Below are 133,607 nucleotides of genomic sequence, written 5' to 3'. Positions count from 1 at the left end.
ACTCGTAAAAGAAAACAGTGATACCCAGTCTCTTTCTAGCTGTGTATAAATACTTTTTATGTTTTTTTTTTTAAAAGGCTGTTTAGGGGGGCAAACATATTTTCGTTTTTCATATTTCTCAGGCAGTCTTTTAGCCACACAATAACTATTAATTTTAATGGAAATTAAAGCACTAAATCCCAGTGCTGATGCTTCAAAAACTCATGCACAAACACATAGTAAGTACCTGGAAAACAGAATTTACTGGCAAATAAATGGAGAACTGAGGCAACTCAGGTAGGCAAAGCCAGTGCCAAAGAGAAGTATATGGATATGTGTTTACACTCTGATTCGTACCTTGTGTCATAGGAAATCCTTCTGCATCATACTTTATAGGAAAAAAGCCATAGTGTAAATCAGGCAGAGTTTTATGAGGGATTACATTGCTATAATTTTAAAACAGTGTCAAATTATCTCCTCTGTTGTCACAGCAGACAATTCAAAGTTGCATTTGTCAGCCATCAACAGATTAAAGATCTTCTCCCTGTATCTAAGGTGTTTATTTTGGAGTTCTGTGCACAGGGAGTCTCTACTCTTAAGGCTTTTCCTTACCATACAGCTGAGGTCACTGATAGGTAACTCCAGGGGCAGGATGTTCTAAGTTCTGTTAAGCAGCCACACTTAAGCCACGCTTTGCTCAAAATCTTATGTGAAATGTCAGTACACCTTATATATAAAGATAAGGATTTATTAATAGTATAAATTAAATCTTATTAGTCTAATAAAAGAATTACTATCAGTCCAGATCTAATTATTACCTACGAAAAAAAAGAGAGAAGAATGTTGCTATAAAGAGAGCAGTATCCGTAACAGTGTAGTTCAAAATGTTAAAGACTCATTTCTTCATTTCCGCCCTTTTTCCTGGTGTTACACTCACTCTCTGCTGCTCCTCTGGGTCCTAATGTTGATAGTTTCCACTAAGTTTGGGGGGAAGGTGTAGAGTAAATCATCAGCATGCAAATTCCTCTGCCAGGAGGCATACACTGTAGATTTTTCCTTTCTACTTTCCTTCATTCTTTTTGATTGTTTTTTTTTTTTTTTCTTTTTCCACATACGTTTTCGATTATGGTTTCACACCTTGCTCTTTCTTCACTCATCTGCAACTCCATACATTACATTTTTATGTATGTGGAATACTTGCACATTTTTTGCTTTTGCTACTTCTCCAAAGAGCTTTGCCCACCTCCAGGTCTGCATTTCATTAACAGGTCATTGGTGGGCTGGAACCTTCAGAACCAGCCTGTGTCTCAGCTCTTATCATTCCATGCCCATTCCGCTGCATCCTGTGTACCCCCTTCTCAAGGCCTCTGCTATCATACCAGACTTGTTATTCCTCTACACTACATGACAATGTTAAAGTTACATCTTGATTTGCACAGAAAAACTGTTTGTTAGTGCCACCGATAATGAAATCATACAATAATAAGCAAAACTAAAAATATAAACATGGTCATTAGAACAATTGCTATTACAGCTAAATAAAGTAAAAACAAAACTCCAGTCAGGTCAAGAAAATTTCCAGCAAAGCAAGCCCAGCGAGCTTCAGTCCAGAGGCCTTGCAAACCCTGTACAAAACCTGTGAGGTGTGACTAGCAATGGCACTGCTACGTGATGAAGCTACAAAACTTGCCACAGCTGTGAGGTGAGACTCACTCATGAGACCACTCTAACCCTCCAGGATGTATTGGGAGAAGCATTTCCAGTCACCAGTGGAAAGCAAAAGCAAGTTTTTAGCACGGCACGGTAATCTGCCAACGATGATTGTATTTCAAAGAAAGTACAGTCGCTGTGAAAGGAAGAGTTTGAAGACATTCCTTTAAGAGTTATTCCAACCCTATTCCTAAAGCAAGCAGGACACTTCTAGTGAGTCCCAAGCCCTTGGACTTCGGTCATGTGCAGAAGCACCATGTGTCAGATATGCATAACACCCAGACCTCTAAAACCATGCAGAATTCTGCAGAGAGTTGTGTCATCTGCTCCAGCCTCTGAAAATCAGGGACTTGCTAGAGATGCCATGTTTGTTGCCTAGATCTAGAAAACTTCAGACTGATAAAAAGTAGTAAGTACTAAATCATTGAATAATTTTAAAGAAAATGGCTAGAAAGCCATGCTGACACCATAAATACTAGGAAAGGTCTACAGCAGTTTTGGTGCAGGATTCCATGCTCACAGCTGAAGAGGGATTGGTGCATACTCAACCCCAAACTTTAAACCTGTAAAGACTCAACATGTGGGCACTTTGGCATACTGCTCTGCAGATTGTCTGAAGCAACAATCTAGATTGATGCGATTTTTACAGCTTCTTTAGGAACAAGAGCAAACAAAAAAATAACAAAACTCAGCATCTCCCATGTACATGGCGTAATATTAATACTCCTACATGAGTCATTATGCATGAAGTATTACATGGAGTTCTGAACTGGACGTGGCTCTTCTGATTTACAAAATGGATGCACATGAAGAAAACATGTTACAAAATAGAGTCAAAGCTTAGTTAGGAACAATTTTTCCTTTTAAGCTTGGCTTTTTGGCTGTTAGTCATTAACATTCCCATAATTACTTTCATTATTTAAATCACTATCTAAGGAGATTTTGGTCTGTCTCTAAAAAGAAAACATACAGTCTGATGTATGCCAAAGTCTAACACCTGTCTTCTGTTTGACACAGAACAATACAAACACTGCCTCATTCTTTCAATTCAATTCTGCTTATCAACTACTCCACTTTTTCAGTTTATAAGTACTGCATATTCAAACTCCTTTAATATCTCTGTATTAAAAATTGATAATGAATACACCAATAGCAAACAGTAAACTCACAGCTTTGTAAAAGTAATATTAGCTGGAGACAATAAATAATTTATCCACAAATAACTGGAGATTTTTAATAACTGAATACAGTACAGAAGGTGATATATTCTGACAGGAATTTTGGGGTTTGATTTTTTTTTTTTCACCACAGAGTTTTCCAGCAAATTATTTAACCAGCACTATTCAGAGACAATCATTTAATGACAGAAACATGTTATTATCTTTAATCACCTGATTTGTTCATTTTACTGAGATCAGTAAAATTAGGTCAATATTCAGTTTGTGTCTAGATGTTGAACATAAATGATTCTGCAATTGATCCATGAGATAATGGTGGTTACTAAATTAAAAAATAAAATATAAACTTCCCCCCAAGACATTCTGTATTTAGGTCTTCTTCCTCTCCTACAATAAAATCCAGGTTTTAGCCTGTCTTGAACTCTTCACAGGGTTGAGTCTGTGTTGAGAGGGTAATTTTGGTAAAATATGTAAGTTTATTCATTTTTATACATGCAATTTTAAAAGTTAATTTTGCTTTGATTACTTGCTAACGAGGAGAAAACCTGGGTCCTCTCTATCCACAGAGGCTTTAAGCAAGAAGTGACCAACCTAAGTCCTTCAACAGACTGTGCATACTGTGTGCAGTTCTTGCACCACAGATAGGAATATTTTGCATGTGTGGGGACTGCTGAGTATCCAGGCCCCTACACAGAGAATTAAATGAGCCAAGAAGTGTCTCAGTGTGCCTTGGGTTGCCTTCAGATTCATAGTGTAACCTGTCCTAACTCCACCTGTAATGGCATAATTGGACACTGGTGATCAGGATTATCTCCTGCCTGTGAAAAACCCTGGAAAACTCTGCCTCCTTGATCCTCCACGGTGTGTGGTGTATTGCTTCTGGTTCTTTGCCACATAGAGACCAGTATGTGTCTCATGTTGCCAGGAGGCTGGGTTACCATTGCTTTCAACCTTACATGAATGTGAGTGATTGCAATACTTTTCTGTCCCTTGGGAAAGGATGTCCACCCAGTAACTCTTCCCTTGTTTCCTCTTTCCATAAAAATATCTGGAATAACTCTCTGATGGTACATGTCTACACTGAACTAATCAGCTCCCTAGTCCATTCCTTGTCCTGATTCCCCAATGTCTCCATTAAATAAATGCTAGTTTATGTAGTCTGGCGTTTTATTTCTGTTTTGTTTTGTTTGGTGTTTTTATTTTGTGTGGGTTTTTTTGTTGTTGTTGTTTTTGTTTCTTTGTTTCTAAGTGATAGCAAACTGATTCACTTTCATATAAGACCTAAGTATAATTTTGGATGTAGCTCACTCTGGTCAAACAGCAGCCTGGATGACACAGTATCAGGTCTGCCATTTATAATCTTTTAGTCATACCCCAGAAAGTTTTGCACCCTCAAAACACCTCTAGATGCTCTCCTGCTACAGCCTCAGGTATGTAACATATCATTTCAGTTTCATGCTAAAAAAACGTTACATTGCCAGGCTGGAAAAATGTTGACCATCATAGAAAACAGTATGTGCCTTATGCCCAGCGGGCATCACTACACCAAGTGCTTATGTAGTGTGCATATGAACCTCCTGGACTAGATTCCTCAGCAGCTGCAGATATAACTGTACATCACTTGAGCTGAAGGCCAGGAGCTGGATGCAGATTGCCAGGACACAGAGCCAAGAACTCTTCCCATTACCAACTGACTTGACACTTCATCAAGTTTGAGTAACCTCAAATGTTTTTGTAATAAAGTCAGTGGAAAACCAAGCTATGTAGCATCTACGTGAAGAGGAAGTGAAGTCTCAGAGCACTTGAACTGTGTCCTTGATAAGACAATACCAGGTCTCACCACAGTCCCGTGCAGGTAAAGGGAACGGGTATTTGGTCTCCAGTTTCATGCTGTGGCTTATTTGCTGCAGCAAAGTGAAAACAACAAGACTCAAAGGGCATTTCTTATTAGTAACTTTTCTCTTTGTATGGTATTTCCAGGCTTATCAAGATGGTAAATACTGAGATGACGCAGACCACAGCTGCTACAGTCAAGGTTTTTACACATATATTCTCCTAATCCTGTTATCTTTAGCTCATTTTGGAATGACATATGTATTGGTCTCATCAGAAGATGGTTTATTCTGGTGACAAGTAAGTAAAATGTAACTGGTGATTTGCTGTTGTGCCATAATTTTCAGATCAGAACTATGAAGGTCTGTCTCCAAGTCTGTGTGTTAACAGAGGAGCATAAGAATGGCTGCACCAGTCAGATCCAAGCACCAGTTCCTCAGTGTCCAGCAGGCAGTAGCAGGCACCTAAGGATGAACATAAGAAGGGGGCAAATGTATAGCAGCATTTCCCTGGCACAACCTCCCAGTCTCCAGTGATTTAAAACTCAGAGATGTCAGGATGTCTTTAAGTTAAAAAAAAAAAAAAAAAAAAAAGTTTTAAATGAATGCTTTAAAACCATCACTGGCGTGATTACTGATTTTGAAACCTGCCCAGGACTGTACTACTTACAGCATACACTGCAGTAATATTTCCAACAAATCTACTTTGGCACCTGCAGGAGGAACTGGATCTTCTTCTGTGGGGATTTACAGACTACAGCTGTAGCATTAAGAATAAGCTGGCCTTGGAGTGGAGTTTAGTGATTATAAGGAGTGTTAAAAAAAGGCATATTTGCATGAAGGTGAAAGAGTATGTCAGGTCTGTTTTGAACTAACGGCCTGGGCTGTATAAATGTTCTTTATCAACTCTCTGATAACTTATGTGCAAAGTGACAGGATGGATTATGTATGGCTGCCTTCCAGGACTCTGGCTTATGCGTTGGTCTACAATAAGAGGTGTGAGGTACATTTGAATTAAAGGGACAGTCTAGAGAGCCAGATCCTGCTCTCGGGTGCAAGGCAACCAAATGAAATGTGACAGGCACAAGCTGCAACTTCAGAAACTCTAACATGGTATTAGGAAAAACTTTTCACTATGAAGGTGGTCAGTCCCTGGAACAGGTACGCAGAGGCACCTGTTGGGGATCTCCATTCTTTAAAACCTAACTGCGTAAAACCCTGAGCAACTGGATGTAATTGACGTGTTTTGAATAAGCAATGAGACCAGAGACCTCTGGAGCTTCCTTTCAACCTCTGTTACCTAGAAATAAACAATTCTTTCAAGTCTGCGGTAACTTCAATAAGAAAGTGTGGTTCCCTGGGAAAAGGAGAACACGTTGTTATTCTCTATAGATCAAGTGAATTTGTATCAAAGTATCAAAAAAAATGTAATTACAATCTCTCTGTAATTTACTTTTACTTTTTTAATGCATTATTAATGAAGTAGTGTTTAACATTACCAGCAGAGATACATGTAACTTGTAGCTATTGATGTGCACTTTACCGGTGGTTTTGGTTTCTGAGATTTTCAATTATATTTGGTTCATAGGCTCTAATGTGTTCTCCATCAGAAGAGTTGGAAATACCTTCAGAAAAAAGTAAGGGTGAAAATGAGACTGTCAGTCACATAAATCCCATTCTCCCTTCAATGACAATATGTAACTTAGATCTCCTACAGTGTTCTTCATCCATGTATCTCAAAGTGTTTTATAACAGAGACTGTAAGCATTATCTTCATTTTATAGAAAGAGGCTTGAATATGGAAGTGTTCACAATCACACTGAAAACTGAGGTAGAAACTGAACCTGTCTCTCTCAAGTTGGGGAAAACAAATAGTGAACTTTTTATTTGACGATCACACCAAAGGCTGTGGAAATAATAACTCTAGTTCAACCCCAAATCAAAAGACGTGTTGGCAAGTTATCAAATTAGTGCTGAAATGCAAAGTACAAGTTACAGCATTTCCCATTGTTTTTCTAGTCGAAATATTTCCTTGAATGCAACCCAGATTCGGAACTGTTTTCCATTTTCTACTTGGTAACTGTAATTATTTTTGCCAGCACGTGGTGAGAACTCCAGTTCAGAGTGTTACTTGGCCACAAACATCCCCAATACAGGACAAGTGTAACATCACAGAGACAGTTGCTAAAAGAGAAGCCTGAACTTCTGTCTCTTTCAAAGGACAATCAGTAAAAAATGCTAGATATTAAAATAACCTGATAAACAGAGCATTATTTTATTTTTTCTAGAATAGTTACGGAGGTACAAAGAGAAAGTGAAATAGATCTTCCGTCTGCAACTTTTCTGGAAAGGGTGGAAGAACAAGAAAGGTGCCAAAATAGCACAACGCGTTTGAATATCTTGTCTAAAGAAACCACAATGAAAACTGCACCACTACAAGAGATGTGAGATGCCAACAATAATCCAACTCTGTCATATATTAACTTCTAGGTACAGCTACAAATATGAGATCTAGCAGACCAAATGTCCATTGATCCAGTATCTTTTTTCAGACAGTAGCCAAAGACAAGTGTTCAGGAAAAAAAAATACAAGAGTAAGACAGTTGTATAGAAATATTTTCACTGATACACTGTCACCTTTCAGTCGTTTGAGGTTTAGAGAGAAACTGTATCCTCACCTTTGTGTTTATTAGCCATGATGGACTTCCATCTCAGGAAATTTAAACAAATTGCTGTCAGTACTTAGAGATGAGGCAGCATGACCATCATGTGTGACCAACACCCAAATGGAGAAGGGCTAACACTACTATAACCCCATGTAAGTCTGGACCTGGTGCTAGACACACCTTTACAAATAAAGGCACCACCCCTTCTGCTGGTAATCTTCCAAATATGGGCTTTGGCTTATTCTTGTTTTCAAAACAACTCAGCAACACAATGGCCTACCTTTGTGACCTATGTTTTGGGTAACACATAAAGAGTATTGAAGTAGTATTGTCATAAGAGGTGTGGGAAGCTACTGATCTGTGCCTACAGTCTTTTGCTTTGAACATTGCCTCTCCCCCCATCCTGTCCCAACAGATGACTGTCATCTCCTCAGCTAAACTGGGAAGACTAAATTGTCACTACACTTTGATGTGAGTGCTGCCTTAGTCATGTCTGGTGTTGAATCCATGTATTTACAATGAAGCTTCTACAAAAGGCCAAAACAATCAAAGCAAAGAACAAATATTTTTCAGCTCAGTAATTCACTTTCAGATCTTCAACAATCTGTCTTTCAATTGGAAACACAGCCTACAATTGCAGGGACACTCACCTGTCCCTGAGCTTTGCAAATGCTGAAAGAAGATTAGTCCAATCTCCTGTACACGAGACTACTATTTAATACAGGATGTGGCTGATACCATTAACATTGCATTTACACAATGCTAGAAACATAGGGTGAGCAAACCACGCTTTCTCTCTCTTTCTTGTATATAAGTTATTACATGAGATGACTGCCCAAATTTTTAAACCCTTTAAAGAGGCTTAGGCTTGGGTGTTGTTTCGGGTTTTTTTATTCTTAAAATTTTTAGCATAAGACATTTCAAACAGCAAACATTTTTCACACAAATTGCTTATGTTCCTAACTCAGCACTTTGGACAATGTTTTATTGGAGAGAAGGAGCAGGAATGGAGGAAGGATTTCAGCTGGATGCTTTATTAAGTTTAGATGCTACTGACCCTAATACTGTATTCAAAGCCACTGAAGGTTGCATAAACATATCTGTTTTGTGTGTTTAAGCATAAGGACATAAATCCAGTGTAAATATAAAGTCCTTTTTTAAAACTCTGAATGTAAGACAGGTTTCCAGAGCTGATGATCATATGTAGCTGTCACTAGCCTCCTTGGGAAATGTGCATACTCAGCACATTTGGAAATCAGACTACTTTTGTTAATCTTTTCAGCTTCAGGTCCTGGACAGTAGAGGTTTCCTCATTGTTCTATATAGGCATGAGGAGCACAGAATGGTAAATCTAAGAAAGAGAAAAGAAACCAAAATGCCAGGCTATCACCGTGGGGTTGTTTGGTTGGTTTGTCTGTGTGTTGTTTGTTTTGATTTTATTTTATTCAGTTTTTTAACTCAAATAATTTCTAGTTAATCATTAAGTCCATTTGCTTTTGTTCAGCTTTAGTAACATTGTCAACTCTTAAAATTACAGGAAAACATACACAAAAAAATCTGTATTCTGTGAAATATACCCCAATGAGTTTGCCTTCTTCGTCTGTCAATTATTTTGTTCTAAACAGGATGACTCAAGGAGTGAGACACAATAAAAGGTGACAATACAAAGGAAGATGTTCTACTTCCCTGTTGACTACTGAGCTAATCATTCGGTGCCTAGGAAAGGATGGAGCTTTCATCCTGTGCCACTCCCTGGTTTTATCAGTGCTGCCTCTGGTGAATGACTTAACATTGTCTGTTACTATTTCAGTGCTTCTAAAATTCCCATCTCACAAATAAAATGACCATCAGTGATATTTATTTCTTGCCTGCCTCTGGTTAAGGAGCAGGTCTGGGTGAGCCTTACTTTGAACATAAACATCCATTTCACGTTCAATAATTTGTATTCAAAAATCAGCGTCAAGTGCTCTGTGCAGACTTGCAGGAGATGTATCTTACAAAAGCTTTGTTTAAAATAAAAGTGTGACTTTGCCCAGTTGTGCATGAAACTGGGGAGCTGTGTGGTCAGAGCTATATACCTGTGACGGTTCCTGCTTACCATGGTTAAATAGGGCTGCCATCTGCCTGGGGTTGGCAGCTGTAGTCATAGTCTGCCTATTGCTAATACTACAAACCACAAGCACGTAATAAACTGCACTTTTGAAGCAGTTTGAACATACAAAACCAACAGGGGAATCCTAGCTCTTTCAAAGCAAGGGGTAGGGGAGGAGGCCCATTGGCATCTCTTGTATTCATCCACAGCTTACCTATATCTTACAAGTTGGAAGACCTCAGCCAGGTAGTTGGTGGAATAATTTGTATCTGCAGACATGACTCTTGAAGAAAATTCTCCACATCACTCTGCTCTCACCTTTCACCAACAGAAGATGTCCACACAGAAGATTTCTTCTGAGAATCATCCCATTTCTGCTTGCAGCCAGAGGTAACATATAGACTGCTTTTATTGGTGCTTGTCATCACTTTCCTTCTAGCCTTCATCAGAGCTTGTGCACTCCATTTATATTTTGGGTTTTTTTCTGCTGGAGTAGTTTTCTCTTTTTATAATGAGCCAAGTCGGTTCATAAAGAGCATGTGGCTGCCTGTGCTGGTGAGGGATTAACAACACAGACTCTCAGTGCGGGTGAACCAAGAGACCCTTTATTTCCACAAGGCACTTACATTTATAGTTAGTAGCTGTTGTAGATGCATTTAACTTTCTGTTTTAATTGGCTTATGCCAGCTGCTCACGCACTCAAAATTATCTTATGATTGGTCTACTTAATCTTTCATGCGCTCTAGCAGTTTGGCTAACACATTGTAAATATATTTTCTTAAACTAAAAACATTCTGATTTCTCATTCTATTTTAGTTCCATCTTTTCTTGTACTAAAACATTCTGGTTTCTTATTCTAATTTAGTCAAGGTCGTCCCAGTAACTCAAGGTAACTATCTGCAAGACATTCCACATGCTAGCACCGGGGAAACTGCAGGAATGTGCAGTAAGCAACAGGAAGGCGAAAGATGGAAAGGGAAAGTAATATTATACTGTATGATTACCTGGCTTTTAAAAAATATTACTTGTCTTCCCTACAATTGGTTATCTTAAATAATTCTGTGTTCTGTGACATCTGCTGGGTGGGCAACACAGCTAAACATGCACAGTCCAGGAGGCTCCTACAGATCATTGATGACAACTTTTTGACACAGATCATAGAGGAGGAGGAGCCAACAAGGAGAGGTGTGCTGCTGGACCTTGTCCTAACAAACTAAGAAGAACTGGTTGGAGATGTCACGGTTGGAGGCAATCTCAGCTGTAGCAACCATGAGATGGTGGAGTTCAGGATCCTGCACGGAGGAAGCTGGTCAATAAGCAGGACTAAAACCATGGACTTCAGCAAGGTGAACTTTGGCCTCTTCAAGGTCCTACTTGGAAGAATCCAAAGGGATAGAGCTCTAGAAGGCAGGGCCGTCCAAGACAGCTGGCTAATATTCAAACATCACTTCCTCCAAGCTCAAGACTGATGTCTTCCTCATAGTTACTATGAGGAAGAAATCAAGTAAAAGGAGTAGGAGGCCAGCATGGATAAGTAAGGAGCTCCAGTCAAAAAAACTCAGGTGAAAGAAGGATGTTTATATAATGTGGAAGAAGGGACAGACCACCTGGGAGGAATATAAGGAGGCTTTTAGAGTATGCAGGGATGCTGTGAGGAAGGCCAGGCTCCACTTAGAAGCAAATCTGGCCAGGGATGTCAAAGACAACAAGAAGGGCTCTTTCAAGTACATCAGAAGCAAAAGGAAGGTTAGAGAAAATGTAGGTCCACTGCTGAATGAGGACAGTGCCCTGGTGACAGAGGATACAGAGAAGGCAGAGTTACTGAATGCCTTCTTTGCTTCTGTGTTTGCTGCTAAGACCAGCGCTCAGGAATCCCAGGCCCTAGAGATAGGAGAGAAAGTCTGCCAAAAGGAAGACTTTCCCTTGGTTGAGGATGATCAGGTTAGAGATTGTTTAGGCAAACTGGAGTTTCCACAAATCCATGGGCCCAGATGGGACTCAACCACAAGTGCTGAGAGAGTTGGCAGATGTTATTGCTAAGCTGTTCTCCATCACCTTTGAAAGGTCTTGGAGCACAGGAGAGATGCCTGAGGACTGGAAGAAATCCAACATTGCTCCAGTTTTCAAAAAGGCCAAGAAGGATGACCCAGGACACTACAAGCTAGTCAGCCTCACCTCCATCCCTAGAAAGGTGATGGAACAGCTCATTCTGGATGTCATCTCCAAGCACGTGGAGGAAGAGAAGGTTATCAGGAGCATTCAGCATGGGTTCGCCAAAGGGAAATCATGTTTAACCCACCTGATAGCCTTCTAAGATGGTATGACTGGCTGGGTAGACAAGGGACAAGCAGTGGATATTGTCTACCTTGACTTCAGCAAGGCTTTTGACAACGTCTCCCACAACATCCTCATAGGCAAGCTCAGAAAGTGCAGGCTGGATGAGTGCACGGTAAGATGGATCATGAACTCGTTGGATGGTGGATCTCAGAGGGTTGTGATCAATGGTGCAGACTCTGTTTGGAGGCCTGTAGTTAGTGGGGTTCCCCAGGGGCCAGTGTTAGGTCCAGTCATGTTCAATCCGTTCATCAATGACCTGGATGAAGAGACTGAGTTGCACCCTCAGCAAGTTTGCTGATGATACCAAACTGGGTGGAAGGGCTGATACATCAGAAGGCTGTGCTGCCATTCAATGAGACCTGGACAGGCTGGAGGACTGGGCAGAGAAGAACCTGATGAAATTCAACAAAGGCAAGTGTAGGGTCCTACACCTGGGGAGGAATAACCCCAGGCACCAGTACAGCTTAGGGGCTGACCTGTTGGAAAGCAGCGTTGCAGAGAAGGACCTTGGAGTTCTCATCAACAACAGGTTGACCATGAGTCAATAATGTGCTCTTGTGGCCAAGAAGGCCAACAGTATCCTGGGGTGCATTAGGAAAAGTGTCACCAGCAGGCAAGGGAGGTTATCCTCCCCCTCTACTCTGCCCCCGTGAGGCTGCATCTGGAGTACTGTGTTCAGTTCTGGGCTCCCTAGCTCAAGAAGGACAAGGGAATACTGGAGGGAGTCTAGCACAGAGCTACAAAGATGATTAGGGATCTGGAGCATCTTTCTTATGAGGAGAGACTGAGAGAGTTTGGTCTGTTCATCCTGGAGAAGAGAAGGCTGAGAGAGGACCTTATCAATGTTAATAAGTATCTGAAGGGTGGACGTCAAGAGGACAGGACCAGAGTCCTTTCAGTGGTGCCCAATGACAAGATGAGGGGCAATAGGCACTTCACTTCTTTGTCATGAATGGTTTGTTTCATCCCCCTTAGCCAATGTAGCTTGGCCTTACACAACTGACATGAGGGGACTCTGCTGTTTTTTACTCACTGAAGAGAGAGGGTGTCATGGGAGAGGTGGTGACTGGTGGCTCCCCTGGCCAAAGCGACCATGAAGTGGTCAGGTTCAAAATATATGCTAATGGGAGGGAAACTACCACCAAGACCTTTACAGTAGATACAAGGAGAGCAGACTGCAGGCTGCTCAGAGAACTACTTAGTAAGATTCCCTGGGAAGAAGCTTTTGAAGGTGCTGGGCTCCATCAGTGTGGGTTGCTTTTTTTGGTACCACCTAGTAAAGCACAGGACCAGGCAATTCCAAAATAACAAAGATCTAGCAGGCGAAGCAAAAAGCCGGCTTAGCTAAGCAGGGATCTTCTTTCTAAAATAAGGTGAAAAAATAAATGTTATGGTCAGTGGAAGCAATGTCAGGCAATATAGGAGGACCACAGAGATGCTGCTCACCACTGTAAGGAGAAAATTCGCACAGCCAAAGCTCAGTTAGAATTGAAGCTGGCCAGTACTGTGAAGGACACTAAAAAACGCTTTTAAAAATATTTATTAATGGCAAAAGGCAAACTAGAAATAACACTGGCCCATTAATGGATGAGCACGGTCACCTTATTAACAGGGACATAGAAAAAGCCGAGATGTTTAATGCTTTCTTCATCTTGGTCTTCAACAGCACTCAATGATAATGCAGTCAGTGGTCTCAGCTGACACAGGTCCATGAGGCAAAAATCCTGGTTTACAAGCTTAATTTCTTTCTGCAACAAGATAACCCACTTAGTTGACTAAGGAAAGCCTGCCGATGTGATCTCTTTGGATTTCAGTAGAGCCTTTGATACTGTCTCTCACAGTATCCTCCTGGACAAGATGTCCAGCACACAGCTGGATAAACACACAATGCAGTGGTTGAGCAACTGGCTGATGGGCCGGGCTCAAAGGCTTCTAGCACATGGGGTTGTGTCGGGCTGGTGACCAGTCACTAGTGGGGTTCCGCACGGATCCATCTTAAGGCCAGCGCTCTTCAATATCTTTATAAATGACTTAGACACAGGACTGTGTGCTTTGTCTGGTTTGTTTGGTTTTTTTTTTTTTTTTTCCTTAGAAGATACAATAAAGAAATAACAAAAGTAATGTCCAGATGTCCAGAGAAAGAGTCCCTCTGCCTATTTCCATACTGTGAGGACAGTGCCAGGGCGAGGGGGAACTACAGCCCTGGCTATGGATACACAACAAATGTCAACAGTTCGGATTATCATTTAATGTCATGTATAATAAGGCAGCTCTCATTGATTCCCAGTCAGAATCAGCCCCTTATTATGCAAGGTGCTGCCAAACAATTAACCAAGAAGAGAAGCAGATGCTTACATGGAGCTTACTCATACCTAGAGAGCTTATGTAACTTCTGGCATTTCCTGTTTCCAGCTGGACTATAAACAATGTTAAACATTTACATCTTGAAAGTTTTAATTGCTCTCCATGGGAATCCCAGTGAGATATGTGCTCTGTCTATTATTATCCAGGTTTATGAGGAGCAGGAGACAGGAATGGTGAGTTGTATAAACACTGATGAGAATTTTCTCACAGTTTTAGCTGTAAAAGAGGCTACTAGATCTCCTTTCAGCATATGCCTTCTCTCAGCAGCATTATCTATTTCACCTGAACTGGGAAATGAATGATGTAATCTCATTTTTAGGGCATAAATAGTCATTCACATGTGGGCTAAGGAGATACCTTTCACTTAAAAATTATCTGGAATCTCATTACAACCAAATACATTCAAGATGCCCTTCCCTTTCCGTACATTTTTGCCTAATGTCTTTGATAGTACACCTGCTGCATGGGCATAATTACAACTTTGTGAGGAGGATGTCTGCAGACTGACCCTGCTGTGCCCATTCTGCTTGGAGATATCTTACATACCTGCAGATACCAAGGACTCCCAAGACTTTTCCCTCTAGAAATAGTAACGAAGTTATGACCAAAGAGACTGCAGGCAGGTGTGCAAAGTGGTGGGAAAAGGATGGGTGAGTTTTAACAGCTCTCAGGTTCAGAGCACACTGCTGAGTTTACCAGGGCAGGTCAAGGCACAGATATGGAGCCCTGGAAAGACAACAAAAGTTGGAAGTGTGCCCAAATGGTAAGCGTACCACTTTAGAGTGGAAAACCCTGTCTGCCCATCTGTTGGTCTATGTTTCCTGGTGGTGTCCTATGGGAAACCAAGTTTCAGTGGTCATGTGCTACAGATCTGTGTGTTTTCATTAATAACTTCAGAACCCATAGTCAAATTTGACAGTGAAAGCAATCACAAATATACAAAATTCCTTTATGTTTTAGGAAAATAGGTGAATGGGTAGCAGAGTGACTCTGGCAGCATGCCCACTAAGGAAAAAGCTGTACTACACACTGGTTAACAGCAAAAGATGCACAGGGGACAGAGATGCTCCTGGTTCCCCAGCCGCTGGAAAACTCTAGTCAGCCGTACTGAACTGACCAGAAAAACTTACTCTGCAGTTCTTTTACTGGTGTCTAATAAGGAGTAAGTTGACAAAGCAGCTTTGATATAAGTTGAAAAAGCAAGCACATCCAAACAAACAAAGATTTATGAATTCTGCTGCTTCTGTGAACTAATTATTTTGATTCAAGAAATAGGATCTAAAAGGGGCAGCATCACATGTTCACATTTTTATATCTGTTCAGGAAACTACCTCAGTTCAGCACAAGCAGTTAACCCATCCTTGTTTTCCTTTCTGGAATAAAATATTTGAGAAGACCTAAGTATCTTAGGAGCAAAAGTTACCAGACTTTCCAATCTTTTGTTTACTGAGTAAACCAACAGGCATTTTTTAAGTGTTTGAGACTAACATGAACATAACAAGGGTTGTATTGTGCCTCTTGCATGGAGCCTTGGAAATGAAAGAACTAAGATAAAATGTCATCCAAACAACATAACCTCACTCCAGAGTCTCTGATGAAATTTCAGAAGATAGTTAACAAGACAGTAATGTCCAGCCTTGCTGTTCTCATTCCATTTCCTTTTCCATTCCTATTCTTATTTCCATTCCCACTCCCATCTAACAGAATTTCTCAGGGTACCACTGACCTTTAGGTTCCTGCCAGAACTGTGCTATCAATTAATTCCAGAAGTTTTCAGAAAGATCTAGATCCTGATGTGGAGTGTAGTTGCACCATCTGGGTAGTCAACATGTAGCCTTTGCTGTGGATTCTCTGATTTGTTAGCACTTTAATACCTTACAAATGCAAACCTGCACAGTAACTTTCACTCTCCAAATTATTATGATCTGAATTTCATTTTACATTTAGCAAGGCTGCTCAGGAAGTGTCTGTTCTGGTTTTGATCTGCTTTTCCCTATTTGAATTCCAAGCTGGAGAGATACACAGAAAGACCATCTCTGAATTCTCAGCCTTATAAGCCCATGTTTGGCGTGTTAGATTTTCAAAATAAATCTCTTCCTAATGCAATATTGAAAATATATAAACACAGATTAAAATAAATTCAGCAAGTATTTTTCAAACCACCTGTGTCTGTAAAGAAACCCAAACCACACAGACTACGATGGCAGAACAGTCCAAGATAAGTTGTATTTCTCTGCCCAGTATAAACAGAACCCTTTGCATGGGCCTTTCCCTGGCATTGCTTTCCCTATCTCCACGCAGATCCTCTGAGGCAGCCAGGAAAGAGGAACCCTGCTTGCCTGCATCTTTACAGTGGTGGTCCAGCAGTCCAGATGTGACCCAGTGATGGTAAGGTGACTGTACCACCAGCTCATAGTCTTCGTGGAGGATATTGTCCCTTGAGGCAAATGTTTACTCCCATCTCAATCTCTGTCTAGAGTGCTGTGGATAAATGGTACAACTCAGTTTTCTAATTATTATGAGACAATTTATGAGAAAAAGTATTTGGGATTTGCATGTAAACACATGCTAAACATTTTAACCCATCTATCTCTGTGATGTTTTTGCCATCCTATAGCTCTGCAGCATGAAAGAAAAAAATGTGCAGGTTAATGCAGGCCTTAAATAAATTTCCCATATTTCAAGTCTGATTTCCTAAGAAAATCCAGCTAATATTAAACCACCAGCCCTAAATATAAAGTCTGCAGAATGGTCTAGTTGACAAGGAGAATCATGTTGTCTGCCCATAAAACGTTCACACTGTTTTCTCAAAAAGCAGACTTATTTAACACTTACACATCCACAGCAAGGAAGGAGAGGAGACTGTGGATTCATTTGATGTGCAACTGCTGACTCTGCCAAGTTGAAAATAGCTTGTGATGATCCAGCCTGCTGCACTGGAGGTTGTGAAGCAGCTATGCAAAGTAGAGGCAGTGAAGATCAAGCGTATGGGCTCAGTGGTTTGTATTTCCAGACCTTCAGATTTACTACCTCAGAAACAGGAAAGTGCATCATCAGCAAACAAATTTCCCTGCCTCTTGTTATGCCTGAAGAAAGCCAAAAGGGAGGTTGCAAACAAGTAATACTGAGCAATAGTCCTGACTTCCTTGAGTGCAGAGCCAGCTCCTCTTCTCTAAGAGAACTGTTCTGCCTATAAGATGTTTACATTGCTTTTGCATTTTGAAAGTTAGCAGCTGGGCCCTTCCAGTCTCTTACTTCTGCCAGCTTGTGGGTGAGCCTTCCACAAGTCACTAACATGTCAGGCAGGATGCAGTCAGGAGGAAGCTGGACGAAAGGGAGAGAGCTTTCTCAGAAAGCTGACTTTTGTACTTTTTAGATTCAGAGTGGAGGCTTTATTCTATGTAATGATGCTGACACTGCCGAACTGAAAAATTTCATGATAACTGAGGCAAAGTGCTGCCATGGAGGATCTTGAGCATGATCTCCTCCACACCGTTTTCAGGTTTTTACTTTACTAATGGAGGCATAAGAGGTATAAAAATATAACTTGCCCTATGCACTTCTACGTAGTGTAAAAATTCTGCAGGAGAAGCAGCGCTGCAAAAGAAGCTCTACAGTCCTAAACAGCCTCATACGTGTACTCAAAAAAGCATGGTCTCCATTCTCCGTTTGAGCAACCTGAAAAAGTAAAAATCATTGAGCTATAAACTGCCAGCCAAGAGTTGTCCAACTTAATTTGCCTGAATTACAGAGAGAACTAGTGAGGAAATGTTAAACTGTGTATGAGACCAGACATCCTACAAGGAGGCTTTGCACCCAGGCTAATGTTGCAGTTCAGACACAAAATTTATTTTGGTTTTCTTATTTGACCGTTTAGATTGACTGCCTTTGGTAAAACACTATAATCATGATTTTGGAGTCACTGGACTCTTCCTTGAATTCCTTCCTGGGATTCATACAGATTGATATGCTGTGTTCATAAAATAGCTTAATACTGGAGGGAATTTTAATTCCAAGCCAGTGCTGGTGTTAACTTGCTGACATGAGTTTGATTTGGTAGTTGTATTATTTTAATTTTAGGTATTACCAAAAAGCAGTATAACTTTGAATAAATATTTTCTTTATTTTATAGTTAATCATTTGCATAAAATTGGTCCTAAGTTTCCTTTTTCAATGTAAGCAGCATAAGTCAAGGCATTATAGGCACTTGTAGAGGACATCAGTGTTTTCATGTTAAACCCTCACCAGCACCCTAGATTAGTATCAGGATCTTACTCTGTCTTGTAAAAAAGAGAGCTGTATCATTAATGCCTATAAATAAAGGAGAATATAACTCCAAAGAAATGATTTAGTGTCTAAAAATAAAAACCAAGCTATGCCATGAGATAAAATACACAGCTCCTCGTGATTACACCGTGGGCAAAGGGTGGGGAAAAAAAGCATATTCTCCCTAGGCAAATGCAAAGCTTCAAAGGCAGTAAGAGCCTGTCAACCTGCTAATCTCAAGTGGTACCAGAGTTGGAAATGTCAGGAAGCACTAAATACTTCAGCGAGTAATGTTTTTCCACAGTAAATATAATAACAGTGAAAGCACAGAGTAATCCACATAAAACAAACAAACAAAACAAAAGACAAAACAACCCTCAGCAATATTATTCACTACAATGCAAACTGAATTCCATGCTAGCCATCCACTATTTTACTTATGTTAGTGGTTATTTTCCACTACAGAGCATAAAAGGAAGATTATCTGTTGAAGTGTGATGACACCTTTCAGTCAATATCACTTAATCACAGAATAACAGAATAATTCAGGTCGTAAGGGTCCTCAGGAGCTCTTGAGTCCAACCTCCTGTTCAGAGTATGGTCCACCATGAAAACCAACCAGAACTGGGCCAAGTCACTCTTGAATTAATCTGCCTTTTAAAGTCAACAGAGCAGTATAAACATTATGCTGGAGTAATAGGTAGTAATTAGGCAGACAGCTTTCTGTAGTTGTAACAGTAGTATGCAGCACACAAGAGTTGTACCAGTCTTGTAATGGGTTACGTGTGGAAGGCATTAGGAAGCAGAAGTGGAAAAATAAGGAAGTATTGTCCTTCACTTGATGGAAACAAGCAGAGTTTGCTGGGTTGCGTGGTATGGCCTGTGAAAGGACATGCGGTGGCCTGGTAAAACAGGAAGCAGTGAAATCTATTGAGCTTTGTTTGCTGAGGTGGTAAATTATAAAAAAGGAGCAAAGAAGTGTTGTGCCATTCCCACCTCAGACTAAGTCAGTAAGAAAAGTTCACTGAAGAAAGTCGTGCTGCAATGAGTTATCCCAAAACCTCACCTGTGGGATATGTATTTTTCATCCAACTGAGAAGTTAAATTCAAGACAACTTCTCAATTGTTATTTTCTCCTGACCTCTTCCCAAATAAAGGTTTACAAAATAATAGCAAGGTGACATGGAGAATGAAAGTAATGGCCAAGGAAGGCATGCTCTAGAGCAACAAATGTGTGTATAATAACTACAGATAAAAACAGGTGCATGAGTCATGTTGACACTTTTGTGGATGTCATAGCTTCATCATTATCTTCTCTGCCACATCTGTCATGCTCCACCTCCACAAAAATTAGTAATGAAACCATGAAGGATCAAATAAGCTGTTCAAGTATACACTGAACATCTGAGCCAAAAGTCAAATATTTGACATCAACTTTGGTAAACTGTTACTTCTCATCAGGTTGGATTTAGTGTTGTTTATCCCCAGGAACACCCATGATACATTTCTTGTATTTGGATGGGTTCAAGGAAAGGAGAGAAACCATGTCAGAATCTCAGTCTCTGTGATTATTCTTACCATAAATAAAAAAGAAAGTATCAGAGTAGAGAGTAACCAAAATTCTGTATACAACCTTGCAAAATGGATTTGGTTATAATCAGAAGCCTTTAATTTATTTCAGAACAACTCTTGTATCAGTGAACCGAAATAATATGTGAATCTAAATAAATAAAGGCTTTGGGTCAGACCTCTCCCTTATTCTACAGAGCCACAGAAATTGTCCTTGTGCCTTTATGAAACCATCCTGTGGGCCTTATGTTGACAGCCTGTGTTTTATAACAACCAAAGGATGGCTGTTTCACGTGGCAGGATGAACAGCCAGATAATCCTGTAAGGCAGAACACCTTCCATCTCACTTGGAAGGCATCCTCTAAATGCAGATAACAGCTATTTATCCTACAGTGTTCTCCTGTTCATTTGGCAGCAAAAGCTTTGTGAGAATTGAGTAATCCATGCTTTCTGCAGGCCTTTGGTGAACTCTAGTAACCCTTCTGCCTGCCACTGCTCGTTTGTCATGGACTATACCAGCAGGTTCAAAACTTCCCTTGTGGGCAGTCACCACTCAGAGCCACAATTTTGCAAACAGTTGTTGATCTGGGTGTCTTCCATTGCACTAGAATAACCCCAGGACTGGGACAAAAGCACCCATTGATAAATGTCCTCCTAGAGAGGCCACATACACAACAATAGAAAATGTTCTGCATTTAATTATGATTTTGCAAACATGCATTGGTAGTGAACACATCAGCTAAGCAAGCACAGGATATGTGGGAGTCCTGTTAAAGAAAGAACATCTACTGAAAACTGTACTTACTAAGTTAGTGCTTCCAGGAGATGTTGGGACATGTTAAATCAGTGATTTCTGTTTGTGTTTTTTAGTTGCCATTATTCAAATACAATCTACATGAAATACTATCTGTATCTTTTTTGGTCAAATATGCAAACTGGGCACAATAAAAGGAAACAGGCACCAACAGTGTAACTCAGATTCAACTCCAATGCCTCCAGCAGTTAGAGAATGTACCATCAATACAATTACAGTAAGAAACGGTCCAGGTAGATCTACTGCTGAGGTTAGAGCAGCCAGTACACCAAGGCAAAGGCTTGTACTAGTGTGATGCTTATTAAAAAAAAAAAAAGAATATCATATGTATGTATATATCTGTATATATAACTGTGCTTTTTAACACAGAAATACCACCAAAATGCTAAAGATGGCCTATAAGTAATCTTCATGAAGGCCATGGGATAATCTAGGTTGGAGGGAACCATGGAAGGTCTCTAGTCCAACCTCCTGCTCAAAGCAAGGTCAGCCATGAGATCAGACCAGGGTGCTCAGTGCTTTTTCCAGACACATTCTAAAATCCTCCAAGGATGGATATGGCACAACTTCTCTGAGCAGCTTGCTCCACTGCCTGGCTGTTCTCATGGTGCTAGTTTCTCCTTATATCAATCTGAACCTCTCCTGTTTCAAATTATGCATGTTTCCTGCCCTCCTGCCATGCATTGCTGTCATCTCACTCAGGCTGCAAAACTCAAATACTAGGACTCCGACAATAAACCTTTATGGATTTTCAGACTCTCAATTTTTCCAGAGAAAGCACAAATCCCTGTACGGTAAATTTAAGCCTTCTGAACAGGTAGCAATATTCTGTAGTCCCCTGACAAGTTATTGAGGACCACGAGCTGGAAAGCACTGTCAAGATATGTTCCCAATTAAAGGAGAGAATGACTTGTCAAGTTTGAACACATAAGACTGGAGAGCAGAAGGGTACAGCATCAGTCTAAGTGGAAAGATAAGACTTGGCAGCAGATGGCTAGCAATGGAGAAACCTTAACATAGCTGATGAAGTAACTTTATTAAGCTGGAGAAGGAAAAAGATATAGCAGAGAGAACACCATCTGTGTTCACTAATGAGAAAGAGCTGGCACCCAGACTGCTGTAAATCAGTTGAGCTTTAGTTCATTCAGTGCAGATATATGCCTCTTACACCACCTCAGGATTAGTCTTGAAGTATCTTAGTCTCTAGGGAGTTATTTCTTATCTTATTCTATGTGTCAACTTCCATGTGCTGGCACATCATACACCAGCAGGGAGTTGCTTGTTATGTCTTTACAGTGCTGCACTGCATGGTAATTCACTGCTCACTGACATGTCAGAAATGTTTTAATTATGTGTCGCTGCTGCTTTGAAATAGGGTGAACTCTGAATATATTAAGTTTAATTTACATTCAGCATTCATTTAGATCAAGTGGCAAATCCAGTGTCCTCATAACATAGTTCACACTCCTTTTGCCACATTTTTCCTGTTTGAACAAATAATCATTATTAATTTTTCCTTCTTTGGCACAAGTCAACAATGGAAAAGTCATTACAAGGACAAACAGTTCTGGCAAAAGTTTGTAGGATGGTAGAAGGGGCACAAGCAGTCTACTTGTGCCACTGTTTAGTGAGACTGAATGAAGGTTGCATTATACATCCCTTCTCCGCAGAATGGAAGGAAAAAGTGGAAGCAGGTTTAAAATAAGAGCTACACAAGGGATATGATGGTGTGTATTTACGTTCTAAGTCAAGCTGAATTTGCAATATGATGCAATTCTGGTATCAGTCACTGAGTCAAAAGTCATTTCATGACATCGCTCTAGATCTTTAATTACATTCTCTGTCTAGGCAGATACTTAAGTACATGCTAAACTCCCGCTTCAACAGGATCACTCATGCTTCCAAGTTAAGACCCATACTTGACCGAATGTCTTACTTGTGGCAGAGTTTGATTAATTTCTAAGTCAAAATAAGTAAAGATTATCACAGATTGAAAGGAATTTAGGCTGGCCACTCAAATTAGGTGCCATATCTCATGCCAGGGCAGATAAGGCACATGGGTTAAACACAAGGATGACAAAACACGATTCACTTCATATTGATTTTTAATGAGGCTGTTAGGTAGATTGTTCACTGATGTAAATCAGCATAGCACCATCAAAGTTGGCAAAACAATGCTGATATGCAATTGCTCAGATTTACTAGCAAAACAGTAGGATGCCAAAGCAAGGAGCACAGAGGTCCAGTATCCCAAGGCTGCGCACCAGCTCATAGCTCTGCTGCCTCATACCAATGTGGTGCAATTGCAATAAAATTTTCAATACTATAACATCTATTCACAAATTCTCTGCATAGCAAATGGCAAAGATGAACTACATTTACCGTTAGGCTAGTGCTCCTGGTGTAGCCTTTCCTCTTTCATCCGTTTAATATCCGACCCATCTGCTGCACACCAGATAAGATCCAGGTCTCCTAGTGATGTCTCAGTTAATACACACATGGGCAAGGCATGCAGTTCAAATCTGCATGATCTGGCTAAACCAAATTGTATTTTTTCCATTGAGTCTACTGGATTATCTCCATTCCAGATGTCAGGTTTCCAGTGTCTCCTGTTGAGAGGCTTTACTCAGCAATAAATATACCTTTCTTCATAAACATAAAAGCTAGAAAGAAAGTCTACTTATTGCACCAAATGTTCTGCTCAAACTTCCTAAAATAATTATCTTTCAAGCAGACCCCAGGTTCAGAATACCTCAGCTCTATAAAAAAATGAAGCAGTTCTATTAAAAAAAAAAAAAAAAAAAAAAAGATCTTTTGATCAGAAACAATTAGCTTTAATTCTCACTCACTTTAGGTTTTGGGTGTAACCATTTATAACACTGTAAATCTTAAAGCACTTTGGAAGCATTATAAACCATTTGATAAAACATTATCAACTGTTTTCCCATTATTTTACAACTAATCAGAAGAATACGTAATTACTGTACAATCAATAAAAGTAAGTAATAATTTAATTCCACGCTTACAGTATTGGCTTTATCTTAAGTATGCCAGTTCCACTGTGATTAGATTTGGGATGTGAAAGGTTGGGTTCATTTTTGAGGAAACCAGTATTGAAAGGAAATAAAAATGCTTAGAGAAAAATATTATAATGTTTCTATAAGTGACAAACCTGTGCCATCTCTTATAAACTCTAACCCTAAAAAAATATGAAACAGTCATAAGGCCTTCCAAAATATGTTAAACCTATCTGGTGAGAGATGCAAAAATTATATCTGTTTATATCAAGAATAAAAAGAGAAAAGCAAAGGTCATGCTAATGCTACATGAAGTCATAACAAATATACACCACCGTGCTCCTTTCTTAGTTTTTATAAACTGAAGTCACCACTGACTATAAAGAGCACAATGTCACAAACATAAAAACGCATTTTCAGTAGCTGATTCTTGGTGCAAACATTCATGAAACATTTATGATAACAAGAGCTTAACAAAAATCTCCCAAAAGACCATACATTGACAAACCAGCACAGCGTTTTAAATATTTAAAATTAAAAGCTATAACCAACAGGATTTGGGCTCTGAAGAAGTACATGAGCTCCTCTTAACTCTTGCATGTATGGACCTCCATATGCATTTTCATCACTGACCATTAAAAAGAGGAGTTGCCCAAGAGAGGCAGCGAAGACTCCTGAGTCACCTCAGATTTACACAATTATAACTTTCCTTCTCCTTAATCCCCCTGCTGTTACGTGGTGCTCATCTTCCTTCTCTCAGCCCACATGAACACAGAATCTCCATAGTTCTAATACCAAATAGAAAGCTAAACTGTATGGAACAGTTATTTTTAGGAAAGCTAGTAAGAAAAGAGCATGTCCCTTGTCTCCAACAAAGGTGAAAACAAATAGCCCAGTTTTCTCCTCCTTTCCACACCTAATGTAGTAATTGTAATGGAATAAACACGCAGTCTACTTTGGAGATTCAGGTCAGGGAGATGCAGTTTATTTCTATAAGAGAGAAAGCAAAGCAACAGAGTTCAGCCTTCTATCTGTATGAACTCTGACTTAAAATAAATTACTACGGCTTACATAAATTTAGAGCACATATAAATTGCTCCATGAAGGGGCCTTATATGGCAGAGGAGCATCTGCATTCCAGAGGATATACCCATGTGGGCCTGATAATTCAGAATCTGCACACATTCAGCTTTGACATACCTCTCACATTGGTCCATATCTCGCTTGCGAAGCTTGACTAGCTTTCAGGCCTAGCAAGGCTTCTACACAATTTATTATGTGAAAAATAGTATTTCATGTGCCAAAAACAAAAATTCAAACCTTTCATAATATTTTCCTGGCATATGGTATCCAAAGTGGAGGGTTTATAGCTTCAGATGTTACTGATAGAGTACAACAGAGCAGCACTGGTTGTTCTTTAGTAAATCCTACTTCTCTTCACCAGTTTTGTGTTTGTATTTCCCACCTAACCTGCTTCAGAGACCACCCATCCCACTGTCTATGAGGCAGTTAGGTGAATAGAGCTTGCAGGCTGATCCAGTACAGTCCTCTTCCCATTTGGCAATAATTTTTGGCATCACCAATAAGTTCTTTCAAAACTGTTTCTGTTAAATAAGTTGCTAAACTAGCAACGTTAAGTTAAGCATGTGATCTTCCAGCATGGTAGTCTATCTACTGATGTTAGGACATGAGATCTACCATCTGCAAAAAATACTTTCTCTGAAAGTAGATAAAAACATAATTAAAACCTTCTTCAGAGAGGCATTCTGTGCATGGTTGTTAATCCAAGCCTTGTGGTATTCTTAAAATATTTTACTTTTTTAAAATAAGTTTTGTGGTACTAACAAAACTTGTTGTAATACTTATTGACCTAAATACACAATCTGCTTTTGTGTTTTCCTTCATAATCAGGCAAAAGTTAAAAGTTCCCAGGCCAAACTCAGAACTAGTGTCCTGAAAATAGAGTTTATTTCAAAATGACATCAAGAAAAAAAAGGTTGTCAGCCTTTCAAATCACTTCTTTGGCACCAAACTACACTACAGATTTTCCTTTCGCTGTCTGAGCAACATGAGCTGTCTTCCTGGTCTTCATCTCAGTGTGTGAAGACCACCACTTTGGGAAGCTGGAGCTCCCAGGAAAAGAGCTACCCAGCAAGTTTTCAGATGACAGCTGGAGCTGCAAACAGAGGAGCTGTGGCTTAGCAAAAGAGCAGGCTCTCTTCAGCCGTTTTTGAAGGCTACAATGTCCTGGTGTATCTACAAAAACAGGAGGCAAATCCGCAAGTGGTATAAATCTTCATGGTATCAGTAACTCCAAAGGGTTGGTACAAGTTTATATAAAAGGAGAAATAATCTCAGTTTTGGCACCCATAAGGGTCTTAGGGCAGTAACGATCACTTTGTCCTCCATTTGTTCAGCTCCAACCACAGTGGCGCTTTGGCCCACATGTGGCCCCTAAGCTACTAAGGCAAGTAGTTACAGTAGTAACTAACAGTTCCCACAAAACACTAAGAAGCAACAAAACATTCAAAGGGTAAATTAAATGAAAAACTATAGCTTTACCATTCTGCTTGTGTTATAAGACCTATACTGTGTACTACAAAGCAAGGAGTATTGGCAAAGCTATTAATAATTCAGCCACAAAATGCTATATGGATACAGTTATTCAGCTTTTACTTCATGTAAGTTTTCCTTCTGCTTTACATGAGATGGTTGCTGTAGTATAGATGGCCTCAGTTGAGTTTTATGCTCTCTGAAAATCTGAGTTCATTTAGAAAACAAAGAAAAATAAGCCAGACTCTCTTTTACATGGTGTTTATAATTCAGCAAGCAAAAGGTTAACGATCTCTTGAAATATGTGCATATGTGACTTCCATATATTTTTTCCTTAACTTTTACTCAGTGCAGATCTCTGATCTATTTAAGACATTTATTCCAGCACATGAGAGCGTCAGGCAGGAAACAGAAAGAGGGAGAATACCAGAACTGGAGCCTGGGAAGGGGAGGGACGCTTGCAACAGCACATAAGTCAGACTGCTTATGGAACAGGTTTTGGGTTTTTTGTTGGCACCAGTCTAATAGTGTTTGTGATATCTTAGCCTAAGTCTCAGCATACCAAATTCTACACCATAAAAAGCAGTCAAAATGCAGAAATGTAGTGCCATGTTGTCGAGGGTTAAAATTGCGGGGTGACAATGTGGCCCTGTGCCATCATCTGCTGCACAGGTAGTCTTTCTAGTGACTTTCTTACAACCAGCAACTGATGCTGATATGGGTTTACCATCATTTGATTCATTTCCAGAGTCTGAATGACTGTCACAGTGATTGCTGTGGTTACAGCAGCAACAGTGCCCAGTGTGTGAAGAAGTGGGGGCTGCTTTTAAGGCTGCAGAATTAGTGTTATCAGAAGTGACCTTGGCACCCTGCGGAGGAGCTGTACCTTCAGCCTGCAAAGCCGCCGTGGCGGGGGCAGCAGCTGCAATGGCAGCTTTCACTGTTTTGCTCTTTCTCCAGCGGCCAGGAGCGCTTTTTGCTAAAGCTTCCGAAGACCGCAAATCTCAGGACAACAAAGAGACGCAAACCTCCTGTTAAACGCCATTTCTCTTAACAGAAGCACAAACTGACACACATTCAGCAAACCAGATAACACCATCACAGTTCTATCAAAACTGTATTGTTAGTCAGCCTTTCTAAAGATTCGCTTGACCAATTAGCAAACACAGAGCCGTACTGCTCTTTAATCTCTCCTGGAGGCTTTTCAAGGTAAAGCAGAAGCGAGTAGAAATTCATTAGCGGCTGCAGTATAATGAAATAAACCAATGACAAACCACACAGTATCATCATGACCATTGTCCAGTTCCTTGTTGTTATATAATGAATACTTCGATTTAAAAAGAAAGCCCAACACAGATATGGAATCAGTGAGCACAATGTAGAAAATAACTGATACAACTTAAGCCATAACGTCTTTAAATCAGTGGAATTCACTTTGCCTTAATACCACTAAATAATATCCGAAGCAAACAGACGCGCGAGTATCACAACTCTATGAGCTGGCACCATGCCAAGAAAATTGAAAGGTACGTCAGAGCAGTAGAAAAGCCAAAAATCTCCAAATTTACCCCTTTCTCTTGCCCCACGTTGGGCGCCAATTATCTGTCAAGGGTTAAGATTGTGGGGTGACAATAAAACCCTGGCAGATGTATTGTTAACCCCCTCTTCCCCCCACTTCCCCCTTTCGCCCCTCCCTCTCCCCCGCTTTCCACTCAGGACAGGAGATCGGGAGGAAAAAAGAAGGACAGAGAGAAGAGAGTTGGAAAAAATTAAAGATGCTTTACTAATACTACTAATAAGAATAGAGAAAATAATACAAAATATACAAAACCAATCTTGAAAGTCTCAGCAACTGCAGAGCCAGCACCCAAAGTCCTGGATTAGACTCTGCAGCCAACCGGAGCTGGATTCAGTCTGTCACTAGGCCTCAGTTCGCAGGGACGACTAGCAAGGTCCTCTCCTAATATCGGCCATAAGAACAAGAGGAAAAAAGGGACGAGATCCTCGTGATCTCCCATTTTATATGAAGTATTCACGTGAATGGAATGTTATACACCGTTGGTCAGTTGTTTCTCGTCGCCCCTCTCGCGAGATGTCCATCCATGCTTATCAATAACTTTGCATTCCATTGCTAGGTTTTACCAAAACATGTGTCTGGTTCTCCAGGAAAATGCAGCTAATATGAAGGCTTTAGCCGACAGGAAAAAATTCACTGAAAGAGAAACTTGTTTTTAACAAAACCAGGACACATGTAGAGAAAAATTCTGATATTTCAGAATTCTTTTCTTCCCAAATAGCAACAGTATTGGTAGATTATTTTCTGTAGAAAATCTGAAAAAAGTCCTTTCTGGAATTACCCAGATCTGACTAGGTTGAAGCGCTTTGTTTAATCTCTGTCGCCTTAACATATTACACATTGCAGCATGGCATGGCATAACACATTAAACAATATTTGAAATGTCAAGAAATTATATGAAAGCTTCTGAAATCATCCAAACCCCTAAACATTTCATGTCTTGCTCCCAGTAACATTGGTCAAATGTTTCTGATTTTGCCAAACTGGGACAAAATTGCCATTAAATATTCTGCTAAGAAATGTTTATTCTGCTTTGCCTTCCACTTTTCCTGATCATTCTCAAATGCGTAAAGAGGTGACAGATAGATTTGATATGCTCTGAAACTGGAAAGGAAGCATTTATGCCCTGCTCACCCAGGTGTGAAGGACAGTACAAGGTACAAGTAAAGCTAATGATGTTTAGAAGGGACCAGCAGGCAATACATTGTTGCAACGCGCCTCCAGTAGAGCAGCCGATAGTTTCTGTAAACTAAAATGGCACAGTGGTAGAAACAGCAAATTAGAAACATGCTCAGGTATTGGGTTTTGACCCTTCACAAGTCTGACTTAATAAAAATTCAATGTTTTTATTAGATCTGGATAGGTTGCAATTAGGTTGGTAAGACAGGTGTGGGAAGTTACGTTGCTCTGATTCTTTCTGGCTCAGTTCTTAGCTGGTATTAAAACTTGTTAGCCTTTGATAGCTAAGGGCAAATATGGGCATAGTTCTCCAAGAAGCATCATCAGTGGTGTGGACTGGACTAATGAAAAGAAGTTAATTCATTTTGTCGCAAATGAAGCTTGCAATATTACAGAAGTCAAACTGCTTATGCAACAGCCTTGATCTGGGATACTTTCTGTGCACCTTTCATTGTCACACTGTTTTCCAAAATGAATTAGTAGTCCAGCCTGCAGAACTGATGTTCAGCTTTAATTGCTAGTGCTGTATCTTTTGCCTTATCACACACAAACAACCCCATATATTTTAGCCTTGAATTACTTCAAGTTTCTTTTCATCTGCTGTTTATTCAAAGGCTTTGTTACAATAGTCACTTTCATTCCCTTTCTCTTCCATCATCTGTCACTTCCAGTCTCAGTGTCAGTCTTCAACAGCAGGAAAAAAAAGACTACCAACCTCCTCCATATCAGGGAAGACTACATTTTGAATGACCTAAATATTTCCACCTTATTTTTCAGTATTTATTTCTATGGTGACTGTAATGAAAACATACACACAAATCAAGCAACCTCATTTTTTTTTTTCACTTTACTATTCTGTTTTTTTGGAGGTGATGAATTTTAATGCTTATGGTTCCAACAACAATGTCAGGTCACAGCACAGGATCAGGAGAGATGAACACTATCCCAGCTGCTCTACTTATTGCAGTCCTTGCTGTATCAGAAGCTGAACTTCAGAGACTGGGAGCAGTGCTCTTGGGTATTCACGCTCTGAGTAGGATTTGGGTGTTCCCACACATTGAAATGTTTCAGTCCCAAACTCTGACACCAGCTTCATCTGTTATTTGAAAAGTTATCAAATCTCTCTATAGCGTTGCAATGGGAACTGATAATTCTTGCCGATCCACTGCAGGATCTTTAAGATGGCAACACTTTTTTATTGTTAGTCTCTACAATGCCAAGCACAACAGCACACTTATCTAGATCTGCAGGAATGACAGTATTACAAACACTGGGAATAATTAGGAACAGCTTTGTGTTTTGTGTTGTGGCTCACCACAACTAGTTTTTACAGCTTGCTTTGGGACTGCACAAAGATGGACCATGTTAGGGTCAGAAAGCAGATATCCAAAGCTAGAAGCACAGTCAGAAGATGGCTGAATTCCTGAATTCCCAGTGAGGTTTTTAATTTCTGAAAACATTAAGCACAAACAAACAAAAGACCTGGGGTATGCTATGGAGTGAGTTTATAGTGCATCTTATGCTCTGATGTTAACAGTTCTTCAGATGGAGCCATAACTACACAGTGGAAATTAAACCAGATAAGACTGGGACTGTTGATTTACGAGGCTGGTAGTTCTGCTGAGGACAGCTGTGTAGATCAACTTAGCAGCTACTCAGCTAAACTAGAGCAGCAAACTTCCCTGGTATAACCCACTGACCCAACAAGGATGGGAGTCTTCCACAGCCTTGTAGTCTGGAGACTGGCTGTGTAGCGCAGGCTGCAGAGACTGAGAGAAAATGCCTCACTTAATCTCTCACAGCAGCCATCACATCATCAAAGGTTAACCAGCAGCTATCTACACCTTCTAGCAGCTGCTTTTCTTTCAGATGCAAATAACTCACACAACAAACTCTCACCAACAGTAGCTGCTAGAAATATTGAGCCCTTTTAAGACAACTTTTAAAAATTTAACCAACAAACAAGCAGACCAAAATAACCACAGTAGATATTTCATTAAAAGTAGGGCACTTCCCACATGGAGGATCTAGTTCTGTGAACTCAACTCCTGTTCATGATAGAGAGTAAATGAAGTTACGGTGGCAGATTATGAAAGTGTTGGTCTAACTAATATGCTGGCAACAGCCTCCTCCATTTGATGTTGCACCCTATGCAAATAAATCTACCACTCAGATCTCTGAAAGTTCAGCTGACTTGAACGTGCAGATGGCTCATCTTGGGGAGGACTAAGTCAGCCTGCATAAGGAAGCATTTCAAATAACTCACTGTTCACCATCTGATTCCTAAGGGGTCATATGGTGTGTATTATCCAAGCACCATGAAGTCAGCCTGTTCCAGTCAAGCAGTGGCCTGAGAATGCACTCAATTTATCAGTTTATCTCTCAAATACCTAGAAACAAATGATTTGCCAAAATCACACAGTAAAGCTGGTACTTAACTAGCTGAATCCTTCCTCTTCCTAACTACTGTAAGGTGCTCCTACGAAGTGCTCTCCCTTTGTGTTGAAAGGCTGTATTGTTATTCTTGTTTTCTTACTCAAATGGCTGTTCCATTCTGACTAGCAAGAAGCTGCACCCATCCTATCAGAGTCAGGTTGAGCTACATTGACCCAGCACTTTTGAGTGCCGAGTCCAAATAGCATCAGCTGCTATGCCTATGTACAGAACAGATGCTCCTTAAAACAGTCACAGCTGGTTTACTACACAACAGGCCATCTGCTCATGCAACACAGATTTCTAAGAACAGAGCAGCTCTGGGCTTTGCTCTTTTCCCTGGCTCCAGGTCAAAATGAGAGTTTTGATCTTCATATTATAATAGAGATTACTTCTCTCTAACTGATGACAACATGTAGGAAAGTGTCACGGTCAGCACAGAGAACAGGCAGAGCAGCTGCAGAACGCTCCATGGGGCTGCTCCAGCTACCTGGGATGTTCTCCCAGAGGAGATCGAGATGTCCACAAAGCACACCACTCTTCTAAGCACGTACACAGATACAGAAATGAATGCTTCTGGGGACCTTCGTATCCTCAGATGTAAGGAAAAAGAAATCTTCTTATGATCACACTTTACAAAACTGTGAAACACTCAGATACCACAGCAGTGTCTAAGAGGAGAGGTTTAAAAAAAGAAGTAAGCAGTGGAAACAATGAAAAGAAATATAGCTTGAAGAGACAGACCAGGCCTAAATCCAGGACTTACCAGTTCTAGAGTCTCATACATCTCATCTAACTCATCTGGGATGTATTCAGCTCACTGTGTTGCATTGTTTTATATTTTGAGGCTCCTATTCAGAAAACTAGAGAGTTTAAGCAAGCTTGAAATCCATTTTCAAGAACATGGATAATCCAGCTGAAGTAAAGAAAGATTATGTATGTGCCTGAAGTGAAGGACATGCATAAATGCCTTGCTGAATAAGGATTAAAGTAATCAAGACAAATTCTACAGGTGAAAGATTTGCCACTGATATAGATGCATAGTGTTCCTTGAAACACCCAGCAACACGTGAACTTTATTTTCATCTTTACAAAAGATAGAAACTGACAATGACATAGAACATGGCTATATGCAAGACAGCTGTTCAGTGGCTAGAAAAAAAAAAAGTGACACATGCTAAATCCTTAGGATTCTCGTTTGAAATAACCTCATTGTTGCTGTGAGATAACTACAGACAAAGCTGAACATGTACATTTCATTGAAGTTCCTCCTATTGATGTGTGAGGCCTACTGAGATCCTATAAACACCAAAATGCAAGTAGTGGCAGCAAAAATGATCCTCATTTAAAAATGTAGTGTCTGACTTAGGGGGGCCTGGGTCTTAAAGAATTCCCTGGAGGTCTATGTGAACTGGGATAAAACTAAACAAATGGGAACTGGAATGGAACAGGAGCGGTAGGGATACAGCGAAGAACCATGCTCCCAGTTACTGTTGTAAATGGCAAGCAGCTCTGAAATTATTAGTCATCTTCACATGAACTCTGTCTCTTATAGTAATGACTTCAATGTGTACAATTGTCATTTTACTTAAATGAGCAAAACAACATAACTTATCAGAAATGAATGACTTTATCTTATGCTTCAAAAATGCATCGAAGGAGTAGAGTTGAGTAAACTTGGAATTAACTCTCTGGCTTTGATTTCTTAAACCTCAGTGTGAGACAAGGTTATGAGCTGTATATTGAGAGTGTGCTAGTACTTCACAAGAAAATGTCCTTTCTTGCTCCATTCAGGTGAGTTTGTGGTCTATATTGTTTATTCTCAGCACCGTCCATGTTCTGTACATCTTCACAAGTGTCTGTCAGCTTATTCTCAATTAATTTTAATTTTTCTCAGACCACTGTCATCTTCTGACATCAGCTGTATCAAAAGCTAACTGTCTTGATTCCAAGCCAAAGCAATACTGCAGGTGATAGAAATGAGGAGAAATGGTTCTGCAGAACATACACAGAGAGAACACCATTCTGTCTGTGAACTTTTTTTTTAGAGCTAGATGAGCACACCTGCAAAAGCCAAAAATGGCACCTCCCATTGGCTTTCACTGAGCCAAGACCAGAAGCTCCTTGAGAAATGGCTGACAAAAACTTCAATCTATAAATCTAGAAGCCATCTTCTTCTTTTTGTTACCACAGCACTTCAGCATTTCCCATACTTGAACACACGTGTCCATGCCACTCCTTAGTACGTGAGCCTGGGCTCAGGAAGCTGAGAATTTTCTTGGAACACATACATTTTGAATCTTTAAAATCACTTGCAGCACTTTCATGATTTGGCTGATCCTGTCTCTCACTTCCTTGTCTGAGAATATGGTGTAAGTCCATCCACTCTCCAGCCATGCTTACAGTGTCAGAGCAGAAGCTCACACACCTCAGACACAGTGAGTATGGGTCCCTCTCTAATGGCCAACAAAGATATCACGGCTCATTCTGCACTTATCACACATAGCATTCTTATTGCTGTCACTTCATTTTGCATCTAAACTTTCCTGGAAAAATGTCTGGAATGCAAAATAGGCAAAGACAGCAAAATAAAAATTAAGAGTTGAAAGACAGAGAGACTGAAACCCAAAGCTGCTTACTCTTTTGCCATGGAGCATGTCTGGGCTTGCCTCATATAATCAAGGGCAATGTCTAGAGAAATAGGACAGTGACTAGAAGAAGAACCACACAATGAGGAGGAAAAAGTAAATAATACCTGTGAACTTTAGCCTAACATTCAAGTAACACTGTACAGTTGTAGCTCATACACATAGTACTACATTCAGCTTTACAGATGCACATGTTCTGTAAAACACTCTCCTGTGAAATTCTTTTATCTAAAGAAGTTGTCATTATAACAGTATTCTGGGAACAAGCAGAAGGATACAGGAGATTTACAGTTCTCCAGTGTGATACTTAATAACATGACAACAAGTTGATTAGCTAGTTTTTACTTTAGTAGTAGTTCTCTGCCACTGGACATTGATCATTCTTTGGGTGACTTGGATGCATGACATTTCCACCTACTGTGTTCTTTTACATATATTGCAGCTCCTGAGAACAAGCTTATCTCCAGCTGTAAGTCCCTGTGCTTCGGGCCTTTAACTGCACCTGTTTGTATTTGCTCAAATGCAAGAACTGATAAAACTGTGAAGTCGTGATGCACCTGCCAGCCAGTGTTACATATATGAATCTTATCAGGTAAATCTTGTCCATTGCATGAAGGTCCCTGTACAAATAAACTGCTGGTTTTCAATGGTATAGCTCACTGTACTCTAAGAATTTATTTTATAGAGACTTGCCAGACTCAGGAATTTGCTCTTCCTTAAAAATACAAATGAAAGTAGGTCTAGGATTTTTTGTTCATTTGGTTTGGTTTGTTTTTTACAAATAGGTTCTCAAAAAGTTTTCCTTTGCTGTGTTCTTGAGTTAATGTATATTGTTGTGAATAAAAAGTTCTTTGGGAAATGAGTGGAGACTCTTAACATGGCACTATTAGGAAGCATTATGGTCCTATGAGAAATGAAGCGACAAGACCATCAATTGAATCTCTAAATTGAGATCGAACATGTTCTGTTACATCTCAGATTTAAAAAAAAAAAAAAAAAGCAGTGAGATGTATAACCCTGATGCCTTTCAATTCTGTTATTCAAAGAGGAGACTGTCCCCATTCCTTCCTTCTCTGCTAGACCAAGCTATATGTTTCCTATGGCAAGAGATAACATTTGTTGCTGTTGTGCTCTTACTGTCTTAATTTGTTACTCTGGTCCTGAATATAGACCTAATGCCTAATCTGTGAGGGTGTTTCTGAAAGACTCTTTCTTGCAAAAATTCAGACTGCTTCATGTACTGAATTATTTTCTCCAGCCAAATATTTAATGAAATGTCAAAGTTTTGGTCATGAAGCAAACAAGTTCACATTCATACCTAATGTGATGGGATGAGAGAAAAGCACTAATGTATTATGAACACAGTAGCATTTGACTGACTACTGACAAGTGGGGTTGGCAGAATCCTATAGACATGCACATGGCAGGGAGGATGCCAATTCAGGTGAGCACTCACACTGCCCCATTTGGGACTGGCAAACACTACTGGACAAATTGTGAGGCATTCAGACTTGTGTTTACCTGATACGCTGGCAAGTACCACTAAAAAAAACATATGTTGCTTGCTCATGTGAACAGGGCTACCTTCTGAGAATGACCTTCTGCTTTGCCTGCTTTCCATTTGAGTTTATAATTATAAAGCCAAAGATTTCTTTCTGAACACTGCTACTGTTAAGCAGTGCAGAGAAAGTGGGATTCAGAGCAGCCAGCACTTCGATGGCTGGATTGCACCTCTGGAAATTGCAAAAGAGAAGCTATGTTTTGCAAGAACATGTTGACTCAGTGGGTAAATGGGCATATTGGGCATTAGCAGAAGCTTACAAGTCCTTGTCAAAGGCAGTTCTAAAGTAGAGCTTTATGCCTACATCCAAGACAGGGCATAAATTGTTAGCATTCAAGGACACATAACCATGGGCGTAGTTATATGCAGTGCTTTATTTCAGCGCTGGGAAACCAGGGGTTCGCACCCAAAGCTGGCTTCGCAGGTCAGTTTAAGTTACACAGTATTTATACAGTCCATTCACATACATATTCATATATTCATTAAGATACATAATGGTTACTCAGTATTGATTACAACATCGATTGCAACATCTTGGAACTATTTTGATCATGTGCAGTGTCCTCACTCTATGCGTATTTAGGCTAAGATAAAAGCTAGGTTGTTAAGAATATACTCAAACACGATATGCTTGAACATCCTCTCAGGGACAGTTTACAAAACTGATTCATCCTTTCAGGAACACTTTGTAAAACTGGTTCGGTTACTAACATTTCCCCCCTTTGAAAATGCTTTTCTATTCTTAGACAATGCATTTTCATCTCAATCAATTTCTTCGATTATTCATTGGTAATTCCCTTCAGGTGTGATAGTTCCAGTTGTGCCTGTTCATAAGATGGAGGGTTATCAAATATAGGATTAGCACAATTCCTATTCAGGATACTGAAAATGCGATTATTCCTAGCATTTGTTTGACTAATTATGTGCTTAATACCTACATACAACAAACAAAGAAGAACAATCACAATTGCAAGTACAACTACACTTTCTAGTAGTGAATGTACCCATCCTCCCAAATTGAAATCGAATTTATTCAACAGAGCTCCTATCCAGCTCTGTTCTGCATCTTGTCTTTCCTTTTGCAGCTCCACTTGTGTTTGGGTCAGCTCGGAAGTGTCTTTCTCAACCTCTGAAGTTACGTCTGGAATATGGATGCAGCAGTGATCGATTCTGTCATTCAAATATCCACAGACGCCATTTTCTTTTAATAACATTATGTCGGGTGCCATTCTATTCTGCAAGGTCATTTTAGTCGTAGCTTGTAATTGTATATTGAGATCCCGAAAACCTTTTTAGTTATTCTAGCAAATCGATCCATTTGCCCGATCAATTTATCAATCATTTCTCTATTCCTATAGGCTGCAATTGGTGCAAAGAAAGATTCTAGTGCCCAGCTAAATTTAACACTGCTTGATGGTTCATACCACACATCATCCTCGTTTATTTCTCGTTTACGTCTGACCTGTAATAGTTCTTGCCTATTTTTCAAAGGTGACCTTTTCCAAATGGGACATAGTGTTGGCAACCCCAAAGTAATTTCTCTAATTGGTCCTCCCATTCGCAAATGTGTAGTCCAGGTCCCATCACTTAAGGCCCAAACTAAATGTCCCATACTGCCTATAACTCCTTTACAGTCAATTTTGTCTTTATCAATGCCAATTTTAAAGGCTGCCTGTGAGTCTAATTGTTTCCGACAAATGCAGCCTGTAATCACTGCTACTTTGACAATGGACAAAGGTATCTCTTTAATGTCTGTTTGACAAGTTATCACCCGTGAGCAATTCCACCATGGTACTGTCATTCCTTCTGTTACATCGGACCATCGTATGCACCATGGAATTGCTTCACTGTATTGGTATTGTTGTACAATACTTACTGTCCACATATTGTTCCATAATTCAGTTGTTTTTGTTATCCTGATCTTTGCATTCCCAGTAGGTCTGTTCAACCTTTTGATTCACTATTTTAGTGGTCCACTTGTCATAGAAGCACCATCCTACATCATGGAGTCGTCCTATTGTAATATACCTTGCTTTAGGTAATTTTAAGCAATCTGCCCTGTGTCCTGGCGTTTTCCATTTTTGTTGTTCCCTTATCCTTTGTTCAGTTGGAACTTCTTCTATTCTAGTGTGGGATTCATATGCTATCTTATCAGTTCTGTTTATTTCTGGTAAGGTAGTAGCGATTATTCCCCACTGTACTGGGTCCTCAGCTGATTTTGGTATGGGAAGTCAGGCAGTGATGCTACTGATATTTTGTGTTCGCGCAAAGTCTCGGATTAATCCTATCATTAGGTTCTCTGCCTGATTTTGTACGCTTTGTACTACCTGTGGTACCTGGGTACTTTCATTACTATCTACTGCTCTTCGTGGCCTAATTTGCAATTCCATTCGAATAGTCTCATTTTGCATTTATAAATTTTCCATGCATTGGGCGAGCTTTCCCACTGTCTATCAGGGGCCTTGTGGAATAGAGTGGCACTTCCCTCTCCAATTTTGAAAAGCACAAAAACTCAGGGTATAACCAAACCCAAAGCTTGGTAATGCAAACCAGGCATTATTGCGATGTAATCTTGAGGGTGGTTGGACCTAGGATATGTGATGACCACGCTCTTGGAACTTTCTTCACACGGGTGTAATGTATCCAGGAGTCTACTCCGGCAACTTTAACTGCTGTAAACGTGGTCAAGAGTACTTGGTAGGGTCTGTCCCAACATTCTCTCAAAGGCTCTTCGTTCCAGTTTTTCACATATACAGTGTCCCCAGGTTCTATATTATGTACTGGATTTTCAAGTGCCAGTGGTCGACTCCACACTAATGCAGATCAGAGTTGATTCAGTGTCCTGCCAAGAGACAACACATAATTGTACAAGTCCTGATTACCCTTTATGTGGACCTCTGGATTTGGATTTGGTGCTTCATAGGGTTTGCCATACAGAATTTCGTACGGACTTACTGACATTTCGCTCTTAGGTTTTATCCTGATACACAACAATGCTATTGGTAAGGCCTGTGGCCATTGAATCTTTGCCTCCTGACAGACCTTACTAAGTTGTCTTTTTAAAGTTTGGTTCATTTTCTCTGCCTGTCCACTGGACTGGGGCCTCCAGGGAGTGTGCAGATCCCACTGAATCCCTAAACATCTGCTAACCTACTTTACCAGTTGTGCCACAAAATGGGGCCCCCTATTGGATGATATTCCTATTGGTACCCCAAATCTAGGGATTATTTCTTTTAATAACCATTTCACAGTTTCTTTTGCTTGGTTGGTGCGACAAGGGAAGGCTTCTGGCCAGCCAGAAAAGGTATCCACCACAACGAGTAGATATCTATATCCACGAGTTCTGAGGAGTTCCGCGTAATCTATTTGCCAACAATCCCCAGATTGCATGCCTGTCTTAATTTTCCCCATTTCTATTTTTCTGTTTACTAGAGTATTATTTTTCAAGCAAAATTCACACTTAGCTGTAATAGACTTTGCCATTGTTAACATCTGGACCGAGATAATTTGTTTTCTTTAGATAAGTTACTAATGCTTCTGCACCCCAGTGACACTTCTGGTGTTCCGTCTGAAGTACTCCTCTCATAATAGTGGTTGGCACCACAACTTGTCCATTGGTGGTTACATACCACCCAGAATTATTCTTGCCGGCTCTTACTAGACTTGCCAGTTTTTCATCTTCTATGGAATATTTAGGTGGCTATGAAGGTAATAAATCAATTGCTCTTACCTTCTGGGAGACAAGACCCACCATTGTTCTCACTTGCCGTGCCACCGACCGAGCTGTTTGATCAGCAAGCCGATTTCCCCTGATAATTTTCGATGTTCCACTTTGATGAGCTTTACAGTGCATTATAGCAACTTGTGATGGTTTCTGAATGCCATTAATCAAGTTCAGTATTTCCTTACGGTATTTAATATTTGTTCCTTGTGAGGAGAGCAGTCCCTGCTCTTTCCAAAGGGCTCCATGCACATATTCGATGACTTCCACACAATCATGTTCCAGATCTCCTTCTTCAGTACCTGCACCCAAAACTCAGCAGGATTCATTAGGTTAGTAGTTTTTAGAACAACATCATCTTGTTCTGTCAGAATTACCTGGTATTTCATCATTCTGCTAGGGGAAAGCCAATGGCCCCCCTTTTGTTCCAATACTGTTGTCACCATATGGGATACAAACACTTCTATCCTTTTTCCCATAGTTAATTTTCGGACCTCCTGGATCAGCATTACTGTAGCAGCTACCGCTCGTAAGCATGCCGGCCACCCAGCACTTACCGGATCTAGCTGTTTGGAAAAATAGCCAACAGGTCTTTTCCAGGATCCTAGTCGTTGGGTTAATACTCCCAAGGCTCGTGTCGCTCGTGTACAAACAACTGGAAGTCTTTGCTCAAGTCCGGCAGGCCCAAAGCAGGTGCCTGCATCAAAGCCTGTTTTAGCTTTTGGTAGGCCTCACGTTGTGGCTTTCCCCACTTGAATGTTTTACTCCCTTGTGCTTCATACAAAGGTTTGGCGATCAACCCATAGTCCATAATCCAGAGTCTGCACCATCCTGTCATTCCTAAAAAAGATCTCAACTCATGTAAGTTTTGTGGTTCTGGAATAGCACAAATAGCATGTATCCTGTTCAGGCTTAGCCTTCGCTGTCCTTGAGAGAGCTCGCATCCTAAATGGATCACAGTCTCAGATGCAATCTGAGCTTTATTTTTTGATACTTTGTACCCGTTCATTCCCAATTGGTTCAATATTTCAATTGTTACCTGGATGCAGAGTTCTCGTGTCTCAGTCACAATCAGAATATCATCTATATATTGTAGCAACAAATACCATTGTCGAGGGATCATGATATGACCTTTTGTAGTCCATTCCTCGAGTTCCTTGGCTAGTTGATTTCCAAAGAGGGTTGGGCTATTCTTGAACCCTTGTGGAAGGTATGTCCAGGTTAATTGAGTTTTCCTCCCATTGTGTGGATTTTCCCATTCAAAGGCAAATAGCTTTTTGCTTTCATGGTCAAGGGGTATGCAGAAGAAGGCATCTTTTAGATCAAGTACAGTAAACCATTTATATTTCTCTTTCACAGATGTTAACAAGGTATATGGATTTGCAACTACCGGATAAATGTCCTTAGTGATCTGGTTTACAGCCCGCAAATCTCGGACTAATCGATAACTACCATCAGGTTTCTTTACTGGAAAAATTGGAGTATTATATTCTGATTCACATTCCTCTAGAATACCATATTTCAAGAATTTTTCATTTAGAGGTACTATTCCTAACCTAGCTTCTAGTTTCAGTGGGTACTGCCTCAACTGTACTGCTTTGGCATCTTCCTTCAGTTCCACTTTTATGGGCTGGGCTGTTTTTGATTTCCCAGGTATATCAGTCTCCCATACCATAGGAATCACAGCCTCCTCCACTGACTACCAGGCTGTCTTTTAAAAACAGAATTTGTCCTACCTTAGATTCTGGAATTTTCATTACCAGGTTTCCATCCTCAAATGTTATTATGGCATCCAATTTGGTCAATAAATCCTGTCCTAAAAGGGAAACTGGACAGTCTGGAACATATAAGAACTTGTGGGTTAGTTCCTTTCCTCCAAAACACAAATCCAAGGGTTGTAGGAACGGCCATACTTCCTCCTTCCCTGTGGAACCAACAGTTGTTGTAGCTCTTTGACCTACCGTCCCCTGTAAGGAATTCAGTACAGACTAAGTAGCCCCTGTGTCTACTAAAAATTTTACATACGGTTTTGGCAGCTTCTTTTAATCTTTCTAAAAGGCTGAGGGAGACTCATTCTTTTCCTGCATCACATTATACAATTTTGACCAATTCATTTGCTTCGGCATAGCAGTTTGAACGCCAATCAATAACCAATCCTGATACCTCTGGAGACGGCATAACCCGCCTCATGTATTATAATTCCATCGGGGATCTTCTTTTGGAAAATTTTCATCAACATTACCGCTCACTGTCCCATTCCGAATATCCTCCCTTACTTTATCTCCTGCTACCCATATAACCATATCTTTTTCTGTAGAGTCCATTAATGTGTCAAGAATCACTTGCAAATCATCCCAGCCAGGATTCTGCGTTTTAATTATCATTTTAATTACCCTTGCAACCTTGTCCGGGTTTTCTCGGTAAGGACCAGCTGATTGTTTCCAGATTACTAAATCCTCTGGCAAAAACGGAACTTTTACATAGACTGGTTCCCCCCCACACCTACTGCCTGCCGCAGGGGTGCTATTACGTTTGATGACCCCCCCCCGCTTCATCCCCCGCGGGCGGCGAGCCCGGAGAAGAGGAGCTGCAGCCTTAGCTCTAGCAGTCTACCAGCCGCCGCTCCCCCCCCGCCCCGCTTTAGCAAAAAGTCAGCTTTTCACCTTTTTTTTTTTTTCTTTTTTTTTTTTTCCCCCGCAGTTTATCAAGGAGAAGCTGCCGGGCACAGGTTTAGGCTCCTTTTGTCCTTTTCTCTCTTCATTTAATTCCTGTGATTATAAACTTTATATGTAATTCCAATTAGCTGAACAATAGTTACATCTCTCAGCTCCTACCTTTTGTAACTTCTTACAGATGTCAATAAACAGCATATTAAGCATCAATCCCTGACATTAATTTTAGATCCAAATCAGTCTATCCACAGAACAACACTAACTGCAATACAGCTAACTTAATTTACTTTCATGTGTACAGATGCATCTGAAGGGGGAGCAAGGTGGCACTTTAGTAACGGAACCGGTTCTTATTTTGCAATTATTTCCCCAAAAAAATTCTTTTGGTACCAAATATAAACATACAAACTAAAATACTGAGCTCAGACATGCAAACCGAATACCGAGTTCAAATATGCAAACAGATCACAATTACACTTCTTTTTATGCATAAATTGTCCAAACCCAGCCTCCTAATGTTTCAGTAAGCAATTTGACAGCGATATGTTTGAATTGGACATATCAACACAGAAGGATACAGATAACTAACACAGAAAACACAGGTAACTTTACCAGAACAACAGTAAACACGGAACAAGTCATGGTTTCAACAGTAAATACAGATTAAATCACCAGAACTACAGACCAGGTGCGCACAAATAACCAGACCAGGTGCACACAAATAACCAGACCAGGTGCTGAGCCTGCGGCACAAATAACCAGACCAGATGCAGAGCCTGCAGAGGTTTCCCTCTGTCTGGCGGACGGCTGCCTAGGCAATACCCTGGGAGCTCCCTGCCCAACCGAGCATGGGTTTCGCCATGTCTGACTGGCAGGCTACCAGATTCCTGACCAGCAGGCTACCAGACCAGAACCAGACCAGGTGGGTACCCAATAATCCAGACAAAGCACCTTCTTACCAGTCAGAGGTCTGTCGTGAGCAGCAGAGGGTCGGTCGCGTCCGATGCACTCCCCAAGAATACCTCGGTGCTAGCCGGAGCAGGATCAGGACGCGATCCACCTCAGCAGCCCACAATGTCCCACCTGGGTCGCCAAAATGTTAGCATTCAAGGACACATAACCACGGGCGTAGTTATATGCAGTGCTTTATTTCAGCGCTGGGAAACCAGGGGTTCGCACCCAAAGCTGGCTTCGCAGGTCAGTTTAAGTTACACAGTATTTATACAGTCCATTCACATACATATTCATATATTCATTAAGATACATAACGGTTACTCAGTATTGATTACAACATCGATTGCAACATCTTGGAACTATTTTGATCATGTGCAGTGTCTTCACTCTATGCGTATTTAGGCTAAGATAAAAGCTAGGTTGTTAAGAGTATACTCAAACACGATATGCTTGAACATCCTCTCAGGGACAGTTTACAAAACTGATTCATCCTTTCAGGAACACTTTGTAAAACTGGTTCAGTTACTAACAAAATGAAAAGCTGTAATAACTGGCATTTGCAGGTTGTAAAGAAGTGTGGTGCTCTTACGTACTAATCCAGATGTTTAAGCTTCATAAGGTACAATGAGATTCACTGTTCTTAGGGACACACCTGATAGATATTCCTAGTGAATTCATAATGACAATACTTGGTACAGCCAAAGACTGTGGTAGATATAAGTAGAAATAGGTAGAAAAAGTAAATGTGGAAGCAGCCATCCTAGGCATGGACATATCCCTTTCAGTCACCTGAAAGAAATGTTGCTCTCTTACTAACTATCCAACCAGTAAGTATCTCCATCAAGTAATTGGTTAATGACAGGCTTTGCAAAAGACTAGGAAAGCAACTGAAGGTGAATGCTTTTAAAAATGAAATGTCTAGATGCATGCTCTAATCTGTCTGTCATACAGGTGTTAGTAGCACAGAAGCTGTTCCCAGATGCCCCTTGTCTAATGGGAACTTTAGCAACGAGTCATATGCCTTGTTTCTTCACTTTCATGAAGGTACTTGGCAGGACACAGGAGGCCTTCAGCTGCATTATGCCATGTTATTCTATGTGGAGATTTATGACCATGAAGAGCAAAGTAGTGAAGCATGACTTGAGGGATGAAAAAAAAAAAATATTTTTTTTTTTTTGGTGGTACTTCTTATTTTCCTGCTTTCTGAATCTACAAAGCTACAAAGCTGATAAACCGCTCTGAAGCAATTCATCTTTTCTGCAGTCTACTAATCTGATATTGGCCAGCCAAACCTAGCTGTCGCTAGTAGTCCATCCTGTGTCTTCAAGGGGCCTAAGTAATGAATTTTTTACCTACCTGTTACAAACGAAAAGCCAGAATTAAACACTCATAAGCAAGCCTGATTTTAGTTTTGCAGTCCCATTGCAGTCCCAAGCCAAGACCAATGACTCTTTACTATCTCCCAGGGAATGCTTTGCAATTTTTTCTTTGCAGTGTTATGACTAGCCCTTTATATAATACCTTCCTACTCATTTCCTCCTTCAGCTCTCCACTACCAACTGCATGTCAGACTTTCAGGTACAAGGTTATGAATGCTTTACTGGCCTTCTTGTCTCATTGTTTTTGAAACTATGCAGCAAGCAGGATATGCTTCCGTTTCAATGAAGTGAACATTCAGTCTTTGCCAGCAAAGTGAAACAGGGAAAAAGAACAATAAGCCAAAACACCCAGAGGAAATGAAGTTAAAAGCAGGCTGTCACATTCAGATCTTTATTGCATTCTTGTCTTCATCAAGAACTTTGAATCATGAATCTTAAGCAGGGCAAGGGATGTGTCAGGCATTATTTTCATGGCACTGATGCATCAACTCATTCAAAATGGGAGAAAGTAAATATTATGATGCTTTGCACTGGATCCCTATAGCTTTGATGTTCTTTGAAGTTTCATAATGCTTCAAAGCAGGAGGAGTAGTTACTTGTGCTGTTCAGATCACAAATGTCTGCAAACAGGGTTGTGGCTCACATTCTGGTCTGTCAAGGTCATGAGTAGCACTGTCATGTGGCACTCAAGATTCTGCTTCATTCGTTCTCATGCTCACACTAAGAAAAAACTGCTATTGACACTATGGGATCCTGTTCATCCAGAGACTGCAAAACACTTTGCAAAAGGTCAGTAAAAATATTGACAACATGTTAATGAGTGCAGAAGCCATCTACAATTTAAAGGGCTTTTTCATACATTAAGGTACTTATTGTATACCATGAGCCCACTGAATCATCATCAGTCAGATGTTTTGGGCAATAGATCACTTTTGCATTGCTATAATACGCTGACAGGTAGCTACAATAGCCTAGCTATAAAAACACCATCTTCCCAAAGATTAAAGAATGGGTCACAGAACAGACATCATGACAATGTAACTGAGAGACTGCTATTTTGCTCTCACCGGAGCTCTCTATTGACTACTGTGAAATGGCTTCTCCTTAGTATTTTGTTGGTTTCTTAGTTTAACAGCAAACAACAAAGACCGTACATGGAGTCATCTGTTAGGGAAGTCTTTGATTTGATCAGAGATACATTTATACAGCTAAAGACGTTGTTTGGTACTGAGAAAATATTTCTGGAATGACACAGATTTCATCTCAGGAGAATACTATCCAAGTAACATCTTGGTGACAGGCAGGTGAGCTGGTAAGACCTTTCTCCTCAGTGTACAAATGAGTTTGGCTGCAGAAGAAGAAAAAGTGGCTATAAAAACCAGGAAATACAGTTGAATTAAATAATAATAACAACAATAATAATCAATGCTTTTTTCCATCTGGATCAAAGAGCACAAAATATTGAGCAAAGCTCACAAGGCAAGTAGTTCAAAGAAAGAGTAAAACATTTGCCATGAACTGAAATACTATGTATGTAATTGGTGGGAAAACAGTTAAATGTGTAGATGTCTCCTAACTCCACAGTCACGTTTTCAGTGAGTCAAAGTGATGGATGACTTTTTGAAATTAGTGTAATAATAACAAAGTCAAACCTGACTCACTGAGTTAACCTTAGCTGTCAACTTTAAGCAGTGGAAATAAGACATTAAAGTATGCAAAAAATCTTAGAGTCAGAGCTACTGAAATATACATTTTTCTGCTGCAACTGCCTCTGGAGACCTTGTCTCAGCCCCTCAGTGCCAAGCACTATGTAAAAACATTTCCTTTACTATAGAGTTATCAGTCAAAATCAAGGAAAAGATTGGGAATGGAGAGAGGAGAAGCACATTTCTGAACTCTGAATCTTAACAGCCACTATGAATTATTGTTTTCTTTGTGGATTGTTGTGTGGTTAGAATCAGATTTATTGGAAGACAAAAAATCTCGTAACAGATAATGTTCAGTTTGAAGAGTGCTGCATGAAAAGCTGGAGTGTTGCCTGCAAAAAGAATCATTTACCCAGTTCTCAGCTTTCACTGATGAAATAATTTCTGACACAGCTTGCCAGAAATAACTGCATCTAATAAACTGAGGTAAAACACAATAGAATCTGTTATAATTGGGTCAGTTCAGGCAATTTCAGTTTGATCATTCTAAACAAATCATCCTACGTCATGATCCACAAAACAAACTCCCTGAATTCAGCAAACTATCCCTGAAAGACTGATTTGCCTTTGAAATATGGCCTTTTTTACATTTTCACATTTTTTACATTTCCCCAGCTTTTACTGCTTGAATATTCTTCGAACTTTTTGAACATATTCACATTTGCTTTCAAATGTAACAACTTCCACACCAAATTATACTTCAAGATAAAAAGGCAGAGCTTACTAATGGAAACATTTTCTCCATTATACTCTACGTAGATACTTTAATGATATTTATCATATAGCAGGATCTTCCATAAATATTCAGTATTTCCTATTCCAAATATTCAAAAATGAACTTGACTCAAATATCATGATGCTTTAAAAATGTTGGTTCTATTAATCTGCTTTGTAGTTTTAAGTTTTTAACTGTTTTCTTTTTCTCTCGTCAGGGGCAGAAGTACTTTTACATTCAAAACAAAGCTATTCACTCCATAAAGTCCTTTCTCAGCACCTGCAGGGTCCACACACCAATTCAGGAAGGTTTTTAAGTCACCACAGCAGGAGCTTCCTTGCTCTCTTTGAAACACGGGTAGCCTAACTTCTGCATTTTCTCCTCTCTGCTGGGATGAGGCAAAAGCTGTAAGCTGATTCTACCCAGTGGCAGAAATAACTCAGGCCACACCGAAAAGAGAGTAGTTAAAGATCTGTAGCAGAAAAATCCCAGAGGCCCTGTCAAGTCCTCTCATTAGAGAGGTTCTTAAACCTTTTTAAACACTGTTGTTTTCGCTTGAGATGGAGAAAGAAACCTAGGGTTTGACCGAATATGTCTCTTCTTATGCTCTTATAGAATAGGGCAGAGAAGAGAGAAATGCTGTGGTCTGTCTTTGTGAAAGGGCAGATCCATCACTGCTTTAAAATGCCCATTTTTTTATCCATTTGCACATATTGGTGTATTCATACAGGGGTATGGAGTGCTGCTTTCTTCTGCCATAATGGCTTGGAGACATGTCTCCTTTCTTTAGCACACTGTTGCTTTGGTCAGTAACTCAGCAATGCCACCACTGTAGATTAAGAGACTGCTTGGAGAGAGGAAGATTCTCTTCATTGGTAACTGCATGCCAACTCCTTGCCTGTCCAGCACTGCTCCATTTAACTAAATACATACAAATGATTTCTATGTGCTGGCTTGCAAAAGCATTGCAAAATAGAGGAACGAGGGGAAAGGCAATGCTATTTTGCTGACTGGACAGAAAAGGGCGAGCCATCAGTCCTGTCTGTAAGAGCTACACTAATATGCGTAGCAACTTAATGCTCACAACGCAGTAAAATTGCTCTCACTGAACTGCTCATCTTCCTGCCCTATCATATTAAGCAGGATGATTTTCAGATAAAATAATGGCAACTAGCAGGAAGCAAGAGTCCTGACAAATAATTTGATGGCTATCTGCAACAGATGCCTTCAGAGTCAAATTCCCTCCTCAGGAACAGCAAGCTCATGTTGTCTTTTTCACTGATATTACAAGGTTAAATCTATCTGTCCCAAGTGGTATCAACTCTTCACTGGGATTATCTATTTGACAGGATGTTCCAATGCTCTGGCATCCTCAAAGTAATGAATCATAGAATCATTTCAGTTGGAAGAGACTCAGATCATCAAGTCCAGCCATAACCTAACCTAACTCTAGCACTAAACCATGTCCCTAAGAACCTTGTCTAAATGCCCTTTAAACACCTCCAGGAATGGTGACTCCACCACCTCCCTGGGCAGCCCGGTCCAATCTCTGACAACCCCTTTGGTGAAGAAATTGTTTCTAATATCCAACCTAAACCTCCCCTGGAGCAACTTGAGGCCATTTCCTCTTGTCCTATCACTTGCTACTTGGGATAGAGATGCCCACCTTGCTACAATCTCCTTTCAGGTAGTTGTAGAGAGTGATCAACTCTCCCAGCCTCCTCTCAGCCTCCTTTTCTCCAAGCTGAACAACACCAGCTCCCCCCGATACTCCTCAGAAGACTGCTCACCAGCTTCATTGCTCTTCTTTGAATCCTCTCCAGCACCTCAACATCTTTCCTATAGTGACGGGCCCAAAACTAAACACAGGATTCAAGGTGGGGCCTCATCAGTGCTGAGTACAGTGGGATGATCTCTTCCCTAGTCCTGCTGGCCACACTATTCCTGATACAAGCCAGCATGCTCTTGGTCTTTCTGGCCACATGGGCGCACTGCTGGCTCATATTCAGCTGGCTGTCAATCAACACCCCCAGATCCTTTTCCACCAGGCAGCTTCGCAGATGCTCTTCTCTGTGCCTGTAGCGCTGCCTGGGGTTGTTGTGACCCAAGTGCAGGACCCAGCACTTGGCCTTTTTAAACCTCATGCAACTGGCCTCAGCCCAATGATCCAGTCAGTCCAGATTTCTCTGTGTGGCCTTCCTACCCTTCAGCAGATCAACACTCCCACCCAGCTTGGTGTTGTCTGCAAACTTACTAAGGGTGCACTCAATCCCCTCATCCAGATCACTGACAAAGAGATTAAACAGAACTGGCCCCAATAGTGAACCCTGGGGAACCGCACTTGCAACTGGCCACCAACTGGATTTGACTCCGTTTTCCACAACTCTTTGTGCCCAGCCATCCAGCCAGTTCTTTACCTACTGAAGATTATGCCTGTTCAAGACATAAACTTCTAGTTTCTCCAGAAGAATGATGTGGGAAAAGGTGTCAAAGGCTTTACTGAAGTCTAGGAAAACAATATCCACAGCCTTTCTCTCACCCACTGGGCACATCATCTTGTCATAGAAGGAGATCAGGTTGGTCAGGCAGGACCTACCTTTCATAAACCCATGCAGACTGGGCCTGATCACTTGGTTGTCCTGTACATGCCACATGATGGCACTCAAGATAATCTGCTCCACAGCCCTCCCCAGCATCAAGGTCAGACCGCAGGGCTGTAGTTCTCCAGATGCTCCTTCTAGCCCTTCTTGTAGATGGATGTCACATTTGCTAACCTCCAGTCAAATGTGACTTCCCTGTTTAGCCAGGACTGCTGAGAGATAATGGAAAGTGGCTGGGTGATCACCTCTGCCAGCTCCCTCAGAACCCTTGGGGGAACCCCTGGCACCACAGACATGTGTATGTTTAAGCAGTGTAGCAGGTCATGAACCATTTCCTCTTGGATTACTGGGGCTTCATTCTGCTCCCTGTCCCTGTCTTCCAGCTCAGTGGGCTGGATACCCCAGAAAAAAACTGATCTTACTACCAAAGACTGAGGCAAAGAAGACATTAAGTACTGAAGTATTATACTTTCATGTATAATAAATCCTCTTTCTTTTTGCTAAGAAAAATGAGAAAAAAAAAACCTCACTAAAGAAGAACGGTATCAACACATTCGAGTATAAATACCCAAGAGAAGCAGGAAGAAAATACAAAATTACTTGCATCACCACAGCAAAACAGTTTCCTTCAGAGCCTTCAACACTCCTAGCCATGGGAAATACAGGTAAGAGCATTGAACTGTGCATGCAGAATAATTCTCAATGGGCTCAAGGCACAGAGTTGGAATCAGGTTTCAAGTCTGAATGCAGTGAGATCTGGGAACATGGTCCAGAAGATTATGAAGCCTATGAAATGCAAAAATGGAGCTAGTAAATACCATAACTTTTTATTGGAGTTGAATTCCCCTCAAGGTCCAAAGATTTTGTTTCCAATCTTGAAATCTCACTCAGCCTCTGTGAACACTTGAAAGACATTCTCGTACTAGCAAGCTCTCCTTAAATGCTGCTACTAGTTGGATGACTGCTTATTTGGAATGAAATGCAAGAGGAGACAGACATACCTTCATCCATCCGTATACTGAATTATTTTGCTTTCTTCTGGGCAGCCAAAAATTCAGGTGAATGAGCAAGTTGTATTCCTTCCTCCTCCATCCTAATGGGAGAATTATGGAAGAGTTTCTCTCTCCAGAGTGAATAGGACAACAAAATATGTCAACTACAGGATTAAGGAAGGTGGCAAGAATGTTTTTTCTCTATGCTGCATGATAGCCCTGGTGCAGAGCAGTTCTCTACCCTGTCCTTCAGCCATGTCAGTATTTTCATATCTACCAGGACAGGAAATAGCATCTTGCTGCTTTTGACCAACCCTTGCTATGGCCAAGCACAGAAGATACAGAAACTTCAAGATTAATTTATCAAATGAAAAGCTGATTTGATCAGGAGCTGCTCCACAGATCATTATGTTTACATTTTCTGCAACATATCTCGACTTTGTAAGTTTAAAATATCTCTGTAAAATCACATGCCTGTTATACATGTTTCCCGGACATTCACCATTTATCATGAAGGTGCTGGGAATTAAAAATATTACTTAAATGTTCTCTCTACATTGTGTGGCCTAGAGATTCAAACCAACCTAAACCACTTTAGTAGAAACAGGTTAAAGTAAAAAAAGCTTTCCAAATCTGAATTTTCTAAGTGCTTTACCTTAGCTCAAAAAATGTATCCCCTATGATCCCTTGTGATGCAGTGTGAGCTTAGATTTCCACTAGTATTAGCCAAAAGCACTACAGGAACTGCCTCAGAGACAGATTCTTCTTGATGAAAAGTGCAAATATTGTTCAGCATATATATGACAGAAAAGTGCTCTGGAATCGGGGTTGAACCACTGTGGGCACCAGACTGACAAATCAAAGCCCGAAGGAATACATTAAGAGGAGAACCTGTCAAATTTGACCAGGTCTTGAATCCAGCATAATGCAAGTGACCCATCAGCTGCAGGACAGATCATATCCTTCAGAGGGAGCCCCTGCTTGTTCCTTTCACACAGCTCCCTCTGTGGCAATTTGGCAATTCATTTACGGGGACAGAGCTGAAGTAGTTCTGAGCACTGAAAAAAATCCTGCATGATTTAATAACGCAAATTCTGCCACCTAGCGACAAGAAAAATTAACCGACAGTTTATGAACAGGAGAATTGGCTCAAACAGCTACAATTGTGCCATAGCTGGCAGATGCGCACTGCCAGAACACCTTCAAGTACTCGTGGTTCACCCAGGTAGTCTCCCTGCACACTCAGAGCATAAAGGAGAATGAGTATATGCTGCTCAGCAGTGCATGAGAAGGATGACCAAGTCAGTATGTAGAAGCCCAGTTTTAAGGTTCATTCATCAGCGTACACTGGAACTGCTGATAACTCTAGATTTGTCTTCAGGGATCTCAGTAAGCAGGTTCAACTATTGCCTGCACAGTAGCACAACACTGGCAGAGTGGAAGGCAGCAGACCTGATGTTCTTTCCTAGTCCTTCGGCTTATTGGACAGTGAGCCTGATTTCAACACCAAATCTCCAGCATATGGGTAGTGGTTCAGCAGGACCTTCCTGTGTTCAGAATTCACACAGGGAAGCTGGAAAGCACCTGCTCAGAGTGAAGCTTCACAGCACTGTTCTCCAGATGAACTGTCAGCGATCAACACTCTCCACCTCTGAAGCATGTTGTGTTGCCCCTCGACTGATTCAGTGCAATTTTCCAAAAGTCAGATGGAGTTCTCTGACCTGAACCATACATGAAAAGGACATCATGTGCATCCAGTGGAATTATACATGCTCTTCTCTGCCCAGGATCTTGCAACCTTATTTTTATTGTTTTGTGCCATGTGCACAGATTCTACAAGGAGATAAACCATTTAGGGTGGAAAGGTTTCTGTGCCTGCTGTTGTGAAGGGAAATGGCAAACAGCATGGTGTTTAGAAACGTGTTTTCAGAGCAAAATCACGTGTTAAAACATTAGCTTCTACACCTATGCCTTGGAAGCATTCCTACGCTAGACAGTAGACTGCTACCTGCTGCATTTCTCAGTGCTTACCAATAGCAAAATACTCTTCAAGTTTTTGTAAAGGGGGTGGCAATTACATAGAAAACTACAGTTGAGAGACTAAAGATACAAAAAGTTGAGCTGCTTACAGGGCTGTATTACTAATTAACAAAGGCTGCAATTAATCATTAAAAACTTGGCAGGGCCAGAGCTGCAAATGGAATCCAGGGTTGCCATCTCCATCTTCCTTGCTCTAATGACTTGAAATCCTTTGTCCCTAGGTAGTTGTGCATCTGATTTACACCTTAATAAGACTGCTATAAAAAAGCTACTGGAAGTAAAGCTAGCTACAGGGCTTTGGTTGCAGGCAGCTGGTTTGTTCTTTCTTATACATCTGTAACTCAGCAAATTTCATCAGAATCTATGAAACTAAAACAAGGTGAGAGAAGAGTCCAGTCCAGTGTCTTCAGACCCCCCATGTCTCATAAACCTATTCGGCCTTGTCCCAGGAAAATAAAGGTAGCTATTCAGAAAAGCATTTCTATTGCACTTCAGTATACACTTAACTTTAGCTAGTTTGCTGGTTGAAGCGATAGCATTGAAGCAGAGCTCTTCCAACTGTGAGCTGGAGAAAAAAAGAGAAGTAAACCAAAAAGTATTTACTTTGTGACATACAGCTATTTCTAAAACCTTTGGAGGCATGCTCTCCTTTTATACAGCATATATTTATCATATGGAATCAAAGGCATCTGACATTATCACAGGAGTACTGTAAAATATATGTAAATCAACAGCCATGTTGGTTTTGTTTTTCTTCATACTGTCACACAAAATAGAAATGCCACGTTCTTCGTCATTAAACCATGTATTAGAACAACTAAACATAGCAAGGTTCTGATAGGAGAGAGAAGGATGCCAGATTCTTGTTTCACAGCATCACATATTATATCCTCCAGATCCATCTGATTTCTCAGACTGCCCTGTTTCATTCAGGGAACAGGAAATTCTAGTAATTATTTGAAAGCAGAATCAGTAAGACAGGGTTTGTTGCAATAACAAATTGGATTCAGGAAAATAATAGTGGTGAAAAAGTGGAACTGAATAGTGCACACATTACTGAAGACAGCAGGTACTTCATAGTGGCACAGAGGAGAAGGGTGAAGATATCTCTTACGTGGTCCATCTGAAAGATTCAACTCAGGTAAGATATCCTACTATACCTATACATCTCTTCTACTTCCTGAAACAAATGTGTAAACAGCTTTGGTTTTTTGAGCTATACTTTCCTACATGTCCAACTGAAGGATCAAAAATTCCAGTTAGGCTGGATCAGTATTCCTGGATCTATACTACAGATGAACCCTAAAGGACTCACAATTTTGACTCTCCATGCTGAGGTACCGTTAAAAGATCTGCTTTTCACAGCTAATACTAGGTCTTGCATGTGTGTGCATGGTGGTGGTGGTTGTTGTTCATTTTAAATAGAAGTGAACCAAAGCACAGATGCCTCTAGAAAGCATGCTGTGAAAAGTCTTGTATGTAGACAACCAGCTTGATGTTCACTGTGCATCAGTACCACAGTTAAAGCATTTGTAGTTCTTCATATGTCAGAAGAGTCACAACTCAGAACTGGGTACAACTAACTAATCCAGAGCAGTGAAGTACACTAGAAAAGACAGATGAAGACATGGAACTAAATGGAACTAAAAAGTTATTTCCTCCCAGAATTCCTTTTTTTTTTTTCTTTCCCTGATACAAAGGAGACAGAACACACCTTTGTAGATGTCACAGTCAGGTCTACATAAGGTATCACTGAAATTATGACAAAAGAAAACAACTATTACCTTAACAAACAAGTGCTAATGACTGATACTTCATGTCCACTTAGAATCTCTCAGGGAGGAACAACTGCTGCAAGAGGTATTCAGTCAGACCCAGCTAAAAGAAAACACATCAACAGCAGGAGCCAATACCCTCTCTACTTAGAGTAAGGGTAGCTCATCTGCCAGTCCTTCAGCAATGTATCACACACTCTGTTTGACACCTGCTTAATGACTTCCATGATGACTCACAAAAAAAACGCTCCTCACAACAAAATGAAGCTGTGCTATAAAACAAACTGATCCCTCCTGCAAGCTCAGCAGCCGAGGTGGAGATTATTTATTCTTCCAAACCTGAGAAGATATGGAAATGTCCCAGCAAAATACTCCATGAGCAATCTTCTACCATGGAAGAGTTGTTCTAAAGAAGGACCAAATACTGACAGCTCTCCTAATTCTTTCATAAGTCAGCCTCCCCCATTGAAGAAGGTAGATTCTCTCGTTAGAGAGGTGGAAGAAGTCCCCTCTTCCTGTAGCCAGCCACCATTGCTAAGCAGCAGAACACATCTTTTGGAGACACTGTGAAATTGGAGGCTCAGATCACAGGGAAGCCTCACGGAAGGATGGCATTGATTCTATGAAAGCCTCTGAGGTTGAGCTGTTTGACAAATATGATGGAATAAAACTGGAAAAGGAAGGCAGGACTCTTGATCGTAACTGAAGCTCTTTGAGACTTTACCATCACTGTTATTGCAATTGAGTTCTCCTGTTGTTTGAAGAAATACTTCGACAAAGCAGCTTTTCACTGAAAACAGCAGGTTCCTTGAAACCGAAACTTCTTTGTGCCAATGCATAAATCTTGCCTGAAATCTGTAAGAAGTGAATTTTCATACCTGAAGCACAATGTCTGATCTATACTAGAGTCCACCATTCATCATAAAACCAAACATAATCAACTGTTCAAGGAGTGAGGCATTCACTTGAAAAATGAGTGAACAGCAGCACAATCCTTTCACCAGTATCTGCGAAATCTTAGTAATTAGCTGATGAACTAAAAAAACCAGCTTTTTGTTTGTTTTTAAAAAGAAAAAATATGGAGTCAATTTCTCTTTTTCTTGCTACAGAAAAAACAGCTACTGAAATCTGCTTTTGTGGGATGGTCACCATCTAGCACTGACAGGGAGGTTTTATTGTGTAAAGTCCAATGTCTAACATAAGTCATCTAAGAGTGAGAGAACCTGTGTTTTCTCTGTCTATTCACAAACTTTCCTGCATTTCACTGTTTTAATTAATTCATTCATGGCTCCTATTTTGCAAACACAGACTTGCCATACCCTCAATCTGTCTCAAATGCACAGTGCATCAGTAAGCAGTGAGGGGGCCAGCTGCTCTGCAAAGGAGGTGAGCTTGTAGCCGTGAGCCTTGTTATGGCTCTCATGAGCAAGGAGGGACCTCAACAACAATGAGCTGAGATGCAGAGCAGCAAGTCTGGGTCAGGGTCAGGGCCAGAGGCAGTGAACAGGATCAGAGAGACCAGAGATGTAGCAGTCTAATGCCAACCCAGGCAGCCCAGCCAGTGGGTCTGGGTCAAGGTGAACACCAGGTGCTGACACGTCTGCTTACAAAGCTGTGATGTGGCATAGCAGTAGAACCTCAGCATAAGAGGAGCTCCCAAAGGAGAGGAGGGACAGGCCCTCACCTCTGGCTTTTTCTACAACAGCTCTTATTAGTAAAGGAGCTGACCTTGGACTCAGACAGCTAAACCTAACTCAGCAAACTAAACTCTGGGAAGGTAGATGTGCTCTGTGCTCTACATAATGAAGATCTGAAGCAAGAAGGGAGAGATTTCCTCATCTGCTTCTAAAACTTGCAAGAGGCCTTCTGGTAATGAGTTATCAGAAGCATCCACCTTGGATAGATTTGGTGGATAGACTCCACCTCTCTGAAGTACATGAAATTCCCAGACCACGGTTAAAAATCACTTTTTTTGATATTTAAATGTTTTCTATCTTTCATCTTGAAAAACTGTCTCACCAAATCTTTTCAGTTTCGAAGTGACACACCTTCCATTCTTCCCCACTCCCTCCTCCAGAAACAGCTACAAGAGCACTCCTACCAGACACTGCATCCTGATCTGGGTTTTTTCCAGTGCAGCATGGAAACCAATAAAGCCACACTGTTCATACCCAGGTTCTGTCAGAGGCTCTGTGGTCAATGCCTAGCTAGCTGCCTTGGTCAGGTTTCTGGAATCTAATCAGTGAGGTAACAGTGAGTGACAGGAGGAATAAATAAAACCTCTTCAGTTAGTTATTAGCACTCACCCCACCTTCCCCCATGTCCTTAGCCTGCTGCCTGAGTCCCTTCATTCCAGTATCTCAGTTCTGTGTCATTAATCACATGGTCATTAGTCCTGCAGCAGAAGTTAAACACTTCTGCTTGTCTGCCACAACTGTGATGATGTCACAGCAAGAGAGATATTTCTCTGCATCACCTGCACAACAGTGATGTATCTTCAAGTGAAGCAACAGCATGTTTGGCTTGCCAGCCTATTATCTGCGGGCAAACTGTTTCCGCTTTTATTTTGGAAGTATTTTCCTACCTGGGAACTTAAAACAACTGTTGATTGAAGGACTAATACCTCAAAAAACTGGTGCAGGTGACTAGAGGCTGGAGTTTGAATGGTGTCAGGAAAAAGCAAAGAGAAACCAGAACATTCTGGAGCATTGTTAAGTTAATGGTTATGGGAAAGGCAGAGAAACAAAATTCCCACAGATAAATCCTGGTTTTCTACACATTATAAAATAATTTAATTGTTGGCTATTATTTCAGTACTTAGGGGAATATTTTGCCAAATGAAACACATGTAGCCAGAACAAACCAAACCAAACCTAAAAAGCATGGATTGTGTTCCTGTAAAATACATCCGAGTTTGAATGAACAACCAGAAGCAACTGTATCTCTGCAAATTCTACATGTGAGCTATAGCCTCTAGGCAGTCAAAGACTGGCAATGAAAGACAAAATGCTGACAATTAAAAATGCTTGAGGAAGTTAATTTGCCTTGCTCTTATGAAGAATATTGTCAGCCAATACTATTTTATTGGTAACTACACCACAGTGAGTATTGTGGATGTGCAAGGACTTTTTTTTTTTTTCCGCATCTGAGCTTTTTCTTTTTTCCAGCTGTCCAGGACCAGTAAGGATGGAAACCTTCCAACTAGACCAGCTAGGTCACACCACTTGCAAAGTTTGAATTATTTTCTTAAATAAGCAATGTGCTTTTTTTTTTTCAAAAAAGAAAGTCCAGATTAACAGGACTGGATGGATGCACAGAACTTCTGAAAGTCTTCGTCTTTTCTGCAAGCCAGAAAAATTAACATAGCACCAGATTTTCAAACATTCTTATGATCACATACAGGCTTTCATTAAGCAAAGCACTTGTTATGAATTCAAAGTTGAGCATGTCTACATGTGTAGGAAACATGCAAATTGAGATCCAACTTGAATCTTGATGCCTGTTTATATATATATGTACTTATGTTTTGTTTATATATATGTGTACTTTTTTATTGGATTGGTGTCCATTGTATGAAAATAAATTGCTTTTCAAATTTTTAATGCCCTAATTTTAAAAATGAACATGAGTGACTCAATGAACAACCACGCAGTGAGGCCGGGACCTTTAAAACCCACCCCAGAATGAAAATGTCCAGTGAAATTCAGTGTGAAGCCCCTCTTATCTTCTGTTAGCTGTCACTGCCAGCTGCATTGGCTCTATGTATACTGCCAGCTGCAGTATGGAGTTGAATTATGCTGAGCCCTGTGACACTCCCATCTCTCTATCCACCTTGCTGGTTTAACTCAGCCTCAAAGTTTTGAAGGAATAATTTCAGGGATTCACATACAGGATATGCATCAATATTTTGAGCTCCATCAGTGTCTGTTCACCTACACTGAGCATATGAATGAGGGTTTGTCTTCATAATAAAGCACTATTTGCTCTTAAGCCTTCACCTGAGCTGAATGCCAATTTTGAGCCCACCATAGATGTTCTCCATAACCAACAGTCCAGACCTGTGCCAACCTAGCAACCTCCACTTGACTATTACTATAACTAAGCTATAAAATCCATCACAGCCTCAGTTGGCCCCTAGAAAGTGATGTCTACTCCTTCTCTCTCATACAAAAGACTATACAGAAAGCAAGAGTGACACAACGCATTTAATACTGCCATGACTCCTTTCTTGTCTTAACCTCAGAAAAAGCTGGGTCTTCCTTGATGAGTGCCTGCTTGCATAATATTAACAAGTGTAGAATGAAACAGTACCTCTCTCCACAGACTTGCTTCTCATCATCTCTAAGAAAACAAATGGCAGGTCCCTTTAGCATAGTGTTTTTTTAGGCAATGTCTTTTCTCCAAGAGATTTAGTGCAGCAGCCTTACAAGAGATTTGTAGCTGGCAGTCCTCCATCTGCAGTCTTACATCCTCAGTGTGACAGCCATAACTCTCCTGGAGTGAAATGACAGGAGATCATAATGGCTAATCATGTATTACAATGATACTGTCTTTATAGAAAGGATTGCACGTGGCTTTGTGTGTCTCCTGTGGGCAACACAAAACTTTCTTACAAAGATGAAACAACTTATATTTTTTCTGGTTGCTACCATGACATCAGTTGGACATCCTCATTCACATACACACACAAACAATGGCACTGGCCCAGATTTTTAAAAAACATTTTCTGAAGACTGGATTTTTCAGGGGTTTGGATAATGGATGTGGAACATTTCAGCAGCAAATTGCTAGCATGATTCTGGCTCAGGCTGATAACAATGTAAATGTGTGACAGGTGATTCACTTGTGTGAAATGATCCATTCACAGAATGACAGGATGGTTGGGGTTGGAAGTGACCTGCTAAATCCAGTTCACCCAGAGCAGATCGCACAGGAATGTGGCCAGGCAGGTTTTGAATGTCTCCAGACAAGGAGACACCACAACCTCTCCGGGCAGCCTGTGCCAGTACTCTGGCACCCTCAAAGTAAAGAAGTTTCTTCTCCTGTTTATATAGAACCTCCTGTGCTTCAGTCTGTGCCTGTTGCCCCTCATCTTATCGTTGGCACCACTGAAAAGAGTCTGGACCCATCCTCTTGACATCCACTCTTCAGGTATTTATAAAAATTGATAAGATCCCCTCTCAGCCTCCTCTTCTCCAGGCTGAACAAACCCAGTTCTCTTTGTCTCTCCTCATAAGAAAGACGCTCCAGACCCCTCATCATTTTTGTAGCTCTCTGCTGGACTCCCTCCAGTAATTCCTTGTCTAAACTGGGGAGCCCAGAACTAAACACAGTACTCCAGATGCGGCCTCGCCAGGGCAGAGTAGAGGGGTCTCCCTCTACTCTGGGAGGATAACCTCCCTCGACCTGCTGGTGACACTTTTCCTAATGCACCCCAGTATATTGTTGGCCTTCTTGGCCACAAGGACACATTGTTGACTCATGGTCAACCTGTTGTTGATGAGAACTCCAAGGTCCTTCTCTGCAATGCTGATTTCCAGCAGGTCAACCCCTAAGCTGTACTGATGCCTGGGGTTATTCCTCCCCAGATGCAGGACCCTACACTTGCCCCTGTTGAATTTCATCAGGTTCTTCTCTGCCCAGTCAGCCAGCCTGTCCAGGTCGCGCTGAATGGCAGCACAGTCAACTATGCTTCCTCCCATTTGGTATCATCAGCAAACTTGCACTCAGTCTCTTCACCCAGGTCATTGATGAACAGGTTGAACATGACTGGACCTAACACTGACCTCTGGGGAATACCACTAGCTACAGGCCTCCAACCAGAGTCTGCACCATCAATCACAACCCTCTGAGATCCGCCATCCAACGAGTTCGTGATCCATCTCACCGTGCGCTCATCCAGCCCGCACTTTCTGAGCTTGCCTATGAGGATGTTGTGGGAGACGTTGTCAAAAGCCTTGCTGAAGTCAAGGTGTTGGCAAAAAGGACACATAACCACGGACGTAGTTATATGCGGTGCTTTTATTCCAGCGCTGGGAAACCAGGGGTTCACACCCAAAGCTGGCTTCGACCACCGATCCAAAACTCACTACATTTATACAACTTAGTTACATACATATTCATCACAACTCTTAACAACCATTAGCATATTCCACACCTATTCTAACACAAACTGTCTATCTAGCCGATGCTAAGTAACATTCGCATGTTTTCGGTTATTTCTAAGTTACCTATTTTAAGAGAATATATCATAAATCTTTGTCAACTAGAAGAATAGGGTACGGTTATATAAGACCATGCCTGAATGCACATCTCCCTGGACACAGTCTGAAAACTTCAAAATAAGGTAAAAATCTTGGATACGGCATCTTAGATACAGTTTACTAAACCAAGAATCTTAGATACAGTTATATAGTTTACAAAACTAAGAATCTTAGGTACGGTTTGCAAAACAGAAAACTGATTCAACCATAAGAAAACTAATTTCAACTATTTGATGCAAAACTTATTTCAACTATAAGATGTAAAAACTAATTCAACTATAACATTTCCCCCCTTTGAAAATGCTTTTCTATTCTTAGACAATGCATTTTCACTTCATTGTTTCCTTATCAGCTGGAGGGTTGTCAATGAGTGGATTAGTATTTCTGCTAAGGACAGTAAAGATGCGATCGTTCCTGGCATTTGATTGATTTACTTGACGCTTAACACAAGCGTATAGCAAAAAGAGAAGAGTGAGTATAACTGCAAGCAGGAATAAGTTTTCCAGTAATGAATGTACCCATCCTCCCAAATTCAGGTTCAATTTACCTAGTAAGGCCCCAATCCAGCTCTGCTCTGCATCTTGCTTTTCCTTTTGTAGTTCCTTTTCTGTTTGGGTTAATTGGGAAATATCTTTCTCCACTTCAGAAGTTACATTTGGGATATGAATGCAGCAATGATCAACCCTATCTTTTAAATATCCGCAAACACCGTTTTCTTTCAGCAACATTATGTCAAGTGCCATTCTGTTCTGCAAGGTCATTCTGGTTGTAGCTTGCAATTGTATATTGAAATCTCGAAAACCCTTTTTAGTTATCCTTGCCAATCGATCCATCTGCCCAATTAATTTGTCAATCATTTCTCTGTTTCTATAAGCTGCAATCGGTGCAAAGAAGGATTCTAATGCCCAGCCGAATTTAACACTGCTTGACGGTTCATGCCACACATCATCTTCATCTATCTCTCGCTTGTGCCTAACTTGTAGAAGTTTCTGCCTATTCTTCAAGGGTGACTTTTTCCAAATGGGACATAGGGTTGGTAACCCCAAAGTAATTTCCCTTGCAGGTCCTGCTACCGGTAAATGTGTTGTCCAGGTTCCATTGCTTAAGGCCCAAACTAAATGTCCCACATCCGTCTGGCAGGTTATTACTCACGAGCAATTCCACCATGGTACTGTTATCCCTCTTGTTACATTGGACCATTGTACACACCATGGGAATGCTTCACTATATTGATATTGTTGTACAGTACTCAACGTCCACATGTTATTCCATAATTCAGTTATGTTTTGATTATCCTGATCTTTACATTCCCAATAGGTTCGGTTGACTTTTTCATATACTATCTTTTGGTCCAACTTTCTTTGAGAACTATCTTTCCTCCAAATTCCACTGGTTCGGGTCCTGTTTTTTTCCATTGTTCAGCTGGCACTTGCTCTAACTTAGTGTGAGATTCACACACTATCCTACCAGTTTTGTTTATTTCTGGTAAGGTTGTAGATATTATTCCCCATTGTATTGGGTCTTCGGCCAATTTCGGGATGGGAAGGCAAGCAGTAATGCTACTGGTGTTCTGGGTTTGTGCAAAATCTCGAATCAATCCTATCATCAGGTTCTCTGCCTGATTCTGTATACTTTGCACCACTTGTGGCATTTGAGTGTCGTCACCATTTCCTATAGCCCTTCGTGTCCTACATAATTGTTCTCCAGTGACTTTGCAAATCAGAGTGGCATTCTCTGTTCCTTCTTCAAGAAGTGTTCCCACAAAAGCAAACAGTCTGGGTACATTTACTACTATAAACACAATACGGTAACAAAAACTAGACATCCTGCGTCGTAATTTTAAGTGTGGTAGGACCCACTACTTGCGATTGCCACAGTTTTGGGACTTTCTTTACTCGGGTGTAGTGTATCCAGGAATCTACTTCAGCAACCTTGATTGCGGTGAATGTAGTTAAAAGTACTTGATAGGGTCCGTCCCAACGTTCTTTTAAAGGATCCTCTCTCCAGGTCTTTATATACACTGTGTCTCCAGGCTCTATATCATGTACCGGATTCTCGAGTGCTAGTGGGCGATTCCACACTAGTGCGGATCTGAGTCGATTCAATGTCCTGCCGAGAGACAACACATAATTGTATACATCCTGATTACCTTTTACATGTACACTTGGATTTGGATCAGGTGCTTCATATGGTTTGCCATACAAAATTTCGTATGGACTTACTGACATTCCGCTCCTGGGTTTAATTCTAATTCGCAATAACGCTATTGGTAAGGCCTGAGGCCATTGAATTTTTGCTTCCTGGCAAATTTTGCTAAGTTGCCTTTTTAATGTCTGATTCATTTTCTCCACTTGTCCACTAGATTGGGGTCTCCATGGGGTATGTAATTCCCATTTGATTCCTAAACATCTACTGACTTCCTTCACCACTTGAGCAACAAAGTGTGGTCCCCTGTCGGATGATATTCCCAATGGTACCCCAAATCTTGGAATTATCTCTTTTAATAGCCATTTTACAGTTTCTTGTGCCTGGTTGGTGCGACAAGGAAAGGCTTCTGGCCATCCTGAAAAGGTGCACACCCCAACTAATAGATATCTGAATCCTCGAGTTTTGGGGAGTTCCACATAATCTATTTGCCAATAATCTCCTGGTTGTATGCCTGTCTTAATTCTTCCCATATCTACTTTTCTTTTTACTGAAGGATTATTTTTCAAACAAATTTCACACTTAGCCGTAATAGACTTTGCCATTGTTAACATCTGGACTGAGATAATCCATTTTCTCAGGTATTTTACCAATGCTTCTGCACCCCAATGACACTTCTGATGCTCCATTTGAAGTATTCCTCTCATAGTCGTGGTTGGCACCACAACTTGTCCGTTGATGGTCACATACCATCCAGAATTATCCTTGACAGCTTTTACTAATTTTGCCAATTTCTCGTCTTCTGTAGAATATTTAGGTGCCTCTAAAGGTGTAGGTAATAAATCAATTGCTCTTACCTTCTGAGAGATAAGACTCACCATTGTCCAGACTTGTCGTGCCACTGATCGAGCTGTTTGATCAGCAAGTCGATTTCCTTCAATAATTTTTGATGTTCCACTCTGATGAGCTTTGCAATGCATGATGGCAACCTGCAATGGTTTCTGAACAGCATTAATCAAGTTTGATATTTCCCTCTGGTATTTGATGTTTGTTCCTTGGGAGGAAAGTAGTCCACGCTCTTTCCAGAGAGCTCCGTGCACATGAACAACTCCAAATACATACTTTGAGTCAGTCCAAATATTGACCCTTTTGTCCTTGCTGAGCTCTAATGCCCTAGTTAGGGCAATCAACTCAGCTTTCTATGCTGATGTGTTTGGTGGTAGGGATTTGGCTTCAATCACTGTTTTGACAGTAGTAATCGCATATCCTGCATACCGCACTCCGCTTTCCACGAAACTACTGCCATCAGTGAAAAGTTCCCAATCCGTCTCCTCCAATGGAGTATCCTTCAGGTCAGGACGACTTGCGTGGGTATATTCGATGACCTCCACACAGTCATGTTCCAAATCCCCTTCTTCTGTTTCTGTATTTAAAAACACAGCTGGATTCATTAGGTTAGTTGTTTTTAAAATAACATCATCTTGTTCTGTCAAAATCGCTTGATATTTCATCATTCTACTTGGGGAAAGCCAATGGCCCCCCTTTTGTTCCAATACAGTAGTCACCATGTGGGATACAAATACTTCGATCCTTTTCCCCATGGTCAATTTCCGAACTTCCTGGATTAATATCACGGTAGCAGCCACCGCCTGCAAGCACGCCGGCCATCCAGCACTTACCGCGTCAAGTTGTTTGGAAAAATAACCTACGGGCCGTTTCCAAGATCCCAGCTGTTGGGTTAATACCCCTAGAGCAAGTCTCTGTCTCTCATGTACAAATAACTGAAAGTCCTTACTCAGATCAGGTAGGCCCAAAGCAGGCGCTTGCATTAAAGCTTGTTTCAGTTTTCGGAAAGCTTCTTGTTGCGGTTTTTCCCACACCAAAACCTTATTCTTCTATGCCTCATATAAAGGTTTGGCAATAAGTCCATAGTCCATAATCCAGAGCCTGCACCATCCTGCCATTCCTAGAAAAGATCTTAATTCATGTAAGTTACGCGGTTCAGAGATAGCACAGATAGCATGCACACGGTTTATACCTAGTCTTCGTTGTCCTTGAGAAAGCTCGCATCCTAGATAGATCACAGTCGTGGATGCAATCTGAGCCTTATTTTTCGACACTTTATATCCATTCATTCCTAATTGATTCAATATTTCAATTGTTACCTGGATGCAAAGTTCTTGGGTTTCAGCAGCAATCAGAATGTCATCCACATATTGCAGCAACAAATACCACTGTCGGGGAATTCCGATATGGCCTCTTGTAGTCCACTCCTCAAGCTCTTTGGCTAGTTGATTTCCAAAGATGGTTGGACTATTCTTAAATCCTTGTGGAAGACGTATCCAGGTCAATTGAGTCTTTCTGCCGTTGTGAGGATTTTCCCATTCGAAAGCGAATAGCTTTTTGCTTTCCTGGTCAAGGGGTATGCAGAAGAAGGCATCTTTTAAATCAAGTACTGTAAACCATTTATATTTCTCCTTCACAGATGTTAACAAGGTATAGGGATTTGCAACTACTGGATGTATGTCCTTAGTGGTCTGGTTTATTGCTCGTAAATCTTGTACTAGTCGATAACTACCATCCGGTTTCTTTACTGGAAAAATTGGAGTATTATACTCTGATTCACATTCTTCCAGAATTCCATATTTCAAAAATTTCTTAATTAAAGATACTATTCCTAATTTGGCTTCCAATTTCAATGGATACTGTCTCAACCGTACTGGTTTAGTATCCTCCTTCAGCTCCACTTTCACAGGTCTAGCTGTTTTTGACCTTCCAGGTATGTCAGTTTCCCATACTGTGGGAATTACTGCATCTTCTATTGCCTGTGGTATTTTTACAAACGGTTTTTCTTTTAATAGTAAAATCTGTCCTACCTTTGACTCTGGAATTTTCATTACCAACTCTCCATCCTCAAATGTTATTGTGGCATCCAATTTAGTCAGCAAATCTCATCCTAAAAGAGGAACTGGACAATCTGGAACATACAAGAACTCATGAGTTAGTTCCTTTTCTCCAAAACACAAATCCAAGGGTTGCAGGAATGGCCGTACTTCCTCCTTCCCTGTGGCACCAACAATTGTAGCTCTGTGACCTACCGCCCCTTGTAAGGAATTCAGTACAGAGTAAGTAGCCCCTGTATCTACTAAAAATTTTACATCCCGGTTTTGGCAGCTTCTTTTAATCTTTCTAAAAAGGCCGAGGGAGACTCATTCTTTTCCTGCCTCACATTATACAGTTTTGACCAATTCATTTGCTTCAGCATAGCAGTTTGAATGCCAATCAATAACCAATCCTGATATCTCCAGAGACGGCATAACCCGCCTCCTGTATTATAATTCCATCGGGGATCTTCTTTTGGAAAGTTCTCATCAACGTTACCCTCTACTTTCCCATTCCGAATATCTTTTCTCACTTTACCCCTCGCAACCTGTATAACCATATATTTTCTGTAAAGTCCATTAATGTATCCAAAATCACTTGTAAATAATCCCAATGAGGATTCTGCATTTTAATTATCATCTTAATTATTGCAACCTTATCTGGATTTTCCCGATAAGGACCAGCTGATTGCTTCCAGGTTACTAAATCCCCTGGCGAAAACGGAACTTCTACATAGACTGGTTCCCCCCCTCTTTTCATCCCCGCGGGCGGCAAGCCCGGAGGAGAGGAGCTGCAGCTCCAGCTCTAGCAGCCGCCGCTCCCCCCCCGCTTTTCCACCGCTTTAGCAGACAGTCAGCTTTTTACCCTTTTTTTTTTTTTTCTTTTTTTTCTCTCCGCAGCTTATCAAAGAGAAGCTGCCGGGCACAGGTTTGGGCTCCTTTTGCCCTTTTTCTCTCTTCATTTAATTCCTGCGATTATAAACTTTATATGTAATTCCAATTAGCTGAACAATAGTTACATTCCTCAGCTGCTACCTTTTGTAACTTCTTACAAATATCAATCAACAGCACATTAAGCATCAATCCCTGACATTAATTTTAGATCCAAATCAGTCTATCCACAGGACAAGCCTAACTGCAATACAGCTAACTCAATTTACTTCCATGTGTACAGATGCATCTGAAGGGGGAGCAAGGTGGTACTTTAGTAACAGAACCGGTTCTTATTTTGTAATTATTTCCCCAAACGAATTCTTTTGGTACCAAATATAAACATACAAACTAAAATACTGAGCTCAGACACACAAACCAAATACAGAAACCAAACCAAATTAACACAAACACAAAGACAAACACAAGAACCAGCTTAAATATAGAAACTAATGCAAAAACCAGACCAAAATAGAATCAGAAACCAAGGTTCAGGACCTGCCACGAATACATGAACCAGACCAAATGGCACCTAGGAACTGAACCGAACCAGAACAAGTACAGAAATAAATACAAGAACCACACCAAATACAGGAACAAATACAGGAACCAGACCAGAACAAATTCAGAGACCAAGATTAGGATGCCGAGCCTGCAGCAAATACACAAACCAAACCAAATGGCGCCTAACCAAGTGCTGAACCTTTCAGCTACACAAACTAATTGGCGCCTAACCAAATGCCGAACCTGCAGAAGTTTCCCTCTGTCTGACGGACGGCGCCTATAGGCTTTACCGAACGGGAGCTCCCTGCCCAACCGAGCGTGGCTTTCGCCGCGTCTGACCGGCAGGCTACCAAACCAAATGGGGTACCCCAAATCCAAAATAAAAGCACCTTCTTACCAATCAGAGGTCCGTCGAGAGCAGCGGAGGGTCGGTCGCGTCCGATGCGCTCCCCAAGAATACCTCGGTGCTAGCCGGAGCAGGATCAAGACGCGATCCGCCTCAGCAGTGCTCGCGAGGTCCCACCTGGGTCACCAAAAATGTTGGCAAAAAGGACACATAACCACGGACGTAGTTATATGCGGTGCTTTTATTCCAGCGCTGGGAAACCAGGGGTTCACACCCAAAGCTGGCTTCGACCACCGATCCAAAACTCACTACATTTATACAACTTAGTTACATACATATTCATCACAACTCTTAACAACCATTAGCATATTCCACACCTATTCTAACACAAACTGTCTATCTAGCCGATGCTAAGTAACATTCGCATGTTTTCGGTTATTTCTAAGTTACCTGTTTTAAGAGAATATATCATAAATCTTTGTCAACTAGAAGAATAGGGTACGGTTATATAAGACCATGCCTGAATGCACATCTCCCTGGACACAGTCTGAAAACTTCAAAATAAGGTAAAAATCTTGGATACGGCATCTTAGATACAGTTTACTAAACCAAGAATCTTAGATACAGTTATAGTTTACAAAACTAAGAATCTTAGATACGGTTTGCAAAACAGAAAACTGATTCAACCATAAGAAAACTAATTTCAACTATTTGATGCAAAACTTATTTCAACTATAAGATGTAAAAACTAATTCAACTATAACAAAGGTAGACCTTATCCACTGCTCTTCCCTCGTCTACCCAGCCAGTCGTACCATCTTAGAAGGCTATGAGGGTGGTCAAACATGATTTCTCCTTGGTGAACTGATGCTGACTGCTCCTGATAACCTTCTATTTCTCGGTGTTTGGAGATATGTCCAGAATGAGCTGTTCCATCACCTTATCACGGATAGAGGTGAGGCTGACATATAGTTCTTTATCCACAGGTGTACAACATCAGCATGAAATTTAACAGGTATTAAATAGTGTAAAGCAACATGAGTTAATATAGCAAGAATATATATTTTACTTTCATTATGGCAGGAATGAACAACTATACGCACAAAGCATATGCTTAGAAAGCCATTTTGCCAACACACCAAGACATTAGTCTTCTAATGAGTATTGCACATCTTTGATAGTTACCAACGGACAGGACCTCCACTGTACATGTCTGTCCTCTCACCAAAAAGTTACAACTTGAGTACAACGGACCAAAATTTTGATTCAGACCAGGGAAAAGAAGATTTCAGCCTCCTGATTCGTTCAAAGAGCCCTCTGCTTTTTTCTCTTTCCATGGAGTCCCCAGTTCTTAACATGAAACAGATCTAATGTGACCAATTTAAGTGACTGCAGCATGAAGTAGAACCACAGCAGGTTTTCTGACTTTCCTAGTAAGTTCATGGAAGTGACCTGTTATTTTGTGGTCAGACAGGCATCAAGAAAAGAATTTTAGCTTAAACTTGTGAGAGCTCAAACTTACTGAGCAATATGCAACTTCTCTTAGTCAGAGATGAAAAAGTGTGCAAGAATCCTGACATTCTAATTGCAAAGTAGGATCACTCACTAAACTTTATAACTGATAGGATCTTCAGTATATAAGCTAGAGTTTGTAAGATACAGCTTCAATTCGGTGGTTTTTGGCTGGTGTCCTGTGTGACTTGACACAAGCATGCATGCCGTAGCTTCCCAGCAGTGAAAAAATGCAATGCCTTGGTTGAACTTTTCAGGAAGACGATCAGTTTCAGGTGGGTTCTCAAATATACAAGATAATGGGGCCACAGGGCTTTGAGTGGGTCAGTGGGCTCTACCCCCACATTGCTCACAGAGATGATCTGACATCCTATTTGCCATGTGTTTGCTGGAATGCCTTCTTGTGTTGTACTTTCATCAGTATTCTGCTGAAATCAGCAGAATCACTCCTAATCCTGCACTAGTACACACATGTATGAAACCTAACAGTTTATTCTCTGGGCACCTCATGGAGGGAATGTGTATGATTCTGTATTTAAATAAATTTCAGACAGACAAACAAACAAAAACAACAACAAAACCCAGGAATATTGAGGGAAAGCACATAGGGTAGGATTTTTTAAAACGCAGGGTGGTTACCAAGCATTCATAGGTACAGATTTATTTATAGGTGGAAGAAATCAGCAGAATGATAATAAACTGAATTTTTCTTTTGGAAGAGGGAAGTGAACACAGGGTCTGTAACAATGTCTTGCTGGTGCAATACTCAGTTTGTAGTCTGCATGATGCAACTCTTCCCGTTCATTAACAGCAAGGCCAGGTTTGGATCGTCTCTTCATTGAGCAGTTAGCCAGGTACTGAGCCTGTTTGAAAACTCAACCCCAAAATTCATACTTAAGAACATATCCAAATGGTCTGAATTTTGTCTACTAGTATTTTAAAGGTATTTCCCTCATTAATATAGAACAGAAGCTATAGATAGTTTTGTATCTTGGAAAATCCTTAGGTGTTTAAATATGGCTGCCTAAGGTCAGGATCTTACACCTGGTGAGAAAAAGTAAATATTATCACATAATTCATGCTTTTTGAAATGATTTCTTATCTATTTTCTGTCCTCCCTACACTTTCCAGAGTGGAAGGAATACAACCTACAATTTACTCAAGTACTAAAGGCATTTTTGTCATTTAGGGCCTTCTCCCTGTTGCTGTCTCCCTTACTCAGTATCAGACAGTACTTCAGAAACTCTAACCTGTCACTCCGAGTCCAGCAATGAAAGGAAAAAATCTCATCCTTCTTTACTGAGGGGAGAAGGGCAGACTCAAATCTGTTATAGAAAAAAATCTAGATTCTTATTAACACTAAATCTGGGCAGTCAAACTTGAACTTTAGCAGCTTGTGATGTAACCATGCCTTAGAGCAGATTACAATCAGCTTCAGGAAGGAATCCATAAAGCACAATTCAAAAAATGTACTTAGGTATATACTTAAAGTTCAACTTCTGTATTCCTGAATTAAAATTCTGCAATTCTCATTTCAAACCCTTCCAGTTTCTTCACAAAATACTAATCTGAATAAATGTAAATGCAAGCACAATCATGAACAAGCAAGAACCTTTTAACTCTCCTTTCTACGACTAGCCAAATAAAGCATGGTTAAACTATTACTGTACCTCTGACAAAACCACAACTAATTTTATTGGACTACAAGCAGAGATAAGAACAATTAGCCTGGTGATTATTTCTAACACTCAGATTTGTCTAAATAATTTCTACAGTTGTCGCAAACTTGGACTAAACCCCAGTTACTATTCTGGCCTGTTTCCAGCTTTTCCATAAAGGCGCCCCCAGCCAACAGAGGATTGGCATTTTTTAATCACTATAAAACTACAATTCCCCCTATGCAGCTGCACAAAGCTTTTGATTATTGGCTTTTTTTTTTTTTTTTCATAAGAGTCCACAAATTTGGGGGGAAAAGACTGTGTTTTAATCAGTTACTATCTTCTGATAATTGTGCTGAATATGTTTAGTCTACGTGCAAAAAGTAGGAGGCAGTATTGAACTACCATGACAACACTTTGAGATCTTACATGAAACTATTGAAATGAAAGTTGTAAATAACATGCCTATTTAAAAAAATTAAATTTGGTCTATTTAACAGACTGAACAGACATCTATGGCACACACATCATGCTGTTGTTATCCAAGCTAATGAAAAAGACAAACACTGGGACAAAAAGTCTATTTTATAAATGGCAAAACTGAGGAACAAAGAAACTGAAGTGACACGTCCAAAGTTACATAAGAATTAGCTATGGATTTCTTGTTATGGCTTGGTTGTGTCAATCCTGTGTCAATTCCTGTGTCAATCACAAAAGAAACATGCCTCCTACAGAGCATTCCTGCAAAACAGTTCTTTGATGGCCACACCTTTGAATACAACAGAAATATTTGGACTAAATGAGGTAGAACAATGAGAAATAACAGCAATATACATATAAGTGGTGAAAAGGTATTTTAATGAGGCATTAGAAAATATTAAAATTGTGAAAAGTGATGTTACTTGCCATTAAACGGAGAAGAGCTAAAAAAAAAGTATGATTCACAACTCTCCCACATACCAGTTTTTGTTCTATTTTGAAAGCCTAACAAGACTTCTCTCGTTACAAGGTCTTCTTTGCCTCATTCTGCCTGTCAAAGGATCATTTTAAACTTAAGTCACTGCAACGTTATTTCTAATCATGAGTCTTCTACTATATTAATAGAATTAAACCTGCTACAGAGTTAAGATTCAACAACAAATATATTTTAACTTACACTATCACTTAATATGGTTAGACCACATTCAAACATACTTGCTGGGTCAGTAAACTTACATTAAGAGGTACTGCCACCTTCCAAAGTGAACACTCTTATTCTAAGAAAAGCTGTTGCTTTTGTTGAAATTGAGGACTGCATGATGCAGCCATGTAGTGACTTTGCTGGTTCAGAAGCTCTGAGGCATTTGTTGCTACCTGTGTGGCTTAGTAACATGCTCCAGACTACAGTTCGGAGGCCAAATCTGTACCAGTTAATCACACAGCAAGCACCATCCAGGTGTCATTCACAAAATCAGCTTTTTGTACTTACACAGGTGTTCACCTCAGAAGAATGACACCTGCATTTGTATGTCTGGGAAGGCCAAAAAGCTTACCAAAATAGCCCGCAAAAATATGGCAATTGGCTGTAAATCTAGGGGACAGATTCACATCTCCAGTGGCCTCTCAAGACCACCATTTCAGGTGATCGGGTGCAGATTGCACCAATGATAAGAGCTAGTCTGGAGAATGGGATAAACCACAGCAAAGGCAGTGTATGGCACAGGCCAGCTGGGCTGTGGATGTCTCAAACGTCTCCTACCAGCGAGTGGAGGCACCTCAAGTCTCTTCTCATGCCTGCAAGTACATGTGCTGCAGGGCCACACAGGCAGCTCTCTTCTCCCTTTCAGAGAGCATCAGCCACTTAGAAACCATCCTAACCACCACACGCCTTCTCCACTCAAATCTGCCCCATGCTGCCCGCCCTGGGCAGCGCCCCCTCCGCCGGGAGGAAAAAGAGGAAGCAACGTCTGACACTGCCCGGCTCCGGAAAGACGGCAGCAGGGCCTCAGGGCCCCAGAGCAGGGCCGGGGCTGTCCCCAGCCGCCTGCCACCAGCTATGCCGTCGTCTTGGCAACGGGGCAAAAGCCATTGCGACACCGGAAACCACTCTCGGCGAGCAACTCGGGGCGGTGCGGAACCGAAGCGGTGCGGCTGGGCAGGTACCCCCCGCGCTGCAGTGCCCGGGCCTGCCCCCGGAGGCCACACCCACACGCAGGCCCCGCCCCTTCTCCTCAGCCGCGGCCGGCGCCGCTGAGGGGGGAGGATGAGGGGGCGCTGTGGTGGCGCTAGTGCTGTAGCCGCGCTCGCCTGATAGGGCCCGGCGGTTCCGCGGCGGTTTTCCGCGGCGCCTCGCCTGGGGCAGACCGTCGCGGCGAGTGGATGCCCAGCGCTTGCTCGCCTCCGCCGCCTGGCGCCTAGCGGGCACCGGCAGGGCAGAGACCCGCGGACGCCATGGGCTGCTGCAGCTCCGCCGCGCAGGTGAGCGGCCCGCGCCCGCCGCCGAGCCCCGCTGCCCCTTCCCCTTCCCTCCCTGGCCCTGCTGCCCCTCGCTGCCGAGCCGCGCTGTACCCGCCTGCAGGCTTCCTGTCCCTCGTGGCTGTGCCTTCGCTCCCCTCGTCCCCAGACCTGCCTCTCATGCTGTCCCGTAGCTGTGCACCCGCTTGTTCCCCCCACAGCCGCTCTCTTTGGTGCCCTTACATCCCCTTTTGCCCCTTGCAGCTCTGCTTTTCCATGGCTGTGTGCCACTCTGGTGCCTCCCGGCACTGTAGCTCTGCTCTCCTATGGCCGTGCTTCCTCTTGCTGCGCCTGTAGCAGTGTTCTATAGCTACGCATTTGCCTCAGTCCTCTGTAACCGTACTCTCCCATGGATGTGAACCCCTTGCTTTCCCTTCCCCCCTCACTCCCAGCCAACAGCGCTGCTCTCCCATAGTCCTGCTGTCATGGCTGTGAACCCCTTTATGCCCTGCTCTCCCAGCCTCCATGCACACAACTGTGCAGCATTTTGCTCCCCTCTGTAGCTCTACCTGTCTGCCTAATGGCCGTGCATCGCGTTGTTCACCCCCCATGCCTTACTTCCACCATGCTAAGCACTTGCACACTCTGGATTGCTCTGCACACTATTTGTGCTGCTTCCCCTGTGGATCGTCTTGCCCCTTCTTCCCCTAGCCCTGCTATGGCTTTGCAATCTTTGCCATACCTTGCTCCAGTCCCCTGCTGCAGCTGCATACCTTTAGCTCTCCCCTGCCATCCCCATACTGCCTTGCACCCCCGTCCTATGGCTTCACACTCACTCCTCCCCTCCACCATGCCTCGATGCACCCCTCTATATAGCTCTGCACTCCCTCCCCTTCCCTGCAGCTTTTCCTTTCGGGTCCCTACTGCCGCACCCCAGAAAGAGGAGCCATCGCGTGGGAGGAAACTTGATACGTCCAGGGCCTGCCCCCAGGCCACTGCCTCTGGAAAGGGAGACTGTCCTAATCCCAGCCCCCTTCCCTTCCAGTCTGTAGCCAAGGGTTCAGGTAGCTCCCTGCATCCTTTTGCCAGTGTGTGACTGGTCCCATTCACATCTCTTATTTCGAGCTTGATTGTTCTTTCTTCCCCCTCTCCCCTTGCTCTGCTTTGCCCTTACTGACTCCTTTTTTTTCCCCAGAGTGGTGCTGCCAAGCAAGCCACAATCAGGAGCTCCACCCAGCGCTCCAGTTTGCAGCTCTGCTTCCAATTTTAACTTTCCCTTTGAACAAGACAACCAGGGCTATACTGGTTTTTGCTTTGCTCCTTTCTGAAGGCTGTAGGATGAGCGATCATGACTAACGCTATGCGCGCTGGTTTGCTTGCTTGTAAATGTTAGTCTCCTTTGGCTGTGTCACTTGTGGTGGATGAATCCAGCTTCCAGCAGACTGCTTATGTGGGAAAGTCCATCTTTGCTGTCCCAGATGACTCATCACAGAGATGAGTTTTTGTAGCTCATTGGTTTAGGCAGACTTTTTTTTTAATAAGGTTTCTGTCCTTCCAATGCAAAACACTGCAGAGAGCTGTCCAGTTGCAGTAGGGAACATCCTTTCCATACAGCAAATTTGCTGCAAAGAGGAAGGCAATCAGCTTTATGATGCATGAAGAAACGGTTTGAATTTTAGAGAGAGAGATATATGCCAAATGTTTGGTGGAGATTTTAAAATTATTCAGTCATTGCAGTAGACTGACAGGGGAGATTCCAGAGATTGTAATGTTTGAGGTTTGCTAAAAAAAAAAATGTTAGATAAACATCTATCATGAGTGGCCTAAGGAAAGCTGATACAGACTTGGAGCACAGAGAATGAAGTTGATGTTTTGAAGCAATGTTGTGAAGTCTATTCCAACCTTATTTTCTATGATACCTATCCAAATTACTTTTCTTAAGTGTTTAATAGGCCCTTTCTAGCTCTTCTTTATGAATTTGAATTGCTGTTCGCTATTATGTCATTTTCTTGGATGAATATACAGGCTTATTTGTGGGTAACACTAGACTAAAAGCAGAAAAAATAGAGAATCAGATTGTTTAAATATCTGGCTTGTTCATATGTTTCAACTAACTGATTTTGTTTTTCAGTGAAATTTGTGTTCCACTGTCAGAGTGCATGATGTTAATACAATGCTACTGAACCTTTCATTTGTTTTCCTTATGTGTGGCAAGATATGGTACAGTAATTGAGTTTTATATCCTATATATGTAACTGAAGTAAAAATAATGGTTGTTTATGTAATTTCTTAGCCATAAGCAATTGTGTATCTCCACAGGAAATCTAAGCTAGTTGCTGAATATTTTATCAACAACAGTTTTGTCTGGTGTATCAATTGCAGAAACCCTGCTACCAACAATACGACATTACATTAGAATGTAATGTCTGTCTTATCCTCCTTTTTATCATTAACAAAAAATGTTGTGTTCCTCATCTACCATTGTCTTTATACTTCCCTCTCCTTTATTTCCTCTTACGCCTTTCTTGAGCAGAGGTCCATCAGACATTCTTTTATGTTGCCTCAGTTCTTGCTTCTCTCTGTGTAGCTTCATCTTAGTCTTTGACAGTTTCTACTCTTATCATGGATGCCTGACTCTCATTCCTTATGACTTTGTTTTTCAAGTTGATTTCTCATTACGTTTATTTGTCAGCTTCCTAGACTATCTGACCTTCATCTGCTAACCTCCATTTCTGTTTCTCAGAGAAATGATTACTTCTGTTTTGATTTTGCCAGCCATCCTATCTGATTACTGCATCTCCAAGACCCTTTGTCATGACTGCCCCCTCTTCATCTCATTTATTATAATGCACCAGTCTGAGACTGATTGTTGTACCAGGCAGATTTCTTTGATGTCTTCTTTCTAACTCTTATTTCATCCCAAATTATCCTTTTTTTTTTTTTTTTCCTCTCTCAGAATGCATTTCCTAGTTCCTTAGCTTTGCAGACTGTCTAGAGCTCTGCCTTAGGCTTTTTCCTCTATCTTTTCCCCTGCGGAATCTAAAGCTTTCCAGGGAAATACTGATTGGAATTGGCATGTTTACCTTTGCTCAGCACTTTTGCCTGCTACTTACAGTGATGAATTCTCATGTTTTTTCTCAGCTTCTACTGCCTTTAACTGCTTAGCCTGACCCCAAAGCCCCATTAATTCAATTTTTCTGTTTTAATTCAAAATTTCTGATTTTAACCTCTTGCTGCTATCTTATTCCCTCCCTAATTTTATTCTGAGTTACTATCCTTAAAGCTGACAGTCAACTCTAGTCTCTTTCCAATCTCCCAAATAGAAAAAAATACATTTGTTGTCGTACATTCTCTCCTGTCTTTGTACTGAATTCTGTGCTCTGCGTAAATTGCCTTAATTAAGATGTGTACAGGTTTGTTCCCTGGAGACATTCAAAACCTGCCTGGACACATTCCTGTATAACTTCATCTGGGTGTTCCTGCGCTGGCAGGGGTATTGGACTAGATGATCTTCCGAGGTCACTTCCTATCCCTAATGTTCTGTGATTCTGGCCAAGTTGCGAGGATTCCCCTCATTTCTTACCCTCCATCTGTGCTGCTTTTGATACTATCTGTTAAGCCTGCCACTTGGTGTCTTATTCTCACTGGGCTTCTCTGATAGTGTCTTCTTGTTATTCTTCACTGCCTTCTGCTCTTTAATTATTATTCCTTCTCCTCTACTGCTGTCCGTGCTTATACTTCCAGTCTTTTTTTTGCAATTAGTTAACTTACCTGCTATTCTACCAAATTTTTCAATTTGAACTGTAACGAACCATGTTAATACAACCATACCAGACATTCTTCCAAGTGTGCTCATTCTTTCCACTGCTGTTCTACCTGTTGAGATGCTTCAATCTGGAATACTTCTTTCCAGTGATTTATTTATTTATTTATTTATTTATTTTCCCCGTTTTGGTCTTATTCCATGATTGCACAAAGTTCTTTCACTTCCCCTGGTGTAGTATCTTCTGTAATCTGCACTTGGTCTTTATTGTCCCAACTAGAGTTGTTGTTTACCTGTTGTTTCTTTTCTGTATTACAATTGTGTCATCCTCTTTGTTTCTTTAGGGGCTTGTGCTATTCTCTACTTATGTAAGTGGGTTTAGCCGTCACCTTACTTTCACCATCTTGAAGCTTGAGCTTGTTGGGAAAAACTTGTGCAATGTCAGCTGTATCTTAACAGGTGTTGTCTTAGAGCAATCTATGTACTCTTCATCAATTTTCATTACCGAGTCATCTGGACAGTTCTTTGAACTGTAGTTGTTTGACTGAAGTGTGTCGACCTATTTAAGATTAAAACCTTGCGAGAGACTGGAGGAAAAAAGCCCACACCTCCGTGTATCTCCTGTCTTGCAGTGCTGTTGGTTGTCAATACCTTCACTGGTTTCAGCTGACTGTCCTCTCTTGCTATATGTTTATCATGAGCTTCTCAAGATGGCTGCTTCTGTCTAGGTGCATCTCTTTCATCATGGATCTGCTCAGCAACAAAGCTTTAGAAGTTTCTACTCATTTTTGATACAGGTAGTTTTGTTGCCATGCTGTTTTCAAAATTATCTTCTCTTCCTAATGTTGGGATTTTTTGAGCAAATGGTGCTGAAGCTCTGAGCTGATAGAATAATCACGTTTATTTCAAATCTTTAGCTTAATTAAAAGAAGAAAAATTAAATCTACAGCCAAGTGGCAATACTCTCTTCCCTTTCTTCTCATTATTCTCCTTCATCAGTGGTATTTTCTGCTGCCTCATAGCATTAGTCCATTATAAAACTGTATTGGCAAGACTGTTGAAGTTCATGCTCACATGTCATCATAACTGTTAGGCTGTGCTGTAAATCTGTTTGATAGAAGTAATTTGTACAGATTTTGTTTGTTGTTTAAGCTAGCAAACTTACTTTACTGCGTAGCTCAGACTGCTCCCCTGATGTATTTTATAGCACAGTTCCACAAAGTTTGCATTGCTGTATCTGAGGGGACTGAAATTCTTGATTCATGAAAGGGAACAAGCTGTGAGGAGGCACAGACCTTAAACTGCTTTCTCTTGGAGTAGTTGTGATACAGAATTCATTCTCCCTTCCTGCTCATCTGCAGTTGAATTGAAGTGGCTGAAGTTAAAAGGCATTTGATTTGGCAAGAAGTTATGGGAAACAAGGCAATTTATTGGGGTTATTAGTGTTTGTGTTGGGACTCAGAAATACTGTGTGTTTATTTTATCCTTACAGCTTTATGTTGTAGTGGCTTGATTCAAGATATGTGTAAGAGAAGCTTGAAATCTTTCTGGAAATTGGAGGCATGACTAAGATAAACTAAGCACATGTTACCCTTGGTGGTTTTAGTGGTGGTCTTGGTTTTTACAAGACTAAAAGAACTTCCCAGTGTAAGAGGAGAAGAAAGATAATCCATTAACTTTCCCATGAACATTTGCTGTCAAAGCAGCACAGACTAAATCTGGAGTTCCTAACTTCTAAAAAAAATTCCAAAGAAGTGTCTCTTCCAAGCTGTTATGGACAATACAGATCATTAATTGTACTTCAGCCAGAACTTCAGTTGTCAGAGGTTCTTGCAGTCAGATAAATATAGGGGTCACTAAAACATGCCTGTTTCCTTGTGGGCATGGCTACGATCATGGAAGAAGACCAGCTGAATAACCATGTTGATGAACAGAAACAGAATGAGTTGTGAATTCTACTTTCAGGAGCTAGGCAGCTTGATTTCAACACATTGACAGTAGCTGAAGCTTCCATTCTGTCCTCTGGCAAGACGATACGATGTGAAGGATGAAGCATACAAGCAGGATCCAAGAACAGTGCTAATGAGTCAGGCATCTCATGAAGCTGCTGACTACTTTTATGTGTTTCTGGTCTGTGAGCTCCATTCAATTCCTCTGAAGCATGAGATGTCCTTTTACAAATGCTGTCATAAACAACTGCACAACCTGTGCAGATAATTCCTTTTGATCTTAACGTAGAAAAAATATTTCAACTTCATAGATACTTGCAAGTGCTCTTTCAAATTCATTGTTTTCCCACTGAGGACTAGCTCCTTCTGAAGTTTAGACTATCTTTCAGTTGTGCCACTTCTTAAAAGTTTAAAGTAGCACATAATTTCCTTTACTTTGACAGGTAACTCAAAGATTGACTTTTTTATTTTTCTTTTAAGCACTTCAAGAAATGATACTTTGGATTAAGAACAAGTATGTGGTATTCCATCCTTCCACAGGGATCAAGTCCAATTCCTGTCCCTGCATATGACAACCCCAAAATTCACACTGTATGTCCAGCCTAAACATCTCCTGGCACATCTTCCTGACATTGGGTTCTGTCATTGGTCACCAAAGAGAAGAGATCAGCGTCTGCCCCTCCTCCTCCTCTTCTGAGGAAGCTGTAGCCGCCATGAGGTCTCCCCTCAGTCTCCTCCAGGCTGAACAAACCAAGTGACTTTAGCCGCTCTTCATTTGGCTTCCTTTCCAAACCCTTCTCTAGCCTTGTAGCCCTCTTCTGGACACTCTCCAGTAGCTTTATATCCTTTTTAGTCGGTGTTGCCCAGAACTGCACACAGTGCTCCAGGTTAGGCCGCACCACTGCAGAGCAGAGCGGGACAATCACCTCCCTCACCTGGCTGGCAATGCTGTGCTGGATGCACCCAGGACATGGGTGGCCCTCTTGGCTGCCAGGGCACTGTTGGCTCATATTCAACTTGCCATTGACCAGAACTGCCAGATCTCCCTCTCCAGAGCTGCTTTCAAGCATCTCGTCCCCCAGTCTGTATGTACAACCAGGGTTGCCATGTCCCAGGTGCAAAATCCAGCATTTGGCCTTGTTGAACTTCATGTGGTTGTTGATTGCCCTGTTCTCCAGTTTGTCCAGATCTATCCGCAAGGTCTCTCTGCCCTCAAGAGTGTCGACAGCTCCTCCCCATTTTGTGTCATTGGTGAACTTACTTAGTATTCCCTCAAGTCCTGTGTCTAAGTCATTTATAAACATATTGAAGAGCGCTGGCCTTAAGATGGATCTGTGCGGAACCCCGCTAGTGACTGGTCACTGGCCCGACATAACCCCATTTACTAGAACCCTTTGAGCCCAGCCAATTGCTCATTGTATGTTTATCCAGCTGTATGCTGAACATCTTGTCCAGGAGGATACTGTGAGAGACGGTATCAAAGACTCTACTGAAATCCAAAAAGATCACATCAACAGACTTCCCTTGTTAACTAGGTGGGTAAAGTTATCATAGAAAATAGGTTTGTTAAGCAGGACTTTGCCCTCATGAACCCATGCTGGCTGGGACCAATGACTGTGTTGTCTTTCAGATGTTTTTCGATAACTCCTAGAACAATCTTCTCCATCATTTTGCCAGGAACCCAAGTGAGGCTGACAGGCCTGCAGTTGCCAGGGTCATCCCTATTGCCCTTCTTTTATATTGAACAACCTTTGCCAGCTTCCAGTCATCCAGGTTCCCAGGAGCATCGAAAAATCACAGAGAGAGGTCTCGCTATGACATCAGCCAGCTCTATAAGCACCCTTGGATGAATCTCATCAAGGCCAATCGACTTGCAGGGATCTAGCTGGAGAAGCAAATCCCACACAATTTCCAGATTTATTGGGAGTTTATTGCTCTCACAGTCACCATTTTCCAGCCCAGGGTTACGGGTGCCCCCAGGTCCATCATCGGTGTTGAAGACTGAGGTGAAGAAAACATTAAACATGTTAGCATTCTCTGTGTCCCTGTTAATAAGGTGACCCTGGTCATCAAATAATGGGCCAGTGTTATTTCTTCTTATTTCTAGTTTGGTAAAGTAAGAACAGTTTTGGAAAAAATTAACTTACATTGTTAATAGTGAATGCTAAATCCAAAGCTTATGTTACTGTAATTTAAATGACATCTAGAATGCTGTCAGCCATCAGATTTTTAGGTTATTAATTGTGAGGGTATGTTCAGTATCATCCAACTGACTGCTTTTACTTTTCATTATGAAGAAACGTCAATGTTCCTTACATAGTGAAGTGGTCAACTTTCTTCATGCCATTTACTCTAATAGTGAGCTTTGCACTGTGCGTGCCTATTTCTCCTTGGGCTGATTGTAATTTTTCTTCCTTTGAACTTACCTCAGAGGTTTCTTTCATGAAAATCAAAACTTGCGTTCCAGCTTGACAGAAACTGCCTCTTTGTTATTGTGTATTTGAATCTATCATTTGAAGAAGCTGTTGGAAAATTGTGTATATGTTACACATTGTTTCTGAAAAATGGTTATGTGGAGTGTTGCTAGGAGACTTCTACCCACTGGCTAAACTGACTGCTAATTTTACCTCTGTTTAATGAATCTATACTGAGAGAACAGGTCTGTGTTAGTGAGTATGTAGTAGGGTTGGTTTAGGTCTTCTAGCCACTTCAAAGTTTCACAGACTTCTGAAGTGAATATACTTTGTTGCATTGATGGGCTTCCTCTTCCTAGCCCCCTTCCCCGCCCCTTCCTTTTTTTTTTTTGATGTGTGTTTGTTTTTTGTCTTCTAGGTAAGCAAATTTCTAACGTGGAATAAAAGCGTACAATAGTGTGACAACAGCCTCAGGAACATCTGTATGCATGTTTAAGAAAAGAGTCGGAAGATTAATTTTCTGTATTTTAATAAGATTTCAACACCCAGTGTGCAATACACTGCAAGAATAGGACATGATTGCTGTATGTAGGAAAGCTGAGGTTCTGTACTGCTTTTTTATGTGCTAGATTCTAGCTGTCACTATTTTAACCAGTAATATTGCTAGAATATAGTGGAGGGTCATGGTGAGCAGAACGTGGGGACTTATGCTTGATATCTTCACTCAATGAATGTGGTGTAGTTAAGCAACTGTTTATGGCAGAAATTAACTCTGTCCTGGTTTGGTTTGGTTTTGTTTTGAATTGAAACCACTCTTGCTTCTCTCCAGATACATTATTAGACTGAGGAAAAGACCTATGAATGTTGTATACAGTTCCATAGAAACAAAACAGGAAATCCATTTAAGTATTTTGTTGAAGGTCATGATAAGCATGTCCTGGGTATGCTTTGTTGACTCTCCCTAGTTTGCTATGAAAAACTGCAGAATAATTGCCTACTAATAAGGAAGTATGCTTATGTGATAAGGTAAGGGGCTGACACCTTATTTCCTTTTCTATTCTTCTCCCACCCTTTTTTCCATAAATAAAACAGGGCCTTCTTAGTGTTGGTTCCTGATAGTCTGGTATGCTTTCAGTGTTCTCCAGTGCTGCCCTCTTACTGAAATCCTCAGTGGTTTATTTTCTTGTGCCAAAGTTTTGCACCCGTGAGTCAGGATTTGGTATTTAAGAAGCTGTGTAAGCTTTGTCCCCTTTCCCCCAAAAATGTAAGCTTAAAAGTCTTCCTGAACTTTGGAGAAAAAGGTTCTGAGAAGTTTTTATTGTGCAGATGACATCCTCTAAATGTAACTGAACATGACTATTGGCTTATCAATTTCCAACATAGATCTGTCTTCTGGCTTTCACACATAGCACATGGCCGAAGTATGCAACCGTTAGCTCATAGCATTCAATGTAGTGCCACGAGGACCATGTTTGTGTTGAAATGTGCAAATACGAGCCTCTAACCTCACAGAACCCTCCACCAGTAGGCCTTTGCCTTTTAAAGGTAGAAGTTCTTCTGCAAGGGTTGCCAATGCAATACAAAAAGTACATGATTTTATTATTTGAATGTAGGATGCATTTTGGAGGAATACTTAGCAAACTGCTATGAATGTCTCTAGTAAGTGGCAACATCATTTTTCACAGCAGTACTGTTCAGGCCATGAGCTCTTAAGAGTCATGATGGTTTTGGTCTTGAATTCTGGCTTTAGGTACTTTAAAAGGCTGAAAAAATTCTTTTAGAGAAAATTGCTCATCATACAAGAAGAGAGTGCAAAGAACAGGGGCAGCATTTTCTGTGGAATGTCCATCTTACGTAGAGACCGCTGTCTGGGGAGTTCTGCTGTGTTTTTGGTTTTTTGTTGTTTTGTTTTTCTTATGTTTATGTCATGTTGTGATAAAGCTAACACATCTGGAAGCTAAGTGTGTATTGTAGTTGGACAATGTTTTACTAGCCCAAAGTTTGAAAATGTTTGTAATTTGGGACCTGCACTCTTGTGGTAAGAATAAAATCTGAGAATCTGTTAGACAGGTTGATGTACAAAGTAGAAAATTCAGTGTGATTAAGTAACTTGGTATGTGCAAAATATCTTCAAAAGTGAACTGGTTTTTTTTTGCTGTGTGTTTGGTTTTGTTTGTTTTTTCATTTTTGTGTGTGCATGGTTTTTTATTTTTTTTAATGACTGCTTCTTATTAATGAATACAAACCATGGAAGTACCAAACATGCATTGAAATAATTATTTTAATCCCCTGAAAAACAGTACTGTGATATTTGTGAAGTGTCCTTATTTATTGCTGCTTTCAAATAGGTACTTAATGTGTAATGAAGAACTGATACCTGAATACTTTGAGGGTCAAAAACAGGCCTTTGTTTGCAGATGGCCATATTTCTAAACTTGAGAACCTCAGCAGGTGTGCTGATCATGTCAGCTTGTTATTTAATCAGCTGTGTTATATTTCAAGATAAATATTTAAGTTGTAAACTGAGGTGGAAACATGTAACCAAGGGATGTTGGAAGCAATGTTTAATATGAGTTGACTGAAAAGATGAGTGGAAGATGGTATACAATACAGCATATATCATATTCGTAAGTGAAGTCTCCACATGTGAATTTTCAGGGTAATGTCGAGGTAACCATGGCAGATATATTGTTAACCACCACTGCCCCCCTCTCCCCCTCTAGCCCCTCCCTCTCACCCCTTCCCACTAAGGACAGACAATTGGGAGGGGAAGAAGGACCGAGAGAAGAGAGTTGGAAAAATTAAAAATGTTTTACTAATGCTAGTAATAAAAGTAGAGAAAATAATACAAAATATACAAAACCAATCTTGAAAATCCTGGCAACTGCTCCAGCAGATGTAGGGCCAGCACCCAGAAGTCCTGGACTAGACTCTACCGCCACCGGGAACTGGATTCAGTCTTTCAGTAGGCCTCAGTTCGCAGGGACAACTTGCAAGGTCCTCTCTTAATGTCGGCCATAAGGAAAAGGAGCGAGATCCTTGTGGTCTCTCACTTTTACATGAAATATCATGTGAATGGGATGGAATACTTAGTTAGTCAGTTTCAGTTCACCTCCTGCTTGTACATCTCACAGATGCATCATTACCAAAGGACCTTGCATTCCATTGCTATGTCTACCAAAACATGTATCTAGCTTTTCAGAAAACTGCAGTTAGTAAAAAGACTTTATCTAACATGGAAATTCACTAAAAGAGAAACCTATTTTTAATAAAACCAGGACAGGTAAACATTTTCATATTTCACCATCAATAATGGTATAAGTGCTGCCTTATGTGCTCTCAATTTTGTTTACATTATCTTAAACTCATGAATATTCTGTGTAGAGTATGAGACCATAGTGAAGTAGAAGGTGTGGACACAGTGAATTGGTGGTATGCTTGGTCTCTGAAGAGAAGGAGAGTATAAATTCATTACCCCTTGGTTGATAACTTTCAAAGAAGTATTACACCATCAGAATACTTTCCTAGCAGGAACTCTGAGATTTACGTGTATAAAGAATAGATGGATATTTTCAGTGGACAAAGCGCTGGAGAACATGTGGTGATGTGGAGTTATTAGGCAAACAAGGATGTGGGGGCTTTTATTTAAAGTACTGGCACATGGCTTTCAGTAAAATTCAAAAGCAATACTAATATCTGTTTTGCAGTAATTTGAAAAATAAAGTTTTGGAATTCAATTGAAGCAGAAATTCCACAAAAATGGTGGTAGACACCACTATGATTTGCATGTTCCGTGTAATCCAGTCCCGTTTGGAATTGCCTGAAGACATTTGGACTTGTTATTCAGAGGAACTGTGTCATCATGGAGGGCACTTGCAGGGAGCAGTGTGTATTATTTTCCTTTCTCGAGACAACTGCCAGTTGTGGCTGTAGTAGTATTACAGTGACAAACTCACTAGCCCCTGGAAGCGGGATGCATAGCTTTGATTCTAAGTCTGGGGGAATTCAAGGGTCTGCCTCCCACAAGAATGCTATAGTTGGCAGGCTCTTTGGGGTAGGAACAGTGCTGGTCTTCCCCAGAGACAGATCCAGGACACATCTAGACTAATATTTTTTTTAATGTGTTAATGGAGATATTTTTATTGATACAGTTAGTTCATTCTTCCAGGTGCTGGTATAGTTCAGTAAAGTTACAGTCTTGTTTTGCTGGTATCTGTTCTTCTAGGAAAAAAGGTATACCAATAATTTTCTGTATAAGTCAGTTGTATTGTGAACCTGAAGGAATCATCTGAGTTCGTGATAAACCACATTGAGCTACTACTTGGTGCTTCATACGAACACCAGTAGGACATGTACAGGACTCTGTAGGTAATGGTGAACATTTTAACTAGGGCAACTTCGTGCACTGTTCTTAGGCTTCATGATGCAGTAAACTAAAGGTTTTCTATAAGATAGTTTATGAAGTCATGAACTGAAGATAGTTTTAATGCTTCAAAACTTTGGTTTGGACACTTAAACAGAGTGCATTCACCACATAAAGATTTTATACAGAGAGCTGGTTTACTTCAGTTGCCCCTTTGTTCTCAGAAGTGTACTTGTGTGGGGAAATGAGTGGTTTTGGGGGGAGTTTAGTTTTTTGGGGTGTTTTTAGGATCAGTGTCACCCAATAGTCAGAGTAATAGACTCATTTCCTCATTAAGCTCTGGAGTTAATATCTGTGGAAGAAGCTTCTTTAGGACAACATATAGTTGCTGCTATTTATTCTCTTAATCAGGTGAATAGTGTAGAAAGCTGCCATGGACAGGAACATGCCATTCTCTCTGATGAAATAGAGAATTACATTCTTGTGTTGGAAACATTTTGGTAAATGAGTAAATTCTTCTTCTTCTTTTTCATTCACACTATTTTTCATGGAAAAGGCCGGCATGTGATTTGGAGTGTTCTGTAGCTTGTAAAGGTACATAAAATGAGTTTAAAACTATAACTTCACATGCTATTGAAACATCCCACACTTCCAAAAAAAGACAGTTCTTGAAACATTTTCAGCATTTCCTAATGACCATTTGCATAGCTGATTCTTGTCTCCTATGTAGATAGATGGCTACAAATTAATATCCAAATTGGTTGATTTACATATACAAACAGCAGTAATTTCTATTTACTCTCCTGTGTTGAGCTACAGATGTTCTACATCAAGGTAGTAGAACAACAGAGAATTGAAAGGTAATGTAGTTAGATGAATGTGGTTCATAGAATGGAGTTTTATAACAAATGATCTTAAACTGCCACATCAGTAATAATAACCCTCAGGATTTTTAAAAGTATTAGGTTGGTGCAAAAGTAATTGCAATTTTGGACTGTGAATTTTAAATCAGTGTAAGTAGGCTGAAACATCTTTATTGATAAAAATAGGAACCATTACAATCAACACAGTTTTGCCAACAAGAAGGAAGTTTGTTTATTCCTGTAGTGAATAATCCATGCTCTGGTATTCAACAAAGCCTTGGAAAGCATTTTCTGTATCCTGCTGATTGTGGAAGCATTTTTGCTGCAAAACGTTGTTGAAATGTTTGAAGAAGTGGTAGTTGGTTGACGAGACGTCACATGAATATGACAGATGAGGCAAAACTCTGTAGCCCAATTTGTTCAGCTTGTGAAGCGTTGGTTGTGTGATGTGTGGTCAGGTGTTGTTCTGGAGAAGAATTGGGCCCTTTCTGTTGACTGATACCGGCTGCAGTTGTTGCAGTTTTCAGTGCATGTCATCGATTTGCTTTTTTATGTTTAAAAAATCCCCACCCTTTGACACACATTTCATTCCTTCAGGAAAGTACTTTTCCCCCCAATAACTCTTAAAAATCATTGATCCAACTTAGCGAACTTGGCAGTGATAGCTAATTCAGCAGTTCTAATTGATTCAAAGATTCAATTATGTTCCTGTGAGCTTAATGAAAGATTGAGGTCAAACCATTGCTGCAGACAAAGGGACTGTAGCAAAAGCTGAGTTACTTTTAAATATCAGAAAACCTAAACGAGAAGGAAAAAAAAACAGGAATTGTTTCCACTGCACGAAGAACTATGATCAGAACTCTCCTGTTGGTAGATATCAGAGGATCTGATTGTACTGTGCAGAAAGTCTAAAGGAAATCAATCTTAACTAGGTCTATGAGTCTATGGCTTTTAGAATTATCCATTTATTTTTTACCTGGGTTCTGTGCTTAAAAAGAAAATAAACCTATGTCCCTCTAAAAAGAATAGTCATAAACAACATCTTGAGGAACAAATGGGAATTCAGATATTCATGCATACCAATGTTTGTAATTGACTTACTGAAGCAATAGTTCTGAGAAAGGAAGATGCAACTTAAATTTTGTAAATTATCTTAAGGAGGAAATATTTGTAAGATGTGTGCAGTTGCTGTTGTGATTGAGATGTTAAAAACTGGGTTGGTGGATGTAATGTAAAAGGGAGACTAAGGGCTGGAAGTGTTTAAAAAAATCAGTATGTATTGGTGAGGGGAAAGTATTTTGTTCATTTGCCCAGTCTTTAAGGAAAGGTCAAATAATGAATGAATGTAAGTGGTGAAAGCAGTGGTTAAGTTTCCATACACTAGGTCTGTGTTTGGCATTACTGTAACTCAGAAGTTTCAGAAATTTTAAGTGCTCTGAAAAGTCACATCCTTAAAGCATGGTATGAGCTGATAAGGAGGGAATGAGCCCAATGCTGAAGTGCCTCAGTGTGCTAGGATCTGGAAAAACTTTGTAAATCTGGGACTGATTGTCCCAATGGGTGAGTCAAAATGCCATGTCTCGTATTCAGTATTTAAAAAGTGGCTATTTCTAAGTGTGGAAAATATGAACGCACATTCTCAATGCCTGCAAATAGAAAACTGGATGCTTTGCAGCCTCCTCATCTTGTATTAGGAGCAGGCTGAAAGAAAAAAAGGAAACTAAAACAACAGAATTTATTGCTTTCTAAGACGACATGTCAAAATGATCTGTGCGCACCTCTGTTTAAAAACTATTTCAACTTTTTTGTATTATTTTCTGTTATTTTCAACTTGCAGTGGAACTCATTTAAACCAAATGCTGAAATAGAAGAATATTGGGTCACTATGGAATGTTGGGTCACTATTTCTAGCATTACTTACAAGTAGGGGTAATGAACAATTTGTCCTGGATGTGGACCTTCCAGGAGTTCAGAGCACATGCACTTGGAAGCCTTTTCTTGAGCCAGAATGGCATAGCTCATGTAACTGGTATCTCATTAAGTTTAACTCAGTTTGGCTTTGCTGGCTGTGGACATTGCTTTAAAATTTTGTCTTCTACTGGCTTTCTTAACACTGTGTTTGATAGTCCTGGGGATAGGTTAGCAGTTCACAAAACTGCTCTTTCTTATGAGTAGTGAATCTTTCCATAGGATTTTGATGGGACATTCTTTATCCTGGGTCTCTTCTGATACCTATTTTGGGCTGAAAAATGTGAGGTTTGTATTTGCTTGGTTTGGTTTTATTTGTTGTCCTGAGCTACCTGAATGTATCCATGACTGTATTCTTAAAACATGTGTGTTCATATGAAAATCAAAATAGTCCTATACTTTCCAGTTGCTAGCGTAAACTCACTAGATGAAGTAAGGCCCAAGGTCTAACCTCTTTCTGGGTCTCCTTTTCATCCAATGAATGTTGTTTAGGCCAGTTATTCACTGTATTGTCCTTAACTCAGCCCATCTGTCTCAGCAGTAGCTTCATTTTCTTCTTGGAATATATGATCTTTATAGGATTTTAGGATTTATTTCTGCTGCCTTTCTTATGATGTTGCAACATCCTCTGTTGATGGCAAATTCCACCTTTATCCTGATATAATTCAGTTTTTTGCTGCTTATCCAGAGCTTAATTATCCATATATATAATACTGCAGATGTTCTTACTTGGCTTCTTGCTTCAGTCACATCATTCTCAAATTGTACATTGCATGAGACACTTTGTGTTTGAAAAAAATTCTGCAACTTTTTGCATCTGTAGTCTCCTGCTGATACGCAATACTTTTACACTTTTTTGTGCTTTTCTGTATGTGTTGCACTCTGGTTTGGGCAGGTGAGTGCTTGTATGTTAGCATCCAGTACACCTGTTACAATTGTGAAAGTGGTAACCATCAATTTTGTGCTAGGCTGATACCTGTAAGGAAGTATATTACAGTATGCAGAAGAGATGTAAATTCAGATCTGCTATTTGGTGTGGTAAAGGTATATTTTGGAAGTGGCAGGGAGAAAACAATCTGGAGGGGCAGGTTTCTGTGTTTGTTTTGAGGTGATTTTATGCAATGAATACCAAGAAAATAGTCTGGTTTTGTTTGTTTGTTTTGCATTGCTTGAGACCATGTAGCTATGAATTAAACTAGAAAAGCCAACAGTTAATGTGCTGGCATTCTTCATACTTCTATTCTGCAAGAGAAAGCCTAGCTTCAGTTATCTGGCTTTCTAGGTGTGGAATTAAGACATAATTGTAAAAATATGCTGCCCTCAGCAGTTCTGATTTGTATTTGTTAGTGCTCCTGATTCTCTGTGGTGTCATAACAGTGCCTGGGAAGTTCTATGCTTTCTTAATGGCATTATCCATAGAGAGCATACCATAAATTATGAAAACTCTGTTTTAAGAGAAAACTTAACATGAATAAAATAGATTTTTGTTTGTTTGTTTGTTTTCCCCACTAAGTTTTCTTGTATCAGCAGATACTGAAGGCTTGTAATCTGTCTGAAGGAAAGGCTGAACTAAGTAGAAGTGCTGATTTAGGTTTGCAGACAAAGCATGTTTGCTAAAATTTTATGGTATTTCAGCTACAACAGGGACAAAGCAGCCTGCAGAAAAAACAATACTTTTTAGACCTTATGTTGACCATAGATTGGCAGTTTGTGTTGCCCAAGGATGAATATCACAGTCTGCGTAAACATCTAATCAGGAGCAGTCACTAGAGAGACATTGACACCAACATCAAAGATGAAGATGAAGGGCTGTGAAGCTAGGGAGGAAGATTTTGTTGGAATCCAGAATACAAGGAATCATCTGAGAAGAAAACGGCAGGTGGATAATGGCAGCTAGCTTGGGTTGTAGCAAGATCTGGAGAGAATAAAGATTGGATATGGTACTGGAGAGGAGTGTTGTTTTAAAGATGTACAATATCATACCATGTTAGTATGGTTGGTGGTTAAATTGAAGGTTGGTAACTATCTAGTGCCTTTTCAGTGGCCTTCAATGGTACTTTTTGTTTAAAATACTGTCCTCCTGTTTTAAAATTATATTTTGGAGCACAGTATAGCCTGTTGTCACAGAATGAATTCCTCTGTGTAACCTTCTAACTATGTGCTACACCATGTCATTTCAAGTTTCTTTTTGACAAATAAATTGCAGTCCACTTAGAAAATCAAATGGATCACTTATGGTAACCGTGACTAGTCAGACAACCTAAATCTTTGCCAGAGCTATTCCAGAGGATGTCTAGTGGCTTTAAAAAATCCTATTAAAAGATTTTCTTTGCAGATGGTTCAGAGAGGATAAAAAAAACCCCAACAAAACAAACCAACCACATTATGTGGTGCATCTTACTGCTCCCTCTTTTGTCAAGGGCAGCTTACTCTTGAAGTGCAGCTATAGCTGGTATTTATCTCTGCTGTTTGTAAGTAAAAGTAAATCTCTTCAGAATTCAGAGTTCTTGGAGTGGATTTAGGAATAGGAAGCATGAAGCTTTACTTATTTTAAGCAGTTACGATTATGCTATTTATAACAATATAAATGTCACAATCTTGTTGTAAATGTTAAGTTCGAGTAGTGTATTAGTTTTAAGTATGAACCACCAAGATGAGAAGACAATTTTGTTACATGAGTGTAGCAGGGTGCATAATATGACCTTTTAGCACCTCTCACTACTGATTACTGAGGAAAATGAAAAGAAGTTGGAGACCTCAGAGTGAATTTGCACAGTTAGAATTATCTGCAAGTGCAACTTCCTTAATAAAAGGTTGCAGAAGTAGCATGGGATTCCCTAATGCAAAGCCAGACTACTTTAAAAAAAAGTGCTTTTTGAAGCATGGTGCGTGCAGAGTTTCGTTTATATTGCACTCAGGCAATATTTGAAAAGGTTGCTTTGTGAATTAGCAAAAACCCAAAATCATTAATACCAAAAAACCATCTTGCTAGTATCATATGAGTTACATGCTGTAGCTTTTTGTTATTAAAAAAATCTGCAAAAATAGCTACTGGATATAAAAGCTGTTGACATTTCATCCAACCATTCTATTTTAACACTGTACTGACATTAGCTACTTTGTCAGCAAAGTCTTGAAGATGCTTCAGAGTCTTGAGATGAAAAAGAAATTCCAAATTTGAATAGGTTACCCCTTTTGCTCTCCGAAGGGAGATGTTCTGTGTTCTTCCTGTATCAATCTCCTTTTCTTCCTCACATATGAAAACGTGTGCATTTTTGAGTCTTAGTAGACATATGTGAACAGTCAGTATTTGAGAACTAATTGAAAAGCTTGTCTGTGTAACTATGTCTTTTCAAAATTAGCTATAATCAGTATTTTTGTTATAATAAAATCTGATACAGTGGTTAGTTTTTAGCTACAGCCAATGCTCATGCTTTTCTTAAAGTAATTTTTTTCTTAAAAGCAGTTTGCCTAGATGGGAACACCACTGTTTTCAACAGACTTTAATTATCTTAGCACTGTATACACTCTTGAGAAATTTTACCTCATGAGCAGCAAACTATTTTAGTTGCTTAAAACTGCCTCTTTACACTTTGCAATAGAGCCTCCATCATTGAGTATTTCAGTCTTTAAATACACAACTTTCTTTCTGGCACTTGGGAATTACTTATTAGGGATTTCTTTGCTGAAATCACAGAATCAGCTCAGCTGCCTCTGGGCAGATAGAGAACTGCTAATTGACAGCAATTTATTAGATTATTTCTATGTGCCTTTTACTTGTTAAACCTGACAATAGTGTTTTAAAACTTGGGAGCTTTTGAAAAGTTTAACCTTTCATTCTTCTTGGAAAGTGGATTACTGGAAGGTAACTGTGGAAGACAGCAATAGCAGATGTTGTTGATTCCATGCCATTAGCTTCTCTTTTCTGTTACTTAAAAAATTAGTGAAAACAACTGTTTTTATGGAGTAATATCTGTAAATTCCTGGTTTACCTTCAGGCTTCCTGGATATATAATTCTTTGTCAATCTGTCTTCCAGTGAAGGCACTTATTTGGAAGTGTTCTTTCATAAGCCACAGTCCTTACTACTATTTTTGACTAAGCTCCTTCAGTGATATTGGAGTTTAAAGATAACTCCTGCTGTATGTTACTGCCCTGGAGAATAATTTTCTGCATTTTTCTATTATGAGCAGAAGACAATTGAAAAAGTGTTGTTAACCTTATCTCTCTTTTCTCGCACAAGAGCTCCAAGCGAGAGTGGAAGCCTCTGGAGGACCACAGCTGCACAGATGTACCATGGCTGCTCTTATTCATCCTCTTCTGCATAGGAATGGTGAGTAAAACTCAAACTATTCTGTGGTTGTTATATGGATGAAGTGTTTGGATTCATTAGAAAGAAGTTTTAAAACCCTTCAGTAACCTGGTCACTGGATAAGGTCAGGGTATACTGGCATGTGAACCATCAGCTGTAGAACAGAAATGGGTAGTATGTACCTATCAGAGGCCTTTGGGCATCCATAATTTATTGTTTGTGCCAGTTCTTGTTCCAGCTTCTCTTCCCAGGAAACTCCAGTTTCATTTGTAAGTGATTTTCATCATGGTGAGGTATCAGTTGACTCATGTTCCTTATGGGGCTGTGGATGTGCCAGAAATGGTAGCTTTCAGTCTGGTCAGTGGTTCTGTGAATCACATTAAACCTTTTGCTGAGAAACAAAGATTCTGAATATCGAACAGTTGACTGGTTTTTGGTGTTGTGGTTGTTTGGTGTTGTGGGTTTTTTTGTTTTTGTTTATTTGTTTGGGTTTGTGTTTGTTGTTTTTTTCTTGGATGCTTAGTAAAAGCACTTGTGAACAACCATATTACTAATGGTAAGATCTTTCTTTCCAAGTTATCTCAGCTTTGTCCTGTGTGATGAAATGATAACCTTTCTCAAGACAGCCTGACAACACCGTGCACTTTAATGTGTATTAAAAAAGCCCAAAACAAAACCCAAAACTTGAAGAGCTGTAGATTAGTGAAAATTGAAAATATACTTCTTTTCATCTTGTATTGTTTCATGGACCTGTGTCTGCTTTTCTTCCTAAACAGAGAACGTCTGTCACTGTCTTGTACTTCTGTGTTGCAGTCAGTAGCCGTTAGGAGTTTGGGACTTGGGCACCATTAGCTTTCTTTTCTACTGTCCCTTGGTCTCTAGTCTTTGGAATTATTCCATTGAAAAAAATATTTCTCTTTCTCCAAAGTGTTTGTTGTTCACTGTGCCTCAAACAGAAAAGTGATAATGTTTTTTGTAAAGCATTAATTATATTCTCACTGTAATGTGAATATCTTAAAATTGTAAAAAGCAGAGTACTTGATGAAGCAAGCAGTTCTTTTTTGTGGTTGGTTTTTTTTCCTGCTTTTGTTGATGTTCTCTGGTTACTCAATCTATAGCTACCTGTTCCACCAATTATAAATTAGTCTGCTCTGGGTAAGTGTTCCAGATTTTCCTGTCTAAGCAATATGATATACAGAGCAATTATCCGATTGGGTATTCCCTGTTAGTTACTGTTCTAGGGGACTTGACGGGTCAGATACCATGATGGGTCAGGAGGGCATTCCCACACTGTTGTAAATTAGCTTTGGTGGGGGAGGAATTGCATGATTTCCCTTACCTTTTGTGTAGAAAAAAAAATTGGACCAGCTAAAAACCTGAGTTCTATTGTATGTAAAATGCATGCTAATTTGTCCTTTACAGAATAGTAAGGGATCCAAGAAATTGAAATTGAATGCTGAAAATCAACTTTAATTATTATTTATGACAGCCTTTTGCTCACTTTGTCCTTGTTTTCACTTTGAGTATTAAGTCTATAAGTGCATTAGTGCATTGGGAAGAAAAAGATAATGACTGGCTTGCTGTCTGGAATTTATCTATAGTGATAGTCTGTCCATCGGAGAAGGTCACTCTCCTGTATCTTCAGACCTTTAAAACCACCCACATTTTAACTGTTCTATGCCGGCTTTGTTACCTGTTGTCATCATCTACTCTGATCCTGTCACCGCCATCTGTTGCTCAAATGCATTTGCCTCAGCTGTTTCCTCTCCTTCCCATTTTCAAGTCTTAGCTTGCCTCATCTGTAAAAATGGTTCATTGATGGGAGCAGAGTGAGCTGATGGTTCACCTCTCCCTGTCAGTGGTGTTGCTTTTGTGCCAACCTCCTGTTCTCGTAGTTACCAGCGTGATCTTGGTTTTGCTAGTGAAATATCTCTGAAAGTTCACAGCAAGACCTGCCTGACATAGCCCATTTTCCATATTACTCTGTCTGAGCCATTTTATATTCTCTTGCTTTCTGTCTGTTTATTTCCTGCATTTGAACCCAGCATTTGGAACCATAATGACCTTGACCTGGTGATTTGCTTTAAAGGATTTCCTTGAAGGAACTTGTGTCGCATAGACCTCTTCATTTTAGCTCATCTTTGAAAGCACATAATTTGAAAAGAAAAAAAAAAAAATCTTAAAGCAAGAAAAATCTGGGCTGTCTATAATCCTCTAAGATGCATACTAACCCTTGACAGCTCCAGCTCTGCCTGTAGCTCTCCTTCACTGCCTTTGCTTGGCCTCCCTTCTGCTTCATGGGCCACTTGCTCACAGTATGACTCTCAAAAAAACACCTACAAGATTCTTAACTATGCTTGGATAACATGCAATGTTAGATGTCTGAATCCTCTATCGGCTTGCTTTCAATTCTGTAATTGCACAGCAGTTCTCTGTGGATCTTTCTTGTCTTTCCTTTTTCAGTCTGAAAGATTTTTTTTTAAAGAACCTCTGCTTAGAAACAAATGAATTAACTAATTTTTGCCTGCTGTCAAACAGAGTATAACTAAACTGTGTTGTTTTTTGGTTTTTTTTTTTCCCTACTCCAGGGTTTTATTTGTGGCTTTTCAATAGCTACAGGAGCAGCTGCAAGACTGCTTTCAGGATATGACAGTTATGGAAATATTTGTGGACAGAAAAATGTCAAGGTGGAAGGAATAGTGAACAGTGGTCTGGACCTCACACACAAGAAGTAAGTATGTGATTCACTTGCTTCATTGTGTAAAACAGGAAAGGCAGAGCCATTCTTCCTTTGAGAGTGGTTTTCAATTAAATGGGAAAAGAGATCTGCTAACTCATTCCTACTTGTCCTTCTCCACTTTTCTCACCTATAGAACCCAAATCTTTTGTAATAACCAGCAACAGTACTCGACGAGAGTGTATGTTGACAACTGTGCAATATGAGTACAGCTAAATCATTGAGGAATTTCACATTCCTAGCTTCCGCTTCATGTAGGAGATTGTATCGGGCCACTGAAGAATGTTGTTTGTTAGGGTATTAGGCATGACACGTATTCTCAGAATTGGGACCAAGCCTTTGATATCTCTATAGAAATGGTTTACTTTTGATGTTGTATGCTTACTTTCTGCCATTGAGCTTAGGAGAATATGACACATTAAAATGAGACTTCAAAATTTGAACTGTAAGCAGAATATATTTAAGTGGCTTGTGGAGAAAAGCACAGAATTTTAAGCGGCACACAGCTCTTATCGAGCAGTGTCATGCTAAAACACATACTTACAGGTCACAATCAGCACAAGTATTTCGTATCTGTCATGCAGAAGAACATCATACTGCAGTACTACTGCAGCTGAGTAACCACAGTTCTGGACTGACAAGTTGAAAACCCATGAATGTCTGTTGAGGTTTGTCTGCCAGCCAGTGCTCAGAGTGCATCTGTACAACTTGAGTGATTTTAGAAAATAAAACGTCTAACCTTAGAACAGTGGTATTAATTAACAAATAAAAATGTTTCTTTCATTGTTGATTACTTCGAAGAATTTCTGAGTATGATAGCCTTTTACTTCACATTTTACTTTTAGACTTAACAGAAAATCCATAGTTTGCATGAATTAATTTGAAAGGATCCTTTCCTAAAATCTGCTTATTCTGAGTTTTTATACTAAAGATTTCTAAATATCTGACTTAAGATTTAATGTGGCTAGGTAATTGGTGTATTACCAGAAGAATTTGAGTTAAATACAATAGCCTGAAACTTTTTACAGATTTATTCTGTCAAAATAATAATTTCTTAATCTAATCACAACTGCCAGAAGGGTTGAAGGACTTAAAAGTCCTGCACAGTGCTACAATGCAGTTTTTGTTTTGTTTTCTTACACATAATGCAGTATTATTTTCCTACTTTTTATATAAATATTTTAGCACTTTCTAAAATCAGTTATATTCAGTACAATATTGTAATTCTTGTGTCGTGAGAAACTACAAATTTTAAAATTATTATTTTAAACTTATCTCACCTTTGGGAAAAAATGGTGTCTAAGTTTGTGTGAGAGTGGAGAAACTCAGACACCTTATTGGAATATAACAATTAATACTGTAGTAGTCTCCTATGTGAGACAGAAGTCAGACCAGCATGGGGAGAAACATCTACCACTACTAAGTTATTTCTTCTTTTAAAGGGAAGATGGAAAGACAGCAAATAAAAAAAAAATATCTTACTGCTGTCTTTCTTGACCATGGATTGAAGCCACAGATTTGATTGCTTTAATTTTGCTTTGCAGCTGCTTTATTGCTGTCAGAACTGTCTCTGCACCATGCAATGCAGTATTTGAGTTACGTGTGTCTGTTTAAGGGTATGCTAACACAGCACATTTTTGTCAAAACTGCATATGGCACAATAGTTGCATTGTGTTTCTAAATTTCCAGACTTGAGTTAAAATTGTAGTGTTTATTTTACAAAATACTCTAATTTCTTCTGGTCACTAAAATTATAGCTTGGCCCTTGAGTTTAAATCACTGTAGAAGTGGACTGGATTTTACCAGCACAGTCCCTCTGCCCACCCGACACCTCTGCCTGGACCTACAGCCTCCTACTCACCAGCTGGTACAGCCTGGAGTTTGCTGGTGAGTTACATGTGCACACAACCGCTTTGGGGAAGGTACAGGTGCTCAGCCTCTGCCAACAGCCAGCACCACATGGACCGTGACCCACAGTCCTGCTCCAGCTGCCTACGCTGAGCCCTTCACCTCTGTAGCTGGTTTTTTTTTGAGACGCATGTTTCTCCTACCCCAGTGGCTGGTGGCCAAGAGCCTTCCCTGCCCCACAGGAATCCCGCTCACTTTCGTAGCTCACACCACAGGCCTGGGACACCAAGTCTCCTCGTCTGACTCCAGTTACTGTCACCAAATCCATCACGCTGTGCCCGAGTAGCTGGTACTTAGTGCTTGCAGCACTGGCAGTATCTGTGCACGTGGGATAGAGACTGGAATTATACAGAGTTAAGAGAGGATTTAGTAAAAGGATGGGACAGACTGCAGTGATCAGGTGCTGAGCTCAGTCACGCTAGTGACCAATATCAGCTTACATGCAACCACCCTCTTTTACAACCCTTTCTGTCTGTCCCTCATCTTTATTTCTCTCCAAATCCTCTCCCATGCACATTCCCTTAGGCAGCTGGCACAGTCCCACTGACCTTCCTTGCATCTTGCACCTTGGGGTTTGCATCCTTTTCAGTTGCAAAGTACCTGCCTGCAGTTTCTTGATAGCCCTTCAGTTATTGTGATTGACCAGATTTGTTTCTGGTTATTGTGTGTATTAACACTAATTGGTCAAGTTTTATGTCTGAGTGTCTCCCTCCTTTTCCTTGTCAAGGTGGCAAGGTGCTTAGCTAGATAGTCTTACTGAAAGAATTCTTACATTCCACATATCCTTAGCCATTAGTGTGTCTGACCAGGTTGGTTCCCATCACAACCTCCCTTACCATCTGTTAGTCAGGTTTAACTCTGCAGGTTCTTGTTTGTGGCTCTTTTGAGCAGATACCCTCAAAGGAGTAGATACTCTCCTTCCACGTGCCCTTACAGTATGGAATAGCAACTGTAGGAAGTTGCTGTCATGAGGGGGAAGCTATAACAGGAGTATCCAGTTAATACAAGTATTCTGTGTCTTGGTAGAAACTCAAAATATTTTCTTTGAAATAAAGGAATACTGTGAAATTAGTGGCCGATTGCTCACATGCAGTTACTTGTCTATATCTTTGGGACAGTTTTCATGTTTGCACTTGCTGCTTAGGCTTTCATGATCTAAGAATCCTGAGATGTGTAGTATGTATTAAGTAAAAAAACCCAAAAAACCTCAGAAATAGTACTACATAATTTTCTAAGAGGTGTGGACAAGGAAAGAAAATGTTTTAAGAATACAAGTAGTCTGTTACCATATTACAGTTGATATTGATATAGATTACATGAGTTTTGATGGACTTCCAGGAAGTAAGATTGTACCAAGTACTAATAATTCTTGTATACTGAGACTGGATAATAGAACAGTCTTTTTATGAGGGAAGGTTAGACAACAATTGGTTTATAGACTGAAAGAGTTCAAGCAGGACCTAAATGCTTTCTAGGAGCAGAAGGGACTTTTATCGATTACAGAACGAATTCCCATCGTGAGGACTGCAGAAATAGAAATGGCATTTTATATGGCAGTTCGGTGGTGTTTTCATATGATGATATTGGATAATATGAAGAGTATTTTAATGCATAGTATATCATCCGAATTTTAAGAATTTGAAACAATTGTTTAACTTCAGAATAGGAAAATATTTTGAATCTCTATTATACCATGAATGGACAATACTGTGGGGTTAGCATTTGAAATGAAATGTGTATAGCCAGGAAAAGATGTTAGCTATGAAGCTATAATATGTACTTCCTGCACCGGGTTTCTACATGACTCATCACGAAAGGTTAGCAGATAGAATCTTCTTAAAATACTGCACTCAAACATTGAATAGTTCTACCTGAAATATCTGAACAATTTTTATTTCAAAATAAATACTAAAGTAATCTGTTCAATTGTACGAACCAGTGGTGTGGAAAGTCAATCTAAAGCTAAAAGTTTTCTTAATTACTGGTATTATATATATTCATTAAAATAGCCATGGACTTTGCACTTTTTGAAGCATAAGTATAACCTAATGGGTTTTATTGGGATTTTTTTGGAAAAAGTTGGAAATCTTGAAGTCAAGTTTAAGGTTGAAGCTTTATTTGTTAAAGTTTAGACTCTTATCTGTGAAGAGGCATGGTAGAAATGCTGCTGTTTTTATGAACAGCACCATTTGAATGGACTTGAATTTGATAGAGTTAAGCATCCTTTCTATGTCATCCAGAAGTATATAAATATCTATATATTTATGGTGCATATGTTGAGTTACATGAATTCTTTTGACCTGCACAGTTATGATAATATCAATTTCCTGTGATTACTAAAGGTTCACTGAGGTTAGTCTTGGCTGAATCCTTTACTTTGAAACAAAATTTATTTTATTAAGCATAATTGTTAATTAAATTGGAAATAATTTACCTTTTTTTCCTTCCCTAGGTATGTGTTCTTCTTGGATCCATGCAACATTGATCTAGTACATCAGAGGATCAAGTCTATTGCTTTGTGTGTATCGGCTTGCCCAAGGAAAGAACTAAAAACTCTGGCTGATATTCAGAAATTTGCAGAAACTAATGGTATGCAAAAAGCATGTCTATTTTTGTCCATGTACCAGGTATTTAAAAAAAGATTTCGAAAAGATTTGTGCATTACGTGAACTAAAAATGAAATATGTTTTAAGAAATATTGATATAAATAATGTGATACTTCTATTAAGCTAAAACAGTTTTGAAGGCTCATTGTTAAAACAGAAGTACATGGTGTAGCAAGAGTGTGAAGGAATGTCTGACTACCGGGTATGTTCTCAACCCCTCTGGAGTTCTGGCAATTGTTCTGACATTGCTGCTGGACAGTAAAGCTGTTGAAATGTCCTCATGTATGTGGGGTTAATGAGAGCAATGCTGCTATTGAATGGTGCTTGCTGCACAGAGTATGGCTGGGGCTGTGAAAATAGTTTTGCTTTCATTCAGTGCTACAGTGCAGTTTTTGTTTTGTTTTCTTACACATTTTCAAAGAAGTATAAAGGAAACTAACTCTACTAACAAATGAAATATTGTACTCTGTGTCCCCTAAGACTAGCGCTTTTTCTCTGTAGTGATAATACTCACATTACTAGCTCAGTTTGTATTGTAACACTGTATGGAATAAGACGTGTGAGAGGTAACCAACTTTCGGACTTTCCAAAAGCAAGTAAAGATAAAAACCTAATTTGAGGAAATTTCAGTGATTTTCAGCTATTCAGGTGAGAGCGTTTTGTTCTGAGCTTTCCTACTTGATCTTTTAAAATGCTGTTGCAAGATGTCTTTTCAACTTACTTGGCTAACGATGTGTCAGTTTGGGTGACCAAGTTCAAAGCAATGAAACTGATTACTCTTCATAGAAGGAAACGAATTGTTGGTTTCTGTGCTGGCACAGGTTATGCAAGTACATTTTGTTTGAAAGCAGAGCGAGTTAAGTGGCCCTAGGACACTGTTAAGTGCCCGTGGGCCTGACTTTGCACTGTGCCTGCACACTGGGGTGTCTGGCAGCCCGAACAGGGAGCTGAACTGCCGTGTGGTGTCACCGCACGCGTGGGGCTGCGGGAGCGGCTGTGCCAGCACAGTGCGGTGGGTGGTCTGAGGACAGGAGCTTCCTCATGGGACATGTGCACTGTTGTCAGGTACAAGCCCACAGTGAAACCAGCTGATATCTACAGTTTTGCTCTTTACCCTTGTCTGAACATGCTTTTTTTTCTTAACTAATGCAGGCCAGTTGTTGGTGTGAAGTCAAGGTCATTAGTAGTGAAGTTTTTTAAGTACCTCTTGAAATAATTAAACACATCCATGCCTCGTTTTACCACAAACATTGCTTCTGTGTTTTTAAGTCAAATCTCTTATTAGCTGTGCCTGAATTATGTTCAGTATAGCCATCTCTTAAAGGACACCAAAACCCACTCTTCCTAAAATATGCTATGCTGTGCCCTCATGATTCTCCAGTCTAACTGTCTCTCCCCTAGTGTTTTACATTCGAAAACCTAAAGATAAAAAATGTATTTTTCAAATTAATATTGCAGGCAATTGTTTTAGTTTGCAGAAGCCAGGTCAAAAGTATGAAATGTGGTGTTACAACCGAACAAAATCATTAATTAGTTCAAGTCCTAATTTTCATTATGTGATATTTGGCTTATCAAAAATGTGTCCTAAGCTAAACTGAACTTTCCTTTTGTAGATGAACACTGTGCAAGACTCAAATCACAGTTCAGAGAAATATTGTCATGCTTATGGTTATGTTTATGCTTAAATGTTCACCAACCTGTGCAGGCTCCAAAAAGTGATGGTTTACAGCAAATGAACAGCTTAAGTAGTGATCACCTTAAGTGTTGCATGTGTATAGTAAAAGTTCAAGCATCGTTCAGTCTTGCTATAGAGCAAGAACAGTGACTTAGAACCAAAACTATAGTATTCAGTAAGCAGAGTCATTTTTCTCAGAGCCATTTTGTAACTATGATAGTGGGTTTAAATTAATTATTACTAGAATTATGTTTGGCGCTTTGTTTCAAGTTACCGTAGACTCCACTATAAAAAGGATAAAAAGAAAATCAGAGGAGTTTGAACATTACTGCAAAGAACATAATTGCAATTTCTATGTTTGTGATGATATCTAGTTAGAATGTTGGGTTCAGCTGTCTAGTTCTGAAGAAGGAGGGCAAGACATACGTGTTTGGTTTCTTGTGATAATTAATGCTGAATTTTCCCAGGCTTGCAGCTTCTAACACTCAATAAGAAAACCACCTCAGTGTTTTAAATATATGGGCAGAGAACGCGGTCAATTCCTGATTTTGCTCTACTGAGCCTTTCTGAAAGCTTTAACCCTTCCTGCAACCTGAAGGTAGCAATTGTGCTGGAAATAGGGTCTGTGTAAGTTGTCACATGTGCATTTGAAGAGTTAGCCATTTTCACCTGGCTTACATGTCGTCTCTGAAATCACCTAACTTGTCCATGTACCTTCGAATTATTTCATAAATGACTGTTTAAGAACCCTTCCATACCAAAGAAATCATCTGTTGTGCCTCAGCCCATCAAGAGGTGTTATGGTAAGTTCAATTAAAGAGTTGTTTTATCTAAACATATTTTATCAAAAGGTGTAACATAGTAAAACATACTACAACATCTTTATATTGATTAATGATTTTATCAATACCAGGTATGATCTTCCAGCTAGCTTATCAGTTCTGATATCTTTCCCAAAGTGGGACAAGCACTTGATTGCCTTTACACAGCATGACAGAAGTCCAGACCCCTAAGGTTCAGAGCAATTATAGCAGACCTCTTATTTATTGCACAGTAGAGCTTGTGTATTTTTCTGTAAGCAAGATTATAAATAACTATTTAGGGCAGGGAAAATGCTTGCTTGAGGCCTGAAGATAATTTCATTACAAAGCAGCCTTTTGGCTTCCTGAATCAGTAATGATGGGAAAATGAGCTGATCTGGTGAATAACACTACACTATTTCAGGACAGTAGCTTCACTCCCACCCCAACTCTGTTTGCTCTTCCACAATCAGGTCGTGCATTTGTGGTACCTTCCTATCTGGGAAGTTCATCCCTCACAAAGCTTGGCTGATTTTAGGAAAACAAGGAAGTGTGCACCTTTAATCTGTTCAGAATACGTGACACTTAGAACACTGGAAACCAGTTGAGACCTATAACAAGAGGAGGAAGAAGGGAAGGAAAAAGCTGGGCCATTGACCCCTCAGATCTTCATACTGTGCAAAGGTACAAGTTGTAAAATCCAGGAGTGTTCTGGAGCAATGCCTGGAGGTGATGCAGAAAGATGCTGTGTTGACTGAGAACATGTTGTAATGCTGTTCTCCCACAGCCATGCCAATACTTGAGTTTTTAGAGCTTGGACACAACTGAGATTGTTGTTTTTCATGAACTGGCTGCTGCTGGTCTCCCAAGGATTTTCTCTTCCAGCAGAACACCTCAGGCAGGGAGTACTTGCAATTCAATGGTTTTGTTGGTACTGGCGCTTTAAGAAATTTTCTATTTTGAGTAACGTGACTGAAAGCTGTTTTTTCCAGAAAGCTGGTTGATGCTTCAAAATTTAATGTCCATGAAATATTGCAGTGCTTTTTTTAAGGACTTGCCAGAGCATTTAAAAATATCCCTGAAGGTACAATTCATATATGGCTGTGGCAAATTAATAATGAAATGACATTATTAAAAAGGAACAATAAACAGGTGGCCATAATTTCTGTCATGTTTAATTCAGTGTTAACTCTACAGACGGGTCATTGTGGGAAATCATATTTCTGTCCATTGTGTAAATGACTGGATGTAGATTTAGGAACCTAAAGTGAAATCTCTGGTTTACAACATATTGGCAGGCATCTCAGTTGTCAAGAATTCTGTAGATAGGCCAAGCTAGTTGAGGTCTGGGTGGACTTAGAACCAGAGGCAAAGCTACATTAAGTCTGCTATGGATAGTGACCAGAAAGAAATCAATAAAGGAAATCAGTCTGGCCAAGGAGCCACAAAACCAATTTTTCTTTTGTCTGAAGATAATGATGTCTTCATCTGTAGTTATCGAAGTATATCTTTGCAGATACCGTTGGTACGTAGCTTAGAAACAGCAGTTCCATTGCTTGCTGCCAGCTTCCAGCATTTTTGTTTTCCTATCCCACGCACACTGTTTGTAGTGAAAGTGTGCTGGTAAAAACTTAATCCTTTGCTTGTGATTTTACTGAGGCCTGTTGTACTATATTAGGTCTGAGCATCTTATGGATAAAGAGATTCTGCATCATCAGGTCTTTGAGAGCCTGGGTATGTTAATTTTGTGTGTCACTTTTTGAATGATTCAAATAAAAGTACAGTGTGATTGGTTTTGACATAGGAAGTCATCCACTGCCCCTCTGCTTTGTTACCAGAACTGCCTGTTAGGGTTGTCTTGTGTTGGAAATGGATCCTCTAGTCAAAGTGAAACTGTTTTCACAACAGAAAGTAGCTGCATGTGGAGTCCTCCAGGAATATTGTGTTGTGTTATTGATTACATTAATAAATCATTTGGAAAGAGGGAGGAACACTGAGGTAATAAATCTTGCTGCAGCTACTGAATTATTTAGAATTAAATGAAAAAAATCTGATCTCAATTTCAGTGGAATAAAATGTCAAATGGAAAGGAATGTTTTGAAACAACCATTGTTATGCATTTAATGTTTTACTTAGAGATGGTTATTGCTACTTGACAAAGAGATTGTGAAGCTAGTAAGGATAGTGAGAGGATTAGGTAGAGGAGAAAGCATTGACCAAAAGTGTAATGTCTGTTAGTTTTGAAGAGAAAAAAATAAGGACTGAATTTTGTGTAAACTCATGCTCTGTTGATATCATAAAGGCTGTGTTCTGGCCCTTTCTTGGCAAGGTATTTTCTTAACTTTTTTGAAATTAATACACACAAATACATTCTCAGCATGTGTGCACAGAAGGGAAACAAGGATGATTACAAGAAAAGAGTGGTGGAGAGCTAAAGATACAGTAGGGGAAACATCTGCTACTGGACTAGATGGATTTTTTTATTTGATTCCAGAATAGCTTGTTTTATTTAGCACTGGAAGAAATATGAGTGGAGGAATGGGTAATAGCCTTGGCTTTTTAACTACATATCCAAATACAGGTGTATGAATTCTGACTCTTTTTTTTAAAAAAAACAACAACAACAACATACAGTTGTAACAGCAACTGTGCTTAACTATCTCAGTAGTTCTCTTGCTGTTCTTTGATTCTGGAGACATTTAAAGATCTAAGTAGTGGGGTTGTGTTGTTATTTTTCTTGGAACATTCTTGCAGACACTGGAAAATACTTACTTTTGCTTCAGTCCCACATGTATTTATAAAAGCAAGCTGTAATTTCTCCTGCCCTCTGATGCTCACTCTTTTAAAGAAGTGATGGTATGTCTCTCTGCAACAACTAGAAGTTTAGATGTATACAATCCTTACTTCCCTTCCTTTGAAACACACTGTACTTCTGGAAGGCAGCAGTGGATAGATCTAGAGAATGAAGCTTGTTTTCTTCAGTGAGAACAAATCTGTCACATTAAGCTGAGAAGTCCTGACTGCAAAGTGGTCTGCCCTGTACCTTTTTGCTCATCGCAAGGCATCAGTATTTTTCTAGGTTCTACTAGGGCCCAGAAATTTGGTTTAGGTATTAGAGTTCAGCTCTATCCTTATTTGGCCTTCTGCTTCTATTTTCACACCAAAAGTCATAGCTGCAATGTTTAGATATGTTTGTTCAGTCCTCTGATGCTCCCATATTAACTACTGCTTCAGACCATATTCAAATCAAAGGCTAAGAAGTAGGGTTCTTGTTTTCTCACTCATTTCCACCTCTGATGCTAATTTGTGCAAAGATAAATGCTACTTCATTCTTAAGTGAAGCGTCAAATGTGAACTTGTCTGCCTCTGGAATGTTTTTGTTGTTCTAAAAACCCATAGAGAAATAGGAATTGTATACAAGCCAAAACTTTATCTATTCTTAGTGCTTGTGTTCTGAGTAGAGTTACTTCCTAATAGTTGTAGATGGGGTATAATTACAGTTGTCAGACCTAGCAGACAAAGAATGAAGAAAGTCTCGTCAGCATCAGTGTACTTCCTTTCATGATGGCCTGAACATTTTTTCACTCAGCAAGAGTTCATGAAGAGATAGTCTTGTTATTGCTCCCCATAGACACGCTTGTTCTGAGGTCATGCAGCACTGTGCTGTGTTATCAGTGGATGGTAACTTACCATATTCTGTGGAAGTTTTGCTTGGTATACTACCTTACTGTGGTTTTTGCCTGTGGATTTTGCAGCAGAATTCCCTACAGAATCATGAGCCAGTGTCTTGAGCTTCCACTTTTCTGTTCCGTATTGCTAGTCCATAATATGCTAAGATAATACGCAATTATTGGTAGTGTACCAAGTTGTCTCATTGCATGAAGCTTTGCACTGGTAATATGGTTCAAATTAACAGTTTAGAGCTGACAGAGTTCAAGAGAGAGATTTGGGGCAAGCTCTGGAGTGAGAAAAGTTTAAAAGTGTGAAGAATTTAATTGTTGTGAGAATCTGGTAGCCTTGTCCTTCCTAAATACCAGTGAATTCGACCTCTATCAATATCCAGCTGGCAATACCTCTAGCTTGTATTGTGTGGGTTGGCCAAGCATAGTAATCTATGAGTCATATATTCACAGTGTTAACTATGTTTTAATCAGTGACACTCATACCCACTGGAACCCACAAGGAATTAGCACTGAGCTGAATGTACAGAGGCCAGTAGTTGTGATTTACAGAGTCTCACTCCTGCTAACATTTCTGCACATTTCTGTATCTGTGATTACCCAGAGTTTGATTCCTTTGTTAGAGGATTTATGTTACTGATGGATGAAAGATGTTGCTTGGGAAGATAAAATGCTTTAAATGGAATAAGATGTTGAGTTTTTTAACTACAGTATCTGCTTCATTGTATGCTCTTTTAAAAGTCAGTTATGTCACATACATGAACAATACATGAAGACTGTCAGTCAGAATGGTGAGACCACACATGGAAGTTCATATAAATTAACAAAACTGTGGTTTCTAGGCCCTCATGCCTTTGAAAAGGGGTATGTGGAGCTGCTTTGAGCCATGCCTAACTTAATCAGATCTTACTACCAAGCTCCAAAGGTGTCTGTTCTGTTCCTGGTAATGAAGCTGTCCCAGATATCTCTGCATATTTCTGTATTTTTCTGTGTAAATCCTTGACTCTGTATATGAACCCTTGTTTTAGTTCCTGCCAACAGTGTTGATAGACGGGTAGGCACTGCTCAACACCTCAGAACAGGATCCAGAACCCATGGTGTGCTTTCCACCACTGCCATTCAGGCAGGATTAATGTCAGTAGTTTCCTCTGTCATCTGGTCCTCTTAGCAGATGACTTAGGCAGTCTTCCGTGTCTCTCACTGTAAACTTTGATATTGATGCCAATGTAGCAGGGGTTTTGTGTGTTTGTTTACAACACAGCAAATAGAGGAAGAAAATCTGTATTGGAGCACTAGTCTCTACAGGTAGTTTTATCTAACCACCTTGGTTTAGTATGGAACTTCCTATTTACTGTACTGCTATGGAAAGCAGGGGGTTATGTCGTCTTGTTCTGTGCAGTGTGCCCTCTGAGCACACAAGACCTTTCATAATTTGCCTTCTCAGGTGGAAAGAATCTTTGAAGTAAGAGGTTGAACCCTCATCTTTGTCCTGGATTTCTACAGCATCTTTACATAATTTGGGCTAAATGCAGCTGCTTTTAGGAATACCAGAGATAATGACTATGCAGCTCTTTACTAATCCAAGTCTAGCCAAAACAGAAGGAATTCTTTTAAAGGAAATGGTGGCTTTTGTTCTCAAGGCTAGGTTAAGGTTGAAGGGGAAGTTTTTCTTTTGATGTACTTTGCTTCAATCATGGCCCCCAAATACACCAGTGGCCGAAGCAACTCTGTTCATGGAAAAGAGACCATGGAACAGGAGGCGTATTTTGTCTCCAAGATAATACTTTGTAGGTGAACGCACCACATAAGCACTGTGGGACCAGTAAACTCCGTGCTCACCAGTAGCCTGGCAACTGTTGCTCTGCATAGTTTAGAAATATTTTTCTTTAGGGTTACATGTTGGGATCTCAAATCCAATCTCTGTAGTACAGTTTGATGTCCTTCACCTAATGTTTTTTTCCAGAAGAAATACATGCATTGCTGTGGGAAGCAAAAAATGTATTACTTTAATGATTATTTTAGTCTGTTCTCTGAATTCTACCCATAATGTTTTTCAAACATTTATGAGTGATAGTAAGTTAAGAATGATAGTAATGTCTTTGGTAAACTGATTTTCTCAGCAAGGTAGATGATTCAGATTCTCCTTTAAGCTTTTGCAGGCCTTGCAAGCTCAGCAGCAATAATAAGACTGGCTGTGCTAAGACAGTCTCTATTAACCCAAAATAACTAGTATGGAGTAGAAGGTTTGGCGAAGCATTCCATTCTTCCCACTATCACCTCACAACATTAAAACTTTTATTTATTGATGCACAAGGACTCTTTTGTTAAGAAATCAGTTTAAGCTTGGTGTAAAGTGACATTATTGAAGCACATGTTTGAGTTGCAAAACTCTCCTACACAGTATTAGAGAATTTAGAAAGTTTTCAAAATAGAAATATATGTTTATCAGAGTAGTAGAAATTTATTGTACCTGATTATTTAGGACAAAAGGAGAAATACATCTTATGGGCGTTGGAACTGGTAGTTTCATTAGATGCAGGATGGCTAATGTCCCTTACATGGTAAGCTCCATGAAAATATTTTTCTGGTATCTAAAGAAAGACACTGTGTGAGGTAGACAGCAGAAGGGAAGAGATCCAAAGGAGCCCCAGGAGCAGTTCCCAGGTAAGAGATGACAATGGCAGCCAGAGTCATCCACTGCTCCGTTGCATGACAGGAGGGAACATGCCATGGGATTCCAGGGGGATGTGGTGAGGTGTCTCCCGTTTCCTCCAGCGTCAGGGGTTTGTTGGGTTACCCTGGTCTACAAGTCCTACTTGAATGGCTTGTGTCCTGTGTGCAGATCGGGATGTGGCATTTGGTTTTACTTGGCTTACATTTGTGATCCAAACAAAAGGTCTTCTGATACACATTTGTGCAAAGAGCCTTGAACCTCCTTGCCTGGCCATAGCAGAGCCTACCCTTTTTGCTCTTCTGCCTGAGCTGCTGAAGTCACAAGGAACCAGAGATCAGCTGTGTCCCTTAGGCTTATTTAGATGTGAGGTCCTCTGCCTAAAATACTTAAACTGTGGTTGAACACTGGTAGTGTTGAATGGCAAAATTACCAAGCTGGGACTGAACATTCAGTGTTATCAATTTGTATACAGTTCTCCACTTACAGCCCTTCCCACTTCTTCCTATAGAACTTCTTGTTCTTGTCATAGAGCCAGAGAATAGAATCATAGAATCATTTAGGTTGTAAAAGACCTTAAAGGTTTTAAGAGTCGAACCGTTAACCTAACACTGCCAAGTCCACCTCTAAACTGTGTCCCTAAGAACCTAATTTATGTGTCTTTTAAACACCTCCAGGAATACTGACTCAACCATTTCCCTGAGCAGCCTGTCCCAATGCCTGACAATCCTTTCCATGAAGAATTTTTTCCTAATATCCAATCTAAACCTCCCCTGGTGCAACTTGAGGCCATTTCTTCTTGTCCTATCACTTGTTACTTGGGAGAAGAGACCAACACCCTCCATGCTACAACCTCCTGTCAGGTAGTTGTAGACAGTTATAAGGTCTCCTCACAGCCTCCTTTTCTCCAGGCTAAAAAGTCTCAGTTCCCTCAACCGCTCCTCATCAAACTTGTGCTCCTGACCCCTCACCAGTTTCGTTGCCCTCCTCTGAACTCTCTCCAGCACCTCAATGTTATTCCTGTAGTGAGGGGCCCAAAACTGAACACAGGATTCAAGGTGGGGCCTCACCAGCGGTGAATGCAGTGGCACGATCACTTCTCCAGTCCCTGCTGGCCACACTAATCCTGATACAAGCCAGGATGCTGTTGGCCTTCTTGGCCACCTGGACGCACTACTGGCTCATGTTCAGCTGGCTTTTGGCTATCTGTATAACTTAGCTTTTGGTCTGTACCCAAAGCAAAATAAAATAAGTGTAAATATCTGCAATCTTCTTTTTCCTTCTGCTTTCAACTGCCTGGGATAGCCTGCTCAGCTGCTGTCTTGCCTTCTCTTTCAGTCTGTAAATAGAAGTTGTCTATTCACAGAGGTAGTAGCAATGTGGCAATGGTAAACAAGATTTCTGCAAATAATACTCTACAATTTTTACAAATAAAACTTCTGTTTGTTGTAATGCAGACCAAGATAAAGCTATTTGTAAAAAGTCTTGGTTTAATTTGGGTAAAAGTGTATGTATTATCCAGATCCAGTTTGTTGCTACAAAGTGTTCTGGATATGAGACTTCTGTAATGGAAAATATTGAATATTTGTAGGGATGATAAAAATGTTCTTAATTTATAATGTTGGAAAAAAGGAAAGTAAAGGTGATGTATCCTGACCAACTTGATCTTTATTGTGCTATACCAGTTTGTTTATGGAGACAGTTCAGCTTCTGTAAAAGTTTTGGACACCTAATGCAGAGTTTGTGTTATTTTTCAGCCATCAGTTCAGTTCCTTTCTCCCTCTCCCTGAAGTCTATAGATCAGCTATACTTTGAAAACACACACAAAAAAATCCAAAACAACAACAAAACCACAAGCACTTGGGTGTTTTCATTCTATAGTGAATGTTGTCTTATGCAATATTCATGCACTAAAAACGGTAAAGAAAAAGCATGGTGGAGTAGCAAGGGGTGGTGTTTTCAAAGCGCTTTGTTTTCTTCTTTTTTACACTGTGTTGTGAATTAATTATCTTTTTCCACTTGAATACAAAAATGTTGGAAGACCCAAAGCTAGATAGAGTGTCATTCTGTTACACTGAAGCCCGTGTTGGGCTTGATTCACTGTTCCATTACAGAAGGAACTGTAGCATAACTTCATGGTAATAACACCAAGGAGCTGTAGAATCAGGACCTATTATCAGTTTTAATACCATTTGCAAAGAATAGGAATATTTGATTTTAATTTTTTTCTCATCTTTTTTTTTTTTTTTTTTATTCTCTCAACAGGATCCACTCTGTGTAGCTATGAACTACAGCCATCAGAATACACTACAGACCCAAGGGCCGCCAAATTATGTCCTAAATATCCTGTTCCAGAGAGGTAATATTAGCATCTTGTCTGATTGGGGGTGCAGGGAGCAGAGATTTGTTTTGTTCCTGACAGTTCTTTAGAAAATATGCAGTACAGATTTATTCTATCTTACAGACAGATGTTTTAGTGTATTATTACGACAAGTTTTTAAAGGATTGTGAAAGCAGCTCTTAAAGAAAATCCCAATCTATCTGTGCATGTTGTTATTGAGAGTATTGAGCTGTTATCTTCAAATTCTCTTCTGTCTCACATTAGTGACACTGTGATGAGGATCAGCTGTTTTACTGCCTTTCACCATATAGCCAACTGTCTGTCAGTAGTGTAGATCAGCGACAATTATAGAGCACTCTGGATCTTTGGGAGGAAAAAGGATTTATTGACATGCAGCTCTCTGCAGTGTTCGCTTCTTAAACTTTGTCTCAGCCAGTCAAATTTAGCAAATTGCTTCATTTTTTATTCTTTCAGTCCCAAAATCACTAATAAGATCATAGCCGAGTACCAAAAAGAGGGATGTATAGTCATAGAATGGTTTGGTTTGGAAGGGACATTCAGAGGTCATCTAGTCCAACTCCCAGCAATGAGCAGGGACATCTTCAACCAGATCTGGTGGCGCAGAGCCCCATCCAGCCTGGCCTTGAATGTCTCCACGGATGGGGCATCTATCACCTCTCTGGGCAACCTGGGTCAGTGTTTCAACATCCTCATTGTAAAAATGTTCTTCCTCATGTCCAGCCTGAATCTCCCCTCCTTTAGTTTAAACCTATTGCCCCTTGTTCTCTTTCAGCAGGTCCTTCTAAAAGTCTCTCCCCATCTTTCTCATAGCCCCTTTTTAGGCACTGAAAGGCCACAGTAATGTCTCCCTGGAGCCTTTTCTTCTCCAGGCTGAACAACCCCAACTCTCTCAGCCTGTCCTTACAGGAGAGGTGTTCCAGCCCTCTAATTATTTTTGGACCCTCCTCTGGACCCTTTCCATCAGGTCCATGTCTTTCCTGTACTGAGGGCTCCAGAGCTGGATGCAGGACTCCAGGTGGGGTCTCACCAGAGCAGAGTAGAGTATTTTTTAAACATATTGATTTAAGTTTATTTTTGTTTGTTTAAAAGAATATATTAGACTGCTTTTTGTGAAGTAGAATAGAAAAGTTCATAGCTCCAGAAACTCTGCTAGCTGTGCTGGCTGGAACTGTGGAGATGAGTGTTGCTGAGAAAAGAAGTAATCTCATCTGTTTGCTGTTTTGCACACCCTTCTGTGAGTAATTCCACTCACTCAAGAAGAATCATGTGTTTTCTCAAAGTTTATCTTCTCAAACATATTCAGTAGTGGGTTGTAACTGCAGAGTTTTTTCCTATGCACAGTTTTCTGTTATGATTTTATTAAATGTTATAATTGTGTCTGTACTAGAAACTCTGAATTTAGGTCTCTCTTGTCTGTATCATAGCCTCTCTAGTGAATAATTTTTTTGTATTGTAGTGAAAATAAGTAGCAGCTGGAATATTAACTTTTTTCTTTTTTATTTTTTCCCCACAGCAAATTAATGTTCCATGGCACTAACCAGCTGTTACAGCTGTAATACAAAAAACAAATGAAATCTTACACTGACTTTTCTCACTATGTGTTCCTATGTCATTCAGTCTGAATGAACATAGCATAATAAGAAAAGAGAGGATAGAACACTGTGTCAGAGCTCTAATGACACTATGTAAATTCCTCACAAAAACTACCTCGAATTAATTTTTAAAAGCTATTGTGTAGGTGGAGTATTTCCCCTTTTTTATTTGGTATGAATAAAATGTACAATATGCTTGAATAATTTGAGATTGAAAAGTCTGAACTTAATGCCCCAGGGCACAAAAGTCCAATATTGAATCTGTAAACCACCCTGTTTTTCAGATTAGTGTAGTTAAATTATTTGAGTAAATTAGTGTAATATGGAGGGGAAATAGAATCCTGTGGAGACAAGCAAATGAAAACCCAACAGTCTGTAGGCTGAAACATTCAGGGAGAACTTACCTAACACTCCTGTTTTCAGGCTTGATCTGTCAGAAGTATGAACCATCATCTGATTCCCATTAGGTCCATGGGATGGCCGTAGTGTGTGCTGTGAGGACTGTCCCTTGATGTTTTCTATTTAATGACCGCCCTTCTTCATGCTGTTCACTTGAGGCGCTACCTCTCAATGGAATCTGATCCTCCAGTGCAAGGCATTATGGCCAACTTTGACACAGCTGTACAGTCTAGCAGTGCAGCCAGTGATAATGTTTCTTCCGGAAACTGTGCCTAGCATATCTCAGCCTCAGCAGAGCATGACTTTGCTCTTTAGAGGACTCTAGAGAAAAAACAATCCAGCTTTTCCCTGCAGCATCTTATCTATCAACCAGCTGAGCTGCAGCAAGGGGCTTCCCCGTAGAGGTTATGAACACCTAGCAGTGGCATTCCAACCAGGCTCCCCACACACAGGTAGCTGTAAATGCCCAGATGTAGTGATGAGAGGAGAACACTCTCTTCTGAAATCTAGTACATGAACAATCAAATGGTTCTTCTAACTTCATTTGAATATTGCTTTAAAGATACAGTTTTCAACACCATCATCTGCTGGCTTTACTCTTGTCCATGATTAAGCATCATATTGTTATTCTCAGAAACTTGTAATTCCATTTCAGTATGTAATATACCAAGTTAAAATCAAGAGCCCATTTAAAATAGCACAGGTCATGGAGAATAGATCTATTATTGTAGTTTTTATTAAGCAAGACATTTATGTTGCCTGTTCATTCAGTCAGAACTGCTGAAACAGCAGCAGATCTCAAAAGGTGGATTCTCAGGAGTGTCACTTACTTAAGAAAGCCTATAGGAACTACTAACTTATTTTAAAAAAAAACCACAACGAAGTTTGAAATTAATTATTGCACATGAAAGTAAGTAACTTAGAATGTATAGGGAAATTGCTATCGCTTAAGGGGCATTAGATGACTAATATAAACTGGTACTCAAAAAGCATCTGTTGGGAAGTATGTTCAAACAGTATTTTCATCCAATTAGTTTCCCATTTCAAAATGGATAGTTTTGTATTTGGATGTGGGAAGGAGAGTCCTTTGCCTACTCCAAGCTCAAAATTTGCGTTTCATTACTGATATTGACCACTTCTAAATGCTTTAGGTTTTCTGCAAAGCTGGAGCAGTTGACCATTAAATAAACCTCTCCAATTTCTGTCATTTCCAGCGTTACTGCAGATAATGAACTGCATTATGCGGCGTATTCCAGAAGAGGCTATGCCATAAGAGAGTGAGATGGGCCATCTTTTAAATAGGGCAGCCATCATAATGGGTTTAATTTGGTTTTTAACAGCTGTGACTAGGTCAAAATTACTTTGCTGTGCTTAACTGCTGTCTTCATCACTACCCAAAAGTAGACCATCAATATGAGCATCTCCAAATGCATTTACATACTCAGCACCATAAATTTGAAACAATATTTTGCAATCATCAGTTACTTCAGACAAAAAACTAGGGTCTACTAAGTACCAAGGTATGGCAGGTGATCATAGTTTCTGCCGAATTCTGTACAGAATAATTACATTCTCATGATATCTATCACATGATCTTTTTTTCCCCCAAAAAGAATGTATATAAAGGATGCACCTGAGACAGCTGTTTTACTCACTACATGTTTAAAATGACACAATTTTGTACTGGCCTGGGCTTAACAAATGGTTATTGAGTCCAGAAAATTGCTGGTTTATAGGTCATTGCTGAAATGGGGAAGCTACAAAAGATAATGTGCGTTGCTGCTATAATCCACTGAAATCTTAAGTAAGGAAGATTGGGCAGCATGACACAAATACGGAGGTTAGAAGAAAAGACTGACTTAATACAAAAGACATTTCTTTCATTGGTTTCAGTTACAGGAAGTAACATCCAATTCGTGGAACATGTGTCATAAGTGCAATTGGGAAGATAGATCAAAAGGTGTGATAGGTCACTTTGAGATCTGATATAGTTATGAGCAAGAAAGGCAACTACTTAATGGAAAACATTTGGAAAACAGAATTACCCATCTTTAAAGTGAAGTTTTTGCTCTATTGTATCTTTCTCTGATGGACATAACAGTTTCTGTTGAGCATTCAGCAAAGTTTAGTGCATAACATCAGTATTTTTGGGGAGGATGCTTTCAAAACAGCTCAGGAATAATGAAATAATAGAGTCATTTTCGCATGTTTTGCAAAGAATATTGTGCCTGATTTTAACAAAGCTAGTGAAAGTAGACTAAGTGATTGTAATATTCAGTACTAGAGAAGGTTTAGTATGGATAAAAAACTAAGAAGAGATACATTGGTTTTGCTTGGCAGCATTTATAAGTGCTGATGTCTTAGCATAAAATGTAAGCTTGCAAGAAGAGTACTGTCATTCTGGGATATCTTTTGCTGCAAATATGGGCCAGTATTCCGTTCTAACATGAGTGAAAGGCATTGCTTCAGCTGCTGGTTCACCACCTGACACTTCAGTGAGAGGTGCTCAGTGGAAATAGGAACATGTATTTTCTGAGACTTGCTGTTTAAGGGTGGGAGTGTAATTATTTCCTATTGGACTGTGCACTTCAACCCCACAGGGTTACTTGTAAGAACTGCATCACTTCCCATTATGACCATCCTCATTCCAGCAGCACTTGTGCATTCAACACATGGTTTCTGGTTATGATGTTATGAGGGTGGAATGATTGCATCTATTCACATTTCATTTGTTTGTTGATGTGGCATTTATATTAAGTAGGAGTAATTTTTTTTTTCTGATTTTTTTTTCTTATGTCACCAGTGCACCTATTCCATTCTTCCATCGCTGTGCTCCTGTGAACATTTCCTGCTATGCCAAGTTTGCAGAGGCCCTGATCACCTTTGTCAGTGACAGTAGTGTCTTACACAGGCTGATTAGTGGAGTTATGACCAGCAAAGAGATTATAATGGGACTTTGCTTGTTATCACTAGGTAATTTTTTTTCTCATTACTAGCTATTTCTTAGTACTGCATTAGGAGATTGTTAACACCCTCTAACCACAATATGAGCAAAATCCATGTACGATAGCAAAGAGCCCGTAGAAAATGGTCCAGAATGCTTTTTTAAAATTTTATTTTACAGCTCGATAACATATTCAGAAGCAATATACATATGAATTCCTGTTTTTTCTCCTCCTCCACTGATTATGAGATAGATGATGTGTGGCTGTTGATTAGCCAGCATTAGTTTTGGTATAGTTAACAGACCATCCCCGTTCTCCTAATTTTTATTATAATATTCTCCTTTCCCATTTGTAATATTCATTTTTTGCCAACCCACGTCCAAATAAACCCTTTCCAAATAAAAAGGACTGGGTGAGAAATGCACAATAGCACCCTTTTCTAGAATGTAGGGCATTTAGTTTGTTTCACTTCACATAATTTTGCAGGCAAAACCAGAAACTTAGGTGTCCATTTGCTGTATTGTATGCTGCCCCCTTCTTCCACTTAAACTTCAGGCCTTTGAAAATCTCAGCCTGTCTAAAGAGTTGGAAATTCCCAGCAGTACAGAGGTACTGAATAATTTCTACAGTTATGTCTCTGGCCTATAGACTCATTGCACTAGACTGAAGTGCTGTTTTAGCAAAGTCTTGTGAATGAAGGTGGAATGCTACTTAGCCACGTAAATTACTTTCCTAATGAATCTATTTTATTCCTACAAACTATGAAATCTGAAATCCTAAAATAGGAGGCTCTAGATACCAACCAAGTGTATGAGGAGTGTGGGTTTAGAAAGAAACACTGTGAATCTGTACTAGATAAAGAGGTCCTTTGTTTTCAGTTGGCCATTGTGGTTTTTTTATTTTTTTAAGAGGATGCTTTAAAAAAAAAAAAAAAAAAGGCATATTTTCAACTGTAACTGAAAGCCTGTTTATTTTTGACAGTTGCAGTGTTTGATAATAATGGTAGAAAGACTGTTCTGAATCTGAAAGCTAGTGGCTGATTAGCAGTGCTACTGTTCAGTTAGAGTCAGAAGTTAGTACAGAGTTTTACAGACAGTCAATTTAAAAATATTTTTCATATGTTCATAGTTAAAGAGCATTTCTTTACTTTTAAGCAGTGGGTAAGATTGTATGATTCAGAAAGGCAGGTTCCAGTGTCTTTCTTGTAACTGCTGCACACAAATACGTATATGCAAAAATATGTGTGTGCACTTAAAGACATCACTTACTAAATCTCAGTTGGCTGAGATTGTATCTAGCTTTTAACATGCAGCTCCTGAATGGCAGTGTAACTATAAGAAGAAAGCTTGCTAAAGAACTCATTTTGAATGTTGAAAATGGAGTAGCAATTTTTTTTATTTTTTATTGGCATGACATTTTGGAATACACAGCTGTCACATTATCTGCACTTGTTTGACAAGTGTATTTGAGTGCAAATTCTGCTCTAGTCCTCAGTAGGTGTGCTTATGTTACCAGACTCGGAGTACAATCATGTCTTGCTGTCTGTTTTGTCATTGTCTAAATACATGTCTGTCTGTATGTATGCATTATGTCTTGTATTTAATGTACCATTTAAACGTATTTACGTTCGCTTTGTTTTAATCAACAGTATCAAAGCAGAAGTTGTAGAGGTGCCTAATTTCCTTCACTGTCTGTGCAGCAAGTTTGTAAGCCTCAGAAAATAAATCTGTCTAAAAAATTCTGTTGGAAGGCAGTTATCTTAGTGCAGTGGGAAAATTAGGAAGACTATTTCTACTTGAAATAATTGCTCTACTTATTTTGTCTCTTTTGCAGTGTTGTCCATGATTTTGATGGTTATAATCAGGTACATTTCAAGAGTACTTGTCTGGATTTTAACAATTCTTGTCATTCTGGGATCACTAGGTAAGTCTTGTTTGTCTCCCAGGTTCTGAGTGCCCAGTTCTGGTCTTTGTGTTCTGTGTCCTCAGACCAGCTGCATCCTGCACAGATCTTAGACCATGCATTTCCATTCAGCTTTCCTTTGAGTCCCTTGCAACACAGGTGTCAAGAATACCTACCACCTTTGTAATTGCAGTCCTCTCCCAGATAATACATTGCTCCTTAGAGATGTGCTGCACACCATTACTTGGCTGTCAAGCTTCCTGTCAGTTTATCTCACTACAGCCCACATAAGCAATATGAGTTGTTCCTCACAGGACTTGTAGCACATCCCCAAACGTTGCCTGCTTCTTAACCTGCTTTCCAAACATGTCAGCAAGGCAGCTAGTCTGGGTATGTCTGATGGCATACCCACCTGCTGGGTGTATCAAGCATGCAAGAATCAAAGGGCAGCTGTTTATGCAGCCTCTGGGGACCTTAGGATGTAGATGTGTTCATACAACCCTGACATGTTCCTCAGCCCCTTCAGTCCTCTGAATAGCTCTGTAGATGTATCTAAGATCTCTTCTTGAGAAGAGGAAGCACAGGTGCTTTTCTGGGTATTTCTAATCAAATCCTTGTATTTCCACTTGACTCAGAAAGTCCTGCATAACTTAGATTATCTATGAAATGCAACCAGCCATGCTATCTTTGGAATGCCCAGAGATTGTTGCATCCAAAATTAGGTAACTTGCATGAAAATAGCTTTGTTTTATCACATTAACTTTTGCATTTGTAAAACTAAAGTTTTCTGTTATTGATACTCAGTAACTAAGCCAAAATGTATGAGCAGGTGACTGTAGAGAAGGAGGAAAAATAGAGTGATCAAATTAGGAAGCACTAGCAACTTAAGTCTTGCAATTCCTGACCTCAAGGGGTAGAAGAAAAATCAGCAGACCATCTACGTTCTTTCAGGATCACTTATTTTTTCTGATTACTGGTCTCAGGATCTGTGATCATACAAAATGAAAAAAAAAAAGTGTTTTTTTCATTTCTATTCTCTTTAGAAGCTGAGCAACTATGTTGAGTGAGAGAATTGAATGACTTATTTTATTGCCATCTGTTATTATGTTCTAAAAATACCGCATCCATTACACAGACTGAATAAGAACATGTCATTTGTGATACATGCTGCGTATTCTGTATTTGCTTTTTGTTTGAGAGATGCCAAAAGAGCATCCTCCATTTTAGACCTGAATGGAGTACCTTCAACAAAAACTTGTGATCTCTAGATAAGCTTGTGCAGCTGATTCAGAAATAACAACAGACCAGAGGAGGGTACTCAAAAGAGGAAAAAAAATGTATCAGAGAGGAAAGGTTATCTCCCTATGGGGCTGGAGCCCTGTATTTAAGAAAAGTTGCACCTGAGAAAGGTAGCTAGAATAGGACAATGGTATTCACAGAATCACAGAATGTTAGGCTTTGGAAGGGACCTCAGAAGATCACCTGGTCCAATCCCCCTGCCGGAGCAGGAACAACTAGATGAGGTTACACTGGAATGTGTCCAGGCAGCTTTTGAATGTCTCCAGAGTAGGAGACTCCACAACCCACCTGGGCAGCCTGTTCCATAATGCTAGGATTTTGTAACAAAGGTTGGAAGAAACTACCTCACATTATGTATCACTAGTCCTTTCATGCACTTCACCCTAAAGCACAGAGTCAAAGAGCTGCAAGTCTCTTAAGGGGTCATAGTGAGGTGAGACTGTGGAAAGAGTAAATCGACTTGAGAAAAGGGCAGCAGAGGAGAGCTACGCACTTCTGCCTTCTCAGAAGTTCCTGTTGGGTTAAGCCTCAGTGCTTAGATTAGATGTAAAAAGAAGAAACTCTTTAGTTTCTGTGTTGCTAGGTAATATGACTGAGTCACATAGAAGGAGCATCTCTCATTTATCCTTTTTATTTTTTCTCTAAAACATAGGTGGTACAGGAGTCCTGTGGTGGCTCTATGCTAAGCAACGAATATCTGCCAGTACTGTTGATACTCAAATAGCCAAAGACAATCTTCAGGCTCTCCTGATTTATGCCATTTCAGCTACAGTCTTCACGGTATGCTTTGCTAATGGCAGTGTTGTTTTCTTGCTCTGTCATCCTGGTGGTCTCTATTTTTTAATTCAGGTGAAAAGTTTATATTGCACACATTTTTGAAGAGTTTTATTTCTATGTTGCAGTGATTTTTGATGTGTGTGTATTTCCAGGCATTGTTCCCTAATATCTGATTTTTGAGTCAGGAGAGAGTTCCTAACCCTGCAGCTACTCTTGTCTGCTGTAAAATGTCCACAGGGACTTCCAAGAATAGGTACAAGATTGGTCTCCCAATCCAGTTTCACTTAGGAGATTTTTATTAGGTTCCCAGTTCAAAGGTACTTAGTCATTTCAGTTTATTTGAAAGTCCTTAGACCATTCCTGCTTCTAAAATTGGTTGTTCCCAAACTTTTTCCATTTACAGAAGTATTATTGTTAACTGAAACACTAACACTGACTACTAAACAAATTTATCTTCTTTAGGCCTTGCTGTTTGTTTCAGAGTCACTGACTTTACTACTGTATATTGACAATGTTGGACTAACATATATGACAAGACCATCACACCATGCTCAATTACAAATTTTAAATTGTATTATTTGTTAAATTTTGCTGATTTCACTGGTTTTAAAAATACAATTGAGAATAGATTCTGGTCTAATCTTGTCAGCCTGAGGCTGCTGATGATTCCAAATATATAATTGTGAGACTGGAATTCTCCAAGTGTATAATTTTGAAAATAATATATCACTAGAATAAGCTGGTAGAGGTTTTATGTTTTGATCTTGTGATCTTAACAGATAAAGCGTGTGCTAATTTGCTGTGCCTGAATATCTTAGCTGTCCAAAATGGTAGCATGCTTATTTTTGAATTTTCTATGATTTGGAAACTTCTTCCTCTAGGTTATCTTGTTCCTGATAATGTTAATTATGCGCAAACGAGTAGCTCTCACCATTGCCTTGTTCCACGTGGCCGGCAAGGTCTTCATTCACTTGCCACTGCTAGTCTTCCAGCCATTTTGGACATTCTTTGTGCTTATCCTCTTCTGGACATACTGGATCACAGTCCTGCTTTTCCTTGGTACTACAGGTAAGTAGCTAGCAGGCTTATTTTAAATAAATTCCAGTTCATTTTTTTATGGGTTCAGGCAAAATTGGTCAAAAAGCATGTGGGAACCCGTAGGAAAAAACTAAAACAAACAATACTGTCATATTGTGCTTCTGTTCTTGTGTGCTTCAGTGACTTCGAAACACTTGTTTTAAGAAAGTTGTTGTGCCTTTGAGTCTGCATTCCCAGTATGTTACTTTGTGCCTTAGGCCAGCTTTTTGATGTAATGCAAGTTGTCATGTTGCAAACCACAAGAATCCATAATAAGGCAGCTATCACAATTTTTCAAGTAATTCCCTCTAATTTTACACAAATGAGTTAAAACCATCCTAATCTTGCAGTTTATCTCATAAGGTATTGTATAGTAGCCAGTACTCACCCAGATGAAGACATAGTCATGAAAGGGCTGTTGCACGCAATTACTATCTCCCAAAATGTAAATATACTGGAACTAATTCTCAGTTGTTCACAACTTAGGTGTCTAGTATTATTCCAGCACTTTTCAGGTTTATTAGGAACATTTTTCTGCTGTTTGTACACTGTCTTCTGAGAGCAGCCAATGTATTCTCAATTTCTTCCTGCTGTGACAAGCGTAAAAGATGAGAGCTTTGTTTGTGTTCAGAGTCTGACAAGAGCTTCTAGAGTTAGTTAATTCTTCTTCAGAAGAGAAACCTAGCAAACCTTTTTAAAATGGGAGATGTCTGTGTTATTTTGGAGGAAGTTGTAGGCAATAGAGACCATCATTCATTATGAAAACCGTAGAATTCTGACATTTGTCGTCTCCTGCTGATCCAAAAAGTAGCAGTGTTTCAGGTCACAGAGCTATTTCAGGGTAGTACAAGATAAGTATTTTTTTATTTCATAGCCCGAATTCTTAGTGAGGGATGGAGGTAATAGAATTCATGTGTTTTTGTTCTCTTTACTGCTGAAGTTTTTAGTTTTCATTATGTGCTGTGCTATGTGCAGAAAATGTTTGCCTCTGAAAGTTCACTTGGTGAGTTAAACATCGTCACACAGGGACTAAATTTGTAGCAGAATTTAGGCTCGTATTATGTTTTACTGACAGAGCTTTTCTATTGGCCTTGATTCCGCAAAGACTAGTTTATGCTTTTAGCTCCATATGCAGTCACTATCTTCACTGATATCAGTTAAGAAAAACTTTGGTGCAGTACAACCAGGCCTTATCAATCCAAATGAGGAGAACTGGAAAAGTGTACATTATCTGTGTATGAGAAGAAGCCTACACTTATAAAGAGCTTGTTCACTAAAACCAAAATTATTTCAATAGTTTAGTTTATTCACAAGAAAATACTAATTTTTTATATAAGTACAAAAACATAGCTAAGAAGCTAGAGAAGGTGTGGTCAGTGCTAAGTCAAAACAGTGGTTTTCAAGGTAAGCATTTTTATCCATGTGATGTTACTTTCAGTATGTTTCTGAATTCCATCAGCGGTTCACATAGCTGTTGTAGAAGATGAAACACCTCAGTCTGGGTTAATACATTGAAAAAGAGCTTAGGATAAGAGGGTTCTGACATGTGCAGTCAGTCTCAATACATGATATCACTATTCAAACTAGACAAAGAGTCAATGAATTTTTGAATGTATGAAATCATATGTTTAGAATCTCTGAAGTTGCTCCTTATATCCATAAATACCTTCAAGCAACAATTATTGTTGAAATACATGCACAAACACCAGAAAGGAAACAAAAGTGGTTGTTGTTGATGTGTAGAGGTAGGGAGCTATGAAGTTCAATATTGATTCTGACTGTATTAATGATATCAACAGAGCAGCAGACTTAAATTAAGAATAATTGAAGCATGCTTCTATTATATTTAATAATAGAATGTTTAAAACAATTTTTACTTCTGGATGGTGGTTAGTTTTGGAAGCTTTTTACCATGTGGCTAAAAATATAAAGAGGTGTTGTGAGATTTTGAGAGTATGCTCAGAATATTGTTGTTAGCGCTTTTTTCAAATGCCATTATACTGATTGTCTCAAAAGCTGTATCTTTCTTATGAACAGTCTTCCTAAACATGACATGTAGAATTGTCAGTAGAAGCTAGAGGGGTTTTGCTGTGGACAGTTATGAACTGTTAATATCATATGCTTCCTTCTTTCTGAGTTGATGTAAGCACTGTTTCCTTTTCTGATCCTCATTTATTTCTAGGTAGTCCTGTCCCAAATGAAGAAGGATTTGTTGAATTTCGGATGGTAGGTCCTTTGAAATACATGTGGTGGTACCATGTAGTGGGACTCATCTGGATCAGCGAGTTTATTCTAGGCTGTCAGCAGATGACAGTAGCAGGGGCTGTTGTGACATACTATTTTACAAGGTAAGGACAACTTCAACAGCTTTACTGTAAGTGGCCTAGAAATGGAATTAGTGGAAATAATGAGAGACAGAGCTTTTGGGGAGAATACTTGCTTCCGTCCTCAGATCTGGAGAGCAGCTGAATTGTGTTGACTCTTAAATCACGTAAAGTCCTAATATAATCTGTTTTGCTGGTTGTATATGGTGTTCTTGATATTTAGGACTTGAAATCTTGTTTGCCTTGTAACTTGTGCACATTGTACAGACATGGATGGTTGTTTACAAAGCAGAATGCAACTGGAAGGTCATCTGTGGTGCTAATAATTAATGCTGACAAGCTCAGTAGGGATTAAAAAATTCAAAGCAATTGATTATTATTTTAATAGCAGAACAATGCCTTTTACATTATTTACAGTGCTTCATTTATCTTTCTTACACAAGATTACTTAAGGTCTTATTAGATTCATCATTTACATAACAGATTCTTACAAGATTGTGTACAAATAAAAAGTGATACAAAATATATGTGCATTAGAGCTTCATGTTTCATTGCTATATTTGTGTACTAAATTGTGTATCATGGCATATGTTATGCTGGCTATTCTGCATGTATATGCTACCTGTTGAAGAAGGCAATATTAATTATTAAACAATGGCTTTACCAACCTTCACACACAAGAATTTTGCTTCACAGAGGTAAGAAACTGATTTCTCACAGCCCCAAGCCTGGGAGTATTCAAGAAGAGACCAGACAACACCCTCAGACACGTAGTGTGAACTGTGGAGTTGTCCTGTGCAGGGACAGGAGTTGGACTCGGTGGTCCTTGTGAGTCCCTTCCAACTCACGACATTCTACAATTTCAGAATTGCAAAACTAGCTTTGGGGATTTAGTCTCTGGTATTTGAAAACTTTCCTGAAATGAAGATTGTTTAAAATTTACCTAAAGTAAATGAAAACTAATGTTCTTATTTTAGCCTTTTAGGTCCCCTTTTTTTCAGAAAAAAAAAAGTGGTAGCACATGCTTGTTAGTATTTTGTGAGAATAAATGATATTTCAGTGTTCTGAAGTATTATATTTTGGTATGTAGAGCAGAGCTATGGCAATATTTTCGGTAAGGAAAAGAAGCAAGTACGCTAATACCTGTTTTGTAAAAGTATAGTTTCATGAAGCTTCTCCACATGTTGACCTAGATCTAGTAGTTCAGGATACCTTTCTTAAAACAAACAACCAAACATACAAAAAACAACAACAAAAAATAATTAAAAAAACACATACAAAAACCCCACGAACAAAAACCAAACAAACCAAAACACTAAACCCCAAACCCACCACATAATTGTTCAGGAACTTGATAAGTAATTTTGTTCAGGTTGTTCAGCTAGTGTTTTTTGGCCTATGTTTTTAGACTTTCATATGAAGAACATTGTATATAAAAATCTCTGGTGGTATCCAGCAACCGCACTCTATTCTTCCCATGTGCTCTTAAGAGTCTATTCTTTAAAAAAAATTAGTTTTTAAATAATGTATTCAAATAGTTTTCAAGTGTCTGATTCAGATTTTTTATTTTTAATTGGTTTGTATCTTTAATTGAGACTGTTATCTGAATTACGTTCAACCTTATCTGCCCTAGTCTTTAAAACAATATCAAAGGCAAGGAATTAATTTACTGTACTGACAGAAATTCTGTTGTTTCATTAATGATGGAGTTCTCCAGTATGCGAATGAAATACATCTATGAAATTATTAGAGGATGTTACAGGGATGTAATCTTGTGAATGATTAAACTAGATTGAATAAAGAACCAGGAAAAAAACAGAGGAGAGAGTATGACTTCGCATTGAAATAGATAGCTTAGCAATATGTATGCTTCATCTGTAAGTTGATGTATTTTCTGTCGCCTGAGGGTGAATAATGACTTTTCTTTTAACTGTACCCTATAATTCTGTAACAGGACTTTTATTATAAGTTAGTAAATACCCATTTCTCACTACTGTTATCTTTTTTTTTTTTTTTTTCATTTTAAGGTACTATTCTAATCTGAAATATGACTTAGTAAGAAAGGAAAGGGCATTAATTTGGACTTCCCTATTATTTTGCATATTAGCAGCTTTCCACAGGAAATGAGATGAAGTCGATATAGGTTCACTATTCGTTCACCTTAGCCAGATGGATTCCTTTCAACTCAGGCAGTAAGAGACCTCAAGGTGTTCTGCATTATGGATTCTGCCCTCAGTTATATTTACCTCAAAAGGAGGAAGTGGTTGGATTACCTGTGTCTACAGCTCAGATAATTTATGTGACTGTGCCCAATGGGGAATAGTATTTGGCTTCCACCACCTGAGCTCTCAAAGTTAACTGGAAAAAAATGCAGGGTAAACCTATTATAATCATTAATATCTCAGGATTAAGTTATGCAGATGTTAGTTTCATTGAATGAAGACTTTACTTTTTGAATGAAACTCATATGAAGGTAACTTTCTCTCAAGCTGGGGGGATAGTTTATGTTTGGAATGTTAGCACTTGTTCCTTTAATATGCTTATTATTATGTTCATATCTCTAATAAAGAAGACGAGCCATTTAAAAAATGTTGAATAGAGCTGTTCTTTTGGAGAGAAATAGAAGTGTCTTCCTTGGTAAGAAATAGGAATAAAAACTTAAAGAGAGAATTGCTTCAAAACTGTGAAAGTATTTGTCTGAGATATATATATATATTTATGTCAGAGATATATCTGAGAGATGAAAATATTCTAGCCATATTGCAATAAAACAGCTTGTTTTAAGGCTTGATACTTTGTTCCTTGAGGATATAATAGCTAAATCAGAAAGGCAAAACATCTGACAAAATAATTTACCTAATAAATAAAAACACTAGCATTGTTTCTGAGTTTTTTGAATGTTTTGTACGGCACACCATCAGATGCCCTTGTGACATACTCATTCCTTGTCCTATTCCTATTACTGCATTAGAGCCAAAACTGTGACTTGCACATAGACAGTCAGCGTGCAGTGAAAAATATTCCCTGAAAGCTACTATAAGGATAATACATTCCTTTTGCACATTTTTAATTGAGAATTTGTAGCACTTCTATATGATATTACATACATACTGATCATTCTACTTTATTCTCTTTTCAACAGGGAGAAAAGGAATCTGCCCTTTACTCCTATTCTGGCATCTGTTAATCGCCTCGTTTGTTACCACCTAGGAACAGTAGCAAAGGGGTCTTTCATTATCACACTAGTGAAGATACCACGAATGATTCTCATGTATATTCATACGCAACTTAAAGGAAAAGTAAGAGAAATAGATTCCATTTTCTTACTGAAACTCAAGACCTGACATACATACAACATTTTGACTTGATCTGTGCGAGAGGCTCAAAGTCTTGTTTTGAAATATTTGGTCTTTAAAGGACTATGGGACTGAGGGAGATTACTTAAGCTACCAACTGAGTATCAGTTACTGAGACAAAGGAATATTATTTTCTTCAGATCCATTGGTTTTATTCTATCTTTTCCCACATTTTTTGTTTTCCTAGGAAAATGCTTGTGCTCGCTGCATGCTTAAAGCCTGCATCTGCTGCCTTTGGTGTCTAGAAAAGTGCCTGACCTACTTAAATCAGGTAAGATTTTTGATTTTCAAGTTTTATGTAAAGGCTGATCCCCAGAATGCAGTCTGATGCTGACACATGTGTATTGTATTTTGGAACTGAACTTGAATAACAGTACTTGAGTCTCATCTCTATTACTGAAATTAAACTGCAAAACACATTAGTCTTTGCTTACATTGCAAAGGCGAAAAATTCGTCTTTGTGAAAATGGTATCTCAACTATTTAACCATTTGTTTAGCAGCTGGAGATGTTCCCTCTTATGTCCACTCTGTCAAGCTACATGTGAGTTTCAAAATATGTTTTCTGTGAAAAGAGAGTGAAGCTTTTCTAGGTCTAATATTTAAGGTTCACACAATTGAAAAACTATACGTAACATTGAATTATCATCATCATCTACTAAGTGGAAAAAGAATTGCAAGTTGTGACGTTCTGGCTGGTCAAATCCCTTTGTAAAAGGGGCTTTGTTGACCAGTACAGAAAGTAAAATCAGAAGAAAGCATTTAGAAAACTCAGTGTAATCCTTGAAAATTGCCCTGGCTAACCTTGAATGCAGTCTAGTGAAGTATTTAGAAATTATTTTGCTGGACTGGTATGACTCTCAAACTCTTTTATATTTCCAGAATATTTTTCCTAACCATTTAATTGCTGTAGTTATGCCACTGCTCATCTCCTGCAAAGAAATCTCAAATTCTGTTTAATTAGTCTTTTGGAATAAACTTGTTAAGGCATAAATGATGAGAAGAATACTAATTCTCTACTATCTGTAAACTTCTGTCAGATGGTACATACTGTTGATTCAACAGCTCTCAAGGGAATCTTCATTCATTAACATAATGACTTACGTGACTTAGTCAGAAGCCATATTTTCCCCCTCTCCTTCCCCTTCCATGTCTGAAATACCTGATCATCCCATGAGTAAATCTTCCATCTCCTTTTTGCAGAATGCGTATACAGCCACAGCTATCAACAGCACTAACTTCTGCACCTCAGCAAAGGATGCCTTTATCATTCTAGTGGAAAATGCTTTGCGGGTGGCTGCCATAAACACAGTTGGGGATTTTATGCTGTTTCTAGGAAAGGTATGTCTGCTGTCTGCAGTTATGGACCTACATAGTAGCAAGCTTTCCTTAGCAATGGCTTGCACCTCAATGAGGAAATGCCTTAAAATTCCTGTTTCTTAGTATATACTTCATCAGATTTAGCTGCATCATATCAGGAATGGACTGTCTAGGATAGAAAGAATAAACAGATGATCCACTTACATTAAGTAAAAGTGATTAGAAAGGAATAGCTGAAGATTTTGCACAAATTTATTTTAGTCAAGTGATTAGAATTTTTAAGTTTTTGATTGGTTTTATGGTTAAAACCTAGAATTGTAAGGAAAGGAAGTAACTTCTGTAACTTCTGTTCAATAAGGGCTCTCTAGGTTTATGTTGAAAATTGACTCATTATTGAGACAAAATTGAACTGGAAGGTAGTACAGAAGCCATCTGTGAGGAACTGACAGCTTACGCAACTAAGTCACCTCTACTCTGAGAATAAAAAGAGGCTAGAATAATTGCCATGTTCAGTCAGCTTTTTGGGTCTTCAACTCATGGAGATATGCTTTATGGAAGCTTAATCCACTGAACTATTCCTATCCTTTGAATAATTTTGTGCCGTTATTTACTAAAACAATATCAGTTCACTTATATCACTTGTGCCTAAGCATTTGGACACTTGCTGGAGTGCACTGTCTTACTTATTACATTCTTCTGCTTTTATTAAGTTAGAGTACAGTGGGCTGAACTTTGAATCCAGTAGTTAAGTCAACATGATCTGAGAAGAAATAAACACATAATGAAGATATAGGTGCTTGTGAAGGAGGCCATGAAATTACATAACGCAATTTCATGGAGAAATCTGAAAGGTGTTAGGAAACATCTCTAATAATTTGAAAGACATCTTTTCAGGAAGAAGTGTGCAAGTGACAGAAATGTTAAGATGACCAGTGCAGCATATGAAAAATACTATCAGCTAGAACAGTGCTGGGCTTCCAGCCTGTCTTCTCTACCTGTCTAACCTGGTATTTTCTTAATACAGTAAAGCTGACCTATTTTACACTTCTGTGATTAGCTGCAGTTAATAATAATAGGTTCTGAGATGTTCAAACTGTTGAGTGGCCACAGTTGTTTCAGTCCTTTTGTTACTCATGAAGACCAAACCAGTACATAGAGAAATATTTGTTAGGGCGTCACTTATAGTGTCGTTCTTTGGAGACTGTTACATGAAGTACCTCACAAGAATTCTGATGTACTTTCCCCTGTATGGAGATCAGACAAAGATAAGACAAGCTTGGAAGTTATTTCAACCAGCAAAGTGAAAAACACACCATCTTCCTAAGACTACCTTCTTCCCCTCACCAACAAAAAAAACCCAATTGCATGTTAGTTGATTGGTAGCATCAGGTTCCAGGATTTTTGTAACTGACAGGATAAAGTTATTTTTTACAGAAGTATTGTATAGCACTAGAACTTTGACAGCAGGATACAAATGTACTTTGGTCTGAAAAACACCTTTTCTGTTGAAGGATGTGTTTGAAACTATTCTGACCTACACATGCTGGACCAATGGATAAAATGTCATTTACTCTTTGGTATGTGGGGAATGCAGGAGGTAAAGATGTCATTACCAGTACCATCTGTAACCTCTAGTTCTAGCCCTAGTGGACCAAGAAGCATATAGGTTAAAGAAACACAGTCAAACAAACACAAAATATCAAAAGGCTTCTGCCATTAGAGTTGTCTTCTGCTTTCTTCTTCAGGTCCTGATTGTCTGCAGCACAGGTTTGGCTGGGATTATGTTGCTGAATTACCAACGAGATTACACCATCTGGGTGCTGCCACTCATCATTGTGTGCCTCTTTGCATTCCTGGTTGCTCACTGCTTCCTTTCCATTTATGAAATGGTTGTTGATGTCCTTTTCTTATGTTTTGCCATCGATACAAAATACAATGATGGGAGCCCTGGGAGGGAATTCTACATGGATAAAGTTCTCATGGTAAGTTCCCCCTTGCTGTATAAGTCTAAGGATATCATTCCATAAAATGGGTATTTTGACAGTAGAATGAACTCACTTGCTGAGTTTAATATGGTATTTTTTTTTTTTTACTTGGATTACCTTGATGTCTTGTTCATGGCTTGATCAGCAAATAGTGTTATCTAATGAGCATCAGATAAGTAGTGATGCTTCCTTCCCTTGGTGTCACTGGTATTGGCTTCTATTTGCTGGCTGTTACATGAGCAGTCATCTTGGAGAATCATACTCTTGGTTATCATTTCTTGTAAATGATACAGTGCAGAATGGAAAGAAGCAAAACAAGGGGTAAAGGCTTGGGTTTTGTACTTTCCAAAGGAGGACAACAGGTTTTACGTTCTGTCCTGGAGCCTAGATGCTATGTCAAGGTCCTTTGCACTATTGAGTTCTTATTCCCTGTTCAGTCTAGCTAGAAACCAAGATGTAAAAATTCTGCTCCTCAAGCTCTTCAGTTTGTTGTCGAGTAGGTAATTTTCCTAACAATGTTTTAAAGTGGCAACCCCGCAATATGTCCCTGTAAAATGTACTGCTGTGTGTAGTCTAGAGGAAGACTCTCATGACTTCTTAGCCTTTTTTTTTCCTGATTACTTGTTGGAAAACCATGTCAAGAACTTAACATTAAATTTTTGGTAAAACCTTATAGAATCTAGAGTGTATAATAAATAAAACACTAGCTGATGAGTTGCTTTATACCACAGAGTAGAGGTGATATGCAGCATGCTCTCTCTGAAGACAGGGAGATAAATCATAAAGCATTGTGGGTTTTTTCATTCAGCAGTCAATATCACAAAACACTACCAGCAGAAGTTTACTGAAGTTTGCTACAGAATGCTTGCCTTTAAGAGAAAAAAAAATACATTAAATGGAATTACCACCTTTGCTGATCTTCATGGATAGGTGGTTGTGATCCAGTGAAAAATTTTAGAATTTAATTTGAGGAAAGTTAGAGATAACAAGACCTTGCAAGTAATTATCTCCAGGTGCCTCTGTTTAATAGAGTTCTAACATTACATACAGTTCACAGGATAGGATGTAATAACTGGGGGGTTTTTGTTCATGGTTCTGTTGTTTTTTTTTTGTTTGACAACCACCCTTTTACCTTTCTTCCCCATAGAGGAGAGCGTTGTGTGACAAATGTGAAAGTTGTAACAGCACACAAGGCAAATACCTGTCTCCCTTCTGGAATTAAATTACTCACCTTTGTGACTATTAGGCAGGCTTTTTTGATACTTTGTGGACAAGTCTGAGCAAGAAAGTGGGAAGAACAAGTTGTGTTGACATTTTGAGTAGTTACATCTTGAAGTTTTGTCATGAGATTTGATGTTTGGAGTCTGCTCTAAGAAAGCACTTTTCACTTCATTACTGTTTTTCAGGAGTTTGTGGAGAATAGTAGGAAATCTGTGAAAGAAGCTGGCCGGGGAGATGGCGCTGAGGGCAGAGAACTAAAACCAATGGTAGGTGCAGATGAGGAGGTGACGATCCTCCAAGAGTTTCACTTTTACTTCTTCTCCCTCTTTGTCTTTACTGACTACACTTCTTCAGGAGAAGTTTTTGTTCTCTGTATCACTCAAGATGTTCTGCTTTTTCTGTTCGTGAGCTTGCCTATCACCTGGATGGCAGAGTTTTTGTCACAGCTGAGACCATCACCTGTAAAAGTAAGATGAAAGGAACTGTGTCATGAAGCTCAGGCAGTACCATTTCATTAGGATTAGTAGTGTGTGTTATGTGGTATACACAGACAGCCCCAATTGCAGAGTACTCTCAAAATAAGATGGCTCTGGAATTCGTTGGACTATTCTGACTTTAATCCTCTTCAGCCCTGGGCTGAATGATTTTTGTTCATTTTACATTCAATGTAAAAGCCTGAAGAACACTACTGAGCACATACATTGCTGTGAAGTAGGACCAGGCATTCAAAGTTCTCACCAAATTATTTTGTACACTGCCAAGGAACTGGATACAGTGATTCCTTTCAACCTGCTCATATGACATTTCTCCCAGTTGTTTGTTTTTATTGCCAACTACTTATGTTGCTTGTCTCTTGTGTGCTCTTTCCATCTCACACTGTCAGATACACAGACAGTGAACAATGCATCATCTATGCTTCTGCAGCCTGTTTTACTTATGGTGTGCCTGTTAGAAAGGCATTGCATGTCTGAATAGCCTGGAATAAGGAACAGCTATACATGGTACAGATAACAGATAGGAGGATGAGTTTGGAAGGTGGAGAACTGAGAGCATATGATGGAGAGCCAGGCTGGGCAAGGTATGACTTGTCATCGTGCAATATGACTTTGCGAAATAAAATATTTTTCCATCATTACTTTCTCAGAATATTTGGGGCCTAACTCACTTCCTTACCATGGGGATATATTTTTTAATCTAATAGAATCTAAATAACTATATACTAACAGTAGATTTTTTTTTTTTCAATTATATATGTGAAGCCATGTTGCATGAGCACTTTTGACTAAGCTGGAATGGGTTCCTGCTGTAGAGTGGAAAGACGTGTAGCTTTGCCTGTTTTGCTATTTCATTATAACGTACCAGTTTCTAGATTTGCTTATGCCTAAATGCTGTCATGTTTATACAAGTAAAAAACTAATTCTATGCTCATTTACTGTTTTCTTCTGGGAGTAATTCTAGCTGTTCAAATAGACACTCATGTTGGGATTTTCAGAGTGGTGCGAACACTGTAGATGTAAAGCTGCCATTCAAATGATTGAGAATTGGGTGTGCAAACACTCTAGTCACATGCACAAAAAAATTAGTCCAAAATCGTATTATATTAACCTCTCATTCAAGAACTGGGTTACCTTTAAGTGGTTTTCCACTTACGCTCTTCTCAGTGTCAGCTCGGATCAGTACTTGCACTTTTGTACTTGACTGCCTAGAGCTTGGATGTCAAAACCTTTATTCACCTGCCCTTGTAAAAAGGCAAAGCAGGTACTTGAAAGTCAAGGATGGCCTTGTTCCTTTAGAAACTGGGCTCCAGGCGCTTGAGCCTGGCACTGGCTGAAGGTCCCCTTGGGACTTCTGGAGAAGATGCTGAGTACTAGGGGCTCAGCCTGAGTGTCACCTGCTGAATTACTCCCAGTTCTGCTGCTCATGTGATTGTCTTGTTTGGGACTGATTGGGCCTTGTTTTCTCAAGTGATCTTCCGTTTTCGGGCGTTCAGCTCCTACTGAAATACTAGGATCTCACCTCCTGACAAGGATGGGACACAGCGGTTACCGCTATGAAATTTCTGATACCTTTCCCTAAAGCATTGATAAAAGGTCTTCGTTTCATCTGGAACAGGATAATACATAAGTATATTCTGTACTAGTAGGACTGCTTACAGTCCTGAAACTGGGTGTCTGAAAATTAGATTATTTATTTATTTATAATAGAGTCTTTATGGTTTTCCTTTAATCTCCTTGAAATGTGGATATTTCTTAGACATGAAAATTTGTTCCAGAAGTGAAGTGCCCAAAGTGCAGTTGCATTTTCAATGGGTATTAATAATAGAGATGAGGAAACATTTAAG

At 39.8% G+C, this 133,607-nt stretch overlaps 1 protein-coding gene across 1 annotated transcript; it reads left to right on the top strand.

Annotated features, from left to right (window-relative positions):
* Positions 1 to 72,931: 72,931 nt before the first annotated feature.
* On the top strand, positions 72,932 to 133,137 carry SLC44A1 (solute carrier family 44 member 1; the record flags this gene model as incomplete). The annotated part of the gene is made up of 16 exons (XM_080362875.1): positions 72,932 to 73,025; positions 92,564 to 92,653; positions 95,221 to 95,363; positions 99,730 to 99,866; positions 110,975 to 111,068; positions 115,866 to 116,035; positions 117,841 to 117,930; positions 119,861 to 119,988; positions 120,867 to 121,057; positions 123,249 to 123,410; positions 126,529 to 126,685; positions 126,930 to 127,013; positions 127,944 to 128,081; positions 129,806 to 130,042; positions 131,452 to 131,733; positions 133,060 to 133,137. Exons 1-16 carry the CDS (start codon positions 72,999 to 73,001, stop codon positions 133,135 to 133,137), a joined length of 2,208 nt encoding a protein of 735 aa, XP_080219001.1. The 5' UTR covers positions 72,932 to 72,998.
* Between the last annotated feature and the right edge of the window lie 470 nt (positions 133,138 to 133,607).

This window comes from Nesoenas mayeri (genome assembly GCF_963082525.1).
Source record: "Nesoenas mayeri genome assembly, chromosome: Z".
Classification (NCBI taxonomy): Eukaryota; Metazoa; Chordata; class Aves; order Columbiformes; family Columbidae; genus Nesoenas; species Nesoenas mayeri.
This window is presented reverse-complemented; position numbering and strand designations above follow the sequence as displayed.